Source organism: Tasmannia lanceolata, unplaced genomic scaffold (assembly GCF_043159265.1).
Source record: "Tasmannia lanceolata isolate RefF3 unplaced genomic scaffold, GAP_Taslan_0.1 ptg000018l, whole genome shotgun sequence".
Taxonomy (NCBI): Eukaryota; Viridiplantae; Streptophyta; class Magnoliopsida; order Canellales; family Winteraceae; genus Tasmannia; species Tasmannia lanceolata.
This window is the reverse complement of record NW_027518695.1, coordinates 58,035,061-58,179,239: the sequence shown is the minus strand read 5'-3', so window position 1 is coordinate 58,179,239 and position 144,179 is coordinate 58,035,061. Positions and strand designations below refer to the sequence as shown.

The window sequence follows — 144,179 nt, the reverse complement described above, 5'->3', positions numbered from 1 at the left end:
CGCACAAGCCAGCTCCTCAAGCTCCCAAGAGCGAAACTCACCGCCTTCGGACCAACCCCGACCCTCCTCCAGCACGCCGCAGATGGTCCCCACCATGGAGATGTTCAACGAACTTCGCAACGAACTACTCCAGCGTTTGCCTCTCCCGGCTTCGAAAAATCCCGGGACGACACAGGACCGGACAGAAGCCTACGACGAAGGCAACGAGGAACAATCAGGGGAACGACATCCCCGGCGAAAGCGAGCACCGACTCGCAGAACGCCGTCCCCATCAACAAATAGCCCCTTGCCCCACGCAGCCGGGGGACATCAGCGAGGCAGCAGGGGACATGTTACTCACAGCCGCGCCCCCCCTGTCCAATATACCCGTCTCCGGGAACCGCTCTTGGCTCGGGCAGAAGAAGTTGCAACCTCGGCGCAACCGCCCAGCTTGGATCCAATAGCGGACCTGCAAAGGCAAATCCGAGAGGTAAAACTAGAAATGAAAAAACCCTACGCCCACGGCATCCTCGATGAGTGGGAAAGGGAAACGGCATCCCCGTTCACCTCAGAGGTCTTAAAGACCCCCGCAGAAGCAGGCATAGACCTCTCCCGCTTCGGTCTATACGACGGGAGCACGGACCCCCTCGAGTTCCTCCAGACTTTCAAGAGAGTAATGATGCTTCGAGGCGCGTCGGATGGATTCATGTGCAGAGCCTTTGCATCCCTACTAAGAAAAACCGCCAACGACTGGTACATGAGATTGGAGCCCGACTCCATCGCATCCTTCCACGAATTCGGGCGAAAGTTCAGCACGAGGTTCGCCAACAACCGCCTCCGCCATGATCCTGCGGACGCCCTCCTAGCCCTCCGCCAAGGCAGAAACGAGACCCTAAGAGACTTCATGTTGAAGTTCAACGCCGAATTAGCCCAACTCTCCAACATGGACGTCCAGATAGCGGTCGCCACACTAAAGCATGCCACCACCGATCCGAACCTTAAGCTGCACCTCACCCTCAAGCCCCCGCGGGACCTACAGGAGCTTGAATCAAAGGCTGATAAGTTCGTCCGAGCAGAAGAAGCCTGCGCTCGAGAACAGAATCGGCCCGGCCCCGACGAGAGAAAAAACGACGGCCGAAGGGCCATAAGGCCACGAACCGATGAAAGACAGACGGGCCGCAACCCCATCCCCGTCTTCGAAAGGCTGGGAACCGCCCCACTAAAGTTCCCCCTCTCCCACGTTCTATCGGCTATTAGGGATCAGGGTCTCCTGACCCCCCCCCCCCCCAAGAAAATGGCCACAGATCCAAAGAAGAGGTCCGCCAGGAAATTCTGCGAATTCCACGGGGACCACGGCCACGAAACTGACCACTGCTTCCACCTCCGCCTCCAACTGGAAAGGCTGGCCGAGGAAGGACACCTAAACCAATACCTCAGGAGTCCTGACAAAAGCCCATGCGAGGCCCAGCGCCCGCTCGACGAACCCAGAGGTAGGCATCGGTCACCAAACCGCCGCCGATCCACATGCCGACACCGATCCCCCGGTAGGGATCACTCACGAAGCCGACGCCGATCCCGCAGCAGACACGACACGAGCCGCCACCAGCGCCCCCGAAAGGGCGAGCCCCCTGAACAGCCACAAGCTCGCGAGCAACCGCCTACCATCATAGGAAAAATCAATATCATCGCAGGCGGGCCCGCGGCGGGAGGGCCGACAACAGCCGGTCGGCGGGCATACGCGGAACGGGTATTCTCCATGGACATACCTTCCAAGAAGGCCCGAACAAATCCGCCCCATGAAAACCAGATCATCACTTTTTCCAACAAAGACCTCGACGGGCTACAAGTCCCGCATGACGATGCACTGGTCATCAGGCTAGTCGTCGCCAACTTCGATATAGGAAAAATCTTGGTGGACACAGGAAGCTCCGTCAATGTGCTACACCTCGGAACTTTCGAAGAAATGAAACTGGGCAGGGAAAGGCTGGGACCCGCGGAATACTCCATCTACGGTTTCTCCGGGGCATCCGTACAGGTAGACGGCAAGATCGACTTGCCCGTGACTTTCGGGGCGTACCCCTTGCAAAAAACCATCCTGACCACCTTCCTGGTCGTAGACATACCGTTCACCTACAGCGCCATCATTGGGCGCCCTGCTCTCAGAGACTTGGGAGCCATAGTCTCAACCCCCCATCTCAAGATGAAATTCCCCACTCCGGACGGAGTAGGAGAGGTCAAGGGACAACAAATGATAGCACGCCAATGCTACGCGGCAAGCCTGAGAGAAACCAACGCCCCAGCCGAAAACTTCATAATCGGCAGTGAAGACCCTCGGCAGCGGGCTCGCGCAATCAGAGGAGAGCCCGCCGAGGAGCTAGACTCCATCCCCCTGACCCAAGATCAGCCGGAGAGACAGGTCCGGATAAGTTCCATGTTAACAGGACCTCTGCGAGACCAGATGATCAACTTCCTCAGAATAAACAAAGACATGTTCGCATGGTCCGCCAAGGACATGCCCGGGATACCCAAGGAAATGGCCGTCCACAAGTTGAATGTGAACCCCGCCCTTAAACCCGTCCGGCAGAAAAAGAGGAACTTCGCAGTAGAGCGCCAAACTCACATAAAGGCCGAAGTGGAAAAACTGCTACAAGCCGGATTCGTCAGGGAAATCCGGTATCCCGAGTGGCTGTCGAACGTCGTGATGGTCAAGAAAGCTAGCGGAGGATGGCGGGCCTGTATAGACTTCACCAACCTCAACCGGGCCTGCCCAAAAGACCCCTATCCCCTCCCGCGCATAGACCAACTCATCGACGCCACCTCCGGACATGAACTTCTCACCTTCTTAGACGCGTTCTTAGGCTACAATCAGATCAAAATGCACGAGCCAGACATCCCGAAAATAGCGTTTATCACCGATCAGGGCGTCTACTGCTACACTGTCATGCCCTTCGGGTTAAAAAACGCAGGTGCCACCTACCAGCGGCTCGTGAATAAGCTATTCCAAATGCAAATTGGAAGGAACGTAGAGGTGTATGTCAACGATATGCTGGTAAAAAGCCTGGAAGCCGCCAGACACATCTCCGACCTTCAGGAAACTTTCGACACCTTACGACGAGCCCGAATGAAACTGAACCCCGCGAAATGCGCCTTTGGGGTAACTTCCGGAAAGTTCTTGGGGTTCATGGTCAGCCAAAGAGGGATCGAGGCCAACCCAGAAAAAATCCAGGCCATCCTAGACATGGAACCCCCGACGACAGCAGTAGAAGTACAGAGGCTCGCAGGACGGATCCCGGCCCTCGGCCGATTCATGCCCAAATCAGCAGAGAAGTGCCAACCCTTCTTCAAACAATTAAAAAACATACGGGAATTCGAATGGACCCCGGCCTGCCAAGAGGCCTTCGACTCTCTGAAGCAATACCTCCAGACACCGCCCGTACTCGCCAAACCCGAGCCGGGGGAAGAGCTATTTTTATATCTGGCCGTCAGCCCCACGGCAGTAAGCGCGGTGTTGGCCAAACAAAGCGACAAAAAGGAACACCCTGTGTACTACGTGAGCAAGACTCTCCACGGTGCAGAAATCCGATACTCGAACATAGAGAAATTCGCCCTCGCAGTCGTCAGTGCCGCTCGAAAGCTCCGCCCCTACTTCCAGGCCCACCCCATAGTCCTGCTAACTGACCAGCCCCTCAGGAAGATTCTCCAAAAACCAGAGACCTCGGGTAGGATGGTAAGTTGGGCCGTCGAGCTGGGCGAGTTCGACATACAAGTCCGCCCAAGGCCGGCTATCAAATCTCAAGCCCTCGCTGACTTTATAGTGGAATTCATGGCCCCGGCCGAAGAACCAGCCACAATGGGGAGCGGCGAGGACCCCACTGCGCACACGGTTTGCGAGGATGGGATGCAGGACTCCTCGGAACACAACAACGAAACCCCTTGGATCCTGCACGTTGACGGCTCCGCCGGCAACAAAGGACACGGAGCGGGAGTGGTCCTCTACGGCCCAGAAGAGTTCACACTGGAATATGCCCTCAGGTTGAATTTCAAAGCCTCCAATAACGAGGCCGAATACGAAGCCTTGCTAGCAGGACTAAGTCTAGCCGCGGAGCTCGGCGCGGGCAAGTTGAAAGTCTATAGCGACTCACAGCTTGTCGTTAACCAAGTAAACGGAATATACGAAGCCAAGGGCTTCAGAATGAAAAAATACCTCCACAAGGTAAAAGAGAAACTGCAGGGGATGGGAGAGGTAGAGATCCTCCAGGTGCCGCGAGACATGAACAACCGAGCGGATGCATTATCAAGAATGGCCGCCGAAGAGACCCATGACTTCGGCATCGTGCTCACAGAAATCCTGCCCCACTCCAGCATCGACGAGATACAAGTTATGGAGATTCCACCAGGGCCAAACTGGATGGACCCCATCATACGATACCTGAAAGACGGTATACTACCCGCAGATAAGCTGGAAGCCCGGCGCCTAACCGCGAGAGCCGCCCATTACGTGGTCCACGGGCACAGGCTCTACAAACGGTCATACACATGGCCGTACCTCCGATGCCTGGTACCCTCCGAATCAGACTACGCGCTACGAGAAGTACATGAAGGGATCTGCGGAGACCATGGAGGCGGCAGGACCCTAGCCCAGAAAATCATAAGGCACGGCTACTTCTGGCCCACGGTCCTTAGGGACGCCGAGGAATTCGTCAAAAAATGCAGCCCATGCCAAAGGTACGCAACCACCCCCCACCAACCGGCTACACCGTACACCGCGATAGCATGACCCCTGCCTTTCGCCATGTGGGGCATGGATCTACTCGGACCATTCCCCAAGGCCCCCGGGGGGCATACAATGTTATACGTCGCCATCGACTACTTCACCAAGTGGGTTGAGGTCAAAGCCGTGGTGAAACCCAATTCCAAAGCGACGAAGAAATTCTTCTATCACGACGTCGTTTGCCGTTTCGGCATTCCAAAGACCCTTGTAACAGACAACGGTCCCCAGTTCGCAAGCGCCGAATTTGGCAGATTCTGTGATAGCCTAAGCATTGAACACCGTTTCGCCTCCGTAGCACACCCGCAGGCCAACGGGCAGGTCGAGGTAACCAACAGGATTTTGCTACAAAGTCTCAAGAAGAGATTGGGAGAAGCCGGAAAAAACTGGCTGGACGCACTCCCTAGCGTCCTCTGGGCCTATCGAACAACACCACGGACCGCAACTGGAGAATCCCCTTTTAGCTTAACCTTTGGGACCGAAGCGGTCATTCCGCTAGAAATTGGCCTCCCCAGCTTCCGCACCGCGAATTACGATGAGCAGGGAAATTCTGAACTCCTCCGGAACAACCTCGATCTCGTGCTCGAGAAATGAGACCAAGCCCTCTTCCGAACCGCCACCTACCAGCAAAAGGTGGCACGATACTACAACGCCCGGGTAAAAAAGCGTTCGGTAAAACCCGGAGATCTGGTGCTACGGCGTACAGAGGTATCAGCCCCCCGCAACACGAGTAAGCTCGCACCCAAGTGGGAAGGACCGTACAAAGTCGTTCGAGCACTCTGACCCGGGGCGTACCAACTAGAACGCCTCGATGGGACCCCGGTCCCTCGCAGTTGGAGCATGGACAACCTCCGAAAGTTCTATCAGTAAAACGACAGGGTAAGTTCCGTGCCTTTCTTTTAAAAATATGACAAGTGTTTTGGTTTCCTTTTTGTGTTCTAGAAGCAAAGATGTATTGTTGTCAACAAATTAATGGAAAAGCACTTCTACAAAAGCAGCGTACATCTCCACATTCCGGCCCACGATAAATGAGGGACCCGAAAGAAAACAGCGAGTGAGACAGAGGTAACATCGGGGCCGATCCCCCCGAGAATACCCTAAAACGCTCCCCATGAAAAAAAAAAAAAAAAGACCCCCCCCTTTAAGGGCAGGCGGGACCCATTAACCCCGAACTGATCATTCGAGGGGAAGATAGTCCTCCCATAAACAGACGCCCTACGGGGTGCACTAAGAATACCCTCACCGACAAAATTCGCAAAGGCCTGAGGACCAACAGCAAGAACTCGAAAACCTCGCGGCGCATCGTATATATGCAGAGATGTCAATACGGTTACATACCAAACAACAAAATAGGTAGTTCAAAAGTTATTACAGACCAAATAACCAGGAACATTAAAAGAAAAGAGCAAGCCCCCCGAGGCCTTCACAACATCACTGGGCCCCCTCGGAAGTCTCGGCAACTACGCGATCCACCAGGGCGGCCACCTCCTCTCCTACCGGCTCCACCACTTCCGCCGGTGCCGGCAAAGGATCAACCTCAGACTCATGCATCAGTTTATCGAGAGGGAAGGAGGGATCGACCTCTTGAACGCGCCGCCGGTATTCAGCAAACGCATCAATCTCAATATCCACGCTGAACGCAGCCGCAGCCTTAAAAAACTCCGCAGAGTCGCGCCATTCCTCCCGTGCCTTCGCCAATTCCCGGGCATGAGTTCGCCGAGCCAGCGCCAATTTGTCCGACGCACGACTCCTCCCCTCCACAGTTACCCGGAGATCTTCCCGGAGTTGAGCAACAGTGTCATCAAAGGTCGCTCTCTCCGCCCGGGCTCTGTCCAATTCCTCGCGTAACTGCCGGTTTAACTCCCCCGCGGCACTTATCTCAGCCTCATCCTCAAGAAGGCACTGCACCATCCTCCTGGCATAACTTTGGGACTGCAAAAGGCAAGTTATCAGAAAACTTCCAACATGCAATCTCGAAAACAGCGAGGAGAGAAAAATACCATCAGAAAACCGGCCACTCGTTACTTACGCAGGAAGTTGATTGAAAATAGTGAGCCCCCAGGGCCCTACGATCGTAGCCCTTCAGCTCAGCCTCGTCACAAGGAAGGGCAGTTGTCACCCCTAGCTCCACCCCAACCCGGGGATTCGCAAGAACGCTGTCCTCAACACCAATCCTCCAGCCAGGCTTAAACAGTTCCCCTCGCACCTGGAAACTCTGCGGGGGAAGCTCCGCCCGCTCCAGAAGAAGCTTGGTCATTACCGCCCCTTCCATCCGACTTGGCACGTCCTCCGCAAAGATTGAAGGACGCGCCACGCGGCTGGCGACCCTCCTGGCAGGATGCTCAGACCCCGGGGGTGAGGAACTAACCGGCCCCTTCTCTCCAACCGCTCGACCAGAGGGGCTGGAAGGCATAGATGTTGCGAGCCTCGCTTGCGACCGACCCAGCCTGGCCGCGGCCATAAAGTCAGGCCGCGGCCATAAAGTCAGAAGGAATTTTCTTCCGGCTCGACAAGCCCGTTGTCACCGCCGCAACCTCCTTCCCCTTACCAACGTCACCAGAAGAAGACATCTCTCCTGCCAAAAACAAGAAAATAACAATCGCTCAAAGCAAAGGAAAACCAAAAAAAAAAAAAAAGAGAAAAGAAAAAAAAAGAGAGAGGAAGAGGGGAGGGGCTCACCACGATAGCTGGCTGAACTCTCCCCCGTTCCCTCGCCCGTGCAACGGACCCTCCTCTCCACAGCTCCCACCAAGCCAAACCTCTTCAGGCTCCTCTCCCACCTAAACTCGGAGACGTCAATAGCCTCCCCAGAGGCGAGCTTCCCCAAGTCAAACTTGCTGTAGTCAGACTCATCGGGAAGGGACTTCCTCCGCCACTCAACAGAGCGCCTCCAAGAACGAGGAAAATCCCAGCCAGCGTCCGATGGAGGGGTAACAAACACATACTCCTCCTTCCACTTCTTGATGGACGAAGGCAAGTTCGCTGCAATCTTCACCTGAGGACGCTGGGTCAGATAAAGCCAGCTGTCCTCCCCCTTCACCAACGGACTGAGGGCCACGCAGGCCCGGAGCAGCGGAAGGGTGGGTTGAACCTTATGAAGACCCGCCTTGGCCACAAAGGCCAGGAGTGTGCGCCAACTATTAGGCGCCAGTTGGGAAGGCGCCACTTGGTAAAACTCGAGGGCCTCTATTATAATGTCCAAGAGCGGAAACCTAACCCCGGCCCGGAAAGCTTCCACGTAGAAAGCTACCTCTTCCTCCGTGGTACCCCCACACACCCCTTCTACAAAGGAGGGGACTCTAATCCCATAATCGTCGGGGATATGGAACTCTCTCCTAATTTTCTCCGCCGCTCCTTTTTCCAAAGTATTCCTGAAACACGCCACCCGGCCGGGACGAATAACGGCGCCAGGCCGAATGTCCCCAATCTCCGCCCCACGAGCATAAGAAACTCGAGCCGGAGATTCCGAAGCAGCGGCCCCCACCGACGACCCGGAGGTCCCGGAACTATCCCTCAACTCCGTGGGCTGCCGCACATCTTCAGCGACGTCGCTCCCACCCTCTACAGACAACCGCCTCCTCTTTCTCACCGGAGCCCTCTCCACCACCTCTACCGACGCGGAAGAGGGGCTCTGAGGCACAGTCGCAACAGACATCTTAAGCTATGAAACAAAGACACAGAACTCACCGAACGAAGCGTGGACGACAAGCAACACGTAGAAGAATCGCCGCGGAGAAAAACCCGTTCTAATCGAGGAAGACGAAGGAATAAAGTAAAAAATGAAATCCCCAAAAAGGCTTTAAAAAGGGCTAGGGTTTTGACACCTGTCGTTCGAACTCCCGCCCTTTCTAAGTCGATGGGATGCGCACACGTGGCGCCGATTGAGAAACCCAAGGGAACCGCCATAAGTCGAAGCGCCACACGGAAAGGACGTCTCTACCCCTACCCACGACGTAACTTCCCCAGCAAGCCATCCATACAGCTCCACCAGATGGACAAAACTGCGTTCATAAAGAAAGGGCTCGGACCCCGTCACAAGGGCCCGACATACACCTCCACAAGATAAAAAAAAAAAAAAAAAAAAAAACCACATTCGATGGCAAAAAGCTCGGAACCCGTCATAAAGGTACGACTAGATACCCCATACAAAATACCACCGGGCCGAAAATATCGAACGCAGCGACAAGGGCTCAGAAATGCGCGAGAAAGCAAGCATGCAAAAGAAAAGCAAACACGAAAGGAGAAAACACACATCAGAAACAGGAAAAAGAAAGGCACCATTCATAAACCACTTCCTCCTGGCCCAAAGGCCTACAAAAAGGGGAGTAAGGACAATAGGCACGCAGGCCCGAAGCCCCCAAGATCCCTAAGACAAAAAAAAGAAAGCGCAAAGACAAGAGGCTTCCTCCAAAAATTCCGAACTCCCACCGCAATCAGCTCAGAGGGACTGGCCGCTGAAAGAGTTTTCCGCATCAGAAATCTCCCTATCACTCTGTTCCCCGTCCGAAGAGCTTCCCCAACGCCGATTCCCAGCCAAACGGGCTTGGTCATTCAACCAACGCACCCGGTTCCTTAGCAGATCGTTCTCCGCGCGCAAAGCAGCAATCTCCCGATCCATGTCCCTCATCCGGCTAAAAACCTCCATTCCCCTACGATGGACGCAGGAAAAGAAGGAACGGTTGCGGTGAATAAACGCTTCATGAGACTCCCTCTCGTGCAGGGGAGGAGGATGATCCACGTCCCCCTCCGGAACCCCTCGCTGAGGCCCCAGCCCGCTAGAATTTGCCTCGGGGTTATTCGGACGACTCCCGTCGCGATCAGACCTACGATCGCCGCCCGCAAAGGGACCCTGGAAAGGCGACGACATCTCGGACAAGCCTGAAGAAAGGCCGGAAGAAATCAAAAAGGCAAAGAAGAAACAAAGGGCGATATTCCTGACTTCAGGAAAGCTCACCCCTTTATAGAACCCTTATAGGAAACCCCGGTGTGCAAAAATGAAGCACTTACTACCCGCGTGTCCATTTCCTACTGAACAACCAAGCGGCGCCTCGGGAAGGAGCCGCCGGATGGAGCAGAATATCGCTCGCACCCCAATGCTCCCATAAACGCCTTCACCACATTATCCTTTAACTACGCCAACGGGCCCGCTCCCCGAGGCCAATCAAGGGACTAAAGGTCATATCACGATAACATGCAAAGACGGCGCTATCACCGAAGCACGCCACGTGTCGCCCCCAGATCTACATAAAGCCTAACCTTCATAAAGGAAGTAGAGGGTAAAGGGCAAGATCATACGAATTCGACACGCCTCGCTATCCCGACCCCACGCAGGTTCGGGCCCCCAAAAAAAAACAAAAAACAAAAAAAAAAAACAAAAAAAAAAGAGAGCGCCCGGAAGGGTCGGAGCATCGCAAATCCTTGCAAACACAGAGATTCTCCATCACAAGCCAAGAACAACATTAAGAGATATGGCTCAAATACACATAAACTACCCATTAACATCCTCCTGGCCCATAGGCCTACAAAAATAAAGGGAAACCAAAAAATAGCACAGGGCACGCAGGCCTCAGAAATCCCCGCCAGAGAAGGGGATAGACACGCAGGAAAACATAGAAAGCCAAAGCTTAATCGGAGAACGACTCCTCCCCAGAGGAATTCCTCTCCTCCTCCCAAGAGGTCTCCAGCAGGGGGTCCACCTCATATTCCAACAGCTGCTCGTTGAGAAGATGAACTTTCTTCTGTAGAACCTCGTTCTCCCGCTTCAAGTCCTCGATCTCCTGACCCATCTTCGAAACACGCCCACGCAGTTCCGTTCCCTGACGATAGGCTCGAGAGAAAAACGACCACTCCCGGGCAACGCGGGACCTGGACAATCTGTCCTTCCTAGGCAGGGAAGAAAGGCGAAGGGGGGGGAAGCCCGACGAAGCGCCCGGGCCCCTCTTAGCCTTCTTCCGACGAGCCACGAGATCCTCCCCCGGATCGGAGGACAAGTCAGGGTCACTCGACGACTCCTGGAGGAAACAGGCCTTGCCCCTACCCCGTGAAGAAGAGCCAGACATGTTACTGAAAAATATACGAAAAAAACCCCTACCGCAAAGGAAAGAAGAAGAGCGACGAAGAGCCACAAAAAGACACCAGGGTAATTCCCCTCTTTTAAACTCGAGAAAGAAATCCTGGTGCCTCGAGACAACGCAGCCTTCCTAACGACGCTGCCGCTTCCCAAGGACAGCCGCCGGATAAAACGGCACGTCTCCTCGTACCCCGGAGCCCTCGTAAATATCCTCATCATGACTTAGCTCGAACAAAACGTTACTCCCTTGGCCCATTCAATGGACCAAAGGAGTAAGGGGGAGTTATGATGGGGCACAAATATGGCTGCACTCCCAGATATCGCCACGTGTCATCCATGCACGAGCAGAGCCCAACCATCATGAAGAAGAGTGTTGGAAAACGGCAAAGACCACACATTCATGCCACGTGTCGCCCCCTCGCCACCCAGGCCTCATCATCACAAATTAGGGAAGGAAATGGCCGCCAAAGCCACGCGCGCCGGCGAGGCAAAGGGACGGCCCAATCCTGCAAAGGAAGTTTTTCCCTCCATAATGATGAAAAGGGCACTCTCACCACCCAGGCCTCATCATCACAAATTAGGGAAGGAAATGGCCGCCAAAGCCACGCGCGCCGGCGAGGCAGAGGGACGGCCCAATCCTGCAAAGGAAGTTTTTCCCTCCATAATGATGAAAAGGGCCGCACACCCCCCTTTAAAAGGGGAGGGAAAGGAAGAAGAAGGGGACCCTTTTTACCTTTTTTGCCCCCGAAAGCAGGGAATTCACCCATCCCCCACCCCGCAATACCGGAAAAAGAGGCGAGGCAACAACAGAGGAGGCCAGGAATCCCATCCTGCCCTCCCTGCTAGTCCCCTCCGACTCACTCATTTATGCACCCAGAAATGTCCCCGCGCACCGGCCCTGGTAACCCTGATCAAAACCCCCTCCCTTTCTAGCTGTTCTTTATATTGACTGGTCGAAGGATCTGACTTGGGTGTCGAAAGTGTCGTTCGGGACCCACCCCGAACCCCCTGACCCCCTTTTGTTTGTGATTGCAGACCCCGCGGAGGCCCTCTACCGACCGCGCGATCGCAGACCCGGATCCAGACGCCATCACTATTGTCACATTTTTATTTGTTTAGAGTTTTAGGAGTTAGTTGATTGGTATGTGTTATTATTGATTGCATAGGGACATGCTAGTGTGTTTATTCATTTCTTCTGATTATCTTTATTTCTTGCATTGCCTCACATGATTACACACACTTAGCTGTAGTGTTGAGTTGTTTCTTTATTGCTCTTCGCGTATATAGCTGTAGTGTACTTATTCTTTTACTGTTTTCCTTACTGCTTATCCACATGTTTAGCTGTAGCATTTTTATTTCTTTATTATCTTACTTACTCACATGTTTAGCTGTAGCATTTTATTTACTGCTTATCTTATTCATCTGCTTAGCTGTAGTTCTTTTAGTGCTTTTCCTGCTTATTCTAGCTTACCATATTTACTCATTATCCTGTTTAGTTGTAGTTATGCATGTGATTGTTTACTGCTTTCTTAGATGTGTTGAGTTAGGATTAGATGTGGATGAGTTAGGACTTGGCTGTTTATTTTTCTTTTACCCATCCTCGGGTCATGCATGTTTAGGTAGACGTATTCTCGAGGATATTTGTTCCCATTTCACATAATTTTTGCCCAAAACTCTTCAAAGTTAATAAAAAATTGCATAAGAGACCGAGTGCTCGGGCGAGTTGGATGCCTAACACCTTCCCAGCTCGTAATCAGGCACAAACCCTTTCTTCTCTGGTTATCCGTTGAAAACAGAGTATATTTGTTTTTGGTTCCATGGCCTATCCATGGATGGTGACTCTTGTCATTTTTAGGTACGTCTTGGTTTTGAGCCCTGGCTCCGGATCAAGAGGTATCTCATTTATCGCCATATGACGCTTTATTTCGAGAGTTCCTTAGTAGAGCTATCCTTCATGTGGAGATCCAAAGGATGAGGAGATACCCGTTCCCTCGCTCTCCTCGGATCGGGGTCCACACCATGCGAACAACGCCTGGCAAAATGGCCCCGTGACACAAGGCATGATCAGGATTCAAATTTTTTGCAAAAAGATCGAAAAAGAAGAAAAACAATGAGATCGGTAAGTTTTCTTTGTACATATATTTCTTTTCATGTTTCATGTCAAAATCTACTAGAATTTCAAATTTTATGAATGAAAAAGCAAGAAAAAATGAATCTAAGAAAACCAGTCCAATCTGGTTTGATTTCCTAGGCATCTAAAAATGAGCTTCGAAGATCAAACTCACTTGCACCAGCCACCTGCATCAATGGCCTTCCTCGGGGCACTATTGCTTGTTAGATTGTTAGAAGTGCAATCATTCTGTTGCAGTTGCATCATCGCTTCAATGCCTACCTGCCTACCGGCAACAAAAACATCTAGCAGATCTCGGTCAGACAGTTAAGTAATCTTTAGCTTTTCATAGTATCTGAAGCTTCTTCACTTATTAATATCGCTATCACACATCTTCTTGATGATGACTTACATATTTTCTCTTCAATTGTTCCTTATTTTGGTTTCCGCAGAAGATTCATGGGTGATGGGTATTCTCATCCAATACTCATTTTAGTCTTGCCCTTATTTGTTCTTCCATTAGATCTCTTCATATTTCTTATTTTATGCTATTCATAGTATCCAAAAAGTTACTGTCTGTACCTTAGTTTAACTCACAAATTCCCTATTAATTTGACTTTTCTCCTTGAGTTCTTGTGCTGTATTTGTGTATGGGGAAGCTTACTGTCAAAGTAGTGACTACATAAGCTAGCTTTCAGTTCCTAGTGGAAGAAAACGGTCACCCGAAGAACAATCCTTTTTTGCACTTGACAAGAGAGAGAGAGAGAGGAGGAAGAATGGTAAGAGGGTACCCGTGAAACCCTAGAAATAAATCAGTTTTGTTTACTTCAACTCTTAAAAGATTAACATCGATATGCAAAACCTGATAAAAAGAAGTCCCCAAATCATCCATCAGATAGCTTATTTTATTTTTATATCTGAGGTATCCCTCAGATAGCTTATTTGAGCTAGCGACTAGAAATAGGGCATCAACCCATCTTGTTTGAGTCATCCAACGCATTCATTCCTGTAACGACCCGGATTTTTTGATAACTCTAAACCCGGACCGTTAACAAAAGACATCAATTTTTTTTTTCTTAAAAAAAACTCAATTAAAAGCTTACTAAAGAGTGTAACAAGAGGATTTGACATAATAACCAAAAATAAAAACAAACTAAGAATAAGATGAAAAGCCTCCAAGGCCACACAACCACACCAATTACTCTATCTTCCCTCTTGCACACCCCTTTTAATTCTCGATTTCCTCATTAGCATTTGTCTCAATGTCATCAATTGTAGCAAAACCTGTGGGGAATTTTTGGTGTTAGTTCAAAGAACTATATAGATTCATTCAGTAATAAACATACACACTTAAACAACTTTTGAATTTAAAGCATACAACTGAATTCATTAGGTGTGCACGTAACAACAATTATCTCTAATGAAAGCCTGAAACATTAACAGGGATCATGCTATGGCATTTAAACAATGTGAAACAATTATTCCAGCAAGGCAAACAACGTTTTACAAGTAAGAAACTTATGTTTGTTATTATTATTTGTGATGCATGAGACGACTCATCCAAGACAATCAAGCTCCCTTAGCTTACTGTCCCGCCCCTAATACGTTCCACTACCCTCGTCTACAGGTAGTGGGCATAAGGGACTTTTTACGACGTGCTTAATAGCCACTTCAGCTCCTGACATCATGGTCTAAGAGGATGCATTTACCGCGAAGGGGGTGCGCTAAAACCCAAGGCTGGTACGGAATTTCATTATTCCTGGACGACTCATACCTCCGCCCAATCCACCAAATCATATTTCTCAATGCCATTTATTTCATTTATTTATTACCAGTTTTTCTGGTATGTCATACATTTCCAATATCCTTAAGATATTCATTAACAATTTTCTTGCTTTCAAAGTATTTTCCTTTAACAAGGAATCATAGCATTCCATCATTTGTGAACATCTCATTATTTATGGGCATAGCATCATTATTAAATTGATTGCATGCTACTAATATGGAAAAACATGAGAGGAAAATATATATCATTTAACAACAGTTATGTATACAAGTCATTATCATGAACCACTAAGAATCTTCATTGCATACGATTAAATTAATCATTGTCCAAGAGTGTGAGTTTAGAGTATCGTCACCTACCTATTATTTGTGATGCGAGAGAGTGAGAAATCCTTAATGTCAGAGTCAAATGTGCTACCAAATCTGAAACAAAAATCATATACGCACAATAAGTTTCCCGTTAAATTATACTTTAACTCGACCCTAGGATAGTTGGAGAGTCATAACTTTTTAGGTTTTGTTCTTTAAATTCTATTCCCAAAGATTTCCGTGTCATACATCTAAAAGATACACTCATGGGTATTAATACCTATGCGTAATTCATATACTGATCAGATTCTAAATTATTTGTATCATATATATATATATATATATATATATATATATATATATATATGTTTGTATGTATATATGTACTTGGGCAAAGATCATGTCTGGGGTCATTTTTAACAAAAAGACAAGTACGAACAATTTATACAAACAATAGGTCTTTCTTCGAAAGAAAAATAATTATATGATTTATCAAGCATATCTCCTACAGGCTGATTTTTGAAGGACATGATTTTTACATCAAATAAATCACGCTGTTTGGAAGAAAAACAGTTGCTATTTCATATTCAAGTCACACACATACTTTGATATATACTTAACTCAACTCAACAAAGCCTTTGTCCCAAGCTATTTGGGGTCGGCTAAATGAATCCTTTAGAAAAAATTCACGAAGAAGGTAAAAGGGATCTACCCGGCTCTAATCCTGGTTTTAGTTGGGTTCTTCTACGTGGATCATTTTCTTCCATTCTATCCTATCCAAGGTTCTGTTCTTTCCTCACTGTTTCTACTCATGTTATTTTCGGTCTTTCCTCATTTTCTTCCATTGTTTCCTACATACTTTGATATATGTAGGAAACAATTCTTTAGTATATATATATATATATATATAGCATGCGAATGAAGAAATTTGTGGAAAACCAAAGCTTCTATTATATTTATATCATATGTATATAGTAATGCAAGTAGGGACCCCTGGTCCATAAATGTAATTTTCATAGTATCAATGAAATTGTCAATTTTCAAAAAAAATATCATAAGTATATATATATATATATATATATATATATAAATCTGATTTTAAAATAACATCTTTACTACACGATACTCATTATAGGCATGCTGATTTTATGGGAAAACAGCTATGGCTTAATATAGGACACACATGATTTGATTTTTATAAAAAAAATCATATATATATATATATACACACACACTATGGATCATGCGCATGAATTGTGTTCCAAGAAAATCATCTTTTACATATAAAGATCATAAGAAAATCTTGATTTGAAGGAAAAACAGCTTTGAACCCTAATTCGAAAGAGATTTAACGAAATAAAAAATCAAACACCATAAATCACAAGCAAAAACACATAGAGAATGATTTTAGGCACTTACTCGAAACAAGATTATGGTTTGAAGATCAATCCCTATTCTCCTTTTCCTTTTCTTTTCTTCTTTTTTCTCTCTTCTTTCTCTCTCCCTGTCTCGGTTTTTTTGACGTTCACAAGTACGGTTGCAAAATCCCATGTTTTGGGTTTTTAATAGCTAATGAGTTTTGTGCTTAAAGTGGGTTTCCCAATTAGATTTAATGTTAAAGGTTAGTTTCTTCATCCAAGTCTTCTACAATTAGCAAGAGTCCATCTTTATTAAACTCTCTATGGGTGTACTTATCAAATTTAACAAGTAAACTAAAGTTTTTAAATAAAAATAAAACCCAAAAGTTGCCTAATAAGACAAAACTCGTAACTATGCCTAACCCTGGCAGAAAAAGGGTTATAACTTGCTCAAATCACGTCCGAATCACTGAATCTTGGAGCTTCAAGAGAATGATTCGGAGTTCTTGCATAGTAGAACCATGCAGTACTAGACACAAGATAGATCCAAAGAACAAGGCTTTTTTCGAATAAGCCAATTCATTTGGGCCCGTTAGATAGGTATTCAAAAATACCCATCTACTGGGACCAAAATCATGTCGAACGGACAAGATTTGATGTCCCAAAAATTGGTTATACTAAAAAAAATGAAAATACACTGTGATTTTTTGTCTGGGGATCTACGGTCCAGATTTAATTAAGGTTATTAACCTTTTAGGCCCGTGTGGGGCCGGGTCTTTACAATTCCATAGGACCTAACATGGATAGGGTGTTCCTAAAAAATAGATAGGATCATCCTAACCATTCGCTTTGTAGAGGCACAAAATGGACCATTTTATATCCGTCCCGTTTAAACCTCCACAAATCAAGGGTTAGCGTCATCCTGTGGACATTATTTTTTAGGAAGACCCTATCTATGTTAGGTCCTATGGAATCAATACCTAGCATCACCCAAACGACATAGGCACCTACCCTATTTCCGAGCGTAGCTCAAATAAGCTATCTGAGGGATACATCAGATAATTTTATCTAATATTATATATATATATATATATATATATATATTTAAATTTTTTATTTTATTTAATAAAAATTACCGAATCCACGGATCTTACTTTTTGGGGTTTGCCGAATCTGACACCTCGAATCCGTGTCGGATCCCAACATGCGAATCTGAATCCATGCAACATATATTGTAAGCATCATCAATCAACTTTTCTAGCACTTCGCAAGGAAAATGGTACTTTATGGTGATCTTGTTGATGACTCAGCTTTCAAAGCACACCCTTCATGTGCTGTGACTACCGTCCTTCTTGGGTACGGTACCAACAAAGTAGGCACGACACACTCACACAAATTGATGCTTTCATCAATATACTCCTTGTTAATCAAATCTTCTACTTGCCTCCACCATTCTTCATCTTCTTTAGGCGACATCTGGTATTATTGCTTGTCTGGAAACAAGACATCGAGATTGAGATCCATTTTATGCTATATATCTCACCGTAGGTAAACCCAATTGCAATCCATTTGGAAATACACCTGAAAATTCTTCCACGATGGGCTTAGCATACTCCGAAACACTAGAAACGCCATCACCACTTTTTGATTGCGTTTAATCACTAGAGCAAATACAACATCATTGCCTTTCAGGGATTGTTCGAACTCAAGGCGAGACAAAGCACCATACTTAAGGCACTTTCTAGTCACCTTTAAATGGCATTTATATGAACTTCTTTTGATATATTAGAATAAAGGATTCAATGATGATTTCTTAATTTGGAGCAGCATTATAATTTGTTTGAACGTCTTTCATTGCCAAGATATTCCATCAATTTTCTTAGTATCCGAAATACCTTTTTAGATTGTTGCAAGTGGTTCTTCGGGGCAATTCCACTAGTTGATAAGCCCCTCTTGTTTGGGTTGCTCCTGTTACTTCGAGATGTCAATATAATTGATTGAACTTGACTGACTCACTGGGTCTACTACTTTCAGAACTGGAGCTGTTTGTGCTAGAGATTGTCAGCCATTTTTTTGTGATTTCATTGTACTCTGTTTTTCAAAATTTGGCGTATAGTTGAGAGATCAATCACTGTTCACTTATTGGCAGTTCCAATGAGGATGTGAGTTTAGTGTGTGGCACATCCTTGGAGGTTTTCTGCTAAATGATCTGGGGAAAATAAAGACATGAATATTGCACTGAAGGGGGCATTTATGAAACTTAAACAGTTATGAAAAACATGTTTTTAAATGAAAAAAATCAAGTGACATGGAATTTATGGTCTATTTTTATCTAATTTTGATGTGCAAAGTTGGTGGATGTTAAAAGTTCTGAAATGGATGCTGGTGGACGTTAAAGGACACTACTATTTTTATCTATTTCGAGAAGCTTGATATCTTGCTATGGAAGAACAAAGAAACTTATAAAGATTATACCCATTTCTGAACTAGTTTTACACTTTTGCTGGATATAGCCTATACTCTGTAGCAAATTTCATCAGCATCCATTTCAGAAGCTTTTTGAGAAACAAAGGAATTCATAAAATTAATAGCATTTTTGTTTTAGTTCAATTAATTGAAGAAGAAAATGTTTTTTCTTGGAAATGCAAGAAGTGTTTGAAGGTTTCATATGCTACTTGAATTGAAAAAAAAATTGATAATACACAAACATGCTGTATCTTAAACTGTGATTCTGATTTTGAAATCTAAATATCTTGGTAAGAAACGGATGAATTTATGCCAGTCTTCTACTATTTTATCTGTCAGAGAATTCCAAATTTGAGCCTTCTGAATAGGCCACCCTTCCATTGTCTTATACTTAAACTTCTACCAGGATTTAGCCAATGCACTTTGCTCACATTGAAGAACACAACTACTATATTATGACATGTGCATTTAATAGAAACGGGTTCAACCTGATAAACAGAGATGTTCTATCATGGATGTAAAATATATAAGCTGTTCTCCATTGTTGGAAGAGAAAATCCACAAAATTCAAATACTAAAACTCTCCTTTTAAAGAGGGTGAAAGTGTGTACCATTTGGATCATAGTTTTAAATCTACACGGTCATTTTCGACTGCCCCGTCGACTCTCTATTTCTATGGTCGTGTTCTTGTTCGAGTCAATCTTTTGCCCTACAAATTAAATTAAAACTTCTTTCAGTCTCTCGAGTTATGACCAGGTCAATCAATGCATCAACTGGGTACTCGACTGCTTGACTAGATTTACTTTGGCAATGTTTTGACTCTCATGTGCATTTTAAAACACTGGTTTGAATTGTTCTTAGCAAAGATATTGTTTCCCTTTATCGATTTCCTTGTGTAACTGATGTGGACTATGTCCCCGATCAAAGTGATTGGGTATTGGTAGCATAGGTAGTGATAGTACTTTTTGTTATAGCGGGGGCATTCTTGTAATTTTGTTAATAATAGTGTAGCAATTAGGGGCTACTATGGTAATTATAGAGAATAATCGAGGGGAAATTGTAGTGACATTTTATTACAATATGGAATAGGAAAGAAGTGAATTGTACAAAGAAGAGGACCACAAAGGAAAGGCACATACTCTTCAAGCATGACACATGCCCACTTGGGGACCACTTGTGTAACTAACCACCCATGTGATTGGGTGATAAGTGTCGTTGGGACCACTTACAAGTGGCAACCAAGGAGGATATAATCTCTCTCATTATGCCAAGTGTCCTAGGGACCACAAGAAAGAAGAGGACAAGTTTCAACACTCATTTGGCTACTAGTCCAACCCTCTCCCCATAAGGGTCTACTTTCCCACTCTATTTTACTAGTAGGTCGAAGTAGTTAGTTGATCTTTCTTTGAATTCTCCTAGTAAAGCTTAGGAAATCAACTAACAAATATCGAATAGGTTATTCTCAGAAATGCTAAGCTGGAAATTCCCGTGTGGATACCTCGTAGATTATAGATCCAACTAGATCTTAGATCTGGCTAGATCTGCAGTCAATATAAGTTTTCTGCCACTGTTGCATTCAAGAGTGACTCCACTCAATAAGTTCCCCACTGGGAAACTGGTTAGCTTCTAGAATTACAGCAAAACCTATTGATCATTTCGCTTCAACAGTTCCTCTCTGTAAACTAGTTAAAGCCAAAGATCTCAGCCACTGAAGTACCTTAAGTCACTGATCCAGAGACTGAAGATAGATGATCTGTTTTCTTTAACAAGTTACTGTAACTTCCATCAGCTTCATCATTAAGCGTTGTTCAAAATCTGACAAAACTCGTCTACAACTTTTCTCCTTTCTGTTAGTTTGATTTTCGTGTGCCTCTCAATTATTAGCCTACCAGGATCAGTGTCAAGAAGAATTGAATCTTTCGAAACCTGCAACAACCTTACTATTTGAACTTCAAATAGTTTGTGAATCCTTAATCTGATCTGGTTGAGATCTGTTGGAAACTTGTGTTGATCCTGGTGTCATCGGTTGATCTAGAGTTTTCACCGATAACTTCTCAACTATCCTTCCCTGAGTTGCTTGCTTGTTCCTTTCCTACCTGAACCACATCAGCCAAGACCTTGTGTCAGTTACAGAAGCAACAAGTCTGGCTCAAGCATCTTCTATTCCTACATCTGAAGTTGATATCACATATGTAGAGACTGATGGTGAGGACCCACTTAAGGATGCGTTGACAGAGCATATAGAGGATCCTATTTATGTTAAGGGCCGAAGAGAGGTTGAGGCGTCTACTAAAAACAGGGATTCATTTGAGGCACCAATAGAGGAGCCTATTGATATAATGATTCTTTGGATATTCATGATGAGCAGGAAGAGTCCGTTAATCCAGACGAGCGTGAGACAGAGATCGCAGTGGATGATTATGGCGAGGCAGTGGACAGATTTTCACCAACAGGAGGTACCTTGGACTTCGCCTTGGTAGAGTTGGAATAGTTTATTAAGCTGAGCTTATGGTAGATGGGCAAAATACATATCGATGGAAACAGATAGGCAAAATACACATCTACGAAGACAGATAGGAACCATCGCCATTTAGATTGAGATGGTGGTGGATCCTTGCACAGAGATGTCTCCTCGCAAAGACAAATGGGCCGTTGGTGAAGGGCCTTGCCTTGGCTACTTACATCTTTGACCCCGGCATCGTAGTTATGTTGCCTTTGGCTTGTTAGTGAAAGACAGTATCCTTGCCTGCCCATGACTTGAGCCTACACCTCCAATAGAGGAGTTAAGCTTCAGGACAAGCTCTTTTTAAAAGGGGGGGAGGGGAAGTTTGATATGGACCAAGTCCCTAGTTAGAGCTTATGGGGCGGGGCCTCTTTGATAGAGTAGGGGTAATTAGTTTGCAGTTTGCTTGTATTGATTAGGGGTATTTTATAATAATTGTGAGATGAGGGGAATATGTGTAGTGAGGATGTTAACTAACCAACTTCTCCAAAAGCTTAAGCTGTTGGAGAAAGGCGTTATTTATCTTTATACTTTAACACTCCCCCGCACGTCTGGCCCACTTGGCAAACACGTGGCACATGTGGTCCCACTTTGGGCCGACCATCGCATGTGGATTTTTGCTATGTGGGAGGTTTGAACTCGAGACCTTTGGTTCTGATACCATGTTAACTAACCAACTTCTCCAAAAGCTTAAGCTGTTGGAGAAAGGCGTTATTTATCTTTATACTTTAACAGAGGACAAGATTGTAATTAGAGAGAGAAGTGTGGGAGATTCTGTAGTGAGGGAATGTTTGTAAATTAGAAGAATAGAAGAGGTAAAGGATGTGGGGGATGAGGTCTGTATTAGAAGCACGAAGCGGGTGCGAGAACATGTGTGAGGAAGCATAGGGGCCAAGAAGAGTTTAGGGTTGGGAGTACCGTGGGAGCGTTTATGTAATATTTTCTTTATATGATTTTCAAAATTCAAGTAAATAAAAAAAATAGTAATTTCTAACTCTCTTCACATATATCTTTCAAATTTTAAGTATGTCTAAAATTAATAATTTCTAACCATCTTCATTTTGTGCCATCTTTCCTCGTGCCTTCTGAAGATGCCTTTGGGCTTGCTCCAATGAAGTACTTTGAAGAGTTAGAGGAGTTTGATACACGGAAGTTGGTGATAGTGGACTGATGGTTAATAGGAGTAGGTTGGGAGCACCATGGAAGTGGTTCCCGTCTCTTCGGGAGCGTCATGGGAGCGGCACCCATGAGAAAGGTTCTTGCTTCTAAGGGATGGGACGACACCTTTGTCACTCGGAGAGCACCCATGCTTGCACAAGACAGAGACCACTCAAGGAAATTTCATGTGCCGCCACTTGTCAGCTGATCCACAAAATTAGGGGGGGGGGGCGCTGCAACAAACAAGTCATTTGAAGACACATGGCAGCGAATGCGACAAGTGGCCTCTACGATTGCCAATTGTCCTCAGGACCAGTGGAACATGGGACACATGCAACATCTATATTCATCTTTTTTCCTTGGTTGACAAGTGTCTATGAGGAAACAAGACACTTGTCAAGTTATCAGCCCATCAAGGACCTCAACCCTCTACTATAATTTGGGGTGAAGTCCTTGCCATCCAAAAAATAAGTGCTCTCATTTCAGTAGTTTTGAAGATGAAAATTTGAAATGGTTTTGGAAATTTGGAGGAAGGCTTGGACAAATTCCAGCCCCCCTTTTCTTGTAGTTTGTTTGTTTTCCTATGGACTTACTTTTGAATTTGCAAGGAGTCCTCTCGGCTTGTAAGAGTCCTTTCCCATCCCTCTACTTGTGCTTCAAAGGATTATAATGGTGAGTGTTGAGTGCAAAATCCGGCCTTCAGCTGTAGCCAGCCAACCTGAGCTAGCCAGAGTGGCCTCTTTTAGAGATGAAAAGCTTTTGGCTTTAATTGTGTTATCAATGACTTTCATTGTGAATGGTATTGATGTCCTCTTTTATTCAATTGGGATTTTAGCTTGGTAATTTTTACTTACTTGGCTCTTAGACGATAGCTAAGATTTCAATATAGTATAGCAATGGGAATCTTCTATAGTCCAGATGATATTAAGACAGAGTAAGATCACTCTGTAGGAACATATTTTTTTCAATGATATTGAAAGATTTGATTTAATAAGCGCAAACACATCTTCTCATATCTGAGAAAGATGATACATCGAGTTTATATTTTATTGAAGGGAAAGTATACCCTGATGGAAAGTGACCAAAATAACCTTAATTCTGATACATATGACTATATGAGCATAAATAGACCCAAGAGCTCATAGATGCATAGTTTGCTTTTTATTCTATGTGAAATCGATGGGCTGAACTCTGTTTTAGGTTACCCATCCATATATGCCGGCTATGTTTCCTCCCTAGAAGAACTGTGCCATCATAAACACTTACATGAATTATCCATTCAATTTAGAGGTACTGTTCCCCAAGATGGCTTCAGAGGTTTCTTTTGTGGGACTGGTGCAACACTTTGCCGTGAAGTTTCTTTCTATGTTGCTGGAATGAGACTATGCAGAAGCCAAAAGTATGAAGATTATCTTGCATGTAAGTGTTGTACATTAGCTTGTTTTGTGTGCAAGATGGCTTGTCTTCTTTAATCATTCAATCTAAATTACCAGATTTTCCATTCCATTTGTTGAAGTGTGGCTAGTTTTGTGTTGGAATTATGAACAATCTTGGGTTCCGAGTCAATCAACCAACTACAACCTAGATTTCATTGCCCCAAATATTTGTTGCCTAAAAAGATTACAAGAATTTATTTGTCTAAGCTTTTCACTCGTGGTGGTCGTGTTTCTCAGGTTTCTTGCAACTTACTATTGCATTTTAGTAGAAAATGAGAAGCATGCCTTCTTGGACAGATCCCAAGTCACAATAGTACCCTTCAGTTGTTATATGTGCTGGTTAGTTAAGACATTACAAGGCATACAAAGTACCTCCTAGATGGCCTAAAACAGGTGCAAAATGCTTCTAAAGCCTCATAATCATGGATGAGTGATTCATCATTGTATAGAAATAACAAAAACCCTCCTCTTCACTCTCCTAAAACATAGAAATCTTCTTACTGGATTAGATCTATGGAGCCCTCCTAACACAAAAAACCTCCTCAATCTCCCCTAACATTGTTGAATTTCTTTTGTGAGAATACTCAGTAAGTGAGAAAGCTCTCATCTTTCTTGAATTATAATTTCTCGAGTAGCTGCATCTGGGTAGCTCAAATTTCATGTTTTGCTTATCTTATTTGCCATGCCGAGTGTTTGAATGCTTATTTGTTCTTGTACGCCGATGCCTCGAGACATGTGATTCTGGTAAACTACACACTTTATCACCAATAAGCTAAACTATGCTCTCAGGGTATGCAAACAGATGCTTCAATTATAAGGTCAAATCTTACCTTTAACATGACATTGAGTTATGCTTAATAGTAGCGATTGTGTTCATGTTCTAATGATTTTTGTATGTTCTGTTGAATTTGATATATGTGCTACATCAACCTCACGATCGGAGCAGGTTAATTCTCGCATCAACCTATAGCTCAATTGGATGGAGGTGAATGCCTCTCCTTTGAGGTCAAAAAAGGAAAAAATTCCTCCATTTGCCAAATGAGTTGCAAGTTTTGTAGGACTTATGCCACTTCATTTCTAGGACTTCAAATAACCATGTGAACAAATGACTAGATGTCATTAGTGAATATTTGTTTTGGGAACAATGTTTCCTAAAGGCCACAAAATAGGAAGGTCAAGTCTCAATTCTGGAGACCATTATACTGAAATTAATTTGGGGAGTAGGCAAGTATCTATGGTTGGGCTAGAATCTCTACCTCATCTTCTTGCTATTTCGCCACATAAGTTTTTTGCACTATGCCTGTGTAGCATCATTGTTTTACAATCTCAATTTTGCATGCTCTCTGTCCTATGCTTTTTCATTTACCTATGTATAGCATCATGATTTTTCATCTCCAATTTTGAGTGTTTTCTTTGTGTGCTATTTCAGTTATATATCACAAATTCAGTTAGATGATACGGCAGTTCATTTCTTGAAGCTAACATAGTCCATCCTGTTCTGCTTCTCATTTCTTCAAGTGTGAGAATCACAAGATTTTATGTTATTGATAGTGAATGCGCCATCATTTCTGTAAAATATACTTAATGGTCCACAACCAATGGATTTGCTGTTTGTGGATAACTCCACTCTTTTCTGTAAGGAATTCTTCATCGCTTGACCCAGCTAGTAATTGTTGTTATTATTGGTTGCACAACCAATGGATTTGTTGTTTGTGGATTGTTTACAGGTAATTCATTGTATCCCAATTTTGTATTTACCTATCTTCTAATTGTATTTTTTTTTCCAAAAACTGAATTGCCAGACCGCCCCTAATTTATTTTTTATTTTTTTTATAATTTTCATTTACTTTGGCCGCCATTCAAGACCCTTGGCAGTGTAAAATATAGGCGGCATGACCGTCGTCTGCGTTCAAGAACGTCGAACGCCGCCTAATTGTTTTTTTTTCTTTTCTTTTTTTGTTGTGCGCTGGTAATCCTCAGGGAAAACATTAGCCGACAGTTCTAATGATGCCGGTGTTGATGACTACCGGACAAAAGCTAAGTTGGTGTAGTGTTGTTCGGTCAACCTCCCAAACGGTAAGTACCAAAAAATGAGGGTAAAATAACTATAAATAAATACATAATTCACAAATTACAACATGTGAAGAAGGGGAAACAATAAGAGGATTATCAAGAATTTAAAAGTTTCTACCGCTGATATATTAGAAAGATATTTGGAAATAGATAAGCTAAAGGAGGGGGAAAAAACCAAATCATGGAGCAAATGTTCTTTGAAAGTACCACGACCAAGTAACACGTGTTTATAGTCACAAAGTTAAATTGCCCATTGTAACTTACAGATATGGGTGCCTGTGACGTACAAGAACCACAAATTGGCGTCAGTTTCTCTTTGGCAGAATGGATGATAGGGGTGCAGCTTGGGTCGGGTCGGTTGAGCTTTTGCTAAAAAATGAATCGGAATCAACCTGAACCCAACCCGATTTTAAGGTAAAAGCTTAACTCGAATTCCGAAAATCGACCTGAGTTGCACCCTTAATGGATGAGCTCGGCCCACAACCCAAAAGTGGGGCATATGCTAACCAGCAGAACAAAAACATATGTGATCCAAGTAGTACACAAGTTCTTTAAATTGAAGGATGACAAAGGAATATGAAGCAAAAGGGGGAGAACTCTCAATAATCAAACTCAGTGTAAGAACATGTTATCATTCCTGTATGTGTACCGATGAACTTGAAACAGTTGTAAGAACATAAGAATGAAAATCATAAAAAGAGAAGTCTCTCACAGTTAAGAGCCATACATTCAGAATGATAGAATTAAAGAGAAAGGAAACTGTGACATATAAATGATGCAACAGCCAGAATACATTGGGAAATGTACAAAGGCTTTATAAGGTTTAGGACTAGGAAATCTTATTCAAGCTCATTATAAACTAATTCAGTCCCAGTTCAATCTGCAAAATCAGCAATTTGATATATTTCTGATGGATTCAATAGGAAAAATGCGTAAATTAGCCACCCAACTTCATCGGTTTGGAACAATTTTTGTAAACTCCAACTTAGACCAAGTATGGTAAAAGATACGGTTGAGCCAATGATTGATGCAGCAAGTTTCTTATAAACATGTAAGATAAGTTTTCTATTGACTTAATATGGCCAAAACCAAGTCGACTCGGTGAGTCAATAACTGACTTAAAATTTTCTAACAGTGGTGCAGAATTCGGTGTGGGTTGAATGGGTGAAGACTTGTAGTGCATTTAATAGTGGAAGTGATATGAGACCCCCATAATATGGTAGGTGGTCTCATCACTTCCACCAATAAGGAAGCACATGTTATTGAAGGGAATATTAGGCCTAGCTTTTAGAACTGCAACTTTGACAAAGATCAATAGCAAAGGCCATACCTTAAGATGTGAGTATACACCGGAAAATATGCTTGAAATTTCAAAAATAAAATACAAGTTGGGAAATGTTATCAGCACTACGGTATTTTGATGAGGGCACTCCTCACTTTATTAAAAGTACGGTATGGCCCGCACCATAGGATGATCCAAACCGTCCATTAGATGGGCCACAGCCTAAATAGGTTGTGCCCTAAGAAATATTTCCATAGGTTGATCCTAACTCTCAGATCTATAGAGGGTTAGGATCAACCCTCTAACATTTAGATCGGAGGGTTAGGATCAACCTATGGAAATGATTTTTGGGGCACAACCTATTTAGGCTGTGGCCCATCTAATGGACGGTTTGGATCATCCTATGGTGAGGGCCATACCGTACTTCTAATAAAGTGAGGAGTGCCCTCATCAAAATACAGTAGTGCGGATAACATTTCCCTACAAGTTTCATCAAATAATGCACAGTAGAATTTCAGCCAAAAAATGCACCAAGATACAAAAATGAAACAAATAGAGAAACATTTATATGTTGTAGTGCTCATTGCCGCTCACCCGCACCCAACCCCACCGCTGTGTGCATTTACCTGCATAGCTCAAAATATCCACAATAATCTAATAGAAATATAAATTAAACCATAATTATTCCAAATGAACAAGTCTCCACGATTCACGAACAACAACTGTCTGCCATAAACAATAACTGTATCAGTAAAACCTGCTTCCATACACGCATTAGGGTGACTTATCTCGGTCACTGGTGTAGTGGACCCTAAGCAGATAGAATGGGTACGATGAATGACTCATGCATTGAACGGATCACTTTATAGAATAGCATGTGGACGAAGATATGGATAAGGTTATTCCGTCAGTCAGGACCCTTTATATGTCCTTAAAACAGAGATGTCCTTTTAGTCTATGGGCGAGCCTTATAGCTTTGGTCTATCTAAGAGTGGTTCCTGGTTTAGGATCACTTACGGGCAATGCTACGTCATCAGGAAACCCATGATATTAATAGTGATGCCCAACAAGGAGTCCTCCAACCCAACAAGGAGTCCTCCAACTGTCTTGTAGAGGAAAGTCATTTACAGTTATGATCTTAGTAAAGGCCTTCAATAATGGATGGCTAGCTAGTTTTGATAAATTTTTATCAAATGGTTTTCGTAAAACAATGGTGGTCTTCAAAAAATATTTGGATAGGCATTTGCGGGTTCGAGCTGATAGATTGAATGATATACCATTGGGTGTGCCCAAGGGGTAATTGATGTCCATCCTCCGTTGGACCCCAACTGGAAAATGAGAATGAGAGGAAGAATGTACACATTGGATGTGATTATGGGTATGTTGATCTGATGGTCTTCTTTAGGGAAATGTCCTGGTGGGGGTTACTTGCCTAATGCGATCGTAACTAGACTACTTGCATGAGATCGCAGTGGGGCCTTTCGTGGGTTTTGCAGGGTCAGCCATCGAATCCCTGCGTCAATCCCACACATGACTCCCTTGACCCATATGGATCGTTGGATGATCTTGGTACCGGATTTGATCGTTTGCATGGATGGATATGATCCACTGTATGAGATACAGGGAGGAGGTACACTATACATATAGTGTGCACAAGTTATTAGAAAAGAGTACTTATGGTGGGTGCATATTTATTAACATATGCTAAATTGATATTTAAATCCTATTGGTTGGAGGTTAAGTGAAATCCTATTGGCTAGTTTTTATCTTGATTCCTATTGGATAAAATAAAAGGGAGAGAGAGAAATTTAATTAAAAAAGGTTTCTAATTTTCATGTTGCCAAATAAAAGGAGTTTTATTTGAAAAAAAACATTTTGGCCATACCTAATTGTTTTGTGTTTATCAACAAATTAAATAAAAGTTGTTTTATTCTAAAGAAAAAATGACGGATGGGGGACATACTTTTTGCTGAATTTTCACCGGGTCCCATCAATTGAAAAGCTTAGTGACGGGGGACAATTTACTGTTTCTGACAGAAAAATGATCACAATGTCCTGTTACAAAAGAAACACGTTATACATGTTCCCGCCCCTTTTTCTCTTCCCATTTCACCATTCTTCCTTGCTTTTTCACCTTCGTCCCTCCGGGAGTATGACTTTGCTGGCATATGCTACCTCCCGAGAAGTTTTTCAGTCGAAAGGTTACCGTCCTCCTCACAGGAACTCTATTATGTGAGTTTTTTTTTTTTTTTTGTTTTTTAGAGTTTTGCTCTCTTTTTTTATAGCTTTTTTTTAAGCTTTTTCTTAGTTTTTTTTACCTTTTTTTTAGTTTTTAGTTTTTTAGAGGGAGGGCAAGATTAGGGTTTGGGAAAGAGAGTGGCATGAGGGTTTGGCCGTTAGGGTTTAGGGAAGAGCAAGGGCGAGATTAGGATTTTGGGACAGTGCATTGTCAAGGTATTTAAAAAATTAAACAAACTCTTGGATAGTGGACTATCAATTGACAGTGCATTGTTCAGGAATTTTAAAGCAACCATAAACTCCCGGACAATGGACTATTAATCATGATGCACTGTCCAGTTATTCAACCCAAAACACATTAGGGCAAAATGAGGGGCTGTCAAGTCAAAATTTGAGGTTATCAAATTACCTAAAAGGGATCATAAATTTCGGGTTATCAGTTATCTAAAGGAGGGTTATGATGGGATTACAAGTATGTGAATGTGGTTATTAATTCCTAAACTAGGGTTATCAATTATCTAAATGGGTTAAGAATGTACTTATCTAAGATGGGGATTCCAACAATGTAAAATGGGGTTATCAAATGAATTAATGGGGATTATCAAGTATTTTAATGGGGTTATCAACCCATGCAGATTCCTATATAAGCACATTACTAGGCATCTTCATGGGGTTATCAAGTCCTAAAATGGGGTTTTCATCCATCTAGAAGGGGTTTCCAAATGTCTTCAGGGGGTTATCAAATACAAATACTATGTTTACAAATTGCTTAACAATGTGCTAATCTAAAGTGGGGGTTTCAACTATGTAAATAGGGTGAAATTCCACTTAGCAACCCAAGAGGGGGTGAATTGGGTTTCTTTTCAAATTTTAAGGATTTTGAAAACTTAGATTGCACTAGTTTTAGATTGAATAGGAAATCAAAAATAGTATTTAAAGCAATAGTAAAAAGCTTACCACAAGAGAAGAGGTGAAGAGACAAAGAAGCTTTGACACAAGGATTTTTATAGTGGTTCGGTCTTAGCTCAAGACCTACTCCACTCTTCTCAAGTTACTCTCCTTGAGGATTCCACTATCTTCTCCTAGGAACTTAAATACGGCGTTCCTTCCGCCTTGTACAAATCGAGCTTCAAGCTCCAAGGGTCTACTACGGCGCCCTTTGTGCCAAATACAAAGAAGATGAAAGGTTTTAGCTTGCTTGCCTCTAGATAGGCTAATTTAAAGTAAAGCTCACTCACTCTCACAAGAACAAGATGAACAAATGAAAGTCCTAAAGTCTCTCAAGAATAATCTAAGGTAAATGGCACAAGAGAGAGATGGAGAGTGAAGATCTTGAGGAGAAGGAGAATGAATGCCTTTTAGTGCTCTTAAAATATTTGTAAACTCCTTAGATGATTCCCCAAGAGTCCCAAGGTTCATATATATAGAGGGGAGAAAAATACACAATTTTTAAGCTCCCCAACGGTCTTCTCGGACTCCGGGCTCGGAGCTCCGAGACCTTCTTTTTTTTAACCTGAAACAATTCTCGGAGCTCCGAGAATTTTCTCGGAGTTCTGAGCTCGGAGCTCCAAGAAGCCTATAATCAGCAGGATTTCCTGTTTTTATTGCTGATTTTATTTGGGCTTTTGGAACTCAATCTAAACATGTTATGTGGGTCCAAATATGTTGGGACACCACCATGAACATTCACTAACCAATTAAATTCTATCTAGGTTGATTTTAACTCTCCTTTGTGCCATAGACCTAGACTATACATAAAGGACCATTTATATTCTAAATTTGCTTGGTCTTCAATCTTGTTGGCACCTTGTAGAGGCTTTGACATGTCTTCACTCAGCTCCATTGATGCTTGAGCCAAGCTTGAACTTTTGAGTTGATTACCATTCTTGTTAGGCTAGAGTTCAACCTTGTCTTTGAATACCTTTGAGATGGTGATGCCTTCTTCATGCCTTTGATATCACTTTGAGCTTGAATGATTTGCCATTTGTCATGCACTCTTGAGGATGCTACGCTATGAACACCATAACTTTGCCAATGGAAATCATTAGTGTATAAAACCTTTATTTTATAACAAATTGAGTTTGTTAATCATCAAAACATTTCAATGGGAGTACTTGTTGAACCCTTGGGCTAACAGATAGGTTTTGAAAACCTGGGACCCCCACCGTTCAAAATTCTAGTGAAAGTTTGTCCCCCATTGTTCATTTTCCCTATTCTAAAAGAATAGGAATTCAAGTGGGAAACGATTTCTCACCATGAAATCCTATAAAATGGAAAGAGTGGGTTGGATATGCAATTGTATTGCTCTTAGACGTCCATCCTCCTCTACTACATACACAATTCTCATTTCCCCTCTCTCTCTCTCTCTCTCTCTCTCTCTCTCTCTCTCTCTCTCTCACTTCTAGTTTTGAGAAAAACAAAAAGGGCGAAAGGATTTCAACATACACTTGGGATTGGATCTCAAGATCGGTTCTCAATATCTTCATCCTTCAATTCGTGCAACTCAAGGAGCCACTACTACAACTTCTAAAGAGTTTGTGTTTCAGAAACACCAAACACCAAGTGGTGAGTGGATCAAGTAGTGCTTATCTTTTCTATAATCTTGGGGTAAAGTTCTCTTAAACTTCTGAATTTCAATTTGTCTGGGAAGAAAAAAATTTGTTTTATGTGATCGAAAGATTCTGCCGCGTGTAATTCTTCCCATGCCACCTTCCACCCTCTGCATTGTAGTGAAGAGAAATCAGACAATTTATTATCAGAAAGTAATACAATTCCAAATGATAAATGAAGTTCAATGAGAATTGTTGTACTGATAGATTTCTTAGCATAGATAGCTTTCAAAATTTTAATGGCAACTCTCCTATCAATGCATTCGAGGAAAGATGATTGCAAAGAAGTATATCAAACTATAAGATAGATATAGAGAAGAGAAGAGAAGAAATAAAAGTAAAAAAGGTAGGTCAGTTGCATCTTACTGTCTTTGAGGAGGGCTTTTACAAATGCAAAATTTCACGTCTAGGTTCATTTCTCTTGTTGGCACCAAGTTTCTCTAAAAAGGAAGCTCAGCTACATCTTACTGGTTTTGAGGAGGGCTTTTACAAATACAAAATTTCACCTCTTGGTTCATTTCTCTTCTTGGCACCAAGTCTTTCTTCATTGCACTTGTTGGCCCAAATTCTTCAAGCATAAGTACTTCCAAAATAGGTATATGAATGTAAACCAAAACTGAAAAACTAAAATCCACACTAATATAGAGCCAATATTCCTTAAAACACATGAAGAATTCACAATTCAAATATATTAAACCACCAAAAAATCATCTTATACATATTTTAACAAAAAAAAGCTAAACACAAACACCAAAACAATTGATAGTCAAATCCAATCAAACACCACACTCAAAACCAAAATCAAAACTCAAAAAATAAAAAAGTCCGACTCAACTACTTGGATTACATTGAACCTGCGAACAAAATAAACCAAAAAAAATAAAATATCGATAAATAATTATTCATGTCAATAAAGGCTCATCTTGCATCAATAAGTAAATGAACATTACTTAAAAATGCAAAAACCCAAGCGACATTTGCTCCAACGACATCTCTTATGGTTTTGAACCTTCCAAACGGTCTTACTTCATCATGAACCAAGGGTACTTTAATAGTGACTACACACAATATGTGTCCGAATGGTGTCCCCCCAACTTCTGCCATTGGATCTTCTGTCTAAAGAAAATATTGTGTGCCACTTCCACATCATGTCGTGTGAGGCCCATCACAACAACCTGAGCAATTGAGGGTATATGATGATACTTATTTAAGATAATTAATCATACTTGTCAGGTATTGACATTATTCTAGGTAAAAATATCAACATATATATCTCGATAGGGGAGGGAACTGCGTGACTTGCAGAAGAGAGTGGTTCATCTAACCATCGAGTAGCAGCGTTCGGAACTTACCATATAATAAGATGGGATTTCCTAAGGACAATCGCATATGGCATTTCATGGACCGGGTGTTGCATGAGAGAGCGGCCACTTAGGATGAATTAAATGAATAAGAAGAAAACAGAGCCTATGTGGTTGCTCTCTCATGCAACCGCCAGTCCTCGAAATGCCTTTCGTGATGGCCCCTAGCAAATTCCTAATAAGATAGATGCATTAATCAATATGTAAAATAACAAATTTTAAACTTAATCATACTAAACATAATTAAAATATTAACTGATTGTTACCCCTAAAATTCAACAGAATGTTTGCCCATTGTTCTTGCATCAATGTGCGCTGCTATTCTATCTCATTTGTCTTTTGAGCTTCTGCGGTCTTTCTCTATCACTCTATAGGGCTCCATACTCGGCCATGTCTCTCCTCTCCCATAACCTGAGAGAATACATCATCTCTTGTAGCTGCTCGTCGAATAGGCGGGATGATGAGTCTGGTAGTCCATGAACTAAGACTGAAAATGAAGAAACTAGATGTCAAATTTGTCTAGATAAACAAATTAGTGTATGAAACTTAAAATGTATATAGTTTTACTTGCGGGCTCACATGATAGTATAATAGGGCTTTACTTGTGAGTCTATATGATTGTATTAGTGGAGTCTAATTGTGAACAGTCAAATGAGATGGTGAATTAGGCTTACTTGTAAAGGTTACATGAAAGTAAACTAGGGTCAATATGTGAAACCTATTGTAAGTAGAAGTGCATCTCAAATATATAATACACTTTTTTATCGTTTGTAAATCTCAAATACATAAGTTGAAGGGTCTGATATAAATGCAATATATTAGATTGACAATGATATGTGTAACGACATATTTTTTAACACCTTCATCAATATATCCATATCAAAGGTACGTCGTTGCATATATATGTCAATGCATCAATTGACACACCCCGATTTATAAACTGTGAGGGGCCCACTCTGGATGGGATCTGGCCCTTGTTATGGCTAGGCCATGCAACAAAATCAACTCTCATCGTGATTCTAACCTTCCCATGTGAGAACCTAATTCGTTGCTTCTTTGTTTTTTCACTGCCCACTAACAACCCCATTGGAGTATGAGAATTTTTCGGCGTGAGTAGATTTTGATACATGCTCCATCGTAACTAGGCCTAACAAATAAATTATTTGGATCATTGAACGGGTTCCACTTCACCTGCTCATAATTTTTCTTTAAATGGTTTGTCTGTGCATCATATATAAACTCTCCAATGTACGGTTTGCAAGTTGTCTCAGGGAAAAAAAATGCAAAGAAACCTTAAAATGTGATATTTTACGTGTAGATTTTTTTCAAGGAAAAACACCAGCAGCAAAGGTATATTAAAAGTGGGTGGTCCAACCATTCGGTGATCAAAACAATCTATCTATTGGTGTCGGTTGATGCTGAAATCTGGACTTGAGCCTAAGTTGAGCGTTGTAGATGAGCTTCGCTGTTTAGGATGACTTGCGATCACTGAGAATTCATTAAAGGGCCCGGTGTTTGGACACAGGAGCACACTCTGATGCTCATGTCAGAATGGAATACCAAACAGTTTAAATTAAATGCTAAAGGCAGGGAGAGCTTGAAGAGAAACAAATGGTGTGGTTGTGTGATGCATACTTAGGAGTTTGGTCCCCCTTTGAGAGACTAGTCCCTGGTAGTTTGGAAAAATTAGCTTTAATGGAGTCCTTGTGATTGATCGACTTGCCTAAGAAGTCGGTTTCCATACATATCCTCGCCGCGAGCTAGGTTTCCTATTAGGGCACGGGTTCTATGATTTTTTTCTGGAAGAGGTGCAAAATGACTCTTGTGCCCTCGGTTGCCACTATGTGAACCTGAACAATATGTCTAGTTGACCGCATACGCGGTCCTAGCCTCATGCTGAACAAACATCCCAATCAACAATTTTTTAGTAGGTCGGATCAATGGATCCTATCATATGAACATTGCACATTAAAAAAGAGCCTAAGAGACACCGTCTAGCAATTTCTTTCTCTTAACTCTAGGTTTGCAAACTACACATCTTGTCCATAAGATTAAAGCCTATGAAATCAATAGTTTAGGCATCTTTTGTTTTGGATTTTGAGAATTGACTGAGTCCAAAATTAATTATCAAACTAAAATTTTAACTCCATTCTGAGTCCAATAATCTGTTTTCGGACTCAACCAATTCTCAAAATCCGAAACAAACAGTCTAAATGAGGCCCAATAAAACGAAGAGGCTAAAGTTATTTGATCAAGGTGGGGTCGGATTGACGGATCCTATCACATGAACACATGTGGTGCTCACTTGGAACCTCCATTGATGAATATATCTTCATCCTCATCAATATTTCTAAATACTTCGAAGGGCGATGATAATTTTGCACCCCTCTTGGATAATTCACACCCCTTTAACGGGAATCAATGTCAAAAGCCATTAAAGTCCTGCACATAACCTTCTTTTTTACGCTTTTTTATGTCAATTCATAGTAAAGGGGTGCGAATTATCCTAGAGGGGGTATGAATTTATCATCTCCCTACTTTGAATCTTATACTCTAGTTGAATTAATTAGTTGTTGCAGATTTTGCATCTCTCATTACATTTCTATTGTTAACTTCACGGTTATCTTATGCCCTGTTTGTGTTGGATTTTGAGTACTGATTGTGGGTCCAAAACTGATTAATGGACTAAAAATTAAACATAAATTTGAGTCCAATAATCAGTTTTGGACTCACAATCGGTTCTCAAAATACAAAATTGAGCCTTAGAGTTCTAATCTTGTTTTGGAGCTTCTCGATCGATCTATACTTTTTTCCAATGTGTGGTGCCTCGGTGGCTAGAACACGTTAATCAGGAAGAATAATTATCGCTTCTTTGTCTTTTATGTAGTGTGGGCACAATCAAGCGTGCTTTTCATTAAGTCTGCTACTTTAGTGTGATGCTCCTTGTCGGCCATGACCGTAAGTACACACCACTTTTCAAGTCTACACAAGAAGGGCTCTGTTTGGTTGCAAGCAATTACCTGGAACTTACCTTGTGGAATATTGGTAGGTAGTTTTTGCTTGTCAACCAAGTAGAGTACTGGTAGGAGGCATCATTACCAATATATAGATAGAGAAAAAAGTAAGAGAGAGAGAGAGAACATCATTCCCAAAAAAATCCAAGCAAAAAAATCACATTTTTGCAGTCCTTTGCTTGTATTTTGTTAGTAGAAGACATGGGTGACATGTCACTGCACAAGGAGGATTCATTCATCTAATGCCAACCAAACATAGCATATTGATGATGTGGCACCCAAAACTCAAGTAAAACCGGCGGCTACAAAAGCCAGGCTTTTGCGCAACCAAACAGAGACTTCTTTCCTATTTTACGAGGAGATCACTTGACCACTACTCTACCAAGACACAGGTAATTAAAAAAAAACTAAATGGGTTCGTGAGAAAATAGCATTTGATTGATTCTACGTTGAAACATGACACCTGGATGGTCACATGTGATCATCATAGCCTAGAAAACTAAGCTAAGTTAATTGGGCGTGATCGACTAGTCACAATGGGGCCCCCTTCCCGTCCTGCTGTGCCACAATCCAAAAACAAAGATGATCCCATACATCCCCAGAAATACAGAATTGATTGCACCTTTCTCGATTGTACCCTCGAAAAAAGTTCTCTAAAGACTGGCTAACTCTTTTTCCATAACTTTATTTTGCAAATTTGAATATTTCTTTGTTTTTGAGGAAAATTTAGAACTTGTTTGGTAAGCATGGAAAATTGTTCCTTGGATTAGTTTATTGTTTTTCTTTTATGATATTTATGAGCTTTTCCGTATGTCCTAACTGCCCTTGCAGACTTTGGATACATAAACTATCAAGATCAATCTTCTCATCAAAATCAGGTCCATATCCCAGTTTTGGCCTTCGTTGAAACTGAAATTTCTGCCGAACTTCGGCAAAAAAAATAAATTAATTAATCGTTTAGGAAATTCGACCGAAATTTCATTATAATATTATTTTTATAATATATCCGATTGTTGGTCATTATTTCTTAGTTTTCTAATCTTCTGACCATGATAAGAACGTGTAGGCGATGTAGCTAGATTTTCTTTCCTTTGTGTGGTGCTCCTTGCTTGCCACATAAATCTCAAATATGAATTATTGCATCTTTTTCTCCTTACTTTTCTTCCTGTGTAAAATTTGTTTTACTCATAAAAAAAAAATTGTTTTACACCCATTTTACGTCAAAAGAATGATCCATTACTTGTTTTTCCCCACTGCAAGAGGCTCTCTGTGCTAAAAAAAACAGAGGCGTTTTGAGTTCATAGTGATCTAATCTTGCTTTTTCTGAAGCACAATTTGTTAGCTCGTTGCTGCTTTCTTTGGTTTTTATCTTCAATACAGGAAAAAGGTATGGCAGATCTATTACTGTCTCCTCTTGTTAAAACAATCGTTGGCAAATTGATGGATTCAGTCATACAAGAGATTACATTACTATGGGGTGTTGATGAAGAGGTCGAAAACCTATCCAGCACATTATCTGCAATTCAAGCTGTGCTTCAAGACGCTGAAGAACAGGAAGCAAGCAGTAATGCAGTGAAAAATTGGCTTCGGGAGCTTAAGGATGTTGCTTACGATGCAGATGATGTAGTGGACGAGTTTACAACTGAAGTGCTCCGATCAAAATTGGAAGGAAATATCCAAACCAGTAACAGGAAGCAGGTGCGCAGCTTATGCTTCTCTTGTTTTACTTCCAACCCAGTTAAGTGTCGACATGAGATAGGACATAAGATAAAAGTTCGAGAGAGATTGGATAAGATTGGACAGGATAGGCATCACTTTCATCTGAAACAAGGAGATGCAGGGAGGCGGCGTGAAACAAAAAGGCCACCACAGATGAGCTCGGTAGTAGATGAATCAAAAATATGCGGCCGGGTTAACGATAAAGAGGAGATAGTAAAATTGTTGTTGGATGAATTTGCATCATCATCATCAGCGTCGTCATCGTCGTCATCCAAGGATATCTCTGTTGTTCCGCTTGTCGGCATTGGGGGCCTCGGAAAGACAACTCTCGCCCAGTTTATTTACAACGATAAACAGGTGCGAGATCATTTTCCAGTTCGAGGATGGGTTTGTGTCTCTGAAGATTTTGATTTGTGTAGAATAACAAAAGCAATCATTGAATCAGTGACAAAGAAATCTTGTGATCTTAACGAAATCGACCCACTTCAAGTTAGGCTCAAGGAAGAATTGAGTGGCAAGAGATTTCTACTCGTCCTAGATGATGTATGGCATGACAATCCTAATGACTGGCAGAGGCTACAGTCCCCATTCAGTTTTGGGGCAAAAGGGAGCAGAATTCTAGTTACTACGCGGAGTTCTAGAGTTTCTAGAATCATGGGCACAATCCCCGCCTATAATTTGGGTTGTTTAGACGAGGACGACGGCTGGTCCTTGTTTACACAACGGGCATTCATAGTGGGAGGCTCAGATGTATCTTTGAACTTAGTAGGAATTGGAAAAGAGATTGTGAAAAAGTGCAATGGCTTGCCTTTGGCAATAGAAGCTCTTGGAGGTCTCTTACGTTCAAATACTGATGAGAACAAGTGGAAGAATATCCTTGAAAGTGATATGTGGGAAATATCAGAGATGAAAGATGATATTATTCCAATATTAAAGGTTAGCTATGATCACTTACCTGCATGTCTGAAACAATGCTTTGTGTATTGCTCGTTGTTTCAAAAGGATTATGAATTTGCCAAGGACACTCTAATCCAACTATGGGATGCAGAAGGATTTATCCAACCTGAAGGAAGGAAGCGATTGGAAGACATAGGTTCTGATTATCTTGATGACTTGACATGGAGGTCGTTCTTTAAATATTCTCGAGGGTCTTACAAGATGCATGACTTAATTCATGACCTTGCACGATCCATTTCTGGTGATGAATACTTCAGAATAAAAAGTAGCGTCGACTCTTGGAATATCGCTGCAAAGGTTCGTCGTGCATCAATATGGCAATGCAATGAACACTCACGAATTTTCGAGTCCTTTCATGAATCTGAGAGGCTGCGCACATTTCTGCTACCGCCAAGGTACGAAACACTCACTAAGCAAGTTGCTCATGATTTCTTCCTAAAATTGAGATGCTTACGGGTGTTAGATTTGAGTCATATCTGTGTAAGAGACTTGCCGGATTCTATTGGAGAATCAAAATATTTGAGGTACCTTGATCTCTCTTTTACGACTATTGCAACCTTGCCTGAATCAATAGGTAGCCTCTATAATCTGCAAACACTGAAACTTTGCTATTGCAAGCAACTTGCTGAGCTACCAAAGTCCACCAGCAACCTAATTAACTTACGGCATCTCGCTTTGGAGGGTTGTAAGATTTCTACGCCACCGGAACTTGGGAAATTAATAACTCTTCAAACACTGACTATATTTGTTGTGGGCAAAGAAAGTGGATGTGGAATAAGGGAGTTAAAGAACTTGACAAAGTTGAGGGGAACTATTCACATTTCAAATTTAGAGAATGTGATAGATGAGAACGAATGCAAGGAAGCCAATTTGAAGAAGAAAGAGTACCTTGATAAGTTGACGTTGGAATGGGGAAATAATAATCCACGAGGTGTTGCAGTTGATGAGGAGGTACTTGAAGCCCTCGAACCTCACTCCAACCTCAAAACCCTAAAGATTTTATCATATGGTGGTGTTAGTTTCCCCAGGTGGATGATGAGCGGTAATTTGACGAATCTGAACACTGTTAGTCTCATTCAATGTTTGAATTGCCAACAGCTTCCACCCCTTGGGCAGCTACCTTTCCTCAAGAAGCTCAAGATTAATGGAATGGATGGATTGAAACATATTGAAGGTGAGTTTATTGGTGGGTCCAATAAGGTTATTAAGGGTTTTCCATCATTGGAGGAGTTAGAGCTGGTAAACATGCCGAATTTGGAGGAATGGTGTGGAGCAAGGGAAGGGGACATGCCATGCCTTGGTACACTAAAAATATCAAATTGTCCTAAGCTGCAGAGATTTCCCCACCTCCCATCCATTAATAATTTGGAAATAGGAGACTGCAACGAGAGGAGATGGTATTGGCCCCTGGATTTCTTCAACCCTTAACCGCACTTGAGAAATTGGAGGTCACTTACTGTAATGAGTTGGTGTCTTGGCCAAAGGAGGTCGGGTTGCATAACCTTCCTTCTCTCCAAGATTTAAATATTCAGTGGTGTCGTAAACTCGAGTCATTGGGAGACGACGAGGAGGGCCTTCTCATCACGCTTAGATCTCTCCAGATATCCAACGGTTGTGGTAGCCTCAAGTGTATGCCTACAAGGGGGCTAGGGAAACTGAGTTCCCTCCAACATCTGGACTTGGTTACTCAATGCTCATTCTTGCCAGAGGAGGAACTGCCCATCACTCTTCAATCCCTTAAGATATTCTCATGTTCTAATCTCAAATCCATGGCCAAGGGGATTTTCAGCAACCTTACGTCCCTCAAAGTCTTGGAAATTAAAAATTGTCCACAATTGGAGTCATTGGTAGGCAAGGAGGAGCTACCCACCGCGCTTACATCTCTCAGGATCATCGACTGTCCTAATCTCAAATCCCTATCCAAGGGGATGCGTAATAACCTCACCTCCCTCGAAGCATTATATATTTATAACTGTCCACAACTAGAGACATTGCCAAACATCATAGGCCTCCGTAGAATGATAATTATAAAGTGCCCTCTAATGCAGCAGTTTCCAGAGGGAATGCTCGACATGCTTACATATCTCTTTGTTGATAATGTTGAGATCTTTTCTAAAAACCTTACATCCTTCCAAACCTTGTATATTTCTCAATGTTCACAACTCGAATTCTCTCCAAGCATGCTACTGTCCCCTACGCTAAAAACCCTCGGTATCGATTCGTGTGATAATCTGAAATCCCTGCCCAAGGGGATGTTGAAGAACCTCACCTCCCTCAAAACATTCAGGATTGGTCGGTGTCCTCAACTCCTTTCCTTGCCGGAGGAAGGGCTGCCCACTACGCTTCAGGAATTACATATTGCTGGCTGTCCGGAAGTAGAGAAACAGTGTCAAAAGGACGGAGGCCAATATTGGCCCAATATCTCACACATCCCCAAAATAGAGATAAATGGCTCGAGGGTTTGAAGACTACTCTGGAGAAGGTACACGACTGTCTCTCCTCTTGGCTTTTGTTTTATTTATTTTTGGTATGTAAGATGGGATTGAACCTCCGACCTCCAGGTTGATGAAAAAGCCTTAACCATTGAGCTAGAGGTTCAATCCCAAATTAGGGCTCTTGGATTTTATTAATCATATGAATAGATTTCAATCCATTATTTATTTTAAAGAATAGTAAACCTCAATTTCTCTCTATCTCTTTTCATTTCCTCATTTTCTCTTTTCAAAAGAAAACAAAGGAAACAGTTAATTTTACTAGAATTCCAGGCTCATAAAGAGATTTTTTTTTCAGGTTCTTTAATTTTTCATTATATCTCAAAATTTCTTGTCTTAGTCTTGCCATACAGTAGATTATGACTTGTTTAAGACAAAAGGAACCCTAACTAGGGTGAATTTACCTTATATGATTCATTGAATTTATGCTCTGTTTTGAACTCTTTGGTATCATTCATATTAATTGATCTTGTAGCAACTCTTCAAATCTTCTTCCTTTTTTATTTGGTGTTGGTTTGCTTTAAATGTTATTTGATTGATGATTTCTTTTGCAATTGATTACATTCCCTAAACTTCTTCTAGAATTGAGCATCAAAACTCTGTTAATTTTTCATCTTGCATCTACCCCTCACACACAGACATTTATTGGAATTTCAAGTTCATAAAGAAAGTGCACTTATCCATGAAAAATGAAAACGAGAAGACAAAGCAGGTTTAAATGCTTGCTTTGTTGGTATGTCTAGGGTGAGATATTTTAATCTAAAATCAAATTCAAAATTAGTTGATGTGATGCTAGTAGAGCTCTTTGTTCTAGTTCTATGGATTAGGATGGAACACCATGATACTACACCATGATACTGGAAAAGACATCTACTCAAACAAATTATAGATGCCCAAACAAAATTCTGTCTTACATGGTTCGAAGTAGGTTAAATGTTTTTCTTTGTTGTATGTCTGGATTGAATTTTTCTTCTCTAAAATCAAATCTGACATTAGTTGATATGATGATAGTAGAGTGGGTTTTACATTTTTCTTCATTTATTTTCAAATTTAGTTACCTAGTAGTATACAATAAATTGTTACCTCTTTTTTGAAACAAAAAGAATCCCAACTGGGATGAATTTACAGCGTACACATTGTTGAATTTAAGCACTGTTCAGGCTGCTTTGGTTCTTATGTGATTTCTTTTTCTTTTCATTTAGTCGCTTTGTGCCTTGGTGTAGTTTTTTGTTTTATTTTTCTCTGTTCTCCTTTTTCAATTAATTTCAGCTTATCTAAAAGAAAAGAAGTGTCTATATTAAGAATTTGATCAATGTGTGTAACTATGATCCATGCACAGTTAACTTTAACTAAGTCAAACAAGCCAACATGGATTTGTATTGAGCTTTCTACTCATTGGTTGTTCCTTGTCATCATTCATTGTATAAGAAGATGGAGTGGTGTCTTAAGGATTTTCTTTTGCATTTATTACAAGGATTCTCTTTTCAATTTATTACACCAACTTCTATTAGAAATTAGCATCAACATTGAAATAACTTTCCAATTTGCTTGTACCTCTGTTTCTATCTCTCCCTCTTTCTCTCTCACACACATATTGAATTTTTTTTCTAAGTAAGAAAAATTAAAAACACAGACATGCAAACACACTGGCATATTTACTTCTTTTTTGTTAAACACAAACCCACACACACACAGGTTAACTTAAAATGCTTCATTGGATCTTTCTTAGTTGCAAGTTATTATCGCCCTATTTCTCCAATTTATTTCAAAATCTCGTCTACTCTTTTAGTTTGGGCCTTTCAAATAAAGAATCATAAAGAGGTTGGAGGTTATATCCTAGCTTACCTACCCAAAAAGAAAAAAGAATGATCCCTGCCTATTTCCATTTGTTTTCACTTCTCCATCATTTTTGGATGCCTTTATCCATTCACCGAGGTTAGTCAAAAGTCTCAGTTGGGACCAAATGTAATTCGAAAGACTATATCTATCCTCAGTGGACTCGGGGAGGAATCCAAAATGTTTGTACCCTCAGTAACCACTTGACTCCTCATTCCATCTTTCTCTGAGTTACGACCATTATAGGCTTTCGTATGAAGCGTCATTCGTCTCTCCGATCTCTGGGCAAAGTCAATCTGTCGGAGCGGTTTCGAATGTTCAATCAGCGATTTCTTGTGCAAAAAGAATAAATGTGGGACTGTGGTTTTCGGATTCAGAATCAATACAATACAGTAGACAACAAAATGTTAAGCTTTTACCTCTTCATTGTAAAGAATTTCCTTTTGGGGGCCCATTTATGAAATAATATTATGCTAGAATAAGCTTATTATTTCCTTTCATCTAAACTCAAACCTATATTAGATAGTTTCTACAGACTGAACATGTTTCAAGTCAATTTTGTTGGGAAAAGTTTATTTCATCTTGGCATTCATATCGGTTCTATATTTGGATTTCAATCCAATGACCAATTTACTTTTGCCAAATCGCAAGCTTGTTTTGGATTTTGCTTGAGTCTAAACTATCATCCACCCTATCCGGTAATATCAACTCATCTTGCAACATAGGAGGAATATTGTTGTTCTTCTCATAGTTCTTTCATATTCAGTCTAGATAAAATTTCCTTGAAGCCGTGATAACAAACTTTTCATAAAGAAGGAAGTATTCCTTTACTCAAACCTTCAAATTCCCAGACCGTCTTATCATTTTTGGTTCACGACGATGACTTTCTATCTTACTCAACAATGATATCCTTGTTGCATTTTGATATTTCGTATACTATTAGAATCAGAATCTTGGGTTTTAACTCTCTAGTTTTCCTTTTGGAAGGAGGATTATAGCATGATCCCTACATATTCAAAAATGAATTTATCTAACATAACAACACATAAAATTAAGCTTCATTGCAAGGGACCAATCGTTCTTTTTCCACATTTGTCTACTGATCTCAGCTTTAGTGTAGATACTTGATAGGTCGATGGATTTGTTTCATCTACTCCATTTCTCAGTCCTTTTTGTTTTTTTCTTCTTCTTGTTTCATGGAAAGACTCTGGCCTAAACACCTCTTAGCAGCATTGCTTCTCATACTTTTTTAGTATCAGATTCCAACTCATCTTCCCTCTTTCTTTAGTAGCTCTTTCCTCAAATTATTTCCTCCATAAAAAGATTGAGTTCAGCTTCTTACTGATCAAGAGCCCTCCAGTTGACGAATCGGTTTAGAATATGGGTCTTCCAACACTTCTCAGTTTCCTCCTTGACTTCCTTTTGAGGTAGATAAGGTTCCCTTTTATCTTTCTTGGCACATATCATACTTTTATAAATCCCATTTGAAATAGTCAATCCTTAAGAGCCCAACATGAGAACAGGATTGCTGCAACTTCAAATAGCTAATAGGAACCTGCCTATCTAGAACTCAAGATTGAAGCAAAACTGATGCAAATCAGAAGTAAACACAACATCAATTGGAACAATGAAGTAGAGAGATTGAAAATCTTAGAAAGTTTTTTAGAAATTGCCCACTAAATAAAAAATTCCAAAATCATGAACTTTTTTTTTTCATGGAAGCACTAAAGAAGATCCACTAAAATAAGTAATCATGAATTGTTCGTATGAAAAAGGTTCCAAAATAATTAACTTCTTTCCCATAGCAGTAATAGAACTGGTCCATCAAAAAGAGTAATTATGAACTTTCTACTGAAACCTTACAATGAAGTACGTAGATAGTACTTGTACAAAAAGCATCTTCTAATTTCTAAAGCATAACTTTCTAGTCCCAGACTGATAGTCCTTTCTAAATAAACCCAAAAAAATCTCCTTTGTACTCTATATCTGTTGAAACATAAGTAATTAATAATATTCTTTACCTAGAAAAACTCAAAAAAGAAAAAAGAAATTGCTAAAATAAAAAAACTACTAAATTTTGATTTACCGACTTTCGGGAAACAATTGATGACTATTTCTCCTATTACAAGTTCGACACAAATTCAAAGCTATCCGAATACGAATCGCTACAACATTGGTAGAAAACACAAAGTAGGATGTGAAGGCGATAAATTTAATAACAATGTTAATGGTAAAATAGCATTTAACACTACCCAAAAGTCGAAGGGAAGATAGGCTTGTCTTCCATTCTACATTTCTCAAAATTACCAGTTTTGAAGCTTATAAATATAAAATGTCATATCAATCAAAAGTTCCTTGCATGAACCAACTACCTTATCTTATACATGCTAGAATTAAAGACTTCGAACAACTTACAAAGCATAGCAAAATATGAAACGTAAGGTTATGCAACCTAGGAACAACCTGCAATGCGTGGAAAATTCAAATATTGACCGCATTCAACCAAGAAACAATCTACAATGCATAGAGAATTCAATGTAGTCAACTTTTGGAAAATGCAACTATCATAACTACCCATTTAGGCCCCCAATATGTTATCGAAGAAGATTGACCATTATTCTTTTCTCTATTAAAAATGCCTCCGTTTTATGTTAACTTCCTCTCTTTCTTTCATTCTTTTCAATTTTGTCCTCTTTTATCATGGTAAATGGAAAATATGTCGCCCTGTGAACCATATGACTTCTATTCTTTGGATGACATCACCCCGCAGTTGGAAAGAAATTCGCTCTTGATAATTCATTCCACTCACCACCATGGAACTCCATGCAAGTGAACAACTTCCCAAAAAACAAAAGTAGCTTGCATCACAAGCCATCCAATGAGACTATTTTTTGCCTTGAATGTCTCCTTCCATTCATCACCCGACTTGATTTGGATTTGATCTAGCCACTTCGTAGTTTGATTTTGTAGAACATTGTGCACTAGTGAGCATTTCAAACATGTCATCTAACTATGTCTCTACATGCTTTTTTATTACCCTTTAGTGGAATATTTTAGTTTTTTGGTAATTTCTACTGTAGAAAATACATTGTCATGCTCATTAATAGAACAAAGAAAAATAGATTATTCTCCCCTCTACATGATTTCTCTCCTCTCCTCCCCACCCCCTCCCCACCCACCCCCTCTCACTCTCTTACATGATTAAAGAAGAAATTACACCATACCAAAGCTTAGGGATCAAGATCCCTTAATAAGGGATTGAGTTTAAATTCCTACTAGATATACATATTTCCTTTCTTCTTACACCCATCGAAGCCATTGTTTCTTCTACCTGTCCTATATAGTTCTCAATTCTATCTTCTTTTCAAAAGCCCAATCCCTCTCAGTCTCCAAAAATGGCACACAAACACTACTCTCCTCTTTAAAAATTTTACTCAAAAGTTTTGTTGTTGTCTAACAGTAGACTTTGCCAATAAATCATTACTATGAGTACAAGGTCATTCAATTCTTTATTATTTAGTTCCTTTTTTTGAATGCCCATTATTGTTTGAATTATTTACTTGTTTAGATATTGCTTCAATTGAACATGACAGTGAAGAATTTTCAACTTATAGTTTTTTACAACTTTACCTTCCATGACTTTATTTCTCTGGATTTTTATGTTTATGTACTCAAGCTAAGAAATAAATCTAAGATGTTCCTAATTGACCTAAACTTCAAGTAATATAAATGCCAACTTACATGCTAATCTTTTCATTTCAGGTTAAGCGAAATTGGTGGGCACCATTCTCTCATTGTAAAATCAAAAGGCAGAATATCTATATTTGCAGCCTTGAACGGATATTGAACATCAAGAAGTCCAGAATGTAATATCCAATAGGTACCTTCACACAAACATACCTATGGTTGGTTAGTATGCAAATCATGATTGCACTTGTTTCAACAACAAAGATAATGTTATATTGGTTTTAAGATTCGGAACTCCCTAAAGGAGTCTCATCGACTGACCTATGACTGAATATATGAAATGAAAGCATATGTGGTTCCTTTTTTAGCACAGAAACAAGTCTAGAGAGTTGGATTACAATATTCTTAATAGCGGCCATAAATTCAAAGAGCCAACAATGAAATCGTTAGCAATTCTATTTAGAATGCCTCTAGATGTACAACCCGAGCTGATTTTTGAAGCTCCATCTTTGTTAGTATTTTTTCTTTTTCTTCGCTAGAGTGCATTGTGGGTAACTTTCTACTATAGCTTCCATGCTAGTAACTATATTATCTTTTTCTTTCTTCTGGGTAAGTGTGGGCAACTTTCTACTATAGCTTGCATGCTAGTAAGTATTTCTTCTGGGTCAGTGGGCAGGGATTGCAGTGCAAGGTCACTGGATCAATCCTTAAGTCTTAAAATCATTGAAAGATTGATGCTTCAGATGCAACAAAGCAACTGTAGCAACTTTTCAACACTAAAACCATGTTTTTTTCCTGTCTTAGCAATCTTACTGGCTGGGCCCTTTGTACTATTCGTCTGTTGACACTACCGCTGATTTATCCTCTATTGTACGTATTACATGCTATGAATTTAACAGCTTGCATCATTTGATTGGGAGGCTCCCCCTTCCCCCCTCAATGATTACTCGGTGTAGAAATCTGACGAACCTAATTCGATGTTACGTCCAAAAGTAACATTAAAACAAGTATAATGATAACACTAGTGTTTTATGTGGTTTGAAAATGGTGCCTACATCCATGGGAGAGACCACGATGTTCTATTATGTGAGAAACAGATAAACAAAGATTACAATAGATTAATGAAGTAGATTGGGAGGCAAAGAAAAAGGATGGGCTTCGTAGGCTGGAGGATTGGATTCTAAGAGAAGAGGCCTCGGAAAAATCAAACTTGAATGAAGAAGACCAAGCTGTCAATGAGAGACCGTGGAGTGCTTATCTACACTTATTCTATCTATAACAAATTCATTTCAACATCCTTCAACCACATTTGTACATCTACTAAAGATATTGCAAATAGGCATAAAAAGAGAGACCGTGGAGTGCTCTTCACTGAGCATTGAGAACACTCTCCACTTCCAGTAGTTTGTGGGAAATTTCAGGGGGGATGTTTTTTCTATTCCCATCCGCTACATCTATCAAAGTAGTGAAAGCTTTAGCCATTCTGTGCTGTTGTGACGCTTCAAGCACTACTTTCCTGATGGCAGATTTTTCGAGATTTAGTTTTTTCTTAGGTCCTGTTCGTTTTAGATTGCGACAACCGATTGTGAACCTCAAGCCTATTATTGGACTCAAAATCAAATTTAATTTTGAGTCCAAGAATCGGTTTGGGGTTCACAGTCGGTTTTCGCAATCTAAAACGAACAGGGACTTAGGCATAGTGAATTATAGAGTGGTTAATACTATGTAGTCATCTTCTTTGTGGATGGGAAGCTTTTTCTGTTACCGTCTTTCCTCGGACATCTTGTTCCATTTTGCTATAACTCAAGGTTTTATGTTCAGATGCTATATTGTTATCTTTAAAAAGAATAATGCAGTGTAGGCAGATGGTTGCATTCAGAAAGATTTCCAGGTATGAGTCGTGATCTTGAGTTGAGTTGACATGGCTAGTCACCCTACTGAATACAATGGTTACAACACATTCTTAAGTATTGGATAAAACTAATTTTGCGTAAAATAGGACAATAAATTAGATACTACAAATTATTTTTTGAAGTTAGTTTGGAAACTTGAGGGCTAGTAACTCCATGTTCTCCAAATCAAACAAGGATACTGTCTAGGACAACTGTCAAAGGTGTTAGGACCACTCTTCACAACTTTATTAGGCAATATGGATCCCAATTGTTCCAATACTCGGGCATATGGGTGTTTGGCATTATGGGTGAATGGAGCTGGCTTTCACTTTGTAATTTCTAATATTCGATATTGACTTTACTTTCAAGGAAACATTACTGTAAATAAAACTTTTCTGCATTAATACTAACAGAAACAGAGAATCTGTATGAATATACTAAAACAAAATGCATAATAGTGAGAGGCTGCAAATTTAGAAAATACCAGAATAATTTAGTGACATTCATATTATTGTTAACCTACCACTGAATAACATCATAAGTAGCGAAACACTTTGATTATATTGCCTGCAATGTAACACTGAAATGTATTGACAATGTCATATTCTTGTATATGAGTGCAGAGCAATATATTAAAATGTTGTCCATGATTACTTATATTATTAGGCTGCATCAGTAAACAGAATTTGAAATTCAAAAAGTTGAGAATTTGCTAATTACTGCCTCTACATATTGCCCATACCAATGTCCTACTGACAAGTAGAAAACCAAAGAAATCCAGATGCCAAACATGCAATCCACAAACCAGAGAGTTGCGAAGAAAATGTTTGCATAACTTATTAAATGTCTTGCTCCTAATGATAGTAATTTCAGTACCCAATAGCTTAAGTGTTGCTGCTTCAGGCATCTCTCAGCTGGTGTGTTCTGTTAAAGCATAAGTTTGAACTTGAAGAGGACCCTATTGGGTTGTTGTACCCTGAAAATTGCTTGGTTTACGATTTGAGGTGGACTCTTAAGTAATAATATAAGGGAAATGACAATACTTTGTTGTACCCTGAAAATCGCTTAATTTACGATTTGAAATGGGAGTACTTGGTCTCTACCTCTTCTTATAAGTTAGGCATTTCTCTTAACTCTATCCATATTCTTGAGTCACGGGATTAGCTAAATTAAGATATGATCATCGTTTATGATCCACGGCTCACTCAATTAGAGCCCTAACTACTTCAATGGAATAAGCTCCAAAGACACTTTTAATCGTTGTGCTGGGACAATCTAGTCGATGGTTCTCCAGTCATCTTGATGAGGAATTTAGCTATGACACCCACTGACCTTACATTATGAGTACTGCTGTATCGAAGCCAATGGGAAGATCAGTCCCAGGGCTCAATCTAAGTTGCTAGCCAGGGTCAAGATGGCTGAAGGGGTTGTCATGAAGATTTGTAAGGAATTGTAGGATCCATAGCTGGAAATAGTGCTGGGAACCCGGAAAAAATGGGAAGATAGTTGCAAGGAAATCAGATTCCATAGCTAAGAGAACAAAATCACTTGCACATGATGAAACTCTTTTTTCCTGACAACCCCAACCGCCACGCCCCACCCCCAACCCACCCACCCACACACACATAGATAGTGATCCATTCTCGTACTCCGTTTCAAGAAATTCAATATAGATGAAGGACTGTTAAAAAATCTAGACAAGTTGTATCCATATGGCCTTTCTGAAAAAATTGTGAATCTTGAAGTCATATACCATTAGCTGCCCAATTTCAATTTGAAGGACTTCTGTTCATTTTTTCTATCTCTCCACCTTGTTTGGACCCCTCAAGTTACAATCTTATGAAACTACCAGTTACTCCAAAAGCTTAAGCTGTTGGAGGAGGCAGTATTTAATCTTTTTATACTTTAGCACTCCCCCTCACGTGTGGCCCCTGTTTTAGGGTTGGCCCACACGTGGCACATGTGGCCCCTCTTTTGGGTTTTGCCATTGCATATGGATTTTGCTATCCAGGAGGTTTGAACCCACCCAGGCATTTGCTATGTTATCATGTGAAACTACCAGTTACTCCAAAAGCTTATGTTGTTGGAGAAGGCAATATTTAATTTTTTTATACTTTAACAATTTTGATGGCTTGAGCCAAGTATTTCATCTTTGGATGCAAAGTTATATTATGGAAGGATTTGCTCCACATCCTTTGAGTTATGGAAGGAGAGGTATACGAGAAGGTTCAAAAAATGTTGCAAGTTATGTCTGATCAAACTTATTAACGATGATGTCTCGGAAATGTCTACAAATACTAAGAAAACTGATGATTTTCTAGGTGTTTGTCTTCAGTAGAAAAAACCACCCATTCAGAATTTAGTTCTTTCCTTGTCTGAGACTGGAAAAAATGAACAATCTTGCAAAATTTACATCTATCTTTGGGAGATTAAATCTCTCAGAAATGTGCATGTCCATGGCGATTGAACTGTACGTCCACCGGATTCAAAATATTCTGTCCTTTTATTATAATTCTCAATATTCCAAGAAAATACGTCATCTTGCTTATACACTAGCCAAAGTCTAATATCTAGTTGGATATATTTGCTCAGCCTTTTTGCTAGATATTATCAAGGACATCAAGAAAAAGTAAAGAAGGCCATAAATCGTTTTAATCTTTGCTAATTAATAGTGGGGCTAAATAATTTTCTTATCAAGTGCTTAACTGCCTCTTAGTGTACTAATGCAAAACTTATTTTGAATAGAGATTAGTGGTGATTAAATTCATTTTAATGTCTTTATTGGGTACTTTCTTAAATACAGATAGGTTTACCTTAAATACTCATTATTGTTTGAATGTGTTGTTTAGATGTTGCTTCAGTGGAACATGACTGCATAAAGAATTTGTCGTACTGTAGTTTTTTCTCCAAATTTATATTCCATGAGGTTATTCCTCTGGAAATTCTATGTTCATGTAATATATCTATGGAGCAAATCAGGGATGTATCAATTTGAGCTAAAATTCAACAAATATAAATTCAACTTACATGTTAATCTTTCCATTTCAGGTTAAAGAATTTAGTGGGCACCTATGTTGCATGGATTCAGATTCACGTGTCGAGATCTGACTTGGATTCGAGGTTTGGATTCGGCAAATCCCAAAAAGTCGGAGTCGAGATCCATCCAAGTGAAACTGTTGCTTGACTTCTTCACCAATCTCTATTCAAGGGAGATAGGTAATGGGGCCCACCTCTTGGTTATTGCTGTTGGAGATATTGTGATGAACTGCTTTGGGTGTTTAATAAAATAGAAGCTGTGTTTCCAAAGCTTGGAAAGTTGTCCTTGTGTTCTGTTCGTTGGAGTAATTGACAGGTATTTTCAAAGGAAACTGAATGGTACTCTTTTTTTTCAATAATAACATTCCTCCCATCATTTTGTAATTCTCCCATTGAGCTTAAGGGTGCAACTTGGGTTGAGTCGAGTTGAAGTTTTGCTAAAAAAATGAATTGGAATCAAGTGAATGGGTGAAAGAGGTGAAGTGGTATGTCAACTTGGAAGGACTTGTGTTGCTCTCTCAAGTGAATGAACTTTTTTGCAGCTGAATATTGTGTCTCACACTTCTTTTACAGTCATTGGAGACGCCAAGTCCAAGAAGGTGTTGGTCTTGCAGCAGAATGGAATGCTAAATTCTCAGAAAATGAGAAGAAGTATAAAGAGGAGGCGGCAGAGTTGAAGTCACTCATTTGGTGAATTGCCTGCTGGATGGGAGAAGGTCCTGCCGGTGAGGAGTTGGGATTGATTGTTCTTTAACACGCATTTTCAGGCCCCTAATAATTGAAATTTCTGTTATGAACTTATGTAAATACATTGTTTTCTCATCAGCCATTGGCTTTAGTTGTTTGCAGACGTACACTCCTAGAGTCCTGCTGATGCTACTAGAAATATGTCTCATCCTGTGAGAGTGCCCAACAGAGAAATGCATCCTCGTGGGAAGGTCTCTTTATTCAAGCTTTATGGGAGGGATCAATGATATTGGTGAAGGTGCAGTTGGCCTTAGAGGGTTCTTTTAGAGCCTTAAACCAACCCAATAGGGCCGAACGCTCAACATTGATTTCACTGTGAAAGGTTTACATGAGTATTGGCATCATTTTCAATCTGCAGAAATGCTGTGACTTCCTGTGAGACTTTCTCAGAGGAAAACCAGAGATTTGGTTGTAGAAGAAAAGAAAGAAGTGGAAAGGGCCTTGAAGAATATTAGAGTTTTCGTCTGCCACGGAGACACTGAGCAGAGATACAGAGTTGAAGGTCAGGACGGTTTACGATCTGTTCTATTTGTTTGATTAGATATTTAATTTGCTTTAGCTCATTGATCAATTGTTTATCCAAGCAAGTTTGTTGCTGTAAGTGACTTGCCCCCAAGGAGGAAGAGAAGAAAGAAAACCTGAGGAGACTCAGATGATGATATTGGTTTCAGTTTGTTTGATTAGATTTCATTTGATTTTAAGGGCTGCTTGTTTGATGAATTTGAGTTCAAAATTGATATGAACGTGGCAGCAGCAGGAATATTTTTATCAGTTTTTTATCCTATATGCAGCAAGAGTATTTTTACAGTTTTCTTTTCTATATTTAGTTGGAACTTATTTAGTAGCTTCTTATTTGAATTCTATGTTCGGTAGGAGAATAGAGTGCAGTAGGAAAGTCCCTTTGATAGAAAATAAGTTGTAACCTTCATTTTTGGGCATGAACTAAATCAGAGAATGTTGCATCTCCTGGTTTATTGCAGCCCCTATCTATTCCAGAGCGAGTGTGGACAGATATTTCGATGGATTTTATTGAGGGCCATCCGGAGTCGCAAGGGAAGCAAGTTATACTTGTAGTGGTAGATCGCCTCAGTAAGTACGGTCATTTCCAGGCTCTTTCTCACCCTATACAGCGCTCGACGTCGCTCAGGTGTTCATGGATAACATCTTTCGTCTACATGGGATTCCATCGACAATTGTTAGTGACCGTGATCCAATTTTCACAAGTGCTTTTTGGAAGGAACTCTTCAAGTTGCATGGTACTAAGTTGTGCTTCAGTTCTGCATATCACCCCCAAACGGACTGCCAGACCGAGGTTTTAAATCGTACTTTAGAAACTTATCTGCGATGTATGACAGGTGATCGGCCACGACAATGGGTCAAGTGGTTACAGCTTGCAGAATGGTGGTACAACACGACCTTTCACTCGGCTACTAAGGTTACTCCTTATGAGGCAATATATGGCCAACCCCCTCCTACATATATCCCTTAAGTACCAGGTGATGCAGTGGTTGCCGCTACTGATACATCCCTTCGTGATAGTGATGCCCTCATACGCCTATTGAGGCATAATTTGCAGTCAACTCAAAACCGCATGAAGAAGTTCGCAGATGCACATAGAACTGAGCGCGAATTTGAAGTTGGGGACTGGGTGTACTTACGTCTTCAACCTTTTCGCCAAACAACGGTGGCAGTACGACAGAATATGAAGCTAGCTTCACGCTATTATGGTCCTTTCAGGGTCTTGCAACGAGTTGGCATGGTGGCTTACAGGTTGGAGGTGCCGGAAGGGTCACGCATTCATTCCGTCTTTCATGTTTCGCTCTTGAAAAAGAAGTTAGGAAGCCATTCAGTGGCTCTGGTTGATCTGCCCCATGTGGATAACGAAGGTAGGGTACGATTGGAGCCGGTGGCTATCTTGGATCGGAAGATGGTTATGCGGGGAAATCGTGCAGTGACTCAAGTCCTTGTTTAGTGGTCAAACACTTATCCAGAGGACGCCACATGGGAATACTTGCGTGACTTGCAACAACAATTTCTAGATTTTAGACCTTGAGGACAAGGTCGTTTTGAAGGGGAAGGGAATGATATGAACGTGGCAGCAGCAGGAAAGTTTTTAGCAGTTTTTTTATCCTATATGCAGCAAGAGTATTTTTACAGTTTTCTTTTCTATATTTAGCTGGAACTTATTTAGTAGCTTTCTTATTTGAATTCTATGTTCGATAGGAGAATAGAGTGCAGTAGTATTTTTGGGCATGAATGAAAACAACTATTTTCTTCTATTCTTCTTGTTCTTGAGGAAATCTCCCCGGACGTGAGATTAATTAAGTCTCTCTTCCAAGTGCCATATTAAAAATTTTAATCACTTGATAATCAAATTTCTTTGTTGATTGGGTGGATTTATGATCCCGAAAGAATGATTGTCTGCTTTCTGTTTATTGCATGTAAGAAGTGCGCTTGTGAAAATAGTCATCCTTTAATAAATGCATTGTAAAATAACCAAATTATTACGTATTGAAGGGTATTTAGCCATTTAAGAATACAGTAAGTGTATCATGATCACTTATGAAATGATGATGAAGTCACTTTTGTTGCAACTTATTATGTTGATAATTGATGCTTGGCATAATCGGTTGCCATAATCACCATCACTTGTTGTATAATCTGAAACAAACAGGGCCTAGAGAGTTTTTATTTTCTTCCCCATCACTCTGTTATGTTTAATATATATTTTTTGGGAATTGCTAGCGTACATCGCAGAAGGCATTTCGCGGATGGTCTGTCACATGTCAGACACCCACCTCGTCAATGGAGACAAAAGTTGTTGTCTTTATTCATGAGTTGGCTGGTCTGATATGCGACAGACCAGCCGCTAAATGCCTTTTGCGATGGACCCTAGCAAATCCCATATTTTTTTGAATGGTAAAGTTATGTTTAAAAATGCCTTGGTCCCTGGGTTTTTCCCTTCCCTTTTCTGTTTAAAAAAATGGAACAATTACCAATGGGGGACAAACATTAGGTGAAATTATCAACTGGACCCATGCTTTACAAAAATTATCAACGAGGGACAAAAGAGGTCTTGTCAGTAAAAGCTGGACGAAAATGCCCTTTGGCATTTACTACACGTTTTGACCTTATTTTTTCCTTCTTCCCTCTTCTTTTACTTTTCCATTTTCACCCTTTTGATTTTTACCCTACTAGTCATCTTCCTCCTTGTTCAGCCACCATTGTTGCTGGCAAATCTTGAAAACTTGAATGTTGAGTTCTTACCATCTATCTCTTTGTATCTAGGTTTTGTTTTTCTTTTCTTTTTTTAGGGTTTTGCACTATTTTTCATTCCTCTATTTCTGATTTATCTTGTTTAGGGTTTAAGCGGTTTGTATTTGAGGATGTGTTCCGGAGATAATGCATGGATGGCTTCACTCACTTTTTTGGAAGACAACTGGTTGTATAAGAAAAAGTTAATGTAATACATGAGTGGATGGCTACATATTTTTTGATTTACTTAAATTGTTTTTCGTAATACACAAATTGGGATGTAATACATGAAGCACATTTAATGAAAACAATATCCATTTCTTTTGTTATTTCTATCATGAGCATAATTGTAATGCCATTAGAAGAGTTGCTATAGGCAGAGGGTTTTGTAGCAGAAGGGTTTATCAACTCTATGGAAGGGGGTTAGTAACTCTCAAAAGTAGGGTTACCAACTTTCGAATGGGCTTATCAAGTGCTTGAAAATTGGCCGAGGGTACTGGAGTTTTGGAAGGGGGTTTTCAAGTCTCTATGATTGGGGTTATCTAGTATAAAAAATGGGGTTACCAATATTCAAATGGGGTGATCAAGTCCCTAAAAATTGGCAAAGGGTACTGGAGGTTTGGAAGGGGGTTTTCAAGTCTTTGGGATTGGGGTTATCTAGTATAAAAAAATGGGGTTACTAATTTCCGAATGGGCTTATCAAGTCCTTGAAAATTGGCCGAGGGTACTGGAGTTTTCAATTGGGGTTTTCAAGACTCTGGTATTGGGGTTATCAAGTATCAAAATGGGGTTACCAATTTCCGAATGGGCTTATCAAGTCCCTAAAAATTGGCCGAGGGTACTAGAGTTTTGGAAGGCGGTTTCAAGTATTTTGGATTGGGTTTATCTAGTATCAAATGGGGTTACCAATTTACGAATGGGCTTATCAAGTCCCTTAGAATTAGTGGAGGGCACTAGAGTTTTGGAAGGGGGTTTTCAAGTCTTTGGGCTTGGGGTTATCCAGTATCAAAATGGAGTTACCAAATTCCGAATGCGCTTATCAAGTCCCTTATGAACACGTTTTTACTTGCTGTTTTTTTTTTTCACTCTTTCATTTTCACCATTTTTTTCTTTCTACCCTACAATTCATCTTCCTCATCCTCCATTGAAAGGGAGAAGGAGAAATGCAAAACCCTAAAACGAACGAAAAACAAAACCTATAGATATAGAGAGATAGATGGGAATGAGTTCACGTTTCAAGTTTTCGAGCTTTCTCGCCTCTAATGGTGGCTAAATGATGAAGAAGATGACTGGTAAGGTAAAAAATACAAAGTTGAAAATGAAAAAGTAAAAAAAAGAGGGAAAGAAGAGAGAAGAGGGAAAAGTGGAAAAGCAAAACGTGTTGCGTAAGAAAAGGGCATTTTCATTCAGCTTTTAATGACAAGACCTCTTTTGTCCCTCGTTGATAATTTCTGAAAAGCATGGGTCCTGTTGATAATTCCACCTAACTTTTGTCCCCCATTGGTAATTGGTCCTAAAAAAATTTATGTTGCCATTCAAAAAATATAAAATAAAGACCATATGATGTGAACTAGATCACATTAAAAAATGGAGAGAAAACTCCACGTAGGAGGAAAATAGGGGAGAAAAGACCTAAATGGAAGAGGATTCATAGTCCACAACTACGGATTATCACATGAAAACATAGTGATTTACAGAACTTTGTTCACTCTTGACCGAAGATTCTACCCATCGGAGTCATCTTGGTCTGCATTGAAACAAGTTTCAAGTGGAATTGGATAATTTAAAATTAAAACCTTAGGTGAGCATCCTAAAGTGTATACAAGTTATTGGCGTAAGGGGCACATTCATGTGTCCTACAGGATAGTGTGACCTTCAGGATAGTGTGATCAACAAGTTATAGCAGATAATTTAATGGGCACATTCATGCGTGTTCCGAAAAAATGCAAGCAACTTCATGATTGGACATTGAATGCATAAACATGAATAAATCCTTTCAATTAAGAGTTCAACGTTCAAACATAAATATGTAGAACTCACAATCAATGTCTAGAAGTCCAGTAATCAATTATTTCTAGTTCCCTATCGTTCAAGATAGATATCTATTGGGGTTCCACGCAAAAGCAATAGTCCCACATCGGACATGTGAAATGGATGTGGATGGGTTATAAGGGAATGGGCACCCTCCCTCTAACGGCTAGCTTTTAGGGGCGAGTTCTACCTGGTGTGATTCCCTACAATATCAAATCCCGAGGGATCAACACATTGAAAAGCTATGGCCTCACTGTCATGATAGGTAGCCTTAACCCCGAGAATGTGCTTCTAGAAAGATCGAGTGAAATGAACATCCAAAAGCTGCCAATCAAATAGAGCCTTCCCAACCTGGACGGAAACGAAAGAATTAGATATAAATATTGGAATATAACAAGAAGGCACATACCACTCTCCCAATGAACTTGAAGTAAGAAAGGTGATCTGTTTGATAAACAGAGTTGGGATTTGGCTGAAAATGTTGATTCATTGCCCATGATCATAAAAAGTAGAGCACCCTTGTCAAAAATGACCCTAGAAAACAAACAAAGACGCAAAAATGTATAGGGCTATACGGACTCGAACCATAGACCTTCTCGGTAATGAACAGTCAACCAGCCCTTGAGATCTTGAGCGGCATGCATCTGCAGTTGATTATATGAATCTTCAAAAGCTCTTCTCACTGAAATTCTTAGACGACTGTGATGATGATCGTACTGGTGTTTTATTTTTTATCGGAAATGAGCCCATTTGTTATCAAATTCAATAAAACGCAGGACTTTCAGCATAAGAGAGAATGACTTCTCAAGCAACCCAGGGTTTTTCAGAATAAAAGCATTTAACAGTTTACTGTGCTTTTCAGCTAACTATACAAAAGCAATTAGTTTATCATCAGCTTTTTCATGGCTCACAGATAATTTCTGCGTACCAGAATTTGTGGCATCTTCAACATCAAAAGTCTTGACAGTGCTGAAGTCATGGCCAACAACTGACTGCCGAGGATGTGACCTTTCACAGGTTACAAAGAAGCGCTCTATGTATGGAAAAATATTCTGGGTACCTGCTGGAAGTCGATCTATTACACCAATGCTGGTGGATGCAGAGCACCCATATACAGTAGAAAAATCAGATGCAGAATCTGAACAGCTCTCTATTTTGCTTGTGCAAAAGTGCAATGACTCAGGGCAAGGTGATGGGAAAAGTAATAGGATCTGGGAGGGGAATGCAAGAAAAAATATGAGAACGGTTCAAGGCGTAGAGAATATGGGGTTAGTTTATTGAAGATAAAGTGAATGTGATCTTGAAGCCAGAGAGTTAATTTTCATAAATCTTGTATGTTGGCTCTCAATTTGCCGATGGATAGGGCCCTTAGATTTGCCAAGATGATGGGGTGTAAACTGGAATCTCTCCCGTCCAAATATTTGGGTCTACCGTTGGGCGTGGGTAGACCTCGAAAGCATTTGTGGGATCCTATCGTGGAGAGGATTGAAAAGAGGCTTGAAACGTGGAAAAGGAATCTTATTTCCTGAGCGGGGAGATTGGTTCTGGTGAAGGCTGTTTTTGCTAATATTCCTATATACTTTTTATCTCTCTTTAAATGCCCTGTCAGTGTGGTGCTGAGAATTGAGTAGATTCAACGTAGATTTTTATGGGGGGAGGGGTTCTTGTGATTCAAAGGGCATTCCGCTTGTGAAGTGGGGGGGGGTATGCTTACCTTTTAAATATGGAGGTCTTGGGATTAGGAGGAATTCAACCACGCTTTATTAGGTAAGTGGTTGTGGAGGTTTGGGTGGAACAAGATCAATTTTGGGTGAAAGTGGTGTGTAGTAAGTATAGAGCTAAGCTTGGGTATTGGGAGTTGGATAATTTATACAACCTGAAGGGGGTGACTGTGTGGCGTGATGTGATGAAAATTTATCATGAGTTTAGTAAGGGGATTCGGTACAAAGAATATTCGGGGGATCGTATCAAATTTTGGTATGATGCTTGGTGCTCTCCTGAGCTCCTTATGATGTTGTATCCGGAGCTGTTTCTTGTGGCGTACTCGAAGGATGCGTTGGTTAGCGATTGTTTTGTTCGTGAAAACGGGAGAGTGTTGTGGATGCCGGCGTTCAGGAGGAACTTCTTTGACAGAGAATTGGAAGCTTTATCTCATTTTTTCAAGTTGCTTGAATCCTGCTACATTAAACTGTCTGGGTCGGATAAAAGAGTTTGGATCTGGGATCCATCTGGTTTCTTTTCTGTGGAATTTATCATCACTACCGCTGGATTGGATCATCACATGCGATTGGCCAAAGCTTTACAGAGAGGACAGGTACTCTAAGAATAAATACAAACAACTTTGCTACAAGCTTTACGGTTTCTGCCCATGCCCAGTTTCTATACATAAAGCTGTTTCTGCCCATGCCCAGTTTCTATCCATGAAGCTTGCGACTACTTCCCTTCATCAGAGGTAGTACAAAAAAAACCCTCCTCATTCCTCAGTAAATTGAAATATAATATAATATGTATCTCTCTCTTTCTCTCACCATTTGATGCTTTGTTACATTTGCAGCATCAAATTTCATAAATTGGAGACATTTCAATCATAATAGCCCAGCTGCACAACAATCCAATCTCACCCAAACGGCAGGTTCTGCAGATAAAACAACAATAATAAGTATATCTTTTGCAGAACAATCATAATCCATCTTGAGATATGGAAAACCAGATAGAGGGTTATCAGTCAAAATGGATTTTCATTTAGTTTTATAAATAAAAATGATATTTAAAAAAAATTAGCAATCTTCAATCTTCTGAAAAAATCTTGGACAATATTGTTATACACTATTGCATGTCAGTCCTCTTTTGTATTAATGGTGCTTGTGATCAGTTCTGTTGTCCTAAGATGATACCCACATATGATTTATTGATGCTTGTGTTTCTCTGTTTATTGGTGTTCTCTAATATGAATCAATTGCCTTTGAAGGTCACAGAGTGTTGGATGACATAGTGGAGTAAAAGTCATAGCAGAAGATGCAAAAACATTTCGAGCAGATGCAGTCACTTTTATTCACCTTGGAGTTCTAAAAACCAAGTGATCCATAAACCTTACTTCCTGAGTGGAAGCAATAGTAAACCTTGCAATTTGAATCTAGGACAAGATTATTTTGGACATTAAAACGATTGCAATTGACACGCTCCCGTCATGGGAAGGAGGCTCCATTCCAAGAAATCGAGACAGTTAGCTTCACTTTAGCCCAAATCTCATTCATTTCTTTCCGTTTTCCATATCCCAAGTTTCATTAATTGCTAACATTTTATCTTAGTTTTTCCATAATTAATGTAACTACATTTCCGGAATTGTAAATAGATAATAGAGGAGATGGTCAATCATTGCTTTTAATTATCCAGAAATTACTGATCTGTTTCTTTTGTTAATGCAGTATACATATTTGGATGCTGTACAGAGAAGAAATCAAGCAGTGTTATTATATTCTAATGAAGAACTATAAATCCAGGCCCATCAACCTGCCAGGGATTCTCTTCCACAAGACAATGGAGGCAAGAAAGCAGCTGGTCCTGATACTGACCAAGATCCTGTCTAGAGTCATCGTCGCGGCAAGGGACACCACTTCAAGCGTACTCACTTGGATTGTTGACTGCCTCGGAGAGAATCCAGGCATTTTACAAGCTGTCTGGTCCTTTAAGTCGCTTTCTTATTGGGTCCCTATTAATTTGCAATTTCAGCTTCCCTCCACATCTGATCATTCTCTATTGACTTAAAGAAAATCAAGATGTCTTTAGTCTCTGTTCTCTGTTCTCTGTTATTTCATCTATTATTACTGAATCCTATATTACTAATTAAGAAGTTTTCCTCTTCATTTGTTTGAAGCAATGATAGTTCTCACAAAACTGACTTTTTTGTTGCTGCGCGTGCATTTTTTACTAGCAAACCAAATAAGAGAAACCCAGGTCAAAATTTATTATCAAATTTTCATGAATGCTCCCTTATTTTTCGAGGTAGTTTATCCCACTTTTGATTGATCTGAACTGCCCACTTAATCCTTTGGTAGGCTCTCGTATGGCCTTGACATCTTGCTTAGATTTCATTTCACGGAGAGGGTGACAAAATGAAAGGCTTAGATTTCATCACTAGGGTGATAAAAATGAATGGTCTAAATCATATTAATGTAACGTGGGCGGGGCCAAATTATGCTTCTCAGTTTCTTCTCATATTAAGGCTTCTCATGGAATATGAATTAGGGCATTTTCCAAGGAGAAATGATATCACCACTACCATATTTTGATGATCGCACACCTCACTTTATTAAAAAGTACGGTATGGCCCAGACCATAGGATGATCCAAACCGTCTGTTAGATGGACCACAGCCTAAATAAGTTGTGCCCCAAAAATCGTTTTCATAAGTTGATCCTATCCCTATGATCTATAGAGGGACTAAATATTAGAGGGTTGATCCTAACCCTCTATAGATCGGAGGGTTAGGATCAACCTATGGAAATGATTTTTGGGGCACAACCTATTTAGGCTATGGCCATCTACTGGACGGTTTGGATTATCCTATGGTGCGGGCCTTACAGTATTTTTTAATAAAGTGAGGAGCGCGATCATCAAAATACGGTCCAGGTGATATCATTTCCCTTTCCAATCGATCCTCATTCTTCCACATAAAAGTCAGGAAGACCAAAATCCTAACCTAGTTATGGTTTTTCTAATCGAAATCAGTACTTTTTGATGGGTGCTCGGGGTTACATAATTGGATTCACTTGTTTTGACAATTGATGCAAGACATGGTGAGGTCGGTTGGATTGGAACTGCATAACCAGTTTAGTTCACCCACTCTCTATCCACTCTTTTTCTACTACACTTCGGCTTAGGGTTCCTAAGATTTTGGTAATGTTTTTTTTTCTTCAACACTTTTGCTTAAGGTTCCTAAGATTTTGGTAATATTGCTAGTCATTTGATATTTCCATCACATCATTCAAAAAGATTTTGATATTTGCACCCCAGCCCTTGTCTTTGGAGCCATCCAATTCCTCAATCTATTTAAAATTTAAAATCAGCTAAAGTTTATGAACAAAGGTAGAAGGTATCAAAATAAGGGGGGTTGATAAAAATTGAGAGGCATGAGTAGTTATATGGAATCTGGTGTATCAAAATGCATAATGCGAGTCATAATGCGGCCAAAGCAAATGCTAGTTGATTTGGCACGACACGGTTGAGTACTTAGTTGACGCAGTTGAGTTTTCTGGTGAGTTATATAACTCGGGAGAATCAAAGGAGCTTTGATTGGTGTTGTAGGAAAAAATGCAGACTTGGACAAGAACACGGGCAAGATAAAAGAGAGTCAACTTGGGGTATCCATTATAATGTGGAGGAGTTTTGAAAATGAGAAGCAAACTATTAAGGAATTGAGAATTCAGAATAGTATTAGGATAAGGATTACCTTTGAAAATTAAAAATGGAAAGTAATACCCACACTCCCTTGTTTTGACATGGCATTCCTTTATCAAGCAGAATTCTTATTGGCTGTTAATATGTTTTGTGAATTGGAACTGCCTTTAATAGCAAGTTAGGAAATAGGAGATTTTATATGGTGAGGGCCCGTGAAGTCCAGTATTATTCAAAATGTACAGCAGGATCTACTTCATAGGATGATCTAAACCATTCATTTGTTGGGCCACAATGTCGATTTAGATCATCTCCATTGGATGACCCTAACCCTCCCATCTATAAATGTTTCTATAATGTACAGTCTTTCTATAGACTGAAGGATTCGGGTCATCCATTGGAGATGATCTATGAGCTGTAGCGTATTTATATTGGGGCCCAACAAATGAACGGTTTAGATCATCCTATGAAGTGGGACTCACTGTACATTTGAAGAAATACAGGATTTCACGTGCACACAGCATATAAATACTCTAGAAAATAGACCCGACGGATAGTCGTTGTCATGATCAATGGTAAAAATAGTTTTTTGGGTCCAAGATGGGATTTATCATTGTTGATAATTTGCATTCAAGGCCAATCCAACGGTTAGGATTACTTGATGAATTCAAGCAACGGACATCTTCACTGTAGAGAAGGTGGGGGACCTGTCACTAGGGTAGCCCGTATTTATTATTTATTATATATGTTACACCCAATTTCAGGAAAAAAAAGTTAAATTAAGTCATAACCTTCTCATCTAATTGATTTTGCTATCAGATTACAGATTTTGATGATCAGGGTTAATGGATTACACCAATCTTCATTCGATTTAAACCAAAAGTGGATTAAACATTTTTCAAATAATTCAGAAGTTCATACACAGAGGATTTATGTATAATCTATTAGACAGTATAGGTATGAGATTTTATAGGGCCATATTAATCTCCCGTTAGGATCTCCCTCTACATATCGGATGGTTAGGATCATAGAGATGATTCCCTAGGTACAACGTATTTATGTTGTGGCCAACAAATGATGAAATGAATGGTTTGGTTTGGATCATCCTATGAAGTGATCGAGCCTTGTGTACATAAAAAACATTGTTATTGGGCAATTATTTAAACTGCTGTCAAAGGATATTACAAATCCCAGAAAGGTCTTAGAAGACAATAATGAAAAGACAAGTTGAGTTTGTGTAATTAACAAAACATTGTAGTGCCGATATCATTAGCCATTCTATTCACTTCTGAAAGGTTATAAATAGCATTAGATTCATTCAATTGCTAGTTTTTGCTCGCACTCTTCTTGGAATAACCGCGGTTTAAGAAATACATATTCTTTCCTTTCTTCTCCCTTCATGTCTCAATCCTCCTTTCATTTCTTGATCTCTTTCCTTTTCTTTTTCTTTTTTTGTGGATTATGCAGAAACAGGAGAGTGGCAGAGATTGCTAGAAAACAGATTCAAATTTGATTAATCTAAAAAACCCACAACAATCCAATGACTTTTGAAGAAGGTAAGCTTGTTTTGATGCAAAAAAAAATCGATTCTATTAGTATTTGATGGGTTTCTATCATTGAAGTGACTAAAACTGAATCATTTATGCAGAAACAGGGAAAACCCAGAAAAACCCAGAAACAGAATAAAAAAATATTTCAATTTCTGATGATATTGATAGAGCCGTGATATTTGTGGGGTTTAGCCGGCCCTCATGCACATATCAGATATCTCGCCACGAAGTGTTTTAGAAATACCAATTTTGGGTGTTGATTCTGATAGCAGTAGCAGTAATAGAAGCAGTTCTTCGGAGGATAAATCATTGGTTGTCAACGAATCTTTGAATTTGGAGCCTCACGGTTTGCAATGGAAGAATCTGATGAGTGTTTTCAAGAAGAAATCTATGAGAACGAGAAGGAATTTAAACAGAAAATTGGAAGGAAGTGAGTTTGTTTACAAATTGGAGGAGTTTTGGCTATGAGGAGCTTGCTGTTCCTACTGATAATTTCAGCTCTGGTAAGTGAAATTTTGTAGCTTTCTCTGCTTCTCTGTCTTTGTTCTTTCCATTGTTTTCCCTTCTTTACAAAAAAAAAATTTCAAACAGTTTAGGGGTGGAGGTACAAAACTGGGCGAGGGTTAGGGCTCTTCTTTTAGTGTGAAGTTACTATAATGCCCTTAAATTATTGGAAATCATCTAAACCTTCCAACTCAAACGCTATTCCTAAGGATAGATGGATTAAGGACACAAAAGTAAGCTAAATTAGTAAAGACTAAAGAGGCAGTCTTAGATTAATAGCTAATAAACTTTATGGTTTAAGTGGCCATCATTTATGCAGAAACTTAGTTCAAACTTAGTTGTATGATTGAGTGCTCACATATGGTGGTCCCTAATATGGATGTGCCGTGATACAAAAATCACATTAATTGGATGGCTAGGAATGTCTACTCGGCGAGTATGTTGTATTACTGTAACATAATGGGTGCAACTTCGGCAGGGCTCAACTTGAACTCAACAGATTTAACCTGATTTTGGCTCAGGTTGGATTTGCATTTCCCCGGATTGTGTTGTGTTAGGGTTGGGAAAGGCCCACCCGATTTAATTTCAGGTCCGGTGAGGGTTGGGCCTTAGGTAACCCTACCTGTCCGAACCGGTCTCTTGTGCCCTGTTTGTTTAAGATTACAACAACCGATTGTAAATCCAAAACCAAATATTGGACTCAAATTTCCAACAATTGGCTTTGGACTCACAATCGGTCATCATAATCTTAAACGAACACGACCTTGATTTGGAATATCACGTTAGACGGGTTAGGTAAGGTTGAGAGATTTAAAGGCGACTTGGGTTAGGGTTGACCTTCCTCGACCTAAGGCTAAGTTTAGGTTCTTTTAGGGTTGAACACTTTGAACCCAATCCAATTTACAGCTATTTGTTCCTCAAACTTTTTTTTTGGGGGGTCATTTTGGAAGAAGATTAAAGTAGATGGGCCATGTAAATGACCTTTAAATAGGCTTTATAAAGGAATTTACCCCCTGTTTTTCAAAATAGATGTTGGGAAAGTTGCCTTATTTCCCACCCGCGGTGGTTGCTTGGGTGGGAAGGCAAAGGCAAAAATAGAAATTTTTATTTTTAGCTTTTGGGGAAAACTAAACTATAAAAAGAGAAGTGTTGTTCTCTTGGGTTGCGGCGAAACAAGACGTCTTTGGTGTGTCGTCTGCCAAAGGAGAGAGAAGAAAAAGAGAGAGAAAGGGAGAAGAGGTTTTTCATCTCGGGGTTTTCTCATCGGTTCTTTTTCGGGTTTATCTCTCGGGTTATCTCTTGTGTACGGTCTTGGGTTTGGAGATAAAGGAAAGGGTTGCGGGTTTGTGGGTTTGAGATTAATCCATTGTAATCCTTGTATATTGTTTTCTCATAGTGGAAGATCGTGTTTCTCGCCCGTGGAGTAGGCTTGGCCGAACCACATAAAATTCTGGTGTTCATCTTGTGGCTTGTTTATTACTTTTATCTTTTCTGTTTAATTTGTGCACGATCTGATTGGATTGACCGTCGGATTTTCTCAACAAGTGGTATCAAAGCTCAGGTGGAGCGATCGTCGAGGCCGGTGGAGTGATCGTGGGTGTTGTGGTTGGATCGCGGTTAGAGCGATTTTTTGGGGTAGAAAGATTGTCCAAGAAAGATTCTTGTTCGAGGTGGAGCGCTACACCAAGAAGTACAAAGTACTCTGAGATGGCTGTAAAATCAAGTGCTACTCAGTTCAACATCAACAGATTTGACGGAAAGGGCGGTTTCACCCTATGACAGATGAGGGTGAAGGACATTCTAGTTCAACAGGGCTTGGCTAAGGTGTTGAAGGGAAAGGATGGCAAGCGTGAGAGGATGACGGTACCTGTGTTGGCCAGGATGGATCGAGAACCCTCTCCAAGGTTGACTAGGTGAGTCAACGGGTTGGCAACTACACATGTGCATTGGCCGTATTGATCGAATCAGGATGAGCCAGAACCAATGTGATTCGAGGGTATGTAGCTTGTACTTCGGAAGGCCAACGGTGGTTTGCTGCGATAGCGGACTGATGGCGACATCAACAGAAAATCTTCAGGTGGCTGGGAAATAAGCCAAGGTGGAGGTTGTTAGGAAAGTTGCCTTATTTCCCACCCACGGTGGTTGCTTGGGTGGGAAGGCAAAGGCAAAAATAGAAATTTCTATTTTTTAGCTTTTGAGGAAAACTAAACTATAAAAAGAGAAGTGTTGTTCTCTTGGGTTGCGGCGAAACAAGACGTCTTTGGTGTGTCGTCTGCCAAAGGAGAGAGAAGAGAAAGGGAGAAGAGGTTTTTCATCTCGGGGTTTTCTCTTGGGTTCTTTTTCAGGTTTATCTCTCGGGTTATCTCTTGTGTACGGTCTTGGGTTTGAGAAGCAAGGAAAGGGTTGCGGGTTTGTGGGTTTGAGATTAATCTATTGTAATCCTTGTATATTGTTTTCTCATAGTGGAAGATCGTGTTTCTCACCCGTGGAGTAGGCTTGGCCGAACCACGTAAAATCTTGGTGTTCATCTTGTGGCTTGTTTATTACTTTATCTTTTCCGTTTAATTTGTGCATGATCGGATTGGATTGCCAGGCGGATTTTCTCAACAATAGACTGTACAGCCCACACCATATGATGATCCAAACCGCCCATTTGAAGGGCCACAACGTAAATAGGCTGCCCCAAAAATCATCTCCATTGAGCACCAATTGAGTAGCTTTTAACACAAATTTAACATCCCGAGATTAGAAAAGTTGCAGGAAAAAGAAAACATTTGTATGCCTGGATGTAAAATTAGTGATGCAAATCATAAACCCAAAAGTCCTAAAGAATTGTTTAAACATGCATACAAAGGATGAAGAAAGGTGCGGTAGGAAATGTGGGTCCAAAGGGTCTCTTGTTGAGGTCAACAATGACTGTCAACTACATCAAACAACTAAAACTTCCATTCCAGACCATTCCTATCTACTTTGATATATGCTGAATTTTTAAGACAATTTACCACTAATTTTGATTATACTTTTTAAAGCTCAAATCAGTAAGTTTATAAACTGACAATCATGAGCTTTTCAACTTTAAAAGGTTTCAAAAAGGGAAATGGGAGAACATTTGAGTAGGGTGTCATGTTAGGTCTCCTTCTGAATTAAAGAGAGTACTAACAGTTTCTAAACCAATTCTGTAAAGCCCTCAAGTTGTCGATAGTTTTTTTTTTTTAAGTTGACATATTTCATTCATTCTCAGAGAAGCATTCGGGACCAGGGGTTCCAGCCTGGATTACAAGAGAATAACATGAATATTGGCACAGGTAGGTATACCTGTAGCCAATGAAGTATACACATCGAATAAAAAGTTAAGATTATCCCTTTCCTCCCTTCTCTATCCTATGATTATGATATTATCCATTACACATTTAAAGGTATTCATCCTACAATCTTTTTCCGAACCTCATTTCCTTGATTGGGTAATGATGAAGATTCCCATATCAGAATGCCTCCATTTAGCGAAAGACCATAATCTCTCGAGCTAGCATGAGACTACAACTTTCTTTTAGCGCAACTAGGATCGTGAATTACCGTCACAGAGAATGACCTTTTCAAGAATTCCTCCTAACAATTATCATAACCTCGACCTATGGGACTAAAACCATCATCACAATTTCCACATTCTTGGTATCGACTTCCTAGTTTCCTACAATCATTTTCTTCCCAACCTGTCTTTGTACAATTAAATAACTCTAAAGCATTATGTCTAAATAGACTGAAATCAGAAGACATATGTACTACCCCACAACTTGCAATGTCTCCTTAACTGAAATCATTGGAAGACAACCCAAACTCCCAAAAACCTACATCTCTTAACCTCTCAAAGTGTGTCCTTTAATCCTGTAATCCAACTTTTGGTTCAGCCTCTTTAACTCTCTTTATTGTATCATCTGCAGCCCTTGCTTGCATTGGCCGAAACATTTCTGTTGTCCTTCCTAGATTCTCCTGATAGGAGATCCCAAATACATCACTCATTGCTACAAAATCATTAAAGCCTTCCAATTCTGGGAGCCCAGATTCTTCCTCAGCATTCAATAACAAGACTCCCTTTTCTTTATCTCGCCTATCTAATTCACTAGGCTACCCTAACTGACCCTGTTCCACCTCAGGGCTGCCTGGCCCTAAACCCTGCACATCTTCATCCAGTGTTGCATGCTTAGATTCCAAATTTGCAATCGCCAGGTGTTTTTCCTCTTCCCAAAGACGCATTCACATTCGCTTTTCCTTTTCTAGGATCTTGTTAAAGAAGGGCAAGTTACGGAGGGGTGTATGAAGCTCCTCCTCACTATTCAGGATGACCTGGGAAGGGGACACACCCATGCTTTGATGAACAGCTGCCCGCTCTTTAAGACATTGCTTCTTTAGAGGAGAAATTAACACCTCACTAGGAGTAGAAGATTCTATTCCTCGCCAGTTTGTCATTATATTTAAGAGTTTTTAGGAGATTGTAGACACCCCATTTTGACCGAACCCCAAATAACCTCGTTTGATTAAAACCCTATCAAATTAGTGAACTAAAGTCCCAAGATTTGCCTTAGGGTAGGTTAGGATCTCAATTAGATCCCTTTAAAATTTTGTCAAAATCCGTTAAAGTTTGCCTAATAAGACGAGTGTAATTCATAGTGTAGTGTAGAAAGAAGGGAGTGGTTTATCCGCTTAGTTGTGTTCTAGTTAAATTAATTTCAGCAAAGGGGTTGTCCTGGGAAACTAAAGGGCCCGAATTTTAATCTTTTAATTTTCATTAATCAGTTTTCCAGGGACCACCTATTCTCCACACAAACAAGTTAAAACCTACATAAAAAGGGGTGTCTTGATATAACGAATGGGCCTAAAAAATTAAGCCAAATCTCTATAAATAGAGAGCTTGGACTTTCATTTGGGAGAGTTTTTTTTAGGTTTTGAGAAAAGTGAGTAGATCCGATCCTTTTCCTTTGCAAATTTCAGTGCAATTCAGACCTTGATGAATCAGATCTTGTGTTTTGTTGCTTGAGCGCTTACAAAGCAAGCTTAGAAACCATAGTATTGCTAGAAACCTTAAGTTTGTCTTCTCAAACCTTGTTTTCTCACAAGAAATCCTAAATCCACACTATGAAACCTTAAATCAGCAACTTCTTTAGCTTTTAAACCTCAGATCTCATCTTTAAAATCTAGGATTTTTTTATATTTTGGATAGATCGAATCTTTAAATCTTAGATTCGAGTCTTTAGACAGTAGAGTTCTCTGCAATTTCGATTGTCAAGTGAAGATTTTAGAAGAAGAAAAGAAAGGAGCTTCATTTGATTCTGCAAAGAGGAACAAGAAAGAGGAGGAAAAGAAGAAGTTTCGAGTTCTATAATCTCAGGTTAGTTTATTTGTGCTTCAGAATTCTAAATATTTCTTGCTGAAATTGAGTCTATAAAAAATTTTGGTAGGCAACTCTGTCAGGTAAGTTATACTCATGGATCATATTGTCATTTTTGTTTAGATTATAAAGTTTGAACAAATTTTACAAACATTGCTTCATAAACTGCTGTTAGACTTCATAAATTTAGACTTCATAAATTTCTTATTATTTCAGTTATTTTCAAAAGGAAATGATGATTAGCAACATAAGTTTATCTTCTTGTTAATCTCTATTGGTGTATGATGATAATTAGTGTTGACTCCATGATACTGTTTGTGTATATATAATTATTGGATAAAGAGCTATAAATTTGTGGCTTGTGAATTGAACTAACTTCCTAATTTGCTATGATTTACGAAATGTTATGATCTCTTAATTTGTTGTGTAGTTTGTAACTGAACAAATTTCCTAATTTGTTCCTTAAAAAAAGAGGAAGAAGAAGAAAGAACTTTTGGAAAGAGAATTGATGATCACCAGTAAAATAACTCTATATTTTATAGGAGTAATTAATTTATTTAATTTAGAACAATAATATCATTGCCATACAATATAATGGAATCTTGTCTGGAGCATAATTAAATGAGTACTTTTTGATCCTGCAATGTACTCGAAAGTTGGACAAAATGTAGTTAGGAAAATATTCTCTGTTCTCATTTGTCAAATGATATCTTTGAGCCATCATAGCTTCCTAGAACTGAGTTATTGTAGAGGGAGTCCTACACTTGGTTTATTTTCTTTATAAAAATGATCTACTGTTCTCAGACATCATAAGCGGAGATGTTTCTTTTATGGAGTCCACACATACCTGAACAGAAAACTATTGTAGACCATTTTCATAGTGTAAAACAGGAAATCTTAGTAGTTCATTTTCATTGTGTTTAAACTGAAAACTATTGAAGTTTACTTTCGTAGAGCTGAATTGGAAACTCTTGTAGTTCATTTGCGTGGTGTTAAATTGGAAGATTTTGTAGTTTGTTTTCATTTTGGCGTATCTGCTTATAGCAGCACATATTTTTTTTATGAAATGTTCATATTTGAACCCTGACAGGTTAGCATGCTTTGTTTAAAGGTTGTATTTTCCTTTTGATGTGTATTCAAGAGTAGATGTAAGAGATGAGATAGTAGTGCAAATATTTTGTTCTCTTGAGTTAAAAATTATGATTACGTCTTTATTGACTGTGTTCATATGCCTCTATTAATTGGCTGAGTTTTTTTTTTTTTTTTTACATTTATGGTTATCAGTTTATATAGTTCAGGTTGATGTATATAAGTTTTGAGCCTTGTATGCATCCCTTGTAAGAGTTGCTTATGTATATGTAATATATAGTTGATTCTTTAAGTTTCTGTATCATATGTTAAACCATATATGGTGAAGTGAGTAGCTTATTAGGTAAGAAGACTTTATAATAGTTAATCATATAACAATGCTTTGAACTATCGAGGAATTTCCTTTTATTGTGTTCAAGAATTGATAATAGTATTATCCGAATATGTACAGAGTAGATAACTCCATTTCTATTTGTCTTAGTTACATGATTAACCTGCTCATGAATAGAGGCATTGAGCCTAGTCGGCTTTAGTTATTTGTTTCTCCATAACATTGTTATATATCAAAACCCATTTTACTTTGGTCCTTGAGTAATATTTGATGCATGATTTGGAGCTTTTACTTGAGAAAATCTGCTGGTTTGATTTTGCTTTAGTCATTTCAATACAATTTTTTTTCCCATTCTGCTGAAATAATCTGAAAATTAGTGTAGAAAATGTGCGCCGAAATAGAAAGCAGTGTAGTCTATTCCCATTATGCTGAAATAATCTGAAAATTAGTGTAGAAAATGTCATTGCGCCGAAATAGAAAGTAGTGTAGTCTATTCCCATTGTGTTGAAATAATCTGAAAATCAGTGTAGAAAATGCCATTGTGCTGAACTATAAAAGGCAGTGTAGTCTATTCCCATTGTGTTAAGCTGAACTGAAAATCAGTGTAGTTCATTGTTATTGTGTTGAATTAAGAGTTCATGTAGTTCATGTTCATTGTGTTAAAGCGTGAGCTTTTGTAGGTCATTTATATTGCGTTAAGTTAAGAGCTTTTGTGGCTCATTTATGAGTGATGAATGGTTAGTTGAAGGTGATTGTGTTATCCTGTGAAATCTGTATGCTTTTATACATATCTGAATTTAATAGTAGTTCAGTCATCCTTTGGTTAAATGCTAATGTAATGGTTAGGGCAAAACAGTAGTAGCATACTAGCATGCACTAATCGATGAAGTTCTTTTCTCAGACAATTTTTAGCATTTGCTGAGCCCTAATATATGCATTTCAGTTATCATCTTGAGCAGTTTTATGTAATCAAATAAGTCATTGGTGCAATACTTTCGACTGAATTATTCTCTCGTGGCTCCTACTCTTATTCATATTTGATCCTTTTGAATTAGTTTTAAAAACCCCATGTCTTATGATTTACACAGTTAAACATCATGTCATATTGTTTATTTAAATATCAACTTATGCACATCATAATCTTAAAAAAAAAAAACCTGAAATGTTTTGGTATCTTGTTTATCTGATAAGTTTTCACTTCAGGACATACATTACTCACTTATATTACTTTAGTAATAGTTTCGACACGGTTTGGCTTTGAGTTCTGTTCTCCATTATCGTGTAATGAAATGCTTTGCTCATTTTTTTTATTTTGAATGCCTTATTTTCATATGGCTCAGATTTGAAATTTGAGTTACCCATCTTTTAGGGGACTAGCATAGTCCTTGTAGCATTTCCCCCTTATTATCCTTTTCTTTAGAAGACTTTTTCAAGTCTATTAGATATGTAACCTTAAACCATAGATCCTTTCATTGCCAGGGCAATGAAAGAATCATCTAGAGCCCCTCCTCCCCCCTCTTAGGAGACATGCTTTGTCTCAATAGCAAATTCCATCTTTAGGAGATAAGCTTGTCTCATTAGAAAAGTGCCCTTCTTAACCGCCACATTTTTTTATTATTTATACCCTGAAAACTGTTTTGTAGAAACCCTACATATCAAGAGGTTAGGATAATCCCTGATAAAGGTGGGACCAACGGAAATGACTGAATCGACTGCCCCTATCATGTCCACATGACATGCATAGGGCCCACAGTACGAAAGTGGGCCCTACTGTAGTGGACCACGGCCTTAAGTCTCCCTAACAAATGATGCTAACGGTTAAATTGATAGCTTGCACACTAATAAATGCCAAATGGTCCACATTAGATACGAAACATTCCTGCAAAGGGATGTCTAATTGCTCTGTTGCATCCGAAGTTCTGAGGCTTTCAATGATGAAAAGCCTATCACTGTAATTTCAGAACAAAGTTATCACCAAGGAGATCTAAAGTATATATTTTAAGTCTTTCAGGATAAATCTACAAAATGAAAAAAAATACACTTAAAATAGAATAATGAAGAGTTTTTTTTGTTCTAAAACAAGAATCAACCAGTCTTTCATTTCCTACACTCAAAGAAAGGCCAATCCATGATGGCTTTTAAGAAGACCCAAAGTTTGAAGCCATTGCAATGTAATAGCAGAATGGGGCAGTGGCATTTTTAACCCACAGCTTCAGTCGGGCAATCCAATCCATGCTAAGCCCTAGGATTTTTTTGAGGTAGATGAGAATAGATTGGTACGCTTCTTGAGATTTTGCCCATCAATGACTATCTACTCTAGTCCCGTTCCTGAACCTTGCTCGTTAACTTATGGGAGAGAGAATGAATAGGGGTGCTACTCGGGTCGGTTCGGGTTGAGATTTGCTAAAAATGATTGGAATCAACTTGAACCCAATCCGATTGTATACTAAAAGCTCAAGCCGAATTCCCAAAAATCAGCCTGAGTTGCACCCCTAAGAATAAGAGACAATAGAGATACACCTGAACGAAAGAGGAGTTCCTATGGCTAAAGCTGGTCACCTTTGTATTCTTGTTTTCATTTTCTAATTTCAACCCAGTGTCATAGTGTTAGGATCTTAGATGTAGTTGCAGAAATTAAAGTTAGAACTGAAGAAGAAGAATCTTGAATTGCTGAAAGAAAAGTTGAAATTTAGCTGGTTCGAGGCACCAGTACCTCCTGTTACAATGAAAAAGGAAATTTCTACACAAAAAACATGCCCTGTATTTCCCCCTCTTGTCTATTTTATTCAGCTGTTGAGATGCTAACTGTCATTAACTGCTTTTCCAGTCTGTCCAACAGAATCGGTACTTGCAACTAATCTTTAAGCCTTGCTGGCACTTCCCTCTTTCTAGTAGTGACCCTCCTTACAACTGGTGAGTCTTCCTGGTTCGTTACAGTTGCCTCCCCATGAAAATGAACCTTGTCCTCAAGGTTCAAATCAGGATAATCATGCTTGAGGACAGATAGATCTTCCCAAGATGAAGCTTCGAGTGGTAACCCATGCCATTGGATAAAGAGTTGGTGAATGCCCTCCTCTCCTTTTCACTGAATGACTCTCCGATCAAGTACAACCAAAGGTCAGCAAAGTGGTTGTGTTCCTGTGGATAGTTGGGGTAAGGCAACCTGTGTGACAGACGGGTTCCCTGTAAATTGTTTAAGTAGTGAGACATGGAAAACTAGATGGATTTTAGCTTCTTCAAGGAGCTGTAATTTGTAAGCTACTGATCCAATCCGTTCAATTACCAAGTAAGGACCATAGTATCTACGACCAAACTTGTGTGAGCGTCGTTGTGCTACTGAAGCTTGTTTGTACGGTTGTTGCCTTACAAGTACATAATCACCCACATCAAAATGTTTTTCTCGTCGATTCTTATTAGCCTGATTTTGCATCCTCAATTGAGCCTGGTGTAAATTGGTTTTGAACTGTTGGAGAATGCTATCCCGTTGCAATAACTCTTGGTCCAGAGCCTCCAAATGTGAAGTCCCTTGTTCATACTGTAGAATTGTAGGTGGCTTCTTAGTAAAAGCTGCTTCAAACGGTGTCATCTGAGCAGCTGAATGAAAAGCTGTATTGTACCAGAAATTTTGACCAGTGAGAAGGGCAATCACACACATAACTTCTGAGGTACATTTCTAAACAACGATTCAAGGCTTCGGATTGCCCATCAGATTGGGGATGGTAAGCACTACTCATGGCAAGATTAGTACCCTGCAAACGAAACAATTCCTGCCAGAAACGACTAAGGAAAACTATATCTCTATTACAATTGATTTGGGAATGCCATGGAGTTTACAGACATCATTCACAAAGGTTTGAGCTACTGACATAGCTGTAATAGGGCTTCGTAGGGGACTAAAATGGGCGTATTTGCTCAATCTGTCTATGACTACTATAACGACAGTTTTTCCAGCTGAATTTGGAAGGGCTGTAATGAAATCCATGGCCCAATCTTCTAATATTTGGTCAGGTATTGGTAGGGGTTGTAAAAGACCTGCTGGGGCAAGATGTTGTGATTTTATTTGCTGGCAAATGACACATTCAGCAACAAATTTATTGACATCTTTTCTCAAATCTTGCCAATGGAAATTGAGAGCGATCCTAGCCATTGTTCGAGTCAAACCGGCATGACCACCAATCGGTGATGAATGGAATTCTTGTAAAAGTTTTGTTTTTAACCCTGAATCAGTTGGAATAACTATTCTACCTTTGCATAACAATAATCCATGTCTCCAAGTATATGTATTAGGAACGGCTCCTTCTTGTTGGATCTCCTCATGAATTTCTCGGATGTGAGGATTAGAAGCATGTTCCAGTTTAAGTTGATCCATTATATCAAATAATGGTATTGACAAAGTCATGTATTGATTCTCCATCGTAGGTTCCTTGAAAGAGCATCTGCCACTAAGTTTTCTTTTCCTAGCCGTAGTGTATATCATACTGAAACCCCATTAGTTTTGTTAACCATTTTTGCTGCTCAAGTGTTTGAATGGTTTGGTCGAGAAGAGACTTGAGGCTTTTTTGATCAGTTTGAATTATAAATTTCTGTCCCAGTAAATATTGCCTCCATTTTCACACAGCTTCTGTGATTGCAAACATTTCCCGTACATATGTAGAAGATGATTGCATTTTGGAAGAAAGCTTTTGACTGTAGTAGGCAATAGGATGGCATCCCTGAGAAAGAACTACACCAATACCATACCCAGAGGCATCGGTTTCTAAGACAAATGGTTTTGCAAAGTTTGGAAGAGCGAGGACAGGAGTTGAAGATGCAGCTTGTTTTAGTTCTTCAAATGAAAGTTTGGCTTCTGGATTCCATAAAAATGCCCCCTTCTTGAGTAATTTTGTCATTGGAGCTACTATATGAGCGTAGCGCTTAATGAATCTTCTGTAATACCCTGTTAATCCTAAAAATCCTCAAATTTCCTTAAGATATTTAGGAGTTGGCCATTGAAGAATAACGTTGATCTTAGATTGGTCTACGACAACCCCGTCAGCTGACACAATATGCCCTAAATATTCCACTGATGCTGCTCCAAAAGAGCATTTTGATTGTTTTGCATACAATTCATTAGTTTTTAAGATGTGTAGTGTCATCTTTAGATGTTCTAAATGATGTTCCCAAGTTTTGTTATAAACTAGAATATCATCGAAGAAAACGAGAATAAATTTTCGTAGAACTGGTCGAAACACATCATTCATCAAAGATTGAAATGTGGATGGGGCATTTGTAAGACAAAAAGGCATAAGTAGGAATTCCTATAAGCCATCATGAGTCCTAAATGCAGTTTTTGGTACATCTTCGACCTTAACTCGAATTTGATGGTATCCTGATCTGAGATCCAGTTTAGAAAAGTATCTGGCACCATGTAGTTCATCCAGAAGCTCTTCAACTGTTGTAATTGGGAAACGACTAGGGATTGTGACAGTATTTAGGGCTCTGTAGTCCACACAAAACCGCCATGTACCATCCTTCTTTTTGACTAAAATAATTGGGGATGGAAAAGGGCTATGGCTTGGTTGAATAACCCCATTGTCAAGCATTTCTTTGACCAATCTCTCAATTTCTGATTTCTGAAAATGAGGATATCTGTATGCTTACTTTAACAGATCCAATGCCAAATTTTAGGGGAATGGCATGGTCATGTGATCTGATGGGAGGTAGGGAGTTGGGCACTGCAAATACTTCAGAAAATTCATCAAGTAATTTGGTCAATTCGGTATTAACTGGAAGAGAACTTTCATTCAGTTTGGACTGAAGAAGTTGTAATTTTAAACAAAAATCCACCCCATCTTTTATAGCTAGACGTTTGAAACTGTGTAATTGCATAGGCTCCTCTGTGATTTGGCTTTCACATTGTAAATGAATCGCCTGAGCTTGCCAGTGAAAATCCATGGTGAGCCGCTTATAATGAAAAATAATTGGGCCCACCAATTCTAACCATTGAACTCCAAGAATAATATCAGCCCCCATGAGTGGAAGTACAAAGAGATCAACTTGTAACTTATGATTTTGCATACTCAAACTGACATTTCTGCAAATTCCTTAGCATTTTAGCCTTTCCCCATTACTGACCATAACTTGAACTTGTATGCCATGAATAACTGGAATTTGTAATTATTGTACTAATCGTTCTTGAACAAAATTATTAGAGCTACCACCATCAATTAATACAATGATTTTCCGTCCACCAATGTTGGCCTGAACTCGTAAGGTTTTAGGATTAGTTTGTCCTGATAAGGTGTAATAAGAAATTTTTGGTTGCTTGTCAGATTTTTCAAGAACTTGAGGGAAACATGTCTCCTCTTGCATCAGACGCATGGCCTCTACGTCTGTATCTTAATACTCCTCCTCATTAATAAGCAAAAAGAGTTGCTTGTTTTTATATTTATGATCGGGATTGTATTTTTCATCACAAGTATAGCACAATCATTTATCCCTTTTTGCTTGCAATTCTGCTGTGGTCATCTTTCTTGAATGGAGTGCCCTGTTGAGGCAATTTGTTAGTCATTGAAGAAGAAGCCACAGAAGAATTTTCAGCTCCATATCATGGTATGGAAGGCATTGGATTCTTATAATTGCCTTTGTGAGTCATTTTTCTTGCATCATCAATCTTGTCTTCGATCATTTTAGCCAATCCTACAGCTTTTGATAATGAATTTGGTAAGTGAATTTGTACCTCGTTTCAGATCTCTGGTTTTAAACCAGAAACAAAACAATCTACCAGAAATTGAGAAGGAAGATGACTGGTACGATTGGCCAAAGCGTCAAATTGAGCTTCGTAATCTCCAACAGTAGTGTTGAATCAATTTAGCTAATTTGCCCTGAGGGTTATCATAAATGGATGGTCCAAACCTGATTTGTAAAGCTACAGAGAGTTTCTCCCATGAATCAAATGGTTGTTCCCTTTCCATTGCTTGAAACCAATCATATGCTTTACCATCGAGATGGAAAGCCGATGGAAAGAAGCTATTTCCAGCTTTAGTTCTTCAGAAGTGTGTTGAAAACGAAAAAACTTCTCAGCCTTCGAGATCCAAGTTGCTGGACCAGTGCCCTCAAATTGGGAAAATTCTAATCGCAATTGTCTTGCAGAAAACCCCCAAGACTCGTACCATCTCGCAGTCCTCCTTGAGTACCATCTCGCGTTCCAGTTCCAGTAAGAGTTTCTCCCTGTTCAACCCTTCTTGTTAAATTGGTTACCCGGCCATCTAAAACTGTAATTTTATTGGAGATCTTAAGCAAGAAATCTCTTTGCTCCATGGCTAGTTCCTGGTAATTCTGTAAACGAGTTTCTTGGAGAGATGTAGTCTCAATCAATTTCTTGATTGCATCATCTAAACTCTTCAATCTTGTATTCTCAGCCATAAGGTGAGAAGTCAATGAAAGCACCACTATTAGGAGCTTAGATGTAGTTTCAGAAATTAAAGTCAGAACTAAAGAAGAAGAAGAATCTTGAATTGCTGAAAGAAAAGTTGAAATTTAGCTGGCTTCGAGGCACCAGTACCTCCTGTTCTACACAAAAAACAAGCCCTGTATTTCCTCCTCTTATCTATTTTATTCAATTGTTGAGATGCTAACTGTCATTAACTGCTTTTCCAGTCTGTCCAACAGAATCGGTTAGTTGCAACTAATCTTTACGCCTTTTTGGCACTTCCCTCTTTCTAGTACCGACCCTCCTTACAACTGGTGAGTCTTCCTAGTTCGTTACACATAGTGTCACTTTAAAAAGAGTCAAAACATTGAGGAAAAAAATTAGAGATCTTTGGGTTTCCTTCACAAAACAATCCAATCAATGATTTTGTCACATTGGGAGAGCAATACAAGCATCGTGCTACTAGGCAAAGCGGTATGCTCTTATCGGAGTAGTGAAACTTGGAGTATTATTTAAATCTAGTGGTGCAGTTTGCATTGGTCGATTTGAGGTTTTGCTTGAAAAAATGAATGAGAATTAACCCAAACTTGACCCGACTTTATGATAAAGGCTCAACCCGAATTCCCAAATATTGAACCGAGCTTCACCCCTATTTAAATCCATGTCGATAAGATTCCGTCATCTCACATTTGAATCTAATTGGAAAACATAGTTAACTAATGCAATTGAGGAAACTAAGGGTGCGTTCTTTAACATTCTTTTAGAACGATTTTCAATTGTTTTAGCCTAAAAAATGAGAATTCTGTTCTTTTGGAATTTCAACAACTAGTCTAAGAATTCATCCTAATTTTTAGAAATTATTTTATGGAGCAAAAGTTTTCGCTTCAGAGAGAATTGGGTGCTATGTCATGATCTTCCCCTCTCTCTCCACTCTCAACTTCTAGTGTGAAACATGTCCACTTAGGGTGAAACCACATTTTCCACGTCACCTGCCACACAAAATTGAGAATTTTTAAAAATAAATTAAGGTGATAATTACATTTACACCCCCTCAACTTTGGCCAAATTCCACTTCTGACCCGGTGGTATCGACTTCACCAAAGACACCCCCTCATCTTTCTAACATTTTTAAGTAGACCCCTTCCATTGACGGTCACTTAAATTAACCATGGCTAATATTTTGAAGACAGAAATACCTTCGTCACTAGTTTTAAGCCATTTGCAGAGGGATTAGGGTTACGCCATTTCCTTCATCACGGCCACTGCCGCCATCGCCATCTCCGGCCACCACCGCCGTCGCCATCTCCGGCCACCGTCGTCGTCTCCATCTCGCTCATTTTTGAAACCCTCTTTCTTCCACCCATGACCCATTTCTGAAACACAAAAATAAAAGTGTGTATATATATATAGAGAGAGAGAGGAAACTGTTGGTGCGCTTAAGCTCACCAAACTTATGGTGAGCTTAAGCGCCCAATCACATGGGGGCCCACTTTTTATAGGATGATCCAAAGCATTCATTTGAAAGTCCCTTACATAGATGGGGGGTGTACCAAAAATCAGCTCCATAGGATCATCCTAACCCCTCCATTTGTGAAGGACAAAAATGGACAGACACAAATCTGCCCATTTTTTGTCCTCCACAAATGGAGGGGTTAGGATGATCCTATGGAGCTGATTTTTGGTACACCCTCTATCTATCATAAGGCCTTGCAAATGAATGGTTTGGATCACCACAGAACAAGTGGGACCCATGTGATTGGGGAGCTTAAGCGCACCATAAGTTTGGTGCGCTTAAGCTCACCAACAGTTTCCTCATATATATATATATATGGAAAAGGTTTCTGAGCTCGAGCTCAGCCTGAGCTAGAGCACAGAAACCACTACTCCCATAGTTGGTTGAGTCATCCAACCCATTTAGTTTATAGGTTATGCTAAGGTTATGGTTATGGTCCAATAGATCGGATGGTTAGGATTTTGTTATGGAGCTGGTTTGTTAGGAACACCCAATCTATGTGAGGTAGTGTAAAATGAATGGGTGGGATGAATCAAACTACTATGGGAGATGGTATATTCTAAGCTCTAGCTCAGCTTGAGCTAGAGCTTAGAAACCATGCCCCCATCTATTATATTATAGCAGGATGGGGGTTTCACTGTTCACGCCCACATGGACAGCTCCCCCATCCGGCTATTTATCTACGTGGCACCCTCATTCTTAAGACGAAATTTTTTTTGAAAAAGGCAAAACGATCCCTAAAATCTCTCTCACTTCCACAGAATTTTTCTTAACTGGGCAACTTTCTCTGGCAGTCTCCACATCTTTAGAAACACATAACACGATACTCTAATATTAGGGGAAGGGTAAACAACACAACCCGTAGTTTCTTACTCTAAACAATACGCCCGGAACGATCACCTCACCATGATGGTCCTTCTTTAATGAAGGCGTACCAAATGAGAGGTGGAATTCTACAGCCATCTTCATATATGTGTTTTGCAATCTCTTATTTTTCTCTCATATCTGTAGTTTTTTTCAATGTGTTTTGCAATATCCTCTTATTTTCCCCTTTTCTTTCTCTTTTTAAAGAAAACTTAGGGCTTATGAATTTCTCCTCTTTCCGGTCGTGTAGGTGCTGCAACAACGAAGAGTGAGAGGGTGGTTTTTGAGGATTGAATGAACATGTGTTATAAGAACACCAGTTTCTGTTTTGTACAGTTAATTACATTTTTTTCTCATTGTTTTAATTGTCCATCTAATAACATTAACTTAGGGTTTATGAATTTCTCACTGTTTTAATCTCCTTTTTTGTAGGTAAAACCTAGGATTAACACAATAATATGCTTGCAAATTCATGAATAGCACGGAAGAAGATTCAGAACTTTGCGGTAAAGTTTCAGAGATTTTATGAAAACGAGATCAATATCTGGTTGGGTTTTTTAATCAAAAAGTGTGTATGTAATTTTTTTCTTTCAGTTTTTTTTATTAGTCAATTTATAAGCTCAAAATTTGATATATTTTCATGTTGAAATTTGCAGAATCACAATATTAGACACCATCTCCTCCATAGGAATCGCCTGTCAAAAGTTATCTCGCGGCATAGAAATTCCTCGAAACAGAGCCTGTTAACTGAGAATATCGTGTTTCCTCCAATTATTTTGTTGTTTTTTATATCTTATAGTGGTGAGTCAAATAATAGGCAGTTTGTAGTTCTTTGTGCTAGACTATAATTGATTTCAGCCGTCCAATTGGTGAACCTTGCTTTGGATCTCTCCTACTATTAAAGTAGATTATAATCATAAGATCTTTTACTTTTGCTGAGCATTTTCATGATTTTCTCTTTTCTTTTTCTTTTGTTTCATGTTTCTTTTAATTTTAAATTCAACTGCTATCACATGCTTCATACTTATTCTCTATAATTTGTTCTGCTTAACTTTTTTTTCACAAAATCCTCAATCTTTATCTGGCACTTGGGTACCATACAATTCAAATCCAAATTGACTGGGCTGACAGCTTTATGGTCAGCTCTGAGGCAAACTTTGTTCAAACAGGGCCTTATTGACTTTCAATTTCTCACATTTTTACGTTGCTGATTTATTTCACTCTGAGGTCAGGGGTTCAAACCCAGCTTACCGACCAAAAAAAATTGAAATACAATGCAAAAAGAACTGTAGCTTTGATTCTAGATTTTATTGGGGATTTTTATACTCATGACTCTATTACCGTCTCTTTTTTCTTTTCAGGTCTTGCTTTTATGTTATTTATTTGTTTGTTTGTTTTATCCCAAATAGATTGATTTCTTATATGGATGGATTTTAGTTTAAGTTGAAATTGGAACCCTGAGTCATGCAAAGAGCTTCTTTGTTCAAGTCTTTTTGGAGCTTTATATGGATTGATTTTAGGTTATGTTGAAATTGGAACCCAGAGGCTCCAAAGAGCTTCTTTCTTCAAGTTTTTTTAGAGCTATTTCTTGATATGCTATAAATTATTGGTACTTTTGTTTAAGATTTTTTATTTGGCTATGATATTATGAAATAAAAAGGCGATTCAAAAACCAGATAATAAAGAAAAAGAAAATCATATCGTATATTGTATTGTTGGTGATCGTCATATCCTTACATACAGATTTAATAGTCTGCATTTTCTCCTGATTTATTCAAAGATCATTCCAAGACAGTTTCCCAACACTATTTAGGGTCACAAAGAGTTTGATCTATCATCGTTTGTCAATCATGATACATGATGTCACCCCCTTGATTAAGCCTTGATCAAGAGATTATGCGGCTTCTCAAGAAAATTTGAAAGCTGTTTTATTTTTTGTGGATTAGATAAATTGTGCTGTTGTGAAGTGAGGAATGGAATCTATCAATATTTTTTTATATTGGCTAACCATAGTAGTTCATTGAGTTTCGTTGTTCTCTGTTTTGGTTTTATTTTCCTGTAAATTGGCCATAATCCATAGTTTCTATCTTCAGTGCTATCATTTGTTCATGTTATGTAATGGGTGTTGTCGATGGATCATGTCTGTCAAATGTTCAATGGATGGAATGCCTGACAAAGATGAATTGACATGGACAACTATGATAACTGGGTACGTAATATTTAGGCATATCTCTATCAATGTTTTTTGGTATTGGTTATTGTAGATGATCAAATATCTTTGGTATCTATTTTTATTTTATTTTCCTCCAATTGGCAATCTTTATTGACATGATTATATTGCAGAATCTGATACAATTATTTATACGGGCTGGCCTCCCTACATGATGGTAGTTCCTACTCAATTTCACCACCTATCAAGAATTCAAGATGAGAAAATGGTGCAAACATAGAATAACATCAATGTTTTTTTCATTTTGTGGGACTAACTTGAAGTTGTTATGTCCATGGTTTCAAATTTCGGTTTCGGACCCTGAAATTTCGGTTGAAATCCGGTACCACAAAGGAAATGGTATTTTATTCAATATTAAATTTCGGCCGAAATTTCGGTAAAATATTATAATAATAATAAAAAAAAGGTTTTTTGGTTTAAATTTCGTCAATATGACAAGGTATCCATTTCACAATCGGTTTTTTTTTTTTTTTTTTTTTTTTTTTTTTTTTTTTTTTTTTTTTTAAATTCCTAATCGGTGGGGATTATTCTGTTTTTTGTTTCTTTATTCCCAATCGGTGGCTATTGTCACTTCTAATTAAACCATTCCAAAAAAAAAATTTGGCACTTCTATTTGCACATTTTTCTATTTACCTATCTACAAATAAAGAGATACGGATTCATACATTATTTAATGTACATATCTACTGATAATAGATTTGTAGGAGCTATGTGAGCATTGTCGCAAAAAAGCATCTAACTTTAAATGCATCCATGTGCAACCATCTCTTTCTGATGCGTACTTAGTTGCATCCAAACAAGGTATAATCTTATAGGAGAACTTATATGGTGGCCGCTAGTCATTTCCTCCTCTCTGCCCACTCTGTCACATTAAAAAACCCATTGAAACCTCGGAGGTGTCGTTAGTGAAGTTGATACCACGGGTCGAAGTGGAATTTGGCCATAGTTGAGGGGGTGTAAATATAATTATCCCTAAATTAGAAAAACACAATTCTGATTCCAAAGGACTCTAAAAGATAAAGATTAATTCTAATTTTTAGAAAGAAAATTTCCATAATTGTTGAAGAACGCACCCTAAGGTTCTGTTTGGATTTTTTCTGGAAAAGTTTGGAAAGGAAAAGTATTTCTAAAAATTCCTGCCACTTTTACATATGAAAAAAGAAGAAGATTACTGTTAAAATGGTACCACCAACCTTGATATTTGATCCAATGCAGCACACTTTTTAAGTAATTTTAAGAGGCTGCTGTTGGATAAAATATGGTGGTATGTCTCACGTACCATCTTGACGGGACTTCACGGTCGCCCACCATATAATTTCTCCTTGGACCAACCCTATTCAATTTTCATTTAGAGGGACCTTCCGTCTATAATGATATCCCCATAAATTAACCATAAGCGTATCATTTCTTTCAAATTCATGGAGAGAAAAAATCGTGCAAATTTTTTTTTTCCATTGGAAATATTTTTCTTGCATTCCAAACAGGTCATGAAATATCTTTCAATTCCACCAAAACATATTCTTACTTGCACATTTAGGCCCTGTTTGTTTTGGATTATGAGAATTGGCTGTCATTCCAAAACTGATTGTTGGGCTAAAATTTATGTTTAATTTTGAGCTAATCCGGTAAGCTAAAACAGAGGGGATGGATTGATTTATTTAGAGAAACCAGGCAACTCATACCGATCAGAAGGTACAGAATAAAGTCTTGTGGTCAAGCGGTACACGCCTTTAGGTATAGGGGTCTCCAAAGAAGGCAATTCTTTGGACCAGTCCAAGGTGCCAAAAAACAGTTTTGAACTCACAAAGTGCATTTATAATCACATGGAAAACTATCAAAGTCAAACGGTTCGAACAAATATAGAATTAACTGTAGTTTGTTAAAATTGACCAATGGAAGTGCCCTTGTAGATGATTTTTTGCAAGGGCACCCTTCAGTTTATAATTCCTCAACGGAATAGGAATGAAAAAAGGAAATTAATTAATATTTGAATAAAAACACTAACACCCAGTTTGTTTGAGATTGTTGTGGGCTCCAAATCGATTATTGGATTCAAAATTAAGTCCAATAATTTGTTTGACTCGCACAATCGGTTTTCAGAATCTAAAACAGACAGGGCCTAAGGTAGAAACCCGTTTTATTCTAATAATTGTTTCCAATGCAAAAGAAATTTGAGAGAAAAATTGAGAAGTGATATATTGGCCCCTTTTTTATTTCCCTAGTAAAAAACAGGGTGAATATATCATTTCTCCGTTATTGGGTCCGGAATTTGATGACATGGGAGGGAGGGAGACAGAAGTGTTTTCAAGCTTTATGTTGAAAGGAACCGGGCCTTAGGGCTATTAGACTCAACACGGTAAAGTTAGCATTATGTTGTTTTGATAACCCCCACTTTTTATTTATAAACTCATAAATTGTCACATGTTGTTTTGATAACTACAATTGTAATTATTCCCTAAATATTTGAATTGATATTGGCGCCTATTTTCTATTTTCTTAAGGGAAATGTTATCAGCACTACTATATATTAATGAGGGCACTCCACACTTTATTAAAAGTACGTTATGGTCTGCACCATAGGATGATCCAACTGTCCATTAGATGGGCCACAGCCTAAATAGGGTGTGCCCAAAAATTATTTCCATAGGTTGATCCTAACCCTCTGATCATTATAGTAGTGCTGATAACATTTCCCTTTCATAATTATAAAGTTTATGTTTTCATTCTATAAAATTAGGTTTGTTACAAATTATACTCTAGGATAAATTTTTTTCATTACCAGAGAAGATGATTTTTTTCTAACAAATTAAAATAATAATTCTCAGAAATGAGTTAAGAACCGGTTTCTTAGAATACAAGTCGACAGGGCCAACATACTGCTTCTCATTGGCGGGATATCAGATCATAGCCTCCGTGAGATATAACATGAAATCCAAATTAAATACTTTCCCCAATCATGGTCATAAAACATATCCGAAGCTTATCATAAATAAGAAATTAGAATCTCAAAAAACATGCTAGAATTTAATGTAGATAACAATTTGTCATAAAACATATTTTGGTATTTTCATGAATAAAATATCCAGGTCTCAAGAAAAGTTATTTCTAAATAGTAGAAATCTCGATAACACAATAGTTAGAAATCCTTTTTGAAGACATGCACAGCAATACATGTAAAATCTTGTTGTCAAAACTGCGAAGCAATAAATGGAAAATCTTTCGACAAGACATGCTAGACCCGGTTTCAACGAACAAGATGTTGAGAAAATCCGCTAGGTAAATCCGATCCGATCGTGCACAAATGAACAGAAAAGTAAAATAAGAAAATAAGCCACAAGATAAACATTGAGATTTTACGTGGTTAGGCCAATTCCTTTCCTTGCTTCTCTCACCCAAGCTTATCTTTTCATGTGCTAATCCATAATTGTCGACTATGAATCCTCTTCCAATTAGGTCTTTTCTTTCCTATTTTCTTCCTACAAGATCGTTCCCATTTGAATGGATTCTAATGGAGTTTACTCCCCATATTATAGGCCGTGAATCGAGTTTTCTCTCTGGTTTTTATTGTGTGATAGTTAACACCATATGCTTTTTTTTAATGGCAGGATAACTTTTATTAAACAGAAAAGGGAAAGGATAAACCTACAGACTGAGAATATCAGAGTAAACCCCAAAATAAAGATAAAAAAATATTAAGCATAACCAAGTCATGGGGAAGAAAATAAAAATCTCTAAATAGGCATATAGCTATCACAGAATGAGCAATTCGAACAGCTTCTTCCGAAAGGGAGATACATCCAATCATTTATTTCAAGTAATCCAATGAGGTGAGAGAATGTCCATCACGTGGAGGTAGGCCGACTATATTGTAACAAAGGTTTGATCCCCACTATATTGTAACAAAGATTTGAAGGTCCCGATGTATCGACCATTAGGAAATTTTGAAATATTCTCAAATAGATTGGACACAGTTATATAGAACTGTTTCTTGGACTATCGTTTGAAAAAAAAAACAAAAAACTGTCTGTTGGACTCTTTTTTTAATTAAAAACTGTCTATTGGACTCTTACTTTTTTTTTTTTTTATAAAAAACTGTCTATTGGACTCTTATATTTCCAACAACCACATTTTGAGCCCTACATGTGCCTCGTTGATGTGAAAAGGTACATTCATCCGGCCCGTGAATACATATCCACCCTATTGCTGTTCAGACCACCTTGATCGGATGATCTTAGCCCATTGACTTATTAGGCCTCCTTTTGGATTTCCCCAATAGAAATTTAAAGATTGATTTTCACAAGGCTTAATCTTTCAATGATTGTAGGACTTAGGGCTTGAGATTGTGGCTTTGGGTTGCAACCACAAGGTTTGGGTTCAATCCATGCCTATATACCTCGAAGAAAGAAAAAGACTAAAAGATCAAACAATGTTCTAGCTTTTGTTCAAAGATATCAATGCTGCCCACTAGTAAGGAAAGAAAAACAATTCATATAGATGGAGCTTCAAAAAAAAATTGGGTAGTGCATCCAAAGGCATTCAAAATAGAATTGCTAATGGAAATTTCATTGTTGGCCCTTTGGATTTTTTTTGTTGCTATTAAGAATACTGTAATGCAACAGTCTAGACTTTTTCCTATGCTAAAAAACAAGAACAACATGCTCTTTCATTTCATAAATTCAATCACAGGCTAATCTATGAGTCACATTTAAGTATAAAACCAATATGACAGTACAAAAAGAATAACAACATACATATTTATATTGCAATCATGAATTGCATACAAACCAATCATAGCTAAGTTTGTAGGGGGGAAACATAGCCATACATTATTATCTCCTGGACAGAGGGCTGCAGATACACAAAATCTCACATTTTGTACTTTTTCCAACGAGAGAAGGGTGCCGACTAAATTCGCAAACCTGAAATGGAAAGAGTTGCTAACCTGAAATGGAAAGATTAACATGTAAGTTGAATTTATATTACTTTAATTTTAGCTGAAATTGATACATCCTTGATTTGCTGCATAGCTATATTACATAAACATAGAATATCCAGAGAAATAACTCCATGGAATCTAAAGGTGGAGAAAAAACTACAGTACGACAAGTTCTTTACATAGTCATGTTCAACTGACGCAAAATCTAAACAAGTGACAAATTCAAACAGTAATGAGTATTGAATGGAAAGCTAACTGAATATTTCAGAAAGTACCCAATAGAGAAATAACATTAAAATGAATTTAATCACCACCAATCTCTATTCAAAATAAGTTTTACACTAGAACACTTGCAAAGGCAGTTAGGCAGCTGATAAGAAAATTATTTGGCCTCACTATTATTTAGTGAAGATTAAAACAATATATGGCCTTCTGTACTTTTTCTTGACGTCCCCAACAAAGGCTGAGCAAATCTATCCAACCAGATCTTAGACTATGAGTAGTATATGAGCAAGATGACATATTCTCTTGGAATGTTGAGAATTATAATAAGATGACAGAATATTTTGAATATGGTGCACGTACTGTTTAGTCGCCATGCCCATTTCTGAGAGATTCAATCTCTCAAGGATAGATACAAATTTTGCAAGCTTGTTAATTTTTTTTCAGTCCCTGACGAGGAAAGAACTAAATCTTAATGCTCTGTTCGGTTGCTGGAAGTTCGGTGGGGGATTAGGAGAAGAAGAAATCAAAGGGAAGAAGACAAGAAGATTAGATTGGGAGAAGAATAGTGGAAGATTGACCGATGGTGTTCGGTTACGTGGCAATCCGCGAGAAGTTTAGCGGAAGATGTAGGGTGCCATTACCAAAATGAAGGGTGGAAAAGAGAGAAAGGTAGAAAAGAGAATAAGACAAGAACTTCTTGAGATCTTGTCCTCAAATTCCACCAAAATTGTGAAAATTGGGGAGAAGATTATGGGGGGAGCATCTCCGCCACGTAGGCTCCACCTAGGATAAAAAGCAAGAATGATGTCTAGAAGTTGTCTAGTGGTCAAAGGTCTAAATGACAACCGAACACGCTTTGGGGAGATCTTTGGAAGATATCAAGCATTTGAAACTCCTACAATGCCCCCAAAACGAGCAACCGAACAGGGCATAAGGGATGCTTTTTCTATGGAAGACAAACACCTAGAAAATCTTCAGTTTTCTTAGTATTGGTAGACATTTCTGAGACATCATCTTTAATAAGTTTGATCAGAGCATCAGACCATTGTCATAACTTGCAACATTCTTTGAACCTTCTCGTATACCTCTCCTTCAATAACTCCAAAAGGATGAGGAGCAGCAAATCCTTCCATAATATAACTTTGCATCCAAAGAAGGAATACGTGTCACCAAGCCATCAGATTGTATCTTGAGGAACTCAACGAAGGCTGAAAGATAGAAAAATTGAACAGAAATCCTTCAAAATGAAATTGAGCAGCTAAAAGTATATGCCTTGAAGATTCAGTATTTCCAACTATGGATCCTACAATTCCTTATAAAGCTCCCTGACAACCCCTTCATCCATCTTGACCCTGGCTAATAGCCTAGATTGAGCCCGGGGACTGATCTTCCTGTTGGCTTTGCTACAACAGTACTCATAGTGTAAGGTCGGCGGGTGGCATAGCTAAATTCCTCATTGAGATGACTGGACAAACTCTCAACCTGATTGTTCCAGCGCAACGATTAATATCATCTTTGGAACTCATTTCATTGAAGTAGTTAGGGCTCTAATTGAGTGAGCTGTGGATCATAAATGATGAGCGTAGCTTAATTTAGCTAATCTCACAACTCAAGAATTTGGATAGAGTTAAGAGAAATGCCTAACTTATAAGAGGTAGAGAGCAAGTATTGTCATTTCAAATCATAAATCAAGCAATTTTCAGGGTACAACAAAATAGTCATTTCTCTTATATTATTACCAAAGAAGCCACTTCAAATCGTAAATCAAGCAATTTTCATGGTACAACAACCCAATAGGGTCCTCTTCAAGTCCAAACTTATGCTCTAACAGAACACACCAGTTGAGAGGTGCCTAAAGCAGCAATGCTTAAGCTATTGGGTACTGAAAGTACTATCATTAGGAGAAAGACATTTAATAAGTTATGCAAACCTTTATTTTGCAACTCTCTGGATTGTTGATTACATGTTTGGCATCTAGATTTCTTTAGTTTAGTTTTTCTACTTGTCAGTAGGAGGTATGGGCCAGTATGTAGAGGTTTTAACTTTTTGAACTTCCAATTATGTCTACTGATGCAACCTAATAAAATAAGTAATCAATGACAGCATTTTAATATATTTCTCTGCTCTCATATACAAGAATACAAGATTGTCAATACATTTCAGTGTTACATTATAGGCTACATAATCAAATTGTTTCACTACTTATGTTGTTATTTAGTAAATTATTTTTGCATTTGCTAAAATTTGCAGTCTCTCACTATTATGCGTTTTTTTAGCATATTCATACAGATTCTCAGTTAGTACAATAATGTTTCCTTGATTGTAAAGCCAATATCGAAGAATTATTAGAAGTTACAAAGTGAATGCCAGCTCCATGCACTCATAGTGCCACACACCCATATGGCTGAGTATTGGAACAATTGGGATTCATATTGTCTGATAGGGTTGTGAAGAGTGGTCCCAACACTTTCGCCAGTTGCTCCGAACCATGTCTTTGTTTGAGGCTTGGATAACATGGAGTTATCGGCCCCCCAAGTTTCCAAAATTAAAAATCAAAAAATAATTTATTGAGTATTTGAATTTATTGTCCTATTTTACGCCAAGTAAAATAAGTTTTATCCAATATTTTAGAATGTCGTGCACCATTTTATTCAGTAGGGTGACTAGCCATGCCAACTCAACTTAAGGTCATGACTAAAACCTGGTAATCTTTCTGAATACAACCACATGCCTAGGCTACATTATTATTTTTAAAGATAAAAATATATCATTTGAAAATAAGACCATGTGGTATAGCAAAATGGAACGAGATGTCCCAACAAAGAAGGTACCAAGCAGGTGACTAAAAAGTACTAACAACTCTATAACCCAACCACTATGCCTAAGAAAAAACTAAATCTCAAAGAACCTGCCATCAGGAAAATAGTGCCTGAAACAAAACAGCAACACAAAATGGATGAAACATTCGTTGCTTGGATAGATGTAGCAGGACGTGGACAGGAACAACAACCCCTCTGACGTGTACCACGAACTACTGCAACGGGAGGGTGTTCTCAATGCTTTGCGAAGAGCGCTCCACGCTCTCTCCTTTGGTTCCTATTTGCAGTATCTTTAGCAGATGTCGAAATGTAGTTGAAGAATGTTGGACTAAATTTTTATAGATAGAATTCTAACAGCCATTTTGCTAATCTCCAAGGTCCATAGGACATTCTTCTACTACATCAATTGGCATGGATCACCTTTGACTATAAGATTTCCGAATAGTTCTTCCTTGAAGATACAAAGAGCTGCCAAGAGTTCTACTTCATTAATCTATTGTAATCTTTGTTCCTCTGTTTTTCATATAATACAAGATTGTCGTCTCTCCCATGGATGTAGGCACCATTTTCAAACCGCATAAAACACTCGTGTTATCATTATATTAGTTTTTTGTTTCCTTTTGTACGTGAGATTGAATTAGGCCTGTCAGATTTCTACAACTCCTATTCATCTAGGGTGATTGCGCGTATCTGTAGGGAATAGCCCCACCCTAAAAATTGGGGTGGGGATATCCTATGTCTTAAAAAAAAAGATTTCTACAACTACAACTCCTATTCATTTAGGGGGGGCAAAGCTTCCAATCAAATGATGCAAACATTAAATTCATCTGTGGTAGGATCAACAGATGAAGAATCCAAAAGGGCTCGACTAGTAAGATTTCTAGGGCCGGACAAAACATGGTTTTGGTGTTGAAAAGCATACTACAGTTGCTCGGTTGCATCTGAACCATCAGTTTTTCAATGATTGTACAAAACTTAGGGATTGAACCAGTGGCTTTGCATTGCAATCCCTGCCCACTTATGCTTTAGTAGAAAGTTACACACAATACACACCAGCAAAGCAAAGAAAAATTGTTAACAAAGACAGAGCTCCAAGAAACAATTTTGGCTGTGCATCTAGAGGCATTTTACATAGAATTGGTAATGGAGATTTCATTATTGGCTATTTGAATTTGTGGTAGCTATTAAGAATATTGCAATTCAACTCTCTGAACTTGTTACTTCTTCCTTTTTTGTTCTATTCTAAAAAATGAACCACATATTGGGTCAAAAGACAGTTCATGAGGCTCCTTTAGGAAGTCCTGAAGCATCAGACCAATATAACAATACAAAAGGAAAGGAAAACATCAAAATGTATGCAGATTTATCTTTGTGGTTGGTACGAAGGAAATAATGAATTGCATAGTAACCAAGCATAACTTTTTTTGTACGGAGGTACCTATTGGTTATTAAATTCTATACTTACATGATGTTCAAGATCCGTTCCAGACTGCATATTTAGATAATATGCCATCTGTATTGTTCCATAAGAGAATGGTGCCCGCTGAATTCGCTTAACCTGAATGAAAAGATTAGCATGTAAGTTGACATATATATTACTTGAACTTCGCGTCAATTTGGTACGTCTTTGATTTATTGCTTAGATGGAATACAAAAACATAACAATTTTGAGATAAATAAAGTCATGGAATGTAAAGTTGTAGAAAAACTACAAGATGAAAATTCTTTTCGCTGCATGTTCAACTAAAGCAACATCTAAACAAGTAGATAATTCAAACGATAATGGGTATTCAGAAAAACGTAACTGGATAATAAAGAATTGGATGACCTTGTACTCGTAGAAATAATTTGTTGGAAGAGTCTACAGTGAGACAATAATAAAAATTTTGGTAAATTTTTTTAAAGAGGAGAGTATGATCTGTGTGGGATTTCCATTTTTGGAGAGAGATGGATTAGGGTTTTGAAAAGAAGATAGAATTGAGAACTATATAGAAGAGGAAAAAGGATCTATGGCTTCGAAGGGTGTAAGAAGGAAAACTGTGTATCTAATAGGAGGTTAAACTCAATCCCTTGTTAAGGGAACTTGATCCCTATTGTATGGAATGGTGTAATATCTTCTATAATCATGTAAGAGAGAGAGAGAGAGAGAGAGAGAGAGAGGAGAAATCCTTCATAGGGGAAAATAATCTGTTTTTCTTTGTTCTATTAAAGAGCTTGACAATGTATTTTGCATAAAAGAAATTACCAAAAAACTAAAATACCATAATAAACAGAAATCAACATGCACGGACAGACGTAGATAGATGACATGTTTGAAATGCTCGCTAGTACAGAATGTTCAACAACGTCAAACTAAGAAGTGGCTAGATCAAATCCGAATCAACTCGGGTAATGAATGGGAAGGCCACATTCAAGGCAAAAAAATAGTCTCATTGGATGGCTTCTGATGCAAGCTACTTTTGTTTTTTGGCAAGATGTTCACTTGTGTGGAGTTCCAAAATGGTGAGTTGAATGAAAACCCAATGGCAACTTTCTTTCCAAGCGAGGGAGAATGATGTCATCCAAAGAATATAAGTCACACGGTTCACAAGGAGGAGGCCATCTTTGCCATGATAAAAGTGGACGAAATTAAAAAGAATAAAAGAAAGAGTCGAAAAGGAATTTAACATAAAAAGGAGGCATATTGGTGAGTCTGCTATCAGTTGGTATGCTTATGGGTGGACTGGAAGTTTCAGGCTCCATGCTGTATGGGTTTTTACACTTGTGGGATGTCTCGTCCCCTCTGTTGTATTTACTCTTACAGCAATAAAAAAATCTGTTACCTTTTCAAAAAAATAAAACATAAAAAGAAGGAATTTGAATAGAGAAAAGAATGATGGTCAATCTACAGTGACCACATATTGCGGGTCCAAATGGTAGTTATGAGTTGCCAATCGTTGACCTATATGCATTGTAGACTGTTTCTAGGATGAATTCAGTTAGTATTTGAATTTTCCATGCATTGTAGGTTGCATAACTTTACCTTTCATAGTTTCCTATTCTTTGTAAGTTGTTCGAAATCTTCAATGATAGCCTATATCAGATAAGGGAGTTGGTTCATGGTTCATGTATGGAACTTTTGATTGATATGACATTTATACTTAAAAGATTGAAAGCTGGTAATTGTGAGGAATATAGAATTGCCGAGCAGCCTTTCTTCCCTTCAACTTCCGGGTAGTGTTAAATGTTATTTTATCGTTGGCATTGAAATTATCTTTATCTCCTCCACATCCTTCTTTGTGCTTTATACCCATGTTCTAGCTATTTGTATTTGGATAGCTTTGAATTTTCGTCAAACATGTAATAGGAGAAATAGTCATCATTTGTTTCTCGGAAGTAGGTAAATCGATAGTTTTTATAATTTAAAAGTTGCTTTTTCTGAGTTTTCTAGGCAAAGAATATTATTACTTACTTAAGTTTCAATAGTTATAGAGTACCAAGGAGACATTTTTTTGGGTTCATTTCGAAAGTACTATCAGTTTAGGACTAGAGAGTTATGGTGTAGACATTAGAAGAAGCTTTTTGTACAAGGACTCTCCACATAATTCATGCTAACCTTTCAATGGAACAGTTCATGATTATATTTTTCAATGGAAATTTTTATTCACAAACAATTCATGATTGCTAATTTTAATGGATCTTTTTAACTGCTTCTATGAAAAAACAGTTCATGATTTTGGAATTTTTTTATTTATTGGGAAATTTCTGTAGGAATTTTTAAAATTTTCTATCTCTCTACTTCATTGTTCGAATTAAAGTTTTTTGGGTGGGTAAGCTGGGGTTTGGGGGACCACTACCAGGGAATTAATGAAAGAAAAGTATTATAATCGTATATAATGCTCTCCTGATCGATCAAGTTGGAGGGGATGATGAGGAGATGGATGTTCACCCCCTTGGGCAGCACCTTTTTGACAATAGATGGCTGCAGCATTGGTTTCTCTTCATACATTAAAAAAATCTTCCAAATCATGTTGTGTTTACTTTTGATTTACATCAGTTATACATTAATCATGACTACTAGATATGCATGTTCCTAATCACTGTTTGAAGTTTCAGCAATCATGTTTCATATTGGGCTCTGGAGGCTTGGCATGAATCAACTGGGATTAATTTTTATACATTAAGACTGAGATCAATAGACAAATATGGAAAAAGGAACGATCAGTCCCTTCCAATGAAGCTTAATTTTTATATTTTGTCATGTAAGATGAACTCTATTTATGAATATGAATGGATCATGCAATAATCCTCCTTTGGAGAAGATAGTATAGGCATTTGGAGGTTTGAATAAAGGAATATTTCCTTCTTTATGAAAATTTTCTGGTCTCTGCTTCAAGGAAATTTAATCTAGACTGGATATGGAGGTACTATGATGGAAGAAAGACAATTTTCTCCAGATGTAGCATGATGAGTTGACATTATTGCATAGGGTGGTTGATAGTTTGGGATAAAGAAAAATCCAAAACAACCTTGCATGCAATTTTACAAAAGCAAATTGGTCATTGGACTGAAATCCATATATAGAAACCTAATATGGATGACAATGAAATGAACTCTTCCCAACCAAATTGGCTTGAGAACATGTTCAGTCTATAAAAACTATCTAATATAGGATTGAGTTTATATGAAAGGAAATAATAAGCTTATTCTAACATAATATATTTCATAAATAGACCCCCAAAAGGAAATTCTTTACAAAGAAGAAGTAAAAGGTCAACTTTTTGTTGTCTACTATATTGTATTAATTCTGAATCCAGAAACCACAGTTCCCCATTTATCTTTTCTTGTACAAGAAATCATGGATACAGTCTTTAGAATCACATTTAGCCCCAACTGAAACTTTTGACTAACCTCGGTTAATGGATAAAGGCATCCAAAAATGACAGAGAAGGGGAAACATATGGAAACAGGCAGAGATCATTCATTTTTTTTGGGTAGGTGAGCTAGGATATAACCTCCAACTTCTTTATCATTCTTTATTTGGTAGGCCTAAACTAAAAGAGTAGATGAGAATTTGAAAGAAATTGGAGAAAGTTTAGAGCAATAAAAAGTTGCAACTAAGAAAGGTCCAATGAAGCAATTTAAGTTAACATGTGTGTGTGTGTGTGTGTGTGTGTGTGTGTGTGTGTGTGTGTGTGTGTGTGTTTAACTCTTTCTTATTTAACAAAAAAGAAGTCAATATGCCAGTGTGTTTGCATATGTGTTTTTAATTTTTCTTATTTAGCAAAAAAATTCAATGTGTGTGCACACGTGTGAGAAAGAGGGAGAGATAGAGACAGAGGTACAGGCAAGTTGGAAAATTAATTCAATGTTGATGCTAAGTTCTAATAGAAGTTGCTGTAATAATGCAAAAGAGAAACCTTTAGACACCACTCCATCTTCTTATAAGCATATGGAATGTAACTGTTTGCAAATCAAATCACCAATAAAAAAGATACAAAGAATAATAACAAGGAAAGACCAATGAATAGAAAGTTCAATAAAAATCCATGGTGGCTTGTTTGACATTAATAAAGTTAACTATGCATAGATCTTAGTTACACATATTGATCACATTCTTAATGAAGACAGTTTTTTCCTCCTGGAGAAACTGAAACTAATTGTAAAAGGAGAACAGAGAAAAATAAAACATATACTGCACCAAGGGAAAAAGCCAATAAAGGAAAAAGAAAAGGAAAACACATAAGAACCAAAGCAGCCTGAACAGTGCTTAAATTCAGCGATGGGTACTCGGTAAATTCATCCCAGTTGGATTCTTTTTGTTACAAAAAGGTAACAATTTATTCTAGACTACTAGGTAAGTAAATTCGAAAATAAATGAAGAAAAATGTAAGAACCACTCTAATAGCATCATATCAACTAATGTCAGATTTGATTTTGGAGAATAAAAATTCAACCTAGACATACAACAAAGAAAAACATTTAACCTACTTTGAACCATGTAAGACAGAATTTTGTATGGGCATCTAGAATTTCTTTGAGTAGATGTTTTTTCCAGCATCATGTTGTTCCATTCTAATCTATAGAGCTAGAACAAAGAGTCCGGCAAATCTCTTACACAAGTATTCTACTAGCATCACATCAACTAATTTGGAATTTGATTTTAGATTAAAATATCTCAACCTAGACATACTAACAAAGAAAGCATTCTACTAGCATCACATCTTGCATGTACCTCTCAACCTAAAAATTAGTAGAGTTTTGATGCTCAGTTCAAACAGAAGTTGGCATAATAAATTCAAGAGGGAAACCTTTAGAGTGTAGACACAATTTCATCTTCTTATAAGTATATGGAATGTAATCAATTGCAAATGAAATCACGAATCAAATAACATTTAAAGCAAACCAACACTTAATAAAAAGGAAGAAGAGTTGAAGAGTTGAATGCCTAAAATTTCAGCCACAAGATCAATTAATAGAATGATACCAAGAAATAATGACAAGGAACAACCAATGAGTAGCAAGGAAAATAAAAATCCATGGTGGCTGGTTTGACTTTGTTAATTTTAATTATGCACAGATCTCACATTCATACATTGATCAAATTCTCAAGTAATGTATACATATACAAAGATATTTTTTTCTTTTTGCAAGGATTAGTTGAAACTTGTTGAAAAAGGAAAACAAAGAAAAGTACAACAAACACTCCACCCAAGGAACATAAATCAAAGGGTCCAAAACAGAGCATAAATTCAATGAAGCATAAAAGATAAATTCATCCCAGTTAGGGTTCCTTTTGTCTCAAACAAGTCATAATCTACTGTATATTAGGCAAAGACTAAGACAAAAAAAATTGAGATATAATGAAAAAATTAAAGAAATGATTGGATTGGGGAGAAGAAAGTGAGGTAATTTTCACTTGCCTTTTCTTTTAATTTTTCATGGATGAGTGTCCTTCTTTATGAACCTGAAATTCCAGTAAAATTAATTATTTCCTTTGTTTTGTAAGAAAGTGAAAGAGATAAAATGAGGACATGAAAAGAGATAGAGAGAAATTGAGGTTTACTATTCTTTAAAATAAATAATGGATTGAAATCTATTCATATGATTAATAAAATCCAAGAGCCCTAATTTGGGATTGAACCTCTAGCTCAATGGTTAAGGCTTTTTCAACAACTTGGAGGTCGGAGGTTCAATCCCATCTTACATACCAAAAAAAATAAAACAAAAGCCAAGAGGAGAGACAGTCGTGTACCTTCTCCAGAGTAGTCTTCAAACCCTCGAGCCAGTTATCTCTATTTTGGGGATGTGTGAGATATTGGGCCAATATTGGCCTCCGTCCTTTTGACACTGTTTCTCTACTTCCGGACAGCCATCAATATATAATTCCTGAAGCGTGGTGGGCAGCCCATCCTCCGGCAAGGAAACGAGTTGAGGACAATTCCAAATGGTCAATGTTTTGAGGGAGGTGAGGTTCTTCAACATCCCCTTGGGCAGGGATTTCAGATTATCACACGAACAGATCTCGAGGGTTTTAAGTGTGGGGGGCAGTAGCATGCTTGGAGAGAATTCGATTTGTGAACATCCACAAATAACTAAGGTTTGGAGGGATGTAAGGTTTTTAGAAAAGATCTCAACATTATCAACTGAAAGATATGGAAGCATGTCTGGAAACTGCTGCATTAGAGGGCACTTTCTAATTCTCATTGTACGGAGGCCATGATGTTTGGCAATGACTCTAGTTGTGGACAGTTATAAATATATAATTCTTCGAGGGAGGTGAGGTTATTACGCATCCCCTTGGATAGGGACTTGAGATTAGGACAGTCGTAGATCCAGAGATATTTAAGCGCCGTGGGTAACTCCTCGCCTGCCAATGACTCCAGTTGCGGACAATTTCTAATTGCCAAGATTTTGAGGGATATAAGGTTGTTGAAAATCCCCTTGGACATGGATTTAAGATTAGAACATGAGAATATCTGAAGGGATTGAAGAGTGACGGGCAGTTTCTCCGCTGGCAAGAATGGGCATTGAGTAACCAAGTCCAGATGTTGGAGGGAACTCAGTTTTCCTAGCCCCCATGTAGGCATACACTTGAGGCTATCACAACCGTGGGATATCTCGAGAGATCTAAGCGTGATGGGAAGGCCCTCCTCGTCGTCTCCCAATGACTCGAGTTTAGGACACCCCTCAATGTGTAAATATTGGAGAGAAGGAAGGTCATGCAACCCGACCTCCTTTGGCCAAGACACCAATTCATTACATCCAGCGACATGCAATTTCTCAAGTACGGTTAAAGGTTGAAGAAATCCATGGGGTAAGGATATCAAGCCTTTAATAGAGCGAATTTGTAACGACTTTATACTAGTGAGGCAAGGAACCAAGGCCAGTACCATCTCATTACAGTCTCCTAATTCCAAATTATTAATGGATGGGAGGTGGGGAAATCTCTGCAGCTTAGGACAATTTGATATATTTAGTGTACCAAGGCATGGCATGTCCCCTTCTCTTGCTCCACACCATTCCTCTAAATTCGGCATGTTTACCAGCTCTAACTTCTCCAATGATGGAAAACCCTTAATAACCTTATTGGACCCACCGATAAACTCACCTTCAATATGTTTCAATCCATCCATTCCATCAATCTTGAGCTTCTTTAGGAAAGGTAGCTGCTCAAGGGGTGGAAGTTGTTGGCAATTCAAACATTGAACGAGACTAACAGTGTTCAGATTCGTCAAATTACCGCTCATCATCCACCTTGGGAAACTAACAGCACCATATGATAAAATCTTTAGGGTTTTGAGGTTGGAGTGAGGTTCGAGGGCTTCAAGTACCTCCTCATCAACTGCAACACCTCGTGGATTATTATTTCCCCATTCCAACGTCAACTCATCAAGGTACTCTTTCTTCTTCAAATTGGCTTCCTTGCATTCGTTCCCATCTATCACATTCTCTAAATTTGAAATGTGAATAGTTCCCCTCAACTCTGTCAAGTTCTTTAACTCCCTTATTCCATATCCACTTTCTTTGCCCACAACAAATATTGTCAGTGTTTGAAGAGTTATTAATTTCCCAAGTTCCAGCGGCGTAGAAATCTTACAACCCTCCAAAGCGAGATGCCGTAAGTTAATTAGGTTGCTGGTGGACTTTGGTAGCTCAGCAAGTTGCTTGCAATAGCAAAGTTTCAGTGTTTGCAGATTATAGAGGCTAGCAATTGATTCAGGCAAGGTTGCAATATTTGTATGAGAGAGATCAAGGTACCTCAAATATTTTAATTCGCCAATAGAATCCGGCAAATCTCTTACACAGCTATGACTCAAATCTAACACCCGTAAGCATCTCAATTTTAGGAAGAAATCGTGAGCAACTTGCTTAGTGAGTCTTTCGTACCTTCGTAGTAGCAAAAATGTGCGCAACCTCTCAGATTCATGGAAGGACTCAAAAATTTGTGAGCGTTCATCGTATTCCCAAACTGATGCATGACGAGCCTTTGCAGTGACATTCCAAGAGTCAACACTATTTTTTATTCTGAAGTATTCATCACCAGAAACGGATTGTGCAAGGTCATGATTTAAGTCATGCATCTTGTAGTATGATCTGTAGAACCCTTCAAAATATTGAAAGAAGGACCTTGACATCAACTCATCAAAATACGCGAAACCTATGTCTTCCAATCGCTTCCTTCCTTCAGGTTGGATAAATCCTTCTGCAATCCAACATTGGATTAGAGTGTCCTTCTCAAATTCATAATCCTTTGGAAACAGGGAGCAATACACAAAGCATTGTTTCAGACATGCAGGCAAGTGATCGTAGCTAAATTTTAGTAATGGAATAATATCATTTCTCATCTTTGATATTTCCCACATTTCACTTTCAAGGATATTCTTCCACTTGTTCTCATTGGTATTTGAACGTAAGAGACCTCCAAGAGCTTCTATTGCCAAAGGCAACCCATTGCACTTTTTCACGATCTTCTTTCCAATTGCTACTAAGTTTGGAGGTACATCTGAGCTTCCCACTATGAATGCCCGTCGTGTAAACAAGGACCAGCTGTCATCCTCATCTAAACAACCCAAATTATAAGCGGGAATAGTGCCCATGATTCTTGAAACCTCTGAACTTCGAGTAGTTATTATAATTCTACTTCCGTTTGCCCCAGAACTTAATGGGGACTGTAGCCTATCCCAGTCACTATGATTCTCATTCCATACATCATCTAGGACGAGTAAAAATCTCTTGCCACTCAATTCTTCCTTGAGGCTAACTTGAAGTGGATCGATTTCGTTAAGATCACAAGGTTTCTTTGTCACTGATTCCATAATTGCTTTTGTTAGTCCACGAATATCAAAATCGTCAGAGACGCAGACCCATCCTTGAACTGGAAAATGATCTCCCACCCTTTTATCATTGTAAATAAACTGGGCGAGAGTTGTCTTTCCGAGGCCCCCAATGCCGACAATCGGAATAACAGAGATATCCTTGGATGACGATGATGACGATGATGCAAATTCATCCAACACCAATTTTACTATCTCCTCTTTATCGTTAACCCGGCCGCATATTTTTGATTCATCCACTATCGAGCTCATCTGTGGTTGCCTTTTTATTTCAGGCCGCCTCCCTGCATCTCCTTGTTTCAGATGAAAGTGATGCCTATCCTGTCCAATCTTATCCAATCTCTCCCGAATTTCTTTTATCTTATGTCCTATCTCATGTCGAAACTTAACTGGGTTGGAAGTAAAACAAGAGAAGCATAAGCTGCGCACCTGCTTCATGTTACTGGTTTGCATATTTCCTTCCAATTTTGATCGGAGCACTTCAGTTGTAAACTCGTCCACTACATCATCTGCATCGTAAGCAACACCCTTAAGCTTCCGAAGCCAATCTTTCACTGCATTACTGCTTACTTGCTGTTCTTCAGCATCTTGAAGCACAGCTTGAATTGCAGATAATGTGGTGGATAGGTTTTCGACCTCTTCATCAACACCCCATAGTAATGTAATCTCTTGTATGACCGAATCCATCAATTTGCCAACGATTGTATCAACAAGAGGAGACAGTAATAGATCGGCCATACCTTCTTCCCGTATTGGAGAGAAGAACCAGAGAAAGAAGCAACGAACTAACAAATCGTGATTCAAAAAGAAAAAGCAAGCTTAGAGCACTATGAACTCAAAACGCCTCTGTTTTTTTTAGCACAGAGAGCCTCCTGCAGTGAGGAAAAACAAGTAATCTAAGAAATCTAAGAAATAATGACCAGCAATCGGATATAGATTGATCTGAACCGTTGGGCCTTGCTTTGGATCTCCATGCCCCAAAATTATTGCAAATCGTCGATTCTTAATATCACGTGGACTGGTATGAAATGGATGGCTCTGATAAGTTAAAGATGGGACCCAAAATGCTCTAGTGATCTCATAGTATGCCCAATAGTTAATTGATCTTAACCGTTCACTTGATTGACCTTGCCTTGAATCTCCTTTATATATGCCCCAAAAATCATACAAATCTTTCCATCTTGACATCACATAGACTGTAAAAAATAGCGGGACGCATCAAATGAATGGCTCTGATTAGTTAATGATGGGACCCATATTGTCATTCATTTGATGGGGAGATTTTTACTATCAAATGGGGCCCATTTAAGCATTTAAGCACTAGTTAATGTTATTGTTCCGTGTGGCCGACAAGGAGAATCAAACAATAGCAACCCACTTTAAGAAAAGTAAAGTTTGATTGTGGCCGACAAGGAGAATCAAACAATAGCAACCCAGTTTAAGAAAAGTAAAGTTTGATTGGGCCACTTTAAGAATCAAAGATGAAATAATTCGTCTACCACACTCACGTGCTCAAGAATCAAAGTTTGATTGGGAATGATGCTCCCTCTCTCTCTCTTACTTTTTTCTCTATCTATATATTGGTAATGACACATCCTACCAGTACTCCACTTGGTTGACAAGCAAAAACTACCTACCAATATTCTATGAGGTAAGTTCCAGGTAAATCCAAGGCTCTCCTCCTCCTTATTGACTACTTACACCACTAATCTACTAGGTAATTGCCTGCAACCAAACAGAGCCCTTCTTGTAGACTTGAAAAGTGGTGTGTACTTACGGTCATGGCCGACAAGGAGCATCACACTATAGTAACCGACTTAATGAAAAGCAAGCTTGATTGTGCCCACATTACATAAAAGACAAAGAAGCGATAATTATTCTTCATGATTTACGTGTTCTAGCCACCGAGGCACCACACATAGAAAAAAGTATTGATCGATTGAGAACCTCCAAAACAAGATTAGAACTCTAAGGCTCAATTTTGTATTTTGAGAACCGATTGTGAGTCCAAAACTGATTATTGGACTCAAATTCATGTTTAATTTTTAGTCCATTAATCAGTTTTGGACCCACAATCAGTACTCAAAATCCAATACAAACAGGGCATAATCAATTTTGGGTGCTAATCCAATACAAACAGGACATAATCCAATACAAACAGGGGATTTTGAGAAGTGATTGAGCCCGAAAACTTATTATTGGACTCAGAACGGAGTTAAGATTTTAGTTCGATAAGCAATTTTGGACTCGGTCAATTCTCAAAATCCAAAAGACAAGGTGCCTAAACTATTGATTTCATAGGCCTTAATCTTATGGACAAGATGTGTAGTTTGCAAACCTAGAGTTAAGAGAAAGAAATTGCTAGATGGTGTGTCTCTTAGGCTCTTTTTTAATGTGCAACGTTCATATGATAGGATCCATTGATCTGACCTACTAAAAAGTTGTTGATTGGGATGTTCGTTCAGCACGAGGCTAGGACCGCGTATGCCAACTAGACATATCGTTCAGGTTCACATAGTGGCAACCGAGGGCACAAGAGTCATTTCGTACCTCTTCCAGAAGAAAATCATAGAACCTGTGCCCTAATAGGAAGCCTAGCTGGCTGCGAGGATAAGTAAGGAAACCGACTTCTTAGTCAAGTAGGCCAATCACAAGGACTCCATTAAAGCTAAGTTTTCCAAACTAACAGGGACTAGTCTACCAAAGGGGGACCAAACTCCAAAGTATGCATCACACTACCTGTAGACACCCCATTTTGTTTTGTTTTAATCAACAAATAAATTAGTGTGTTAAATCCATGTGAGAACCCCCTCTATCATTGATTTATATGTTTTAGGTCATTAATATCTTGATCTGACTTTACGGATCATCAATCGGGACAAAATAAGCTAGGGTCACTTCATAGCCCGGACCCTGATTCCATTCCGAGACCCGATTTCCGTAAATCGTTAGATCAATGGCAGATCTTGACCTGGGTCTAACCATCCAAAACCACCTAACCTCTCCTCTCATCCTAACCATCCAAACCTCACCTAACCTCACCTAACCTCTCCTCTCATCCTAACCATCCAAACCTCACCTAACCTCACCTAACCTCACCTAACCTTACCTAACCCCACCTAACCTTACCTAACCTCATCCTCTCATCCTAACCATCCAAAACCACCTAACCTCACCTAACCTCCTATCCCATTCTCCTATAAATACCCTCTCATCCCACCATCCAAGAAAAGAAGAAAAAGAACCCCTCTCTTAGAAAATTCATCCCTCTCCCTCATCTCTTCAAGGGTTCGGCCATCCTTGCCGGATCGGGTGATTTTATACGTTGGGTGATATATATCAAAAGCAGTCATTATCAAGCAAGGAATCATCTTCAAGGAATTACCATCAAAGAAAAATCAAACACAAAGTGGGTTTCCAAAGAGGTAGGCATTTATTTCAATTCTATGTAGGGTCTGTTTTCATGCATATCTTTTACTTTAAAAGAAAAACCATGTTAGGAAGCATGTAGGGTCTGTTTTCCCCCTGGTTAGCCTCTGGTTAGACCCTGGTTGCACCCAGGTTCGCTGCTGGTTGCACCCAGGTTCGATGCTGGTTGCACCCTGGTTCCCTACTGATTCGCACCCTGGTTCCCTGCTGGTTGCACCCTGGTTCCCTACTGGTTCGCACCCTGGTTCCCTACTGGTTCGCACCCTGCTTCCCTGCTGGTTGCACCCTGGTTCCCTACTGGTTCGCACCCTGGTTCGATATTGGTTCGCACCCTGGTTCCCTGCTGGTTCGCACTCTGGTTAGACCCTGGTTGCACCCAGGTTCGCTGCTGGTTGCACCCAGGTTCCCTGCTGGTTGCACCCTGGTTCCCTACTGGTTCGCACCCTGGTTCCCTACTGGTTCGCACCCTGCTTCCCTGCTGGTTGCACCCTGGTTCCCTACTGGTTCGCACCCTGGTTCGATATTGGTTCGCACCCTGGTTCCCTGCTGGTTCGCACTCTGGTTAGACCCTGGTTGCACCCAGGTTCGCTGCTGGTTGCACCCAGGTTCCCTGCTGGTTGCACCCTGGTTCCCCTGCTGGTTCGCACCCTGGTTCCCTGCTGGTTCGCACCCTGGTTCCCTGCTGGTTCGCACCCTGGTGCACCCTGGTCCGCACCCTGGTTTGTACCCTGCTTCCTCCTAGTTAGACCATGGCTGGTCTCGGGTTTGCTCCTAACTTAGACCCGACTCACTTGACCCTAACCATTAACCCAATCCAACCAAGTCATATCCCAACACAATCCGAGTCGCATGTCTGAATCCATTTGGCCGAATCTCATAAGCCCGCCCACTTTGAATTCCGAAAATTCAAACCCTTGATGATTCCAATATGCTCAATTCTTTGATGCAAATTCCCAATTCCAAAATCCCATTGCTATATCAATGTTTTTGAATCTCAAGTCCAATGCTCAAATACAAACCCGATTCCTGATCCAAATACCAAACCTGTTTTCCAAAATCCAAGCAACCTCCCCAGCGGAACTACGTGTGGCTTGATCCCCATCGCGGGGTACGTAGGCAATTTGGCACTCCCAAGTTCAGTCGCACCTTTCTCTATCTTTCTCATTCCCTCACACTATTTCATCATCTCTTCCATCCCTTTTTTCACTAACCTCAAGAACTGAAATCGATTCACCTCGTGTCTCTCGGAACCGTTGGATTACGGTTTCCGTCGTAAGGACCCTTAGAGCCCAATTTAGGAGCACCGGTGTCGTGTCGTGTCCTAAGTTTTAGGGAGTCTTAGGTTTTAGGGAGTCCTAGAGTTAGGAGTCCAGCCTCATCACGGACGTTTGCTATGTATAGCAACCGTGCCATAGGTCTAGTTACACTAGTCACCCAATCTTTCCCTAGGACAAGCCTAGTAAACTAGGATGTAGGCAAACCTGCATTAGTCTAAGGGACCATTTGCATTTAGATGAGAATCATATAGCATCTTAGATGAAATCTTAAGATAATAAAATCCTCAACTTGAATTAAATAACTTCTCCTAAAACTGTTGAAACAGTCAATCCCGTCTAGGTCGGTGTCCTAGTTGAGTTAGGCATATGTAACTTAGCTTAGGTGCACCGAACTACGTCGACTCTGATCCCAGTGAGGCTTGGGTACATAGGCAGCTTGGATGTCTGACGGCATACCACCCGCGAGTCGGCACCACAACAAATTGTGGTGTTTTGGATATTAATTTTCTTGTAAATGCTTAATCAAATCATTTAGGGCTTTCCATGAAATTAGAATTCTAGGAGAACTTTCACTTAGAATGAATCCAGACAAATTAATAAATCAAGATACACATCTAGGATTCACATTGAAATTAGATCATAGGATGCATGTCACTTAGTTCGCACATTAACATAGAGTTGAATGAGCCATTTAAAATAAATTTAAAAGAGTTAGCTTTTGGAATCGAAGACCGATTATCGGGCAGGAATGATGCATGTGGCGGATAACTCCCCATACCTTCCATTCTCGTAACCAGGTAGCGAGTCTAGATTTCTGGTTAATTTCGGGTCCTAGATCCCACATCTAGGTGGCGACTCTGTCAGTCTCTTTCGTGTGGAATTCGGATTGCCTAAGTGATCCCAAGTTCACATGAAAGACGAATTCAAATCAATAATTAAATGCACACGCCAATCGCGTGGATACAGGAGACCAAGAGAGAGAGCGCGGCGGCTCGCGCCCCACCCCTCTCGCGGGATTCGAGTACCACAGTTTGGCGACTCTGCTGGGGACCACCTAACTTCATTAAAATTCCAAAAGATAATTCATTTGAATTTAATTTAACTGGCTCATAAAAACTCTATATTTGTTAGATTAGTTTGTCTTGTTTTATTTTCTCATCACATTTTACTTAAACTCAATCTAACAAAACCTGAAGGCATCATAGATTGCGTAAACTTATTGCACACACTTATATCACTTGCATCTAAACCCTTGCATTTCACATGCACACACATCCTATTTTAGGAACCCGGAGTGTTATCTAGCATGGTTGACTGGGATTTCATCACCTGGTGCCTCTGTGCTAGAGAAGCATTCCACCCTTAGCCTAGTACCTTTATGGTGCGTAAACGGATCTCTTGTTCACGTACTGATACGCCGGACACTGGTACAGTATATCGAACATGGATTCGCGCTAAGGGGACTCTTGGCCTTACCCCTAGATTAACCCACACATGCATGCAGTATACGAACACATGTGCACCACATGTGTGAGCCTAGTTTAGGATATCTTACCCATTTGTGTCTAGATTAGGCCGTAGTCCATCTTCCAATGGCTACGATCGGTCCTAGGTACACAAACAAAGTCATGAGTCGAGATCCTCTCTCCACTCCGCTAGATTAGGATTAGGGTTGATGCCTTCAGGTAACACTGTTAAAATGTGCGAAGACTAAAAACTTTTTCTTTGGGGTTAGGATATAAATCCCATCATTTCCAAAGATCTCATAGGATTAGTCATTCATGATCTATCCGTTGAAAATAGTCCTATGCAATCTCACATTTTGATCATGTGTTTATCATTCGTCTCTTGTGGGATTCGATTGTGTCTTCATTGGCAGAAATTGTGTCTCAATCATTTGATCGTGCAATCTTGATGATCCAATCTTGCCTGTACCCTTGGTCTCTTCCTCCTCTAAGGGCAACCTTTTTCAAGAATATTTCTGCTAAATCCTTCAGAGTTTACTCTCATAATCCTTGAACTAAGGGCATTCCCCTATGCGAATCTGTCATCATTGTCATGTCTTGGTCCTTTAGGATTCATTCTATTGTCCCAACTACTTGTGAGCCAGCTTTCGCCGAGCCTCCGAAGCTAGACAGTTGCAGCAGTTAAAGTTTTAGTCATTTACTATTTTATGTTGAGTCAGTCACCATGGTCAGTACAATTGTTGAGTCCGGTCTTACAATTCAAGGTCAATGCCTAGTCCAGGCAAGTTATCTTTTGATTTTTCTATTTTAGGGTCGTGAATCCTGAGCATGTTCAGAATAGGTTGTCAGATGTAAGAACTTTCTCTTTAAATGAAATTGGAAGTCCCAATAATTCACTTGTGTCCGTTTCTTAAGTGTGCTTCTGATCTTAAAATAAGACTCCCTCCTCAAATGAGGACAAAATTGACGAAACTCCACTTGAGTCACAACGATTACTTGAACAAGAGGAGGAGCGCCAATCTCAGCCTTTCAAAGATGAAATTGAAGTGGTAAACACTGGCACTGAAACCTTGATCCAGTAAATGCCGATTGAAAATACATTACCCTCTAAAGAGTGTGAAGAGTTGGTAAACCCATTTTGAGGATAAAAAGATGGTCCGGTAAGCGTTACCATTAATGCCAAGAGAAAGACCCAGATAGAAGGTTCAAGAAAGAATGAAGTGAATATCATATGCTATGCAAGGGGCATGGAGTGGAAACAACTTTCATATTTCCAATCAATAACCTTGGTTCTCAAACTCATAGCATGAAGCCAACAAATTCAAGATAAGAAGTTCAAGAGCAAGCATTGAAAAGTGATTATCGGATATCAAGAGTTACAAATCCATAGATGGAGGATGTCAAAGAACAAGTTTCGCTCTATGAAAGTCGAAATCGCGTATTAGAATCTTGAAAGAAGAAGATCAATTATCTCTTACCTGGAAATGCCGTCAAACTCCGAAAAAAAAAAAGAAAAAAAAAATAATAAAAAATAAATAATCAGTACCAGAGGGACTCTAGTAAGCTAGATCGACTCCCAATCTGAACATCGAAAGGCCTCCTTTGGCCGATAAATCCCAAAATCAGAACCCAATGTCAAAACAAATACCTGTTTGCAAACCCTTTGAGCCTGAATGAAATTTTCTTGAAAACCCATCAAACTAGGGGCATTCGCCCCGAACTACGCGAGACCTGATCCCTACACTGGGGTACGTAGGCAGCTCGGTTAAACTGAGTTCGGTCAATTCAAAAAAGAAAAGCAATTCAATCGATCCAAAAAAAAAAAGAAATTCAATCCTTTCAGAAAAAAGAGGGACAACTTCCAAAAGAAGAGAAGTCAATTATTCCAGAAAGAAAAGAAAAATGAAAAATCAATTAACCTTCAAGTAATCTATCTTCAAACTAGGGGCATTCGCCCTAAACTACACACGACCTGATTCCTACCTTGGGATATGTAGGCAACATGTTCACAGGTTCGGTCGAAATCTTTGTTGAACCTTAAGCCATTCTTTGAAAAGCCCTATCCTACCTATAAAGTCCTTCCGGTGTTCAGAACTAATGATCTAGGTCCCGAAACACAAAAAGAAAAAAAATGATGATGAATAAAAAAATGGAGTTTGAAGATCTGCTAGACTGAAAACCTGAAAGGGCGGTTTAGGCAAAATTTAAGATCATTCCCCTGCTAAGTTGAAAACCCGAAAGGGCGGCTTAGGCAAAAGCTAAGGGGATAGCCTGCTGAATCGAAAACCTAGAAGGGCGGTTCAGGCAAAAGTTAAGGCTAGCACGGTCCGCCAAGTTAAAAACCCTGAAGAGGTGACTTGGTCACGGTAAGAGAATCATTATAAGAAGGCTACAGCCGGTATCAAGACTGAAGATCAACTGAAGTTCAAGCAAATTTATAAGAAGGCTACAGCCGGTATCAAGACTGAGGATCAACCGAAGTTCAAGCAAATTCAAATGACATCCTCAAAACTGGGGGCATTGAAGCTAAGCAATCTTAGGGGTCGTAATTAAATCCTTGAAGCATTACTGTTTTAAGGAAAAAGTCCAGTGTTTACCAATTGAAAAAAAAATTCCTCGAAAGGATGGACTTACCAAATAAAATGTTAACTAAGTCAGAAGCATTACCGTGTCTGTCTGTGTAGTTAGTCAATCTTTGTCATTCTATGTTCACTCCTTCAGAGCTGCTCAATCCTTTGACTAGTGTCTTTTATCTAAGTTTTCTCTTTAAAAGGAGTCAATCGTCATCCATATGTCCAAATGATGCAACTGTCTCGGTGAAGGAGGCCCGACCTCGTCAGCTCCCTGCGATTGTACCTGAAAGAGTTCGAGAATCTAGTCAAACAGCTACATTTCAAAGAAGATCAACTCAGAAGAATTCAGAAGTAGAAACATCAGAAAGCCCAGCTTCCATAAAAATGTCATACCCCAGGAAGGCATCTTAAGCTTGGAAGAGCTTCAGATGCAATGATGGTCGACCCAATTTCTCAGAAAGATGAACCGTTAAAATTCAGAATTTCCTTCCAGTTAGTTTGGTTATATCCAAGAGAGCCGTTGTTCTAGATTACCAATTTCAAGTGTCTTGTTCAAGGTTTCAGTTATCCAAATCCCCAAAGACAAGACCAGCAGTCTCTTTGAGAAAAATCTTGTTGAAGTTTCATAAAAGTGTTTCTGATCCATTCTTGTTAGTAATGGTTCTTCGTTCCTAAGGTTTGCCGTTTCATCATTCGTCAAAGTCCTAGTTTCCGATATCTTTGTCAGGCACGATCTATAATATCCCCGATTTCATTGAGTTCAAAAAAAAAAAAAATCCAAAATTCATCAAATCCAAAAAAAAATAAAAAATCCAAAATTCATCAAATCCAATTCTACGTCAAATTCAAATTCCCAAAATTCATCAAATCTAATTCTACGTCAAATTCAAATTCCCCAAATTCATCAAATCCAATTCTACGTCAAATTCAAATTCATGAAAAATCTCCAAATTCTTCATTGTCAAATTCATTAATTCATCTCAACCGAAGTTGAAGCCGTAAAAATACGGTATTTCATTCTGAGTCCATTCAAAAATGTTCTCTTATTCTCTTTGAGCATCATACAAATATGATACCTCATTTCCTTGGAACTCCGTAAAAATACGGTATTCCATTCTGTTCTGAGTCCATTCAAAAATGTTCTCTTATTCTCTTTGAGCATCATACAAATATGATACCTCATTTCCTTGGAAGCCGTACAAATACGGTATTTCATTTCGAGTCCATACAACTATGGTCTCTTATTCTCTTTGAGCATCATACAAATATGATGTCTCATTTCCTTGGAAGCCGTACAAATACGGTATTTCATTCTGAGTTCATTCAAAAATGTTCTCTTATTCTCTTTGAGCATCATACAAATGTGATGTCTCATTTCCTTGGAACTCCGTAAAAATATGGTGTTCCATTCTCTTCGAGTCCATACAACTACGGTCTCTTATTCTCTTTGAGCATCATACAAATATGATGTCTCATTTCCTTGGAAGCCGTACAAATACGGTATTTCATTCTGAGTTCATTCAAAAATGTTCTCTTATTCTCTTTGAGCATCATATAAATATGATACCTCATTTCCTTGGAACTCCGTAAAAATACGGTATTCCATTCTCTTCTGAGTCCATTCAAAATGTTCTCTTATTCCCTTTGAGCATCATACAAATATGATACCTCATTTCCTTGGAACTCCGTAAAAATACGGTATTCCATTCTCTTCTGAGTCCATTCAAAAATGTTCTCTTATTCTCTTTGAGCATCATACAAATATGATACCTCATTTCCTTGGAACTCCGTAAAAATACGGTATTCCATTCTCTTCTGAGTCCATTCAAAAATGTTTTCTTATTCTCTTTGAGCATCATACAAATATGATACCTCATTTCTTTGGAACTCCGTAAAAATATGGTATTCCATTCTCTTCTGAGTCCATTCAAAAATGTTTTCTTATTCTCTTTGAGCATCATACAAATATGATACCTCATTTCTTTGGAACTCCGTAAAAATATGGTATTCCATTCTCTTCTAAGTCCATTCAAAATGTTCACTTATTCCCTTTGAGCATCATACAAATAAGATAACTCATTTCTTTGGAACTCCGTAAAAATACGCTATTCCATTCTCTTCGAGTCCATACAATCTAATTCTACGTCAAATTCAAATTCCTCAAATTCATCAAATCCAATTCTACGTCAAATTCAAGTTCATAAAAAATCTCTAAATTCTTCGAGCCCGTTTGTGAACGGGGGCCGCCTCATTTCTCGAGTCCATTTGTGAATGGTCTCGTCTTCTTCTTGAACCCGTTTGTGAACGGTGTCTCATTTTTTGAGTCCATTTGTGAATGGTCTCATGTCCTCCTTGAGCCCGTTTGTGAATGGTGCCTCATTTCTCTAGTCCATTGGTGAATGGTCTCGTCTTCTCCTTGAACCCGTTTGTGAACGGTGTCTCATTTTCTGAGTCCATTTGTGAATGGTCTCATGTCCTCTTTGAGCCCTCTTGTGAAAGGTGCCTCATTTCTCGAGTCCATTTGTGAATGGTCTCGTCTTCTCCTTGAACCCGTTTGTGAACGGTGCCTCATTTCTCGAATCCATTTGTGAATGGTCTCGTCTTCTCCTTGAGCCCGTTTGTGAACGGTGCCTCATTTCTCGAGTCCATTTGTGAATGGTCTCGTCTTCTCCTTGAGCCCGTTTGTGAATGGTGCCCCATTTCTCGAGTCCATTTGTGAATGGTCTTGTCTTATCCTTGAGTCCGTTTGTGAATGGTGCCTCTTTTCTCGAATCCATTTGTGAATGGTATCGTCCTCCTTGAGCCCGTTTGTGAACGGTGCCTCATTTCTCGAGTCCATTTGTGAATGGTCTTGTCTTCTCCTTGAGCCCGTTTGTGAACGGTGCCTCATTTCTCGAGTCCATCTGTGAATGGTCTTGTCTTCTCCTTGAGCCCGTTTGTGAACGGTGCCTCATTTCTCGAGTCCATCTGTGAATGGTTTTCTATCCTCCTTGAGGCCGTTTGTGAACGGTGCCTCATTATCCAAGTCCATTTGGGAATGCTTCTTATCCTCGTTGAACCCGCTTGTGAGCGGCGTCTCATCTCCTTCTAAAAACTGTTTGAGAGCGATCTTTGTCCTTTCCCTTCAGAATCCATTCGAAAATGATATCTCATTCTCTAATTGCCCGTTTGTGAACGGCGCCGCATCGAGTTTTTATTATTATTCAAGTTCTAGGGTTTCATCTAAGGTTTTGCATTATGTTAAGGTGCGTTGTGTCTAGAGAGTCCTTTGTCGATTAAAGCTACGCAAAATGGTTCTGTCATTTTTAACTTTGGTATTCAATGACTACGTCATCTCTACCAAAGAGGGGCATCTGTAGACACCCCATTTTGTTTTGTTTTAATCAACAAATAAATTAGTGTGTTAAATCCATGTGAGAACCCCCTCTATCATTGATTTATATGTTTTAGGTCATTAATATCTTGATCTGACTTTACGGATCATCAATCGGGACAAAATAAGCTAGGGTCACTTCATAGCCCGGACCCTGATTCCATTCCGAGACCCGATTTCCGTAAATCGTTAGATCAATGGCAGATCTTGACCTGGGTCTAACCATCCAAAACCACCTAACCTCTCCTCTCATCCTAACCATCCAAACCTCACCTAACCTCACCTAACCTCTCCTCTCATCCTAACCATCCAAACCTCACCTAACCTCACCTAACCTCACCTAACCTTACCTAACCCCACCTAACCTTACCTAACCTCATCCTCTCATCCTAACCATCCAAAACCACCTAACCTCACCTAACCTCCTATCCCATTCTCCTATAAATACCCTCTCATCCCACCATCCAAGAAAAGAAGAAAAAGAACCCCTCTCTTAGAAAATTCATCCCTCTCCCTCATCTCTTCAAGGGTTCGGCCATCCTTGCCGGATCGGGTGATTTTATACGTTGGGTGATATATATCAAAAGCAGTCATTATCAAGCAAGGAATCATCTTCAAGGAATTACCATCAAAGAAAAATCAAACACAAAGTGGGTTTCCAAAGAGGTAGGCATTTATTTCAATTCTATGTAGGGTCTGTTTTCATGCATATCTTTTACTTTAAAAGAAAAACCATGTTAGGAAGCATGTAGGGTCTGTTTTCCCCCTGGTTAGCCTCTGGTTAGACCCTGGTTGCACCCAGGTTCGCTGCTGGTTGCACCCAGGTTCGATGCTGGTTGCACCCTGGTTCCCTACTGATTCGCACCCTGGTTCCCTGCTGGTTGCACCCTGGTTCCCTACTGGTTCGCACCCTGGTTCCCTACTGGTTCGCACCCTGCTTCCCTGCTGGTTGCACCCTGGTTCCCTACTGGTTCGCACCCTGGTTCGATATTGGTTCGCACCCTGGTTCCCTGCTGGTTCGCACTCTGGTTAGACCCTGGTTGCACCCAGGTTCGCTGCTGGTTGCACCCAGGTTCCCTGCTGGTTGCACCCTGGTTCCCTACTGGTTCGCACCCTGGTTCCCTACTGGTTCGCACCCTGCTTCCCTGCTGGTTGCACCCTGGTTCCCTACTGGTTCGCACCCTGGTTCGATATTGGTTCGCACCCTGGTTCCCTGCTGGTTCGCACTCTGGTTAGACCCTGGTTGCACCCAGGTTCGCTGCTGGTTGCACCCAGGTTCCCTGCTGGTTGCACCCTGGTTCCCCTGCTGGTTCGCACCCTGGTTCCCTGCTGGTTCGCACCCTGGTTCCCTGCTGGTTCGCACCCTGGTGCACCCTGGTCCGCACCCTGGTTTGTACCCTGCTTCCTCCTAGTTAGACCATGGCTGGTCTCGGGTTTGCTCCTAACTTAGACCCGACTCACTTGACCCTAACCATTAACCCAATCCAACCAAGTCATATCCCAACACAATCCGAGTCGCATGTCTGAATCCATTTGGCCGAATCTCATAAGCCCGCCCACTTTGAATTCCGAAAATTCAAACCCTTGATGATTCCAATATGCTCAATTCTTTGATGCAAATTCCCAATTCCAAAATCCCATTGCTATATCAATGTTTTTGAATCTCAAGTCCAATGCTCAAATACAAACCCGATTCCTGATCCAAATACCAAACCTGTTTTCCAAAATCCAAGCAACCTCCCCAGCGGAACTACGTGTGGCTTGATCCCCATCGCGGGGTACGTAGGCAATTTGGCACTCCCAAGTTCAGTCGCACCTTTCTCTATCTTTCTCATTCCCTCACACTATTTCATCATCTCTTCCATCCCTTTTTTCACTAACCTCAAGAACTGAAATCGATTCACCTCGTGTCTCTCGGAACCGTTGGATTACGGTTTCCGTCGTAAGGACCCTTAGAGCCCAATTTAGGAGCACCGGTGTCGTGTCGTGTCCTAAGTTTTAGGGAGTCTTAGGTTTTAGGAAGTCCTAGAGTTAGGAGTCCAGCCTCATCACGGACGTTTGCTATGTATAGCAACCGTGCCATAGGTCTAGTTACACTAGTCACCCAATCTTTCCCTAGGACAAGCCTAGTAAACTAGGATGTAGGCAAACCTGCATTAGTCTAAGGGACCATTTGCATTTAGATGAGAATCATATAGCATCTTAGATGAAATCTTAAGATAATAAAATCCTCAACTTGAATTAAATAACTTCTCCTAAAACTGTTGAAACAGTCAATCCCGTCTAGGTCGGTGTCCTAGTTGAGTTAGGCATATGTAACTTAGCTTAGGTGCACCGAACTACGTCGACTCTGATCCCAGTGAGGCTTGGGTACGTAGGCAGCTTGGATGTCTGACGGCATACCACCCGCGAGTCGGCACCACAACAAATTGTGGTGTTTTGGATATTAATTTTCTTGTAAATGCTTAATCAAATCATTTAGGGCTTTCCATGAAATTAGAATTCTAGGAGAACTTTCACTTAGAATGAATCCAGACAAATTAATAAATCAAGATACACATCTAGGATTCACATTGAAATTAGATCATAGGATGCATGTCACTTAGTTCGCACATTAACATAGAGTTGAATGAGCCATTTAAAATAAATTTAAAAGAGTTAGCTTTTGGAATCGAAGACCGATTATCGGGCAGGAATGGTGCATGTGGCGGATAACTCCCCATACCTTCCATTCTCGTAACCAGGTAGCGAGTCTAGATTTCTGGTTAATTTCGGGTCCTAGATCCCACATCTAGGTGGCGACTCTGTCAGTCTCTTTCGTGTGGAATTCGGATTGCCTAAGTGATCCCAAGTTCACATGAAAGACGAATTCAAATCAATAATTAAATGCACACGCCAATCGCGTGGATACAGGAGACCAAGAGAGAGAGCGCGGCGGCTCGCGCCCCACCCCTCTCGCGGGATTCGGGTACCACACTACCGCACCATTTGCTTCTCTTCAAGCTCTCCCTGCCTTTAGCTTTTAATTTATACTGTTTGGTACTCCATTCTGACTTGAGCATCGGAGTGTGCCCCCGTGTCCAAACACCGGGCCCTTTAACGAATTCTCAACACCCAACCTAGGCTGAAGTCCAGATTTCAGCATCAACCAGGACCAATAGATAGATTGTTTTGATCACCGAATGGTTGGACCACCCACTTTTAATATACCTTTTCTACTGGTGTTTTTCCTTGAAAAAAATCTAAGCGTAAAATATCACATTTTAAGGTTTCTTTGCATTTTTTTTTCCCCTGAGACAACTTGCAAACCGCACATTTGAGAGTTTCTAAATGATGCATAGACAAACCATTTAAAGAAAAATTATGAGCCGGTGAAGTGGAACCCGTTCAATGATCCAAATAATTTATTTGTTAGGCCTAGTTGCGATGGAGCATGCATCAAATTCTACTTACGCTGAAAAATTCTCATACTCCAATGGGTTTGTTAGTGGGCAGTGAAAAAACAAAGAAGCAACAAATTATGTTCTCACATGGGAAGGTTAGAATCGCGCAATAAGAGTTGATTTTGTTGCATGGCCTAGCCATAACAAGGGCCAGATCCCATCCAGAGTAGGCCCCTCACAGTTTATAAATCGGGGTGTATCAATTGATACATTGACGCACACACACATATATATATATATATGCAACGACATACCTTTGATATGGATATATTGATGAAGGTGTTAAAAATTATGTCGTTACACATATCATTGTCAATCTAATATATTGCATTTATATGAGACGTTTCAACTTATGTATTTGAGATTTACAAAATGATAAAAAAGTGTATTAGATATTTGAGATGAACTTCTACTTACAATAGGTTTCACATATTGGCCCCAGTTTACTGCCATGTAGCCTTTACAAGTAACCCTAATTCACTATCTCATTTGACCATCACAAGTAGGCTCCACTAATACAATCATATCGGCTCACAAGTAAAGCCCTATTATACTATCATGTGAGCCCGCAACTAAAACTACATAAATTTTAAGTTTCATACACTAATTTGTTTATATAGACAAATTTGACATCAGGTTTCATCATTTTCAGTCTTCGTTCATGGACCACCAGACTCAACATCCCGCCTATTCGACGAGTAGCTACAAGAGATGATGTATTCTCTCAGGTTATGGGAGAGGAGAGACATGGCCGAGTATGGAGCCGTATAGAGTGCTAGAGAAAGACTGTAGAAGCTCAAAAGACAAATGAACTAGAATAGCAGTGCACAGATGCAAGAACAATGGGCAAATATTCTATTAAATTTTTGGGGTAACAATCAGTTAATATTTTAATTATGTTTAGTGTGATTAAGTTTAAAATTTGTTATTTTACATATTAATTAATGCATCTATCTTATTAGGGATTTGCTAGGGGCCATCACAAAAGGCATTTCGCGGACTGGCTGTTGCATGAGAGAGCCACCACATAGGCTCTCTTTTCTTCTTATTCATTTAATTCATCCTACGTGGTCGCTCTCTCATGCAACACTCTGTACATGAAATGCCATATGCGATTGTCCTTAGGAAATCCCATCTTATTATATGTTAAGTTCCGAACGCTGCTACTCGATGGTTAGATGCACCACTCTCCTCTACAAGTCATGCAGTTCCCTCCCCCATCGAGGTATATATGTTGATATTTTCACCAAGAATAATGTCAGTACTTGACAGGTATGATTAGTTATCTTAAATAACCATCATCATATACCCTCAATTGCTCAGGTTGTTGTGATGGGCCTCACACGACATGATGTGGAAGTGGCACACAATATTTTCTTTAGACAGAAGATCCAATGGCAGAAGTTGGGGGCACATAGGGGTGTAAACGAGCCGAGCCGAGCTTGGCCAGGCTCGGCTCGGCTCGTTAAGCTCAAAAGCCCGGCTCAGTCAGGCTCGGCCAGGCTCGCGAGCCTTACCGAGCTCGGGTTATATTAAGTTCACACCCCTCATCTTCCCTGGACAGCCCTACTAGTGTAATTTGACTACTTTTTTTACACTATGGGGGGTGGTCCTAGTAACAAATGGGGTTCCAAAAATGAAGTGACATATTTTGCCCCCCCCCTTTCACTCCCTGGACAACTCTTTTAATGTATATATTAATATATAATATATATATTTAAATATATTAAATTCTTAACGAGCCTTAACGAGCCGAGCCGAGCCGAGCCTGGCCTAAATCGGGCTCGGCTCGGCTCGTTAAGGATTCAAGCCGAGCTTTTTTCGAGCCGAGCTCGAGCGAGCTTCCGAGCCCGAGCCAAAATTGACACCCTTAGGGGCACACCATTCGGACACGGATTCTGTGTAGTCTGTATTAAAGTACCCTTGGTTCATGATGAACCTTTTGTAAGACCGTATGGAAGGTTCAAAACCATAAGAGATGACGTTGGAGCAAATGTCGCTTGGGTTTATGCATTTGTAAGTAATGTTCATTTACTTATTGATGCATGATGAGCCTTTATTTGCATGAATAATTCTTTATCAATATATTTTTTTTTTGGTTTATTTTGTTCGTAGGTTCAATGTAATCCAATTGAGTCGTACTTTTTTATTTTTTGAATTTTGAATTTGGTTTGAGTGTGGTGTTTGATTTGGTTTGACTTTCTATTGTTTTGGTGTTTGTGTTTAACTTTTTTTTTGTTAAAATATGTATAAGATGAATTTTTGGTGTTTGAATATATTTGAATTGTGAATTCTTCATGTGTTTTAAGGAATATTGATTGTTTATTAGTGTGGATTTTAGTTTTCAGTTTTGGTTTACAATCATATAGCTATTTTGGAAGTACTTATGCTTAAGGAATTTGCGCCAACAAGTGCAATGAGGAAAAACTTGGTGCCAACAAGAGAAATGAACCCAGAGGTGAAATTTTGTATTTGTAAAAACCCTCCTCAAAACCAGTAAGATGTAGCTGAGCTTCCTTTTTAGAGAAACTTGGTGCCAACAAGAGAAATGAATCTAGACGTGAAATTTTGCATTTATAAAAGCCCTCCTCTAAGACAGTAAGATGCAACTGACCTTCCTTTTTTACTTTTATTTCTTTTCTTCTCTTCTCTATATCTATCTTATAGTTTGATATACTTCTTCACAATCATCTTTCCTCGAATGCATTGATAGGATAGTTGCCATTAAAACTTTCAAAGCTATCTATGTTAAGAAATCTATCAGTACAACAATTCTCATTGAACTTCATTTATCATTTGGAATTGCATTACATTCTGATAAATGTATGCTTTCTCTTCACTACAATGCAGAGGGTAGAAGGTGTCATGGGAAGAATTACGTGCGGCAGAATCTTTCAATCACATAAAACAAATTTTCTTCTTCCCAACGACCTTAAGCCAAGATCGTAGTTACTAGATTCTGATGGTGACGAATTGAAATTCAGAAGTTTAAGAGAACTTTACCCCAAGATTATCGAAAAGATAAGCACTACTTGATCCACTCACTGCCTGGTGTTTGGTGTTTCTGAAACACAAACTCTTTAGAAGTTGTAGTAGTGGCTCCTTGAGTTGCACGGATTGAAGGATGAAGATACTAAGAACCAATCTTGAGATTCAATCCCAAGTGTATGTTGAAATCCTCTCGCCCTTTTTGTTTTACGGATACAGTTATTGTTTATGGCAGACAGTTGTTGTTCGTGAATCGTGGAGACTTATTCATTTGGAATAATTATGGTTTAATTTATATTTCTATTAGATTATTGTGGATATTTTGTGCTATGCAGGTAAATGCACACAACCGTGGGGCTGTGTGTGGGTGAGCGGCAATGAGCACTACAACATATAAATGTTTCTCTATTTGTTTCCTTTTTGTATCTTGGTGCATTTTTTGGCTGAAATTCAACTATGAATTATTTGATGAAACTTGTATTGTATTTTTGAAACTGTTCAAGCATATTTTCCTGTGTCTACTCACATCCTTAAGGTATGGCCTTTGCGACTGATCTTTGTCAAAGTTGCAGTTCTCAAGGCTAGGCCTAATATTCCCTTCAATAACAAGCACTTCCTTATTGGTGGAAGTGATGAGACCACCTACCAAATTATGGGGGTCTCATCTCACTTCCACTATTAAATGCACTACAAATCTTCACCCATTCAACCCACACCGAATTCTGCACCACTGTTTAGAAAATTTTAAGTCAGTTATTGACTCACCGAGTCGACTTGGTTTTGGCCATATTAAGTCAATAGGAAACTTCTCTTACATGTTTATAAGAAACTCGCTGCATCAATCATTGGTTCAACCGTATCTTTTACCATACTTGGTCTAAGTTGGAGTTTACAAAAATTGTTCCAAACCGATGAAGTTGGGTGGTTAATTAAGGCTTTTTTTCTATTGAATCCATCAGAAATATAACAAATTGCTGATTATGCAGATTGAACTGAGACTGAATTAGTTTATAATGAGCTTGAATAAGATTTCCTAGTCCTAAACCTTATAAAGCCTTTGTATATTTCCCAATGTATTCTGGCTGTTGCATCATTTATTTGTCACAGTTTCCTTTCTCTTTAATTCTATCATTCTGAAATGTATGGCTCTTCACTGTGAGAGACTTCTCTTTTTTATGATTTTCATTCTTATGTTCTTACAACTGTTTCAAGTTCATCGGTACACATACATGAATGATAACTTGTTCGTACACTGAGTTTGATTATTGAGAGTTCTCCCCCTTTTACTTCATATTCCTTTGTCATCCTCGAATTTAAAGAACCTGTGTGCTACTTGGATCACATCATATGTTTTTGTTCTGTTGGTTAACATATGCCCCACTTTTGGGTTGTGGAGCTCATCCAATTTAGGGGTGCAACTCGGGTCGATTTTTCAGAATTCGAGTCAACCTTTTACCTTAAAATCGGGTAAGGTTTAGGTTAGCAAAAGCTCAACCGACCTGACCCAAGCCCGTATCATCCATTCTGCAAAGGAGAAACTGACACTAATTTTTGGTTGTTCTTGTACATCACAGGCACCCATATCTGTAAGTTACAATGGGCAATTTAACTTTGGGACTATAAGCACATGTTACTCGGTCGTGGTACTTTCAAAGAACATTTGCTCCATGATTTGGTTTTTCCCCCTCCTTTAACTTATCTATTTCCAAATATCTTTCATGTTGTAATTTGTGAATTATGTATTTATTTATAGTTGTTTTACCCTCTTTTTTGGTCCTTAACGTTTGGGAGGTCTACCGAACAACACCACCAACTTAGCTTTTGTCCGGTAGTCATCAACACCGGCATCATTAGAACTGTCGGCTAATGTTTTCCCTGAGGATTACCAGCGCACAACAAAAAAAGAAAAGAAAAGAAAAAAAAACAAGAAATGAACTGCCATATCATCTCACTTAATTTATGATATATAACTGAAATAGCACACAAAGAAAGCACTCAAAATTGGGGATGAAAAATCATGATGCTACACATAGGTAAATGAAAATGCATAGGATAGAGAGCACACAAAATTGAGATTGTAAAACAATGATGCTACACAGGCATAGTGCAGAAACTTATGTGGCGATATAGCAAGCAGATGAGGTAGAGATTCTAGCCCAATCATAGATACTTGCCTACTCCCCAAATTAATTTCAGTATAATGCTTTCCAGAATTGAGACTTGACCTTCCTATTTTGTGGCCTCTAGGAAACATTGTTCCCAAAACAAATATTCACTAATGACATCTAGTCATTTGTTCACATGGTTATTTGAAGTCCTAGAAATGAAGTGGCATAAGTCCTACAAAACTTGCAACTCATTTGGCAAATGGAGGAACTTTTTCTTTTTTTGACCTCAAAGGAGAGGCATTCACCTCCATCCAATTGAGCTATAGGTTGATGCGAGAATTAACCTACTCCGATCGTGAGGTTGATGTAGCACATATATCAAATTCAACAGAACATACAAAAATCATTAGAACATGAACACAATCGCTACTATTAAGCATAACTCAATGTCATGTTAAAGGTAAGATTTGACCTTATAATTGAAGCATCTGTTTGCATACCTGCATACCCTGAGAGCATAGTTTAGCTTATTGGTGATAAAGTGTGTAGTTTACCAGAATCACATGTCTTGAGGCATCGGCGTACAAGAACAAATAAACATTCAAACACTCGGCATGGCAAATAAGATAAGCAAAACATGAAATTTGAGCTACCCAGATGCAGGTACTCGAGAAATTATAATTCAAGAAAGATGAGAGCTTTCTCACTTACTGAGTATTCTCACAAAAGAAATTCAACAATGTTAGGGGAGATTGAGGAGGTTTTTTGTTTTAGGAGGGCTCCATAGATCTAATCCAGTAAGAAGATTTCTATGTTTTAGGTGAGTGAAGAGGGTTTTTGTTATTTCTATACAATGATGAAACACTCATCCATGATTATGAGGCTTTAGAAGCATTTTTGCACCTGTTTTAGGCCATCTAGGAGGTACTTTGTATGCCGTGTAATGTCTTAACTAACCAGCACATATAACAACTGGAGGGTACTATTGTGACTTGGGATATGTCCAAGAAGGCATGCTTCTCATTTTCTACTAAAATGCAACAGAAAGTTGCAAGAAACCTGAGAAACATGACCACCATGAGTGAAAAGCTTAGACAAATAAATTCTTGTAATATTTTTAGGCAACAAATATTTGGGGCAATGAAATCTAGGTTGTAGTTGGTTGATTGACTCGGAACCCAAGATTGTTCATAATTCCAACACAAAACTAGCCACACTTCAACAAATGGAATGGAAAATCTGGTAATTTAGATTGAATGATTAAAGAAGACAAGCCATCTTGCACACAAAACAAGCTAATGTACAGCACTTACATGCAAGATAATCTTCATACTTTTGGCTTCTGCATAGTCTCATTCCAGCAACATAGAAAGAAACTTCACGGCAAAGTGTTGCACCAGTCCCACAAAAGAAACCTCTGAAGCCATCTTTGGGAACAATACCTCTAAATTGAATGGATAATTCATGTAAGTGTTTATGATGGCACAGTTCTTCTAGAGAGGAAACATAGCCAGCATATATGGATGGGTAACCTAAAACAGAGTTCAACCTATCGATTTCACATAGAATTAAAAGCAAACTATGCATCTATGAGCTCTTGGGTCTATTTATGTATCAGAATTAAGGTTATTTTGGTCACTTTCCATCAGGGTATACTTTCCCTTCAATACAATATAAACTCGATGTATCATCTTTCTCTGATATGAGAAGATGTGTTTGCGCTTATTAAATCAAATCTTTCAATGTCATTGAAAAAAATATGTTCCTATAGAATGATCTTACTCTGTCTTAATATCATCTGGACTATAGAAGATTCCCATTGCTATACTATATTGAAATCTTAGCTATCATCTCAGAGCCAAGTAAGTACAAATTACCAAGCTAAAATCCCAATTGAATAAAAGAGGACATCAATACCATCCACAATGAAAGTCATTGATAACACAATTAAAGCCAAAAGTTGTTCATCTCTAAAAGAGGCCACTCTGGCTAGCTCAGGTCGGCTGGCTACAGCTGAAGGCCGGATTTAACACTCAACACTCACCATTATAATCCTTTGAAGCACAAGTAGAGGGATGGGAAAGGACTCTTACAAGCCGAGAGGACTCCTTGCAAATTCAAAAGTAAGTCCATAGGAAAACAAACAAACTACAAGAAAAGGGGGGCTGGAATTTGTCCAAGCCTTCCTCCAAATTTCCAAAACCATTTCAAATTTTCATCTTCAAAACTACTGAAATGAGAGCACTTATTTTTTGGATGGCAAGGACTTCACGCCAAATTATAGTAGAGGGTTGAGCTCCTTGATGGGCTGATAACTTGACAAGTGTCTTGTTTCCTCATAGACACTTGTCAAGCAAGGAAAAAAGATGAATATAGATGTTGCATGTGTCCCATGTTCCACTGGTCCTGAGTACAATTGGCAATCGTAGAGGCCACTTGTCGCATTCGCTGCCATGTGTCTTCAAATGACTTGTTTGTTGCAGCGCCCCCCCCCCCCCCCCTAATTTTTTGGATCAGCTGACAAGTGGCGGCCCATGAAATTTCCTTGAGTGGTCTCCGTCTTGTGCAAGCATGGGAGCTCTCCGAGTGACAAAGGTGTGGTCCCATCCCTTAGAAGCAAGAACCTTTCTCATGGGTGCCGCTCCCATGACTCTCCCGAAGAGACGAGAACCACTCCCATGGTGCTCCCAACCTACTCCTATTAACCATCAGTCCACTATCACCAACTTCCGTGTATCAAACTCCTCTAACTCTTGAAAGTACTTCATTGGAGCAAGCCCAAAGGCATCTTCAGAAGGCACGAGGAAAGATGGTACAAAATGAAGATGGTTAGAAATTATTAATTTTAGACATACTTAAAATTTGAAAGATATATGTGAAGACAGTTAGAAATTACTATTTTTTTATGTACTTGAATTTTGAAAATCATATAAAGAAAATATTACATAAACGTTCCCACGGTACTCCCAACCCTAAACTCTTCTTCGCCCCTATGCTTCCTCACCCCCGTTCTTGCACCCGCTTCGTGCTTCTAATACAGACCTCATCGCCCACATCCTTTACCTCTTCTATTCTTCTAATTTACAAACATTCCCTCACTACAGAATCTCCCACACTTCTCTCTCTAATTACAATCTTGTCCTCACTACACATATTCCCCTCATCTCACAATTATTATAAAATACCCCTAATCAATACAAGCAAACTGCAAACTAATTACCACAACTCTATCAAAGAGGCCCCGCCCCATAAGCTCTAACTAGGGACTTGGTCTATATCAAACTTCCCCTCCCCCCTTTTTAAAAAGAGCTTGTCCTGAAGCTTAACTCCTCTATTGGAGGTGTAGACTCAAGTCATGGGCAGGCAAGGATATTGTCTCTCACTAACAAGCCAAAGGCAACATAACTACGATGCCGGGGTCAAAAATGTAAGTAGCCAAGGCAAGGCCCTTCACCAACGGCCCATTTGTCTTTGCGAGGAGACATCTCTGTGCAAGGATCCACCACCATCTCAATCTAAATGGCGATGGTTCCTATCTGTCTCTGTAGATGTGTATTTTGCCTATCTTGGCGATAGTTCCTATCTGTCTCCATCGATATGTATTTTGCCCATCTACCATAAGCTCAGCTCAATAAACTGGTCCAACTCTACCAAGGCGAAGTCCAAGGTACCTCCTGTTGGTGAAAATCTATCCACTGCCTCGCCATAATCATCCACTGCGATCTCTGTCTCACGCTCGTCCAGATTAACGGACTCTTCCTGCTCATCATGAATATCCAAAGAATCATTATATCAATAGGCTCCTCTATTGGTGCCTCAAATGAATCCCCATTTGTAGTAGACGCCTCAACCTCTCTTCGGCCCTTAACATAAATAGGATCCTCTATATGCTCTGTCAACGCATCCTTAAGTGGGCCCTCACCATCAGTCTCTACATATGTGATATCAACTTCAGATGTAGGAATAGAAGCTGTTTGAGCCGGACTTGTTGCTTCTGTAACTGACACAAGGTCTTGGCTGATGTGGTTCAGGTAGGAAAGGAACAAGCAAGCAACTCAGGGAAGGATAGTTGAGAAGTTATCGGTGAAAACTCAAGATCAACCGATGACGCCTTGATCAACACAAGTTTCCAACAGATCTCAACCAGATCAGATTAAGGATTCACAAACTATTTGAAGTTCAAATAGTAAGGTTGTTGCAGGTTTCAAAAGATTCAATTCTTCTTGACACTGATCCTGGTAGGCTAATAATTGAGAGGCACACGAAAATCAAACTAACAGAAAGGAGAAAAGCTGTAGACGAGTTTCGTCAGATTTTGAACAACGCTCAATGATGAAGCTGATGGAAGTTACAGTAACTTGTTAAAGAAAACAGATCATCTATCTTCAGTCTTTGGATCAGTGAATTAAGGTACTTCAGTGGCTGAGATCTTTGGCTTTAACCAGTTTACAGAGAGGAACTGTTGAAGAGAAATGATCAATAGGTTTTGCTGTAATTCTAGAAGCTAACCAGTTTCTCAGTGGGGAACTTATTGAGTGGAGTCACTCTTGAATGCAACAGTGACAGAAAACTTATATTGACTGCAGATCTAGCTAGATCTAAGATCTAGTTGGATCTATAATCTACGAGGTATCCACACGGGAATTTCCAGCTTAGCATTTCTGAGAATAACCTATTCGATATTTGTTAGTTGATTTCCTAAGCTTTACTAGGAGAATTCAAAGAAAGATCAACTAACTACTTCGACCTACTAGTAAAATAGAGTGGGAAAGTAGACCCTTATGGGGAGAGGGTTGGACTAGTAGCCAAATAAGTGTTGAAACTTGTCCTCTTCTTTCTTGTGGTCCCTAGGACACTTGGCATAATGAGAGAGATTATATCCTCCTTGGTTGCCACTTGTAAGTGGTCCCAAGGACATTTATCACCCAATCACATGGGTGGTTAGTTACACAAGTGGTCCCCAAGTGGGCATGTGTCATGCTTGAAGAGTATGGGCCTTTCCTTTGTGGTCCTCTTCTTTGTACAATTCACTTCTTTCCTATTCCATATTACAATAAAATGTCACTACAATTTCCCCTTCATTATTCTCTATAATTACCATAGTAGCCCCTAATTGCTACACTATTATTAACAAAATTACAAGAATGCCCCCGCTATAACAAAAAGTACTATGACTACCTTTGCTACCAATACCCAATCACTTTGACCGGGGACATAGTCCACATCAGTTACACAAGGAAATCGATAAAGGGTAACAATATCTTTGCTAAGAACAATTCAAACCAGTGTTTTAAAATGCACATGAGAGTCAAAACATTGCCAAAGTAAATCTAGTCAAGCAGTCGAGTACCCGGTTGATGCACTGATTGACCTGGTCATAACTGGAGAGACTGAAAGAAGTTTTAATTTAATTTGTAGGGCAAAAGATTGACTCGAACAAGAACACGTCCATAGAAAAAGAGAGTCGACTGGGCAGTTGAAGATGACCGTGTAGATTTAAAACTATGATCCAAATGGTACACACTTTCACCCTCTTTAAAAGGAGAGTTTTAGTATTTGAATTTTGTGGATTTTCTCTTCCAGCAATGGAGAACAGCTTTTATATTTTACATCCATGATAGATCATCTCTGTTTATCAGCCTGAACCCGTTTCTATTAAATGCACATGTCATAATGTAGTAGCTGTGTTCTTCAATGTGAGCAAAGTGCATTGGCTAAATCCTGGTAGAAGTTTAAGTATAAGACAATGGAAGGGTGGCCTATTGAGAAGGCTCAGATTTGGAATTCTCTGACAGATAAAATAGTAAAAGACTGGCATAAATTCATCCGTTTCTGTATATCTTTCTTTCAAAATCAGAATCATAGTTTAAGATACAGCATGTTTGTGTATTATCTTTTTTTTTTTCAATTCAAGTAGCATATTAAACCTTCAAACACTTCTTGCATTTCCAAGAAAAAACATTTTCTTCTTCAATTAATTGAACTAAAACGAAAATGCTATTAATTTTATGAATTCCTTTGTTTCTCAAAAAACTTCTGAAATGGATGCTGATGAAATTTGCTACAGAGTATAGGCTATATCCAGCAAAAGTGTAAAACTAGTTCAGAAATGGGTATAATCTTTATAAGTTTCTTTGTTCTTTCATAGCAAGATATCAAGCTTCTCAAAATAGATAAAAATAGTAGTGTCCTTTAACATCCACCAGCATCCATTTCAGAACTTTTAACATCCACCAACTTTGCACATCAAAATTAGATAAAAATAGACCATAAATTCCATGTCACTTGATTTTTTTCACTTAAAAACATGGTTTTCATAACTGTTTAAGTTTCAGAAATGCCCCCTTCAGTGCAATATTCATGTCTTTATTTTCCACTGATCATTTAGCAGAAAACCTCCAAGGATGTGCCACACACTAAACTCACATCCTCATCGGAACTGCCAACGAGTGAACAGTGATTGATCTCTCAACTATACGCCATATTTTGAAAAAGAGAGTACAATGAAATCACAAAAAAATGGCTGACAATCTCTAGCACAAACAGCTCCAGTTCTGAAACTAGTAGACCCAGTGAGTCAGTCAGGTTTAATCAATTATATTGACATCTCGAAGTAACAGGAGCAACCCAAACAAGAGGGGCTTATCAACTAGTGGAATTACCCGGAAGAACCACCTGCAACAATCTAAAAAGGTATTTCGGATACTAAGAAAATTGATGGAATATCTAGGCAATGAAGGACGTTCAAACAAATTATAATGCTATTCCAAATTAAGAAATCGTCATTGAATCCTTTATTCTAATATATCAAAAGAAGTTCATATAAGTGCCATTTAAAGGTGACTAGAAAGTGCCTTAAGTATGGTGCTTTGTCTCGCCTTGAGTTTGAACAATCCCTGAAAGGCAATGATGTTGTATTCGCTCTAGTGTCTAAACGCAATCAAAAAGTGGTGATGGCGTTTCTAGTGTTTCGGAGTATGCTAAGCCCATCGTGGAAGAGTTTTCAGGCGTATTTCCAAATGGATTGCAATTGGGTTTACCTACGGTGAGATATATAGCATAAAATGGTTCTCAATCTCGATGTCTTGTTTCCAGACAAGCAATAATACCAAATGTCGCCTAAAGAAGATGAAGAATGGTGGAGGGAAGTAGAAGATTTGATTGACAAGGAGTATATTGGTGAAAGCATCAATTTGTGTGTGTGTGTCGTGCCTGCTTTGTTGGTACCCAAGAAGGACGGTAGTCACAGCACATGAAGGGTGTGCTTTGAAAGCTGAGTCATCAACAAGATCACCATAAAGTACCATTTTCCTTGAGAAATGCTAGAAAAGTTGATTGATGATGCTTACAATATATGTTGCATGGATTCAGATTCGCATGTTGGGATCCGACACGGATTCGAGGTATCAGATTCGGCAAACCCCAAAAAGTAAGATCCGTGGATTCGGTAATTTTTATTAAATAAAATAAAAAATTTAAATATATATATATATATAATATTAGATAAAATTATCTGATGTATCCCTCAGATAGCTTATTTGAGCTACGCTCGGAAATAGGGTAGGTGCCTATGTCGTTTGGGTGATGCTAGGTATTGATTCCATAGGACCTAACATAGATAGGGTCTTCCTGGAAAATAATGTCATAGGATGACGCTAACCCCTGATTTGTGGAGGTTTAAACGGGACGGATATAAAATGGTCCATTTTATGCCTCTACAAAGCGAATGGTTAGGATGATCCTATCTATTTTTTAGGAACACCCTATCCATGTTAGGTCCTATGGAATTGTAAAGACCCAGCCCCACACGGGCCTAAAAGGTTAATAACCTTAATTAAATCTGGACCATAGATCCCCGACCAAAAATCATAGTGTATTTTCATTTTTTTTAATAGAACCAATTTTTGGGGCATCAAATCTTGTCCGTTCGACATGATTTTGGTCCCAGTAGGTGGGTATTTTCGAATACCTATCTAACGGACCCAAATGAATTGGCTTATTCGAAAAAAGCTTTGTTCTTTGGAAGATCTATCTCGTGTCTGGTACTGCATGGTTCCACTCTGCAAGAACTCCGAATCATTCTCTTGAAGCTCCAAGATTCAGTGATTCGGACGTGATTTGAGCAAGTTATAACCCTTTTTCTGCCAGGGTTAGGCATAGTTACGAGTTTTGTCTTATTAGAAAACTTTTGGGTTTTTATTTTTATTTAAAAACTTTAGTTTACTTGTTAAATTTGATAAGTACACCCATAGAGAGTTTAATAAAGATGGACTCTTGCTAATTGTAGAAGACTTGGATTAAGAAACTAACCTTTAACATTAAATCTAATTGGGAAACCCACTTTAAGCACAAAACTCATTAGCTATTAAAAACCCAAAACATGGGATTTTGCAACCCTACTTGTGCACGTCAAAAAAACCGAGACAGAGAGAGAGAGAGAAAGAAGAGAGAAAAAAGAAGAAAAGAAAAGGAAAAGGAGAATAGGGATTGATCTTCAAACCATAATCTTGTTTCGAGTAAGTGCCTAAAATCTTTCTCTCTGTGTTTTTTGCTTGTGATTCATGGTGTTTGATTTTTTATTCGTTAAATCTCTTTCGAATTAGGGTTCAAAGCTGTTTTTCCTTCAAATCAAGATTTTCTTATGATCTTTATATGTAAAAGATGATTTTCTTGGAACACAATTCATGTGCATGATCCGTAGTGTGTATAAATATATATATATATATATATATATATATATATATATATATATATGATTTTTTTTTTATAAAAATCAGATCATGTGTGTCCTATATTAAGCCCTATGGCTGTTTTTTCATAAAATCAGCATGCCTATAATGAGTATCATGTAGTAAAGATGTTCTTTTAAAATCATATATATATATATATATATATATATATATATATATATATATATATACTTATGATATTTTTTTTGAAAATTGACAATTTCATTGATACTATGAAAATTACATTGGGGACCAGGGGTCCCTACTTGCATTACTATATACATATGATATAAATATAATAGAAGCTTTGGTTTTCCACAAATTTCATCATTCGCATGCTATATATATATATATATACACTAAAGAATTGTTTCCTACATATATCAAAGTATGTAGGAAACAATGGAAGAAAATGAGGAAAGACCGAAAATAACATGAGTAGAAACAGTGAAGAAAGACTTGATAGCTAGGAACATAACAAGAACATAACCTTGGATAGGATAGAATGGAAGAAAATGATCCACGTAGAAGAACCCAACTAGAACTAGGATTAGAGCCGGGTAGATCCCTTTTACCTTCTTCGTGAATTTTTTTTTAAAGGATTCATTTAGCCGACCCCAAATAGCTTGGGACAAAGGCTTTGTTGAGTTAAGTTAAGTATATATCAAAGTATGTGTGTGATTTGAATATGAAATAGCAATTATTTTTCTTCCAAACAGTGTGATTTATTTGATGTAAAAATCATGTCCTTCAAAAATCAGCCTGTAGGAGATATGCTTGATAAATCATATAATTATTTTTCTTTCGGAGAAAGACCTATTGTTTGTATAAATTGTTTCCCAAGTACATATATACATACAAACATATATATATATATATATATATATATATATATATATATATGATGCAAATAATTTAGAATCTGATCAGTATATGAATTACGCATAGGTATTAATACCCATGAGTGTATCTTTTAGATGTATGACACTAAAATCTTTGGGAATAGAATTTAAAGAACAAAACCTAAAAAGTTATGACTCTCCAACTATCCTAGGGTCGAGTTAAAGTATAATTTAACAGGAAACTTATTGTGCGTATATGATTTTTGTTTCAGATTTGGTAGCACATTCGACTCTGACATTAAGGATTTCTCACTCTCTCGCATCACAAATAATAGGTAGGTGACGGTACTCTAAACTCACACTCTTGGACAATGATTAATTTAATCGTATGCAATGAAGATTCTTAGTGGTTCATGATAATGACTTGTATACATAACTGTTGTTAAATGATATATATTTTCCTCTCATGTTTTTCCATATTAGTAGCATGCAATCAATTTAATAATGATGCTATGCCCATAAATAATGAGATGCTAATGCTCACAAATGATGGAATACTATGATTCCTTGTTAAAGAAAAATACTTTGAAAGCAAGAAAATTGCTAATGAATATCTTAAGGATATTTGAAATGGATGACATACCAGAAAAACTGGTAATAAATAAATGAAATAAATGGCATTGAGAAATATGATTTGGTGGATTGGGCGGTGGTATGAGTCGTCCAGGAATAATGAAATTCCGTACCGGCCTTGGGTTTTAGCGCACCCCCTTAGCGGTAAATGCATCCTCTTAGACCATGATGTCAGGAGCCGGAGTGGCTATTAAGCACGTCATAAAAAGTCCCTCATGCCCACTACCCGTAGACGAGGGTAGTGGAACGTATTAGGGGTGGGACAGTAAGCTAAGGGAGCTTGATTGTCTTGGATGAGTCGTCTCATGCATCACAAATAATAATAACAAACAGAAGTTTCTTACTTGTAAAACGTTGTTTGCCTTGCTAGAATAACTGTTTCACATTGTTTAAATGCCATAGCATGATCCCTTAATGTTTCAGGCTTTCATTAGAGATAATTGTTGTTACGTGCACACCTAATGAATTCAGTTGTATGCTTTAAATTCAAAAGTTGTTTAAGTGTGTATGTTTATTACTGAATGAATCTATATAGTTCTTTGAACTAACACCAAAAATTCCCCACAGGTTTTGCTACAATTGATGACACTGAGACAAATGCTAATGAGGAAATCGAGAATAAAAAGGGGTGTGCAAGAGCGAAGATAGAGTAATTGGTGTGGCCGTGTGGCCTTGGCAGCTATGCATCTTATTCTTAGTTTGTTTTTGTTTTTGGTTATTATGTCAAATCCTCTTGTTAGACTCTTTAGTAAGCTTTTAATTGAGTTTTTTTTAAGAAAAAAAATTGATGTCTTTTGTTAACGGTCCGGGTTTAGAGTTATCAAAAAATCCGGGTCGTTACAGGAATGAATGCATTGGATGACTCAAACAAGATGGGTTGATGTCCTATTTCTAGTCGCTAGCTCAAATAAGCTATCTAAGGGATACCTCAGATATAAAAATAAAATAAGCTATCTGATGGATGATTTGGGGACTTTTTTTTATCAGGTTTTGCATATCGATGTTATCTTTTAAGAGTTGAAGTAAACAAAACTGATTTATTTCTAGGGTTTCACGGGTACCCTCTTACCATTCTTCCTCCTCTCTCTCTCTCTTGTCAAGTGCACAAAAGGATTGTTCTTCGGGTGACCGTTTTCTTCCACTAGGAATTGAAAGCTAGCTTATGTAGTCACTACTTTGACAGTAAGCCTCCCCATACACAAATACAACACAAGAACTCAAGGAGAAAAGTCTAATTAATAGGGAATTTGTGAGTTAAACTAAGGTACAAACAGTAACTTTTTGGATACTATGAATAGCATAAAATAAGAAATACGAAGAGATCTAATGGAAGAACAAATAAGGGCAAGACTAAAATGAGTATGGGATGAGAATACCCATCACCCATGAATCTTCTGCGGAAACCAAAATAAGGAACAATTGAAGAGAAAATATGTAAGTCATCATCAAGAAGATGTGTGATAGCGATATTAATAAGTGAAGAAGCTTCAGATACTATGAAATGCTAAAGATTACTTAACTGTTTGACCGAGATCTGCTAGATGTTTTTGTTGCCGGTAGGCAGGTAGGCATTGAAGCGATGATGCAACTGCAGCAGAATGATTGCACTTCTAACAATCTAACAAGTAATAGTGCCCCGAGGAAGGCCACTGATGCAGGTGGCTGGTGCAAGTGTGTTTGATCTTCGAAGCTCATTTTTAGATGCCTAGGAAATCAAACCAGATTGGACTGGTTTTCTTAGATTCATTTTTTCTTGCTTTTCCATTCATAAAATTTGAAATTCTAGTAGATTTTGACATGAAAAATGAAAAGAAATATATGTACAAAGAAAACTTACCGATCTCATTGTTTTTCTTCTTTTTCGATCTTTTTGCAAAAAATTTGAATCCTGATCATGCCTTGTGTCATGGGGCCATTTTGCCAGGCGTTGTTCGCATGGTGTGGACCCTGATCCGAGGAGCGGCGAGGGAACGAGTATCCCCTCATCCTTTGGATCTCCACATGAAGGAGAGCTCTACTAAGGAACTCTCAAAATAAAGCGCCGTATGGCAATAAATGAGATACCCCTTGATCCGGAGCCAGGGCTCAAAACCAAGACATACCTAAAACTGACAAGAGTCACCATCCATGGATAGGCCATGGAAACAAAAACAAATATACTCTGTTTTCAACGGATAACCAGAGAAGAAAGGGTTCGTGCCTGATTACGAGCTGGGAAGGTGTTAGGCATCCAACTCGCCCGAGCACTCGGTCTCTTATGCAATTTTTTATTAACTTTGAAGAGTTTTAGGCAAAAATTATGTGAAATGAGAACAAATATCGCCGAGAATACGTCTACCTAAACATGCATGTCCCGGGGATGGGTAAAAGAAAAATAAACAGCCAAGTCCTAACTCATCACATCTAATCCTAACTCAACACATCTACGAAAGCAGTAAACAATCACATGCATAGCTACAACTAAACAGGATAATGAGTAAATATGGTAAGCTAGAATAAGCAGGAAAAGTAGTAAAAGAACTACAGCTAAGCAGATGAATAAGATAAGCAGTAAATAAAATGTTACAGCTAAACATGTGAGTAAGCAAGTAAGATAATAAAGAAATAAAAATGCTACAGCTAAACATGTGGATAAGCAGTAAGGAAAACAGTAAAAGAATAAGTACACTACAGCTATATATGCGAAGAGCAATAAAGAAACAACTCAACACTACAGCTAAGTGTGTGTAATCATGTGAGGCAATGCAAGAAATAAAGATAATCAGAAGAAATGAATAAACACACTAGCATGTCCCTATGCAATCAATAATAACACATACCAATCAACTAACTCCTAAAACTCTAAACAAATAAAAAATGTGACAATAGTATCTCCTGGACTTGGATGACCAGCCATCCAAGCTGCCTACGTATCCAAGCCTCTTTTCGGAATCAAGGCTTATGTAGTTCTGTGGCCTATTCTAAGCTACAATGCCTATTGCGCCTAGACCACTGAACTAGACTCGACCCAAAAGACCGGACTAGTTTGTAAAGCTTCTTGAATACGATTAGTTAAGTTGAAGTGAATTGTGGATTTTAAGACTTCCTATATGCCCTAACTAAATGCAAATTAGCCCTAAACTAATACAGGTGGGCCTTACATCCTACGTGCAACTCGGTTGTGTCATAGGAAAATCAATAGGCTCACTAAGTGAATCCTAAATCTAGCCACCAGTCAACTGTACGAAACTGCATAGTCAAAACTGACCGCATAGGGGCTCCTAACTCTAGGACTCTCCTAACTCTATGACAAACTCCTAACTCTAAAACACTCTCTAGACATTTAGGACAAACTTCTAACTCTAAAGGAAGATCTTTTCGAAAATAGTTTATTAAAAAGGTTTAAAAGATTTTAAATGTTTTATTTATAAAGTTTTACTAGACTTGGGATAAAGATCCCAAGCTGCCTACATACCTCGTGGAAGAGGATCAAGCCAACGTAGTTCGGAAATAAACTTTCCTAGTACGCTCCTAAAACTCTTAAATTTTTTTAAATATTTCAATGTTGTTTGAATTTCAAATTTTCTGGTGTTTTAATATTTTCTGGTTTTCAAATGTTTTTGGTGTTTTAAATTTCTGTTGTTTTTGAGTTTTAAAATGTTTTCACCCTTTTGGTCAAAGACCAAAGGGAACATACAAAGCAACACTCCGGGGGTAAAACCTTAGGGCAAGAGAGGAAATCCTAAAACAAGTAAACTAGTGTCCCAAGGAAAGTAAAAATTGTTAAAGTATAAAAGATAAATACTGCCTTTCTCCAAGCTTTTGGAGAATTTGGTTAGTTAACATGGTATCAAAGCCAAAGGTCTCGAGTTCAAACCTCCCGGATAGCAAAAATTCACATACGATGGTCGGCCAAAAGTGGGACCACATGCGCCATGTGTTTGCCAAGTGGGCCACACGTGCGGGGGAGTGTTAAAGTATGAAAGATAAATACTGCCTTTCTCCAATAGCTTATGCTTTTGGAGAAGTTGGTTAGTTAACAAAAATGATCTAAGATCTCAGGTAGGTAAGCTTTAATAAGACCGAGTTAGTCCCTAACAAAGAGAAGTGACAACAAGACTAAAGGACAAACTACTATCTAAAAACAAACCCTATAGCTATAGGGCAAACTAAAAATCTATAAGATGGACTCTTAAGGAACCAACTCTAAAGAGGAGGGATAAATAAGTCAAATACTCTTTAAAAATGCTACTAAAGGTGGGGGCAAATAAGTCAAAGACTCTCTCTTAATAATGTTACCAAAGGGTAACTAAGTCAAAGACTCTCTCTAATAACGCTACCAAAGTAAGGGTAAATAAGTCAAAGATTCTCTAATAACGCTACAAAAATGGAGGCAAATAAGTCAAAGACTCGCTAATAACGCTACCAAAATGGGGGAAAATAAGTCAAAGGCTGTCTACTAGAAGAAAATAAACAAGGGTGCTAGTGAGGCTGAGCAAGTCTCCTACACACAAAAGTGGGCTCCAAGTATCCTTATCAATTCCCTTGCAATGATAAATAGGGATAAGACAACTAACACTAAGTTAGTCTTCTACTAAGTAGGGGGTACAACTTAGAGAGGGCTCTATAAACGAGGCAAGGCATGCATCATATAGGATGACTCTCTAATAAGACCAAGATGGTCTCTTAATGGTGGAAATCTAACTAAAGAGACAAAGCATGTCTCCTAAGAGGGGAGGCTCCAGCTAGCGCCATCATAGCCCTTACTGGAAGGGAAAAAATGTGAAAGAATATCAACACTAAGAATTTCCAAGGTAAATGCTGCCCCCAAAATGTAAAATACATGAATATCAGACCCTGAAAGAGTCTTAAAATATCAAGTATAATAGCTTCTTTATCTGTGACAATGGGAATTTTAAGTGAAACAAGAACCTCTCTCTTCTTTAAACAAGTTAACCAACCAATAATTTTTTTTCTCTACCATTCTTCAAGAGGAGAACTTTCCAAAATCACAATTCAATATCTCTAAGATTTGGACCAACTCATCACAGTTTTTTGGACAAGTCTCTCATCATTTTTTTTTTAATCTTCTAAGTAAGGATAATATGATAAGTGCATTAAAAAAAACTACTACCATCACCTTAGCTAATCTAAAAAAAAATACTCTTAACTTTGGAGCCTGACAAACTTATATATTATAACAATGCAGGGCTAAAGGAAATGAAATATGATCATTAGAACATGAGGAAAAATTGCGGCACTATTCTGGACTCTCAGATGAAAATATATGTCTATATATTCTTGCCTCCTAAAACCTGATGTTTACCATGAAAAATATTCAACAACTATTCAGCCTACACTTTTTCATTTATTTAGTGCCATCAGAAACAGTTGTTAATACCATCAAAACAGGGTCATGATAGCACTGATAATCTACTTATACTAGAATTGTGCTAACTCTGTCCCTATTGCTTTAATCTCCCAAAAAATAAACAACTTCCAAGCAATAGAGCTTATAGAACAAAAGTAAAAATTGCATAGTATTATTGAAAACCTCAAAACATAATCAGAATTATGACAATCAAGAACAGAGGATAAGCAGAGCTAAGTAAGTGAAAATTGAGAAGAAATCCATCATAATATGAGCGTTTAAACATGATATCATAGTGATGATATTCAAGCTAGAAATAAGCACCTTGATATTACAAACATGTCATGCATTCCAAATAACAGATTCATTTTCAAAGAATTGTGATGTTGTAATCTTGCTACAGGGCATTTCTTAAAAGAATCAATTTCTACAGGACAAACGTCATTAACTTCTCAAAACAAACAGACCATTATAAAATGTATTAAAATGGGTTAATTTCCAAACAGATTACATCACTTTGGTATCCTATATTCACTTGTACATGAAAAACCACCATCCTGAAGCATCATTATTCAATAAATAAATTCAAATCACTTTGCTAAAAGACACTTCAGACCAGGTAGACTGAATTATTGAAATATCAACATTCAACCTCCAAACACAAATTATATGAATACTTCAAAGCTATTAAAAAAATCAACTTTATTTCCTCAGCCTTATTTAATGCCCTTAAAGCATTGTTCTTATCGGTTAGTTGCTAGGATGAAATAAAAAAATGTAGGAAATATAGAATATCGTCCACTAAGCAATTAAAGTCAATAACTACTGAAATCTTCACTTTACAATATCCTTCAATAAAAGCACGAGAAAAGCCTTTCTGGAGCTGCAAATGATCCCAAAAAAAATGAAAATAAGAGTACTAAAATACTATGTACATCCTAAACATTATAGTTTAGAGGGAAGTCATAAAAAAATAGCAACCATAATTCTTCTCCTTTTGACCAACTTATTTACTAGGAGTCAAAGCAAAGTATAAAGAAAACTGAATCAAACCTGTTCTTTAACCAGAATTCAATGATAACCACAACAGTAACATAATGCATTAGTAAGTTCATGATTTGAATACATTAAAAATCATTTCAGCCTATACTATTAACAGCCTTAAGTAATCCAGTTTTAAAATAATCTTATTAAGACAACAGTTCCTTCTTGTTCTATAAAACATGACTTGAAAAAATCTAAAGTTCATAATGGAGCAGACACTTTTCTATATAGTTACAAGTATAAAGTGTGTTCCATTTTCATTTTTCACAAATTTATGTGATAAATATAACCGAGTGCCAAAAGAAATACCTAAATAATGATCAATAGTAATCTGCTACCATTCAATGAATCATTCAAAATCATTTTACAGCCCCCCCCCCCCCACCGCCCCTCTTTTTTTATTAAAATCCTTTGTGCAAACCTTAGGATAACTTTTGGAAACAACCAGTTTTAATGCAACAAACAAATGAAAACTGTAAAAAAGATTCCCATTTATACTACTATATTCATTTTAAACATCATCTTCTTTATAATATCATTAGTAACATCTTTGCCATGATTCAATAATACAAATATTAATTCCCTAATGTTATTATATATAAAACACACCAGCTCCCATTATCTGTAATTAAAAAAATCATTTCAAATTATTTTGATTTTTTAAAATAAAGATCGTGACTTATTCAATCTAAAGAAGAGTTGAATTCAAAACAATTGAAACATGAGTGCAATTAGCCATCCAATATATCAGTTCAGGCACTATATTTTCTTCCAGATGTAGACAAAAAAAAAATAGTATAATCACTCAACTGGAGCTGAGAATATAAGGAAATCCTGATCATTGAACCATCACTCGATCATAAGAACAGAGTATATAAAAAAAACAAAAGCTTCATAGGTCTCATCCATCTAAAATCGAAAAAAATGAGAATAATAAAAGCAAACCAAAATCAAATCAAAAATAAAAATCTTTCATGAACGCATACAAGACAAACAGATGTGTATAGATTATATCGATATTAAATACTCGAAATAAGCAATTCACAACAAAAGTAAACTTTATCATTTAAAAATAAACTAGTTAATTGAAATCTACAACTTAATATTTCATTCAGAACACTCTAAACAAACAAATCTAAAGTCTAATCAATTGAAATAAGAAATACCTTTTATGCGAATTCCGAAGATGATTTTTCTTTCTTATTATCCTTGTTAATGCAATTGATTTCTGCAGCTGATCGGAAACTTTGAGCTAGAAATCTAAAGTTTAAAAGCTTGGATCTGAAATCGCAGACAGACTCGAAATTGCAATAAATCTAAAGCCTCTTAACCTCAAAAAAAAAATCACAGATCTATGGTTTAAGGAAAGGTAGGGTTTGAACTTGAGAGATCTAATAAGAAAGAGCTGATCTTAAAAAAATTGATAGATCAAGGTGGAAACCAGGGATCTAGATGAAAATAAGCATAAGTAGGGCGAAGATATGGCGGCCGGAGCTCACCAGAGAAGAAGAGTTCTCGCCGGAAAAAAATGGAGAATGAGGGTTAGGGTTTCAGATTTGGGAATTTTGCTCTCTGCTAGGGTTTCTTGAAATACCCCAAACGTCCCCAAACGTGGAAACGTTTAGGGGGAGAGGGTATTTTAGTCCCGGAATATTAAATTATAAAATATTAAATTAAATTAGAAACAAGTTAGTTTCCTAGTCAGAATGAGTTAGGGTTTCCAAAAGCCTGTTAAATTAGGACTCTTAAAAGCAAGAGTCTATAAATAAACTTTTAAGGCTACAGATTTTTGGAACTCTAAACCCTAAGGAGAAAAAGTGTGTGGAGCTTTTGGGAGAGGAGATCAAGAAAAGCTTGGGGAATCTATCTTCTAGGAGGTATGTAAATATAGTTGTGGTTTATTTTTATTCTCTAAAGAGATTCAAATAGAATAAAGATTATAGTATATTTATGGTGATTAAATCAAGCCTTGTGTTCTTCGATTGAAGAACCATTGATTATGGTGGAGGAGAATTAGTTTTTCCTCGAAGATTTTCTCGTTCTTTCGCGTTAGATGCCTTAATCAATTAAAGAGATTAATAAATAACTTGTTAACGTATGTGGCATGTTTAAAGGAATAAGAAAGTAGGGTTTTTGGGTAGAAAATCTGAAAGAAAACTTGTGTTCTCACAGGTTTTAGAAAAACTGAGATCGCAAGGTTCGGGCGCCGGAATACGAATACCCGAGAGGTATCCGAGAGGAGAAAAATCTCAGAGGCGCCCGAGGGGGTGGCTCGGACACCCGAAGGGGGGTCCACGAACGCTCGGTTCGGACGCCCGAACACACCAGGAAGGGTTGATTTTTGAAGATTTTTCCAATAAGTTTCGAGGGCACAGATCTGTCCTGGAGGACATAAATATTGATCCAAAACGTTAATTGGTGATTAATATGGACTATATGTGATACTACACAGTGATTTAAAAGACCTTGTTCGTGGGAGACAAATCAAACAAGTACCACAGGTGAGTAGACTTGTTCTACCACAGTTATTCTACATATTGAATATGATTTCTTATGCAAGTTATGCATGCTCTTGATTGTTATTGACTGTGTTGGTATACACGAGGGTCAATAGTCATAGTGTGGTATTGACTCCTAGTTCGGATCTACCATAGGCACGTATGTGCCAGTTGGACTTTATAGTCACAATTTTTGCATCAGGATATGGTGTTGTCCAAGTGAGGATGCAACAGTTAATGTCCGTTGAGACAAAGTGATAGGCTTGGTTGCTAGTGTATGAGACTTTTTCTAGACCGTCGAAGTAAAGTCACAGATCAAGCCACAGTATCACCTTTCGCGATATTTTCGAGAGTGAAATCCTGTACGAGATTGTTAGGATTCGGCTTCCTACTAGTTAGTAGGTAGGTTTCGTTGGCTACGTAGTCTAGCAGTACTAGTCTCACTACACTAGGCATCACGCACAGTTACAGTCATAATTACAGTTACAGTTATGCATGTTTATGCTAGTTATACAGTTTTGCTAGCTACATTGCTATGCCAGTTACAGAATTACATACATTGCCGATCACTCTGTTTTTATTAATTGGTATTATGTTATTAGTGTAGACATTTCTATTTCATTGGGCGTTAGCTCATTCCACGGATTCTATGTTACAGGTGGAGAACAGTAGATGCTTGGTTTCACGGGCTTGGGAGTGAGCAAAGGCGACAGTTTAGGATTTATTATTTTCAGTTATTCAGACGGTAGCTTTAAATTGGAGTGAACATTTAGTTATTTAATTTGGTTATTTGATGTAGTCCATTGGACAAAGATTATAGTTTCCGCATTGACTACTCTGATAGTTAATCAATTGGTTAGTTTTAGTAGCTCTGTTTATTGCATAGTTCCAGTGAGAATGCCTTACATATTCGTGGTTTGATGAATATGTGGCGTTGTTATGTGTCTAGATCGGAAACTCCGTTTGAGGCGTGACCGTTTCTTTCCGAAACGAAAATGAGATTCTTCCTTTTCAGCTTCCTCACGAGCAGCCCTATTTATAGGCGCGAGGAGATGAGCGGTGGCGAGAGTGGCGGTTAGGGTTTGAGAAGTTAAGGTTTATAAGATGAGGTTGAGAGCAAAATCCCCTCTCTGCTGTTTCTTTTATGCTCTGCTAGGGTTTTGTTAGAAAAAATATGAGAGCTCTTTTCTAAAAAAACCCAACCGATGAGGGCATATGTAAGGAGATGACAAATTCGATCCCACCCTTTATTCCACTTGGACAGACCCCTCTAATGAATGTTGCAACTGATTTTTACATCTAAGGGGTGGTCTGGGTTAAAAATGGGGAGGCACTTTATGATTCTTTTTTATTGCAACTGATATTAATACCGGCACACCTGAGCTGAATAATTCACCCCCCTTCCAACTTCTTTTGAATAGGAAAATGAGATTAGCACCACCATAACTCGGTAGTTGCACCCCCTCATCCGCATTGGACAGCCCACTAAATATTTATGAATATTTTAACTCTACAATGGGTGGCTCAGGTAAAAAAATGGGGTAACATTTGACTCTTGTTTCTGCTGTACACGGGGTTGGTATTGGCACACCCTTCTTGTTTAAATCACCCCCCCCCATTGCACTACACTACACTAGACTACGAACTCAGCTTCACTTACTAGGCCATTCTTGGCAGATTTTCACAAAATT

General features: G+C 39.0%; 3 protein-coding genes and 3 long non-coding RNA genes across 20 annotated transcripts; 5 read left to right on the top strand and 1 right to left on the bottom strand.

Moving 5' to 3' along the window:
• The first annotated feature begins 22,997 nt into the window (after positions 1–22,997).
• On the top strand, positions 22,998–25,661 carry LOC143851686 (uncharacterized). The gene is made up of 2 exons (XR_013236454.1): positions 22,998–23,925; positions 25,372–25,661. It is a non-coding gene; the product is annotated as an uncharacterized LOC143851686 (long non-coding RNA).
• An 11,751-nt stretch (positions 25,662–37,412) lies between these two features.
• On the top strand, positions 37,413–62,034 carry LOC143849491 (putative disease resistance protein RGA3). 11 transcript variants are annotated; one of them, XM_077358524.1, is made up of 7 exons: positions 37,413–39,174; positions 39,287–39,590; positions 47,286–47,403; positions 52,151–52,318; positions 52,712–52,863; positions 52,988–53,387; positions 53,866–55,164. In XM_077358524.1, the coding sequence occupies exons 1-2, from the start codon at positions 37,909–37,911 to the stop codon at positions 39,329–39,331; spliced, it is 1,311 nt and encodes a 436-aa protein (XP_077214639.1). In that variant the 5' UTR covers positions 37,413–37,908; the 3' UTR covers positions 39,332–39,590; positions 47,286–47,403; positions 52,151–52,318; positions 52,712–52,863; positions 52,988–53,387; positions 53,866–55,164. The 11 variants fall into 11 exon arrangements, with proteins under 11 accessions (XP_077214639.1, XP_077214638.1, XP_077214633.1 ...); XM_077358523.1 differs by having other exon boundaries at positions 52,681–52,863; XM_077358518.1 differs by having other exon boundaries at positions 52,151–52,454.
• Positions 39,397–40,556, top strand: LOC143850526 (putative disease resistance protein At3g14460). The gene is made up of 2 exons (XM_077359769.1): positions 39,397–40,495; positions 40,531–40,556. The coding sequence occupies exons 1-2, from the start codon at positions 39,397–39,399 to the stop codon at positions 40,554–40,556; spliced, it is 1,125 nt and encodes a 374-aa protein (XP_077215884.1).
• Positions 62,035–64,905: 2,871 nt separating the features above from the next.
• On the top strand, positions 64,906–83,296 carry LOC143851156 (uncharacterized). Of its 5 annotated transcripts, none has more exons than XR_013236236.1 (6): positions 64,906–65,120; positions 65,213–65,617; positions 70,868–71,001; positions 82,460–82,544; positions 82,642–82,715; positions 82,866–83,296. It is a non-coding gene; the product is annotated as an uncharacterized LOC143851156 (long non-coding RNA). The 5 variants fall into 5 exon arrangements; XR_013236237.1 differs by having other exon boundaries at positions 82,642–82,756; XR_013236233.1 differs by having other exon boundaries at positions 82,642–82,777.
• A 5,823-nt stretch (positions 83,297–89,119) lies between these two features.
• LOC143850525 (putative disease resistance protein RGA3) lies at positions 89,120–103,490 on the bottom strand. The gene is made up of 5 exons (XM_077359768.1): positions 100,191–103,490; positions 99,654–100,149; positions 99,322–99,365; positions 93,885–93,977; positions 89,120–89,381 (listed from the first exon to the last, which is right to left on the bottom strand). The coding sequence occupies exons 1-2, from the start codon at positions 103,471–103,473 to the stop codon at positions 99,671–99,673; spliced, it is 3,762 nt and encodes a 1,253-aa protein (XP_077215883.1). The 5' UTR covers positions 103,474–103,490; the 3' UTR covers positions 89,120–89,381; positions 93,885–93,977; positions 99,322–99,365; positions 99,654–99,670.
• Positions 103,491–105,604: 2,114 nt separating this feature from the next.
• On the top strand, positions 105,605–112,516 carry LOC143851715 (uncharacterized). Its single transcript, XR_013236471.1, has 2 exons — positions 105,605–106,160; positions 109,321–112,516. It is a non-coding gene; the product is annotated as an uncharacterized LOC143851715 (long non-coding RNA).
• Positions 112,517–144,179: the final 31,663 nt, after the last annotated feature.

Coding starts and splice junctions, on each gene's coding strand:
- LOC143849491 (XM_077358525.1), top strand. CDS start 37,909: ATGGCAGATCTATTACTGTCTCCTCTTGTTAAAACAATCGTTGGCAAA. Junction 39,175..39,286: donor ATATTATTCCAATATTAAAG/GTTAGCTATGAT, acceptor TATGGGATGCAG/AAGGATTTATCCAACCTGAA.
- LOC143850526 (XM_077359769.1), top strand. CDS start 39,397: ATGCATGACTTAATTCATGACCTTGCACGATCCATTTCTGGTGATGAA. Junction 40,496..40,530: donor AGGGGACATGCCATGCCTTG/GTACACTAAAAA, acceptor CCTAAGCTGCAG/AGATTTCCCCACCTCCCATC.
- LOC143850525 (XM_077359768.1), bottom strand. CDS start 103,473: ATGGCCGATCTATTACTGTCTCCTCTTGTTGATACAATCGTTGGCAAA. Junction 100,150..100,190: donor GTCCCTATCCAAGGGGATGC/GTAATAACCTCA, acceptor TATATTTATAAC/TGTCCACAACTAGAGTCATT.